The sequence below is a fragment of the Chiroxiphia lanceolata genome, chromosome 5 (genome assembly GCF_009829145.1).
Source record: "Chiroxiphia lanceolata isolate bChiLan1 chromosome 5, bChiLan1.pri, whole genome shotgun sequence".
Taxonomy (NCBI): domain Eukaryota; kingdom Metazoa; phylum Chordata; class Aves; order Passeriformes; family Pipridae; genus Chiroxiphia; species Chiroxiphia lanceolata.
Genome location: NC_045641.1, coordinates 74,239,046 through 74,369,128, shown reverse-complemented (window position 1 = coordinate 74,369,128; position 130,083 = coordinate 74,239,046). Strand labels below are relative to the sequence as shown.

Sequence of the window (130,083 nt, the reverse complement as noted above, 5' to 3'; positions counted from 1 at the left end):
CCAGGGCAGTGGGCACAGCCCCAAGGCTGCCAGAGCTCCAGGAGGGTTTGGATGATCCTCTCAGGCACATGGGGTGACTCTTGGGGATGGCCCTGTGCAGGACTCTATGATCCTCATGGATTCCTTCCAACTCAGCATATTCTGGGATTCTGTAATTGTCCTAAAGGACTCCAGGTTCATCTTCTGTCCCACAGTTTTATCAGTATCGTGACATTTCCTTTATACTCCCTCAAACTGACACTCACACTCAGAAATTGTCATTGCCAGTAAAAGAATGGGAAGTAAGCTGAGATAAATCAATGAAGGGGAAAAAACCCCTCAAAACACAATTAGAGGCAAGAGGCCCACGAGGCCACTGCCTCACTGAGTCACAAACTGCCGGATGCTTCCATTGCTCTGGGAAAATCCTGCCAGACCCACCTTCCCTGGCTTCTGCTGGTGACTGCTGTCAGAAAGGGGGCCTGTGAAACACGGGGTCTGCCCTGGTATCACTGCCCTGACACCTCTGGCTGCGTAGTGTGACCCTGTCTGACAGAAGGCAGCTCTTCTGCTTTTTGGATTAGCTCATGCAATATTTTTTCTTTCTTCTGTCCATCTGGAGCAGTCTCCTCCTCACCCCACTTTACTAAAATTAATAGGAATTTCTGCTAAGTGCATGACTTTGTATTTCTACTATTAAATTGCATCTCATTTCTCTTTCTCCAGTCCGCAGACTCATCCAGTTCTTTCCATAAGGTATTCCAGTCCTTTTCTCTTGTAACAGCAGGTCTTAGGTTTATGTCATCAGCAAATTTCATTAGCACACTCATGTTTTTTGTGCCAAGGTCACTAATAAAATTTTAACTAAGATTAGTTCTGAGATCAGTCCCTATGGAACCGCATTAGTAACCTCCTTCCATCTAGACTTCCCCTTTCAGCACATGCTATTGTCCTCACTTTTCATTTCTTACATTCATCCACATCTCTCCATCTTAATTAATATTTTCTCGCATGGCATCCTCTCAAATGTTTTATTGAAGTCCAGACAGATTTGATCTACTGTATTTTCATTGTCTGAGGAAATGATTTATCAGACTTTATCACACTGGCTGAGTCTGGTATGTTCCATCTTTGGTGAAGTCCTGCTGCATTTTAACTAGTTTTTCATATACCTCCACATCTTTAATTAGTTTTCCTTCTGTGCTTGTTCTAAAGCTTTGTGGATTAATGAGGTCAGATGAAAGAGCCTTGTAGCTGCTTGGATCAGTCCTTTTTCTCACCAAACACAAGTCCCACACAAAAATCTCTAGACTTTTCAGTGTCTTTCCTGGGCTCCTGTGACCACTAGGTCTGACCTGAAATTAAGGCACAGCATGCCCGTGATTGATTTTAGACTAACCCCTCAGGCCAAAAAAGCCAAATGTTGTATTTTTTTTTTTACCTCAAAGCCTGCCAGGTTTCTTCTGCAAAACCACACGTTCAGATTGCCTAATTCCCAGATTTACCCACAATCATGCCTTTGGGATTTTATGTACCCAACCTGAATGCTCTGGCCTTGCCTTGCATAGGCCTCTTTTCCCTTTCAAATGCACTTCTTTATGCTTGCATTTTTATTTTATTTAACATTTTGCAACCCCAAAAGAACAATTGAAGAACGCTGCTTCTACTTTCCCCTTCATGAACATGTCCAGTCAATGGATTTAGAGTAAATATTATCATTTTAAACCAAAACCATTTCACTCATCTCCAGTTGCAGCCAGCTGCCACATCAAAATGAGATGTAGCAGTGAAGTTCACGGCCAAATAAAGTGTGAAGTTTATCCTACAGAGGATAAACTTAGTGAGGGCTTTTTCTCTTGCAATTATTTGATCTCAGAAGAGATCTCTTTGTGGCCTTTGCCACTTCCTTAATTAGCTCCCAATTGATAGGAGGCTCCAGGCTGCTTTCTTCCAGGTGGAAAAGATTGTGGTGAGGTCCTTGCTGAGAGTGACATTTAATTCCTCAGAGCAGCAGCACAAACGGGAGGGGAAGGGAGGCAAGTCTGGATTTTTGGCTGGACCATTGTACTTCCATAACCTTCAGGCAGCAGGAATCTCCTGCCAGTTGTACCTCAGCCCCTCTGCATCCTTCTGTGTGTCTGAATAAACAGCTTGTTTGGAGGTGGCTTTACATGAACCCCATCCTGTGGCAGCGAGCTCAGTTTGGAAAAGGAGATTATCTAGAAATTTGGAAAAGGGCAGCTGCTGGGCACATTCAAATCAGAGCAGTGATGACTGGAAGGGCTGTAGGAAAACTTTGGTGCTAATTCAGCTGTTAATCATCTTTTGGCAGGATGTCTGTGCGAGATGTGCACCACTTGTGTTATTTTAAGTGTGCTGGTGGAAGACCAGAATTGTGCAGGTATGATCTAAAGCTGAGTATAGACTAGACTTGGGTCACAGCAAGCAAGTTTAACTGATAAAATAGTGGAATAGCATCAGGCTGCAGATTTTTTTATTACTCAGATTTATTTTTTTTTAACTCAGTGAATGATCATCTGTGTTTCCTCTTGAGGTGCAGTAGGTTTGTGTGGTGGGTCTCTAAGATTAGACTCAACACTGAGGCCAGCTGACCTTGTGGGAACACCAAGGTTATGTTTCCAAATAAGGCTGGGACGTCTCACCAGGTTAAGCTTGATAAGTCATGCAAGCTTTTTTTTATTATTATTCAAAATAAGAGAGCATTATGTAGGAGAATCTACCCAATTTGACTCTATATATTCTAGCCTTTCATCTCATATGAACCAGAACCAAATGTGTGCTATTTTTCATCTTTAAATCTATAATTTATAAACAGGTTCACCTAAGGAACATAATTCACTATTGTTAAAATTTGCTATAGAGAAAGTTGCAAATGAGAGCCCTTTAATGCAAAATGACTTAGTATGGGGCACTGTGCCTTTTTATTTATGATGTATAATGTATCAGCAACATAAATACATGGAATCAGTGGAACCTCCAGTATTCTTTCAATGCATCCCTAATTTCTAAAATGGCAGTGCAGTACTACTGTATGGATAATAAAGCAAAAACATTAATTTAGAAGGTGAGAAGAAATCCCTGCGCTGCTCTTTAGAGTGTAAAATAATATACATCAATAAAAAAGAGCAGCTTCATTTCTGGTTTTGTTTGTGTAATTCTTCCCCCATCCAGGCAACTTGTCAGGGCCTTTCATTGCTGCAAAACAGAATTGAACACCCAAGGAAAGCTGCAAATCAAAAGCAAGATTTAAGGGACTGAAAAGTTGTTTGAATTTTGCTTTTCCTCTCCGTTGCTTTGACACATGTTTATGAACTCACAGTTGGATTTCCTCAAACAGGAAATTCCACAGTAATTATCATTAGCGAGCTATGGTAATAGCAGCCCCCTGAATCCACAGGCTCTTTTCAAAGTCATTCCCTTTAAAAGGAAATAAACGCTAAAATGGGCCAAATCTTCATTTGCTTGCTTGGCCTCGCTGAATTTAGCGGCAAAACAATTTACTCTGGCAAATCACCCCTCGCCCCTATTTCAAACGAGCTAATTAGGAGGCACAGAGTAACTGCCAGTGGGGCTGACCCCCAGGAAGCACTGGGGGGTTGTTGCTTCAGGAGGCCTGGCTGGGGGTCCCTGGAGGGCAGAGATAAGTGAGGATCAACAGGGAAAGATTACAGACATGGATTTTTCTGAGAAACACTTTCCAGGACCACAGGCTTCAGAAAGAAGCACTTTGGTCCCGAGCAATGGTCCAACCCAGCCCAGGCCCTGCCCCTCCACACCTGTCAAAAAAGCCACACACCTTCTAGAAGGAAAACATTTTGGAACCTATCCCTCGTGAAAATTTTGATGGGATCCATAAAAGATCTGGTCTATCAACCAAAGTGTGATATTTAAATCCCTGTCTAAACATTGTAACAACTGATGAACCATCTCAAAATCAAGTTCTTTTCATCGTTTTCATCAGCCCTTGTCCAGAAACCTGTTCATGAGTTTCTACCTCCTCTTTAGCATCCACCTGAATTACACATAAGGTGCTGACTTAAGCTTTGCTTTCTGGCCCAAGTTCATTCCCAAGTTATGGACTGAGAGGAACCAGCTTGTTTCAGGTCATGAACTGCTTTAACCTGAATTTCTACCAAAGCTTTGCATTACTTCACATCAAGAGCTCCCTCTCAATAAGCACAGCTTAGAAGCACAACTGTGAATGCAGTTTCTGTATAAAAGGATATTATTATCATCAGAGCAGAACTGAGAACAAACATTCCCAAATCAGCTTCCAATGCAAAATAAAACAGTGAACTGGGGAATCAGCACATATTGCAGTAGATTTTCATTAATTGGTTAACAGCTCCAATAACATAGATGCCTACACATCAAAGTCATGTAAACAGAGCTCAATCACCATGTGGAATTAGACCAAGATGATAATGGGTAACAAAGCAAGATAATCCCATTCATGTTCCATATGGCTTCTGTTCACTTCTATCTATTATGCTGAAATTTCTCTGTACACTATTATGAAATATCATGTTTGTCTTTTCAAAATGATGTATGAAATTAGGGATCCAAGTGTACTATCAATGGCCAAAAAAATACAGGAGACACACAAAGAGAACTTAAACTGGATTTTCTTAATTTTTTTTTTCCTGTATCAGTGCCATGTTTGCTTGAACCCTACTTACATTTTTTTCTATTTGATGAAGATGGTAAAGCTAAATTTTCCTCCCCTAACAGGAAAACCCCTTCTACACTAATGGAACAGGTCCTTTTGTTACCCTACAACTATTGCAGTATTGCCCCTTTTATTGCTCACAGGCTGCTGGTAGCAAATACAAGCATATGTATTTACACATTCCTTTATCTGCACCATTCCAATTGTATAGCACAACATAGATTATTTTCCTCTCTAGCAAGACAAATAGTCATAGATTCTTATTCCACAGTGAAAGAGATAGAAAAACATAGATACTTTGAGGAATTCACTCGGGAGAAACAAATCCCTGTTGAGAAAAGCCTGACACTTTTCTTGCTTTCAGCTTAAACTTATATATCATTTGGAGCCAACAATTAACAGTTTGGATTTTTCAGAGAGATGTTCTAAGTACACCAAATGAGACAGAGAAAATGGCCCTTGCAGGGTGAATTGCTGATGCAATACAAGTGCTGTTCCAAGTGAAAGGGGGGTGCAATCAAAGCACAGTGGCTTGCAGGTCCCAAACTCGGTGAGTGGGGGGGAAAAGATGAGGAGAAAGCAGAAAGAAGAGCCTTCCACCTAGTGGAAGTTGTTTTTCTAACAGCTGGTTCAGAGCTGTCTGCGATTTTAAAGGTGAGTTCAGTCTAATAAGCCCCACTCACAGAGCCCTTCTCTGCACCCCAGGGTAGAACTACAGACTGGGATGCTCCCTGGGACACTCTCCAGCCTCAGACCACCTCCTCACCTCCCCTGGCACGCTCCAAACTCCTGTTAAGCAGTCAGTGTTCAATTATTTCAGAAATGAGGTGTGGGGAGCATGGTATTGCCTTAGTTTTTTCTTCCTAAAATAGGGAAGTGATTTGAACTGCAGTGCCTGTTTGAACTGGAATCGATGATCCTTGTGGGATTATCCCTTCCAACTCAGAATATTCTGTGAAATCTGTGAATCTCTCATAAAAAAGGAATACAAATCCATTAAAATAGGGCAGCTGGCTGTTTGGGAATCCACTGACTGTCAAGCAAATGGGTTTTCCATCCTCCTGCCACTGAAAAATGGAGCGAGGCGACAAAACTTCTGGTAGCAGGAAGGGCCTGTGGTGCAGAATGATGGAGCTGGTACTGATTCCCATAAATAATTACCTGCATAACCAATTAACATTAGTGCCCTGCACGTCATTCATTTTCTCTCTGATCTGGTGCCTCTCCTCTGGCCAAGCCAAAAGAAGGCAGTGCTGCTTCTTTCCTCGGTGCTCTCCCACGTCTGAAGTGTGGATCTGCAAAGGCAGCCCGTGAACTCCAGGTTCTGGTGAACTCCAGGTTCTGGTGAACTGCAAACTTTTAAAGAAAGGGCTTATATTCCACCATCTAAAACTCACAGAGGCGTTGTTAAGCCACTATTCAAGCGAAAAGCTGCTTTCAGCCATTAGCATATTTTCGTCAACAACAAAAAAAGCAAGATGCTGATGTGAGGGGAGATATGCACGTTCTTATTTATATGGTAATTGAATGGTCAGGGAGTTTGCCTGCTGTTTTTTTAAGACATGGCCTGCATCAATTAAAACTATGGTGTGCTGCTCTTCTGATGGAACCTGGCACCATTAAGAAATCTTTTCTTCTTCCTAAGCTGTGATGGGGAAATGTAACACGATTGCTGGCTTTTGCCTTTCTACAGACAAAGCTAAATTATTAATTCTTCTCTGTAACAAGTGACAAGAGAATTATTTCCATCAAACCCATCCTAAATAGGAGTAAGAATATTGCTTCCCCTCCCATAAATCTGCATATTTAGAGTGTTCTTAGTAAAATCTGGCGTGTTGTAATGCAATGGCTCATATTCTTTGTCAATCAGGCTTCTTTCAAGAGTGAAAATATTTTTAAAAGCCAGTGTACAAAGGCAACTCTCTTTCATCCAAGCAGCACATGTTGGTAAATCACAGTACAAAAAACTCTGGCTTCACTGAGATGGGAAGAGTTCCAGTGACACCAGTGGTGCTGTGGTTGGCCTGAGCTGGGCCCAAGAAGCCCAGAATCAACAGGGATAATTGGCAGTGCTGAAAAACACCCTGAGAAGGCATCTCTTACAGTTGTATAAGTATCATTTTTATACCTTTGGTTCATCACTCAGGCTGGAGCTGCTGCTTAGTGTTCAAGCCAAGGGAGCCACTCGTCACAGTTTTATCCCTCCCAGTCTCTGGATTTGTGCAAATTCCCCAGGGCCTCACCAAAAAGAAACCAAAGAGACAAATCATCATCCAGCAGTGTGGGATTATTAGCATTGTCTGCTGAATGTGCTTACACATATTGCATTAGTTTTCCTGCCCAAGCAGCCTTTGCCTGGAAAGGGACAAGCTGAGGCACAGAAAGGCAAATACTTCAGGAACTGCAGAGGTCAAACCCATCAGTTAGAAAGGGGTTTGAGAGGGGGTTTGTCGGGAAAATGCTCACGAGAAATTTCTGAAAGGTGAGTTGCCCAAATCTCAAGCAGAGATCATACACACAGGCTTTCCAGCACACCTCTGCTCTGGATGAGTTTGCAGCATCCCACGAGGAGCACACTGCCTGTGGAAGATGGATTGCATAAACAAATACTTGGCATGCCAAGCACAAGGCCAGCCCCTAAACACAGACTTTATAATCCTGAAGGGGAGAATAAAATATCTTCCCAAATAAATTTGTGCTACAGCTGTCTGATGCCTTTATTCTATCACAGGTTTTGGCCACGGAACATCTTTCTGCAATGATAATTTGGAGATGATTTTAGATTTGGGAGTAATAGAGGTAGGGTGGCAGTTCTGTTCTTCTGCTACACATGAAAAATAATGCAGCATTTACAAACCCCAGGGATGCTGTCACACAGGTTATCAAATTTGGATCCCACCTGCAGTGCCCTAAAACAAAAAAGACCAAGACAAAAAACAAACAAACCAACAAAAAACCAAAGCAGGGATTCAGAGGGCAAGAAGCACTCCTTAGCCAATGTGTGCTTAAAGCTAATTAACACGAGTTTGCCAAAGCAGTGTTAGTCTAATGATCTTGTAACTCTGCAGGTGTGATAATGGGGAGGCTGAAAGTGTGTCTGATAAGCAGCTCCACTCACGTGGACGGCATCTAGAATCCATCAGTGAACTAAAAAAGGACCAAGAAAAAGCTGTGCTGGACACTGTGGTTTCGTAGGATGAGGAGATGCAGCAGAGATATTTGCAGGTTGGTTTAATGTGTCTGGAGCAGTTAAAGAACTCATGATAAATGGGGTTAGGACTTCCCACAGGGATGGGGTAAGAAGCCAATTAACAGGTGAACACAGAGGATGGTGGTACCACTGCTGCTGTTTGTATTAACAGGAGCAGCTACACAGGACATGCCCCAGCTTCAAAGGCTTGTGGTGCCTGATGCATTTTATAGCTATAGTTTATCCCAGGAAAATGACACATAACATCTTACTGGCACTAAAAAATTGCACTGCTTTACCTGAATTGATATATTAACTGCAGAAAAACTACCTATAAAAAGGAGGAATAAGGTGTTCTGGCCATGTGCTGCCATTTTCATCAAAGACCAGGATTTCCACAAAAGCATTTGGGGTTAAAAAAAAAAAGAAAAAAAAAAACAAAATAGAATGAAATAAAACAAAACAAAGAGAGTAGGATTAGATGAGATATTAGGGAGAAATTCTTCCCTGTGAGGGTGGGGAGGCCCTGGCACAGGTTGCCCAGAGAAGCTGTGGCTGCCCCATCCCTGGAATTGTTCAAGGCCAGGTTGGATGGGGCTTGGAGCAACCTGGGGATAGTGGGAGGTGTCCCTGCCCATGGCAGGGAGTGGAATTGGATGAGCTCTAAGGTCCCTTCCAACCCAAACCACTCTGGGATTCTAGATTTATGCATTGTACATATTCAAGAACCCTGCTGGTAATCACCAGTGCCAATGTGCATTATTCTGGTAAACAGTATTACAGGGATATGCCACTTTTCAATATCAGCATTTTTAAGAAAAAAAATCTAATTTGAATAGCATTTTGTTTTATCCATTTAATCATGACCTGAAGATACCACTCTGGAAAAAAAAGAATAAGTAAAATCCAAATGCAAGTGAATAAATTTGAGTACTTTTTTAAAAAAATTATTATTTTTACTGGTACAGTAATGTTTTTGATCAGGAAAAACAGAAAATGCTATTTGAGGGGATACAATTCTGCCTCCCCTTCCGTTGCTGAGGGAAAGATATTTGTTTTGTACCTCCTCAAACAGGCAGGGGCCATAAACAAAGAAAATGTGTGGGCTTAGAGCAGAGCTGGGTGTTGTGGAAAAAACCTGCTGAGGGCTAATGCTCATCAGTGTCTGCAGGTGGGGTACAGGAATATAGTGAGAGAGGCTGTGGGCACCTGATGAAGTTTTCTATGACTGAAAATCATTTTTTATAACCAAAGAGCTCATGGGGAGGAAGATGGTTTTGGAGCAGGAAAAAGGGCCTGGCAGAGTAGGGGTTGTGAGGTTGATACATTTTATTCATGGGAGAAATATTGAGAAATAAATAACAGGGAGTTAAGATAAAATAATGCCACAAAAACCTGAACATTGGAAACAAGGAGTTTATGTTTTTCCATGAACTTTTTCATTTTTCATGCATATTTTCCCCCTAAGCCCTTGCAAGTATTCCCAGAAATCTGCCAATGAAACCAACCCCATTTTCTCACCTCACCGTCTTGTGAGGGGTACTTTTTTTTGTCCCTTCTGGTTTTCCTCCAGGCTTTCCTAATGACTTCTTTTCCTCATTCATCATGTACGCCAGTTCTGCTGCCTCTTGTTCCTTTACACCTTCCACCACGCAGAGGCTGCCAGAGCGAGGATGCATTTCGGGGCTGACAAAAGGAGTCATTCATTTAAATAACACACGAAAACTTGCGCTGAGTGTTCCCGAACACATCAGTGCTCGGCAGACGATCGCTCTCCTCCGCAGCCTCTTTGCAAGGATGCACCAAGTGACAATCATTCGGAATGGGCTGTAAATGCGAACCGAGCTGTGCCTGAAAAGCAGCAAAGCCGCCTGACGACGGATGGTTTGAAGCTCCTCTAGTATGAGACCCCGCGGATCAATTTTTGGAGTCTCCCGGTGCCATCATAAATTCCACAAACAATATTCTGCTCCGGGATGTTAACAGGCTGAGTGCAGCGAGGAATCAGTTTACAGGGGTCCCCGCGGAGAGGGCAGGGATATTACAAGCATCTGTTGTGCTTTGAGAAGCTTTGCGCTGCCTTTTCTCTCGGGGGTTGTTAACGTGAGCAACCACGGCACACGAAAAAGCCAAAAGCCGCTGGAAATAAAGCAGGACAAATGAAAAGGAAGGTACAGAGTGCTTGGAAATTCTCTGAAAATCTCTGCACTTACACAGAAACTCTCCTCGGAAAGCCCCAAAGCTACAAGGGAAATTCTGCGTGTTCTGCAGATGGTATTACTCAACCTTTTTATTTCTCTATATGCACTGGAGGGACTCAAGCCTTGGGCTTTTCTGTGGTAGGATCTTCATAAATGCAGAACAGAAGGGAACCAGACCCCCAAAAACCCTATAATCTAAAAAACATGCAGAAATCAAGCAGCAAGGCAGGGGCAACATTGAGTTAGTTTGTCTTACTGGAAGGTCTTCCAGAGAGCACAGGCCAAGTACCATCTTCTGGCTCTTCCTACCAAAAATCTCCAATTAATACAATTATGATCAAGTAACTTATAAAAAGCTTTTTGGCCTAAAGGAAGGCTTATCTGTTTGCCATATACTAATATTCCTTATCTTGTATGTGTGTCTGTATTTAAGCATATGATTTCAGTTTATTTCTTTTTTTTTTTTTAAGGTTGATTCTAGCAATAAAGATAGCTGGAGTTCCCAGTAAAGATTGCTGGAGTTTGCAATAAAAGATAGCTGGAGTTGCCAGGGATATAGATAACAATAAATAGCTTTCCTGGTAGTCAAATAGTGCATCTGATGAAGATCTCTGCACAGAAGAGAAAGGATTTTGCAAATCTGCTTACTAGAGGTACTTTTAGAACCCCTTACACAGTGTCTTTGGAAGCTGTAAGTTAGATAAATTCCTCTGGCACCCAGGAATAAAGGCCAAAACAGAAATCAAGACTTCAAACTTGTGCAAATAAACCTTTCACTTGGCACTAAAGTCTCTAAGCTAATCAAGCATTGTACAGTGAATTTCAATTAGCTTTTCATTCAAGATTTGCCTTGTAGGCTTTGATATTTTTCCTTGTGTTACTTCACATGTGTTCCATCCTTGCCAAAGAGGGAGGGGAACTTTTGTGTGTGGTGTGTAGTTGTACATTTCCCTGTAAACCCATCAATCAGCACCCATTGTGCCTGCTGCTAACTGGGTATTACTGCTAAATATGCACATTAAATCCTCCACTTGGGAAAGTCATTAAATGTGAGATGGCCAAAAAACTCCAGATCTGCAGCAGCTACTGCCCAGGAGCTTTATCAATAGGAGGCAATCAATACATCGGATATCTTGCCATCTGGAAGTGCTGAAGGGCCGGCGCTGCCTGTGCTTCCACAGAGAGCAGCTCAGACCTTTACAGCAGTAATTGGTAGCTCATCACTTGAAAGCTCAGGTCAAAATCAATGGCTCTGCCAGCTTTCGAGGAATTGCTGTAAATTACCATCGGTCACCTTGAGAAAAGCACTGAGAGCTGAAGAACAGACCAAAAGCCGAGTTAAGTAGCTCATCATCAATTATGTTTAGACAGAACCCCCTGTACTGAGCTCACCCATCTTTCAAGTAATTTAAATAAGTATGAACAGCAAAGGCTCTGTAATTATTTAAAGCTGAAGTGCACCCATCCCTCATTCACTACACAGGTTCTGGTGAAATACTGGGTTTGTCCCATTCATTTGTGCTAACACTTTGTCTGTCACTAATGCTTTAAAAGGACCACACTTCATGTCTCTGAATCTCTTTTTCCGTATTTGTGATGAAATGTGTTTTGCTGAGGACTGTAGCTGGAAAAGAGGGTTGGAAAAGAGCATTTGGCAAGTGAAGAGAGTGCCATCATTTCCATACTTATCAATTCCATTTAGCTTTGTTATTTTTTGGCAAGACACGGGCAGAGTTGAAATGACTCGTCCCACTGTGTAAAACATTAATGTCTGTTCACCAATTGCTGTTCTAGGGGTATTTGTTGGGCAAAGTAATCTCTGAAAACACTCAGGTGAGTGCTGTGAAAGGCAGCGTTACTCTGAAACCTATTTAAGAAAAGCAAATGTCTCTGCTGGAACTCGCAGTGCATCACAACGATCAATAGTTGGCTTTTTGGTGACGTTGCAAATGCCTCGGGCAGATGTGGAGGTTGTGCAAGTCGGTTGCTTGAAGTGTTGTTACAAACAGAGTGATTCTCAAGCACTGGAGACAGTCGATTGCCCTCGTGTCAAGTGAGGCCCAGTTACACCAACCAGCGCTAATAAAGACATCCTCAGCTGGCATAAAGTTTTCAGTGAACACTAGGATACAGCAGTGCCTAACAAGCACTGAGAGACAGACCTTGCCTTGCAAAATACTCAGCAGGACACATTTATAACCTAAAGACCCTCTGGGCTAAACAGGCAAGGGGATGGCAATCATCAACTGCACGATTATTGCTTTTTCCTCTCCTGGGTTTACTCCGGAGGTGAAGTGTCAATTGGAACTCAAAGCAAAAAAAGGAAGGGAATTTAGGAGAAATAAGGATGAAGGGATTAGGAGTCAGGGCTTGAGGAACTGCGAGGTAGCACAAAAAGAGAGAAAACTAAGCAAGAGCTGTGGGCTGCTGCTTTCTGTCTGGAGAAGAGAAAGTTGTGGTGGAGACCTCACAGCACCTGAAGGGGCTACAAGGAAGCTGGAGGGGGACTGTTCATCAGGAACTGTCATGATAGGACAAAGTTTAGATTGGATATTAGGAAGAAATTCTTCCCTGTGAGGGTGGGGAGGCCGTGGCACAGGTTGCCCAGAGAAGCTGTGGCTGCCCCATCCCTGCAAGTGCCCAAGGCCAGATTGGATGGGGCTTGGAGCAACCTGGGATAGTGGGAGGTGTCCCTGCCCGTGGCAGAGGGTGGGACTGGATGGGCTTTAAGGTCCCTTCCAACCCAAACCAGTCTGAGATTCTGGTTCTGTGATTCTTTCCCTATTTCTGCAGGCACTGCCTGGCTCTTCCACAGTGGCTGCAGAAGACAGAAATAGTGGGACTGCTGTAATGCTGCTGAAGTTTCAACCCCACATTGGTGTAACAACCTCTGGAAAGGTGTCCCATCACATCACCCAGGCTGTCCACGTTTCATTTTAGCATGGAGCAGGCGGCCTCAGCATTGCCAGGGAGAAAGCATCACTCAAAATTAAACAGCCTTCACTGGATGGCCAGAATTGAACAGCCTTCCCTGGCATGTCACAGGACTGAGCTTAATTTTGCTTTATACCAGATGAAAATAGAAGTCAGGGAGCTCTTGGCCTCCAGAGTAATCAAATAAAATAGACTACACACAACTCGTTCTACAATGGGCCAGGGAAAACAAGTGTCAATCAGCTGTAAAGGTAATGCACGAGGAAGCAATCTCCAGAACTGAATTAGGAAGCTAATGCCTGCATTTCCAGGAATGGGAATAAAAGGTGCTGAACTTCCAGGTAAGCCCTAGAATTCAACCAGATGTTCATTTTCTGACCACATTCCCCATAAAAACCTTATAGTGTCAACACAAAATAAAGAAGTAATAACAACATTTGCACTGCAACTTCCATCTCGAGATCTAAACCCCACATCTAGAATCCCCAAATTCTAACAGTTTTGCATGCCTCAAAAGGGCAGTTTGTTTCATGTCATTACTATCTATTTCAGGATCAAAATTTATACATTAACTGAAGATTCCTTTTGTCAGCTGGTATGACATTATCAAATTATGTTCGGTGAGGCTCAAACCACAACATTTTGCTACAGCATTTTGAGACAGATTTTTTTTGCCTTCAGTAAAAACTGCTGCTGTGCAAGATCCACCAGGTGAATGTAAAGTGAGCTGCTGACAACCAGCAGCACGCAGAGCATCCCTGGGAACGTTGCACAGAGCCCACGATAGGAAATAAAAACCACCACACAGTCCTGTCCGTGCCAGGGGTCAAAGCAGCAAGCTGGAAACCCGGAGTCTGACATGCACTAAGAGTCAGTACTCTGGGTTTTTTGCATGACCTGTAATCACAGCTCTGTGCTTGGAGAAGAGCAAAACACGACCTGCTGCTCTCAGCACCGCAGCTCATTGAATTCCCTCTCACGAACGTGCCTTCGCATCCCCCCAGCCTGACAGAGCAGAGTTAACACCGGGTGTTTATTAAACAAAACGACAAGGACAACTGGGCTGATCTCAGTGTTTAAACACACTGTAACATCTCAATGTCTGTAAACGTTGTAAAACAAAGCTGACGACATTTAGCGGCGCTGAATTGAACCATTTGCACCAAAAAAAGGCCCGGCTGGTATTTCCTGAATGCAAGGTCACCGGCACTGTGGCTTTGGGGGAGGAAAAACAACTTGCAGGAGTGGGAAGGAAGCATCGTTGCCAGGCAAGAATATATGGCAGACATCCTCTAGTGGGAAAAAAAATCATTTAAATTAAACTACTAATATCTACCTGGCTCATAAATATGTAACCCCAGATCCTTCTGACTTAACTTTCCTCCCCTTTTTTGCTGTTGCATTTTCAGCTTTCCCGTGTGTAGCCAGGCCCCAATGAAATCCAGAGCCCACCTTAAATTCAGGACTTTCCCTCTCAAGTCTCTCATTTAAACCAGGTCTACCCCTGACTTTAAACAGCTTCAGTCTAACCTGTGCAAAAAGCTGCCTGCCTTTAGTTCTGGGAAGGTGCTTTTGGATTCCCCAGCAATTTCTTGTGGTTGGATTCTTTCATTCTTTCTCTCAGTGGCAAAATAAATAATATCAGAGTTGTGACGAGAATCTTTGCTACTTTCCTATCTTGAGAGAGTCCCTGCTTTGTGGGTTACAAGCTCTGCCCTGCAGTTGATACATGGTGAAGGCCAATATTGCAGAGTATATATTTATCTTTGTGCTTCCCATAAACTGAGCACAGATATTTTATCACATCCCTTTCAAATTAGAGGACTTACCCATTTCCTTTCCGGAGACAGAGAGATTAGTAATGGCAAAGAATTGCCCAGCAAAGTTCTGAACACAGTTGGACTCGATGGTCTCAAAGGTCCTTTCCAACATAATCAATTCTGTGGTTCTACACAAGGACTTTTTTTTTTTCTCCTTTCTTAAAGAAGAAGGGAGAGGAGTATGACTAGAGATGGAAGGCAAAAGCAACTTTTCTGCTTTGCTGGTGACAGGGAGATAAAGCTTAAGAAGTTTTCTGGAGGGGAAAAAGCATAGTAGAAGAGATAAATATTTCTTTACCAAAAGAACCCACAACCCAAAACTTTGCTGTGCTTTGATGCAGAGATCAAAACCAATCCTGCCATGTAGAAAATGGCAGAATGGTGCCCATGCAGGCAGGGAGCACTGGGGCCTTGGCCTTTGAGTAGATTTCTTCATGTTCATGTTAGTGATGGCCTGTTATTAGTGCTACTTAGGTGAAATGAATTGATGGAGTAAGGGACAAAATATTCCAAGTTTCAGCTCTGGCCTGAGCTTCTTTGCACACTTCTTCATCAAAATGCTGGGCAAAACCATCAAAGAATGTGATTTTCTGCCTCTCTACAGTGGCCATTTAAATCTTGCTGGTTTCAAAAGAGTGAGCACGGGATAAAAACCAAACTGTTTTGAAACTTCCATCATTCTTTGCTCTGGGTCATGACTGAAGAATTGCATAAAATATTCTTTTTTTCTTATAGATTATGTACTGTTCATTTGGAATCAAGGCAGGGACTTCTTTCTGTAGTTTTTGTGAGAATTCATCCCAACATAACACATCGATTTACTTTTTATTCTTAACAGAGCAACACAGCTCAACACCAGCGAAAATTACGATTTGAACCTATTTCTGCTTCTCCTTATGCTTTCTCAAAGGCTAACCTTGGCCCAGAAATGCCACATTTGCTGTATTTATGATGATTCATCTGCCCTTCTGGGGGAGCCTAACAGCTCTGAATAGAAAGCTCTACTGGCTGGTAAATCAATTTATTGTTTCCATGCACAGCAGCCACTTGCCTCACCTCCAGAAGCCGAGTCAGCTGTGGTATCCGACAGCTTTGCCCCTGGGGCTGTGTCAGCAATCAGTACAACATCAACTGGATAATTAAAACACACCTAACACAATCTCTTTTGGCATCAATCCAGTTCTAGGTGGCTGTGATCTGTACCAGAGGAATGAAAACCAGCAGCTGCTGGAGCCACCTCGGCAGTGAGGCCAAAGGAAATGCAGGTCTCTTGCACCGTGTTAGACTGGTAAGGGTCTGGGTTCTGGAGATGAGATTGCCACTCTGCTCCTCTTCTCTGGAGAGAAATTTTACTTTGCTTCTTCCTTCCAAGGGGCAGAATTCACACTGAGAAAAAAAAACAACAATCCAAACCCAACCCAAATCCTCCAAGTGACGAGCTGTCAGGGGGTCCTTTGTGGCTCTTACTTGGCATACACTGTAATACTGACAGAAATTTCCCTTTCCCAGTCATTGTCAGAAGGCACTAAGCCATTTTTATGGTGCCTTCTCCCAGCCCAGAAAAGTGTGTCCAGAAGGGATGGCCTTACAGAGGGATAACCCCAACACAAGGTCCTTTGCAGGCAAAGATTTGAAGGGCAGGAGGAAGGGCTGTGCAGCACAGCACAGGAGACAATCCCAAAGGGAATCAAGCACTGCTATCTCCCCCTTGGTGCAGTCTGTCTCCAACAACACCAGCAAGTTAACTGTGCTTTTGTTTTTTTAAGCCAGGTGTGCAAAACAAAGCAGCTTCTGCACTCTTCAGTATGGCATTACCTCTATGGCATTACCACAGTAAAGCCACACAGAAAAAGACACAAACCCCCTCATCTCATGCTCTGAGATATATATTAAATTCAGTCATTCTTGAGACAAATATTGTGTATCACAGCCAGGAACAGCAGCACAAAGCTTTTATCAACAACAAACTGTGAAACCTTCTTGCAAGCCTAATTGAATCATCCAAAGCATCCCTGAAAATGACTGCACAGTTACATCAAATAGCCTCAAACAATCCCAAATATTTGGCAACTTGTAAAGCTGAGTTACTTCCTACCTACTCTGAGGATGTATTTTTAAGATACAGATTCCTTTTGAACTCAGCTTTTCCTAAGAGCACCTTAAATTACAACTCAACAATGACTGCAAAGCTTAACTGTCGTGTTTGCACAATATATCTGGTTTTCTGTGAAATAAATACACATTCCACCGTTATTTCTCCAAATAACAGTGCTGGAGTATATTGTAGAGATTCTTGCAGTCTCTGTACACACAAGTAATCCCAGTGACTTTGATTGCAGTGAAGTTTTTTAATTTAGCCGAGGTCAGGGGGCACAGTGATAAAGCAATGAATATGTCTTGCTAGACATGAGTTAAGCACCTCAGTCTGAGCTTGTTTTGCAGCCTGCCTTGCCTTAAGCCCAGCTGTACATGAGCTCAACAACTGGATGCAGTGCCAGGGACTCCCCTTCTCCTGTGCTCTGGGAATGGTGTCCCTGAGCTGAGCTGGACCATTGCACCACCTGAAGAGAAGCAAGGCAAAGCTCTTCTCTTGTTTTCAGTGCCAGCTCTTCCCCCACTCCCATGGCTGTGCTGATTCTGCACAAGTCTCTTTATATCTCCTTGGCTCAGAAAAGCCAACAAGGTGGCCATCAATCATAGAATTGTTAGGGTTGGAAAAGACCTTTAGGATGATCCCTCAGCACTGCCAAGCCCAGCACTAAACCCATGTCTCCAAGTGTCACATCCACAGGGCTTTGAAATCCCTCCAGGGATGGGGACTTAACCACTTCCTTGGGCTTAACCACCCTATTTTCCAATGCTTAACCACCCTTTCTGTAAAGAAATTCTTCTTACAATGCTCAGGTTTTCCTCATCATTAAGATTTTGCTCAGTATAACAGGAGCCTCATTGTCAAAAAGGTTCACAGAGTTAATATCAGAGGTTTTAGACACAAGCAATCAAGTTAATACCCATGAGAGGAGCAGTGTCACCAGAGGAAATAGAAATACCTGAACTGTGGCTTTAAGGTGATGGGCTAAATATGAAATGAACTGGAACTGCTGGGCAGTCAATCCAAAGTCACAATAGAGAATTAGGGTCCACTGAGGCATCTGACAACTGAATGGTACCAAGGTAACACAAAGAAGAATCTGACTGACTGAGCAGAGACCTGCAATATAAGCCCAAGCTGTGGCAGGTCAGGTTTGGGGAGACTCCCCCAAAAACCCCAGAGGAGACCCACTGCAGGATCTGAACACCAATTATAGGGTTTCCCTGCTTTGCACAAGGCCTGAGGCAGAGGATCTATATGTGAGAACCCTGGTCCAAACCTGTAGGAGGGTCAGCTGGCCTCTCTGTAGGAATGGATCTGTCACCGAGCTCCAGCAGCCCTGTAGCAGCCCATGCCTCAGGCTGCTGGATCCTGGAGTGGGGGATAGGGACCACAGCAGCAGCTCCAGGCACACCTGGGCTGAGAGAGGTGATGTGTGGGGTGGAAACAAGAGCCACTTGCTCCAGTTCATTAAAAGGCCTTTCCACACCCCAATTCTGCACATCTCAGAAGATGGCCCTGCTGTGATGGATACGTTGTGCAGCCTGGACTCTGCCTTTCTGTGCTGCTGTTTCTTCCTCTCACCAGGGTCTTTCAAAAGAGCAGTTGGTTCCCTAAGCTGCTCAGCCTTCTCACCTTCACCATGAGATGAGAGACCACGGACAGGATGTTCTTCTGAAGCTCCAGGCAGCAGCTCTTGCCCAGCTCTTCACCACACCGTGTGTGTGGCCGAGTACACCACAGGAACCAGGGCCTGAGGGAATCAAAGGTGGTTGTATTTCTCATCCCCACCAGCCCACAAAGCTCGACCAGAAGCTGATTTTCTTGTAGCAGGCTCATCAGCATGTTGGTGCTGTTCTCTCAGAGGGACCTTGGGAAGCAAGAACACAGAAGGTGTTTCACACACAGAGCTGGTTCTGCTCTCAGGAGCTGCGCTGCTTTCAGATGCATTATTTGGAGCAATGGTGCAATCCAGTGGCCAGTTTGGATAGTAACACAGAGATACTGCACAAACTCACCCACTGCAAACCCAGGGAGCACCTAAAGGGAGCTGCAGTACCCCTGAGCCTGCAGAGCAGCAGTGATATCTGTCAATGAGTGACCTTAAAGAGCCGCAGAGAAGCTCCACGTTTCCTGAGCAGAGACGCCCCGGACTGAGCTGCTGGAATCCATAAATGGGGCAACTCTTTTGAGTCCTCCTACCTCACAGGACTGTACAACCCCCACTGACATTTTTCTGAGTGTAGATCACAGAGGTGATCCTGTAGATCCACTTCTTTACCGTGCTCCATGTGCTCTCGAGGCCTCTCATCCCAGTAGAAAACGGTGTAGGCTTGTTATCACTGCTCAGGCAAGGAATCACAGAGGTGAGGCCATGGAAAGGGATTTCTGTGACAAAGACAGTGGAAAATCTTAGTCTGAAGCTTAACTGCTACCCAGCCAGTTGTGAGGAAGGATCTCCCCTCTGAGAATTACCTTTGGACTCCTGAACTGGGAGAACATCATCTGGTGGCAGTGACTTGAGCAAACCTTACATGGTGCTCCTGAAAAGCCTCTGCTGGAAGGGGAAGAAGCATCTATGCTGAGTAGATTCCTGTTACTCTCCACACTCCTACTACTCTATTTGCTTTTTACATATGCTTCAGTCTGGAGAAAAGAGAGAGGAGGGGCTGCTGAAGGAAGCTGATCAGTTTTTAGACCACATGAGATGAGGAATTGTCTTCTGCAATTAGGCTGCAACACGAGCACCTCCAAGGAAACAGACCCTGAACCCCAACAAGATTATTGTGGTGTCTTTCTCTGTAGCTTGTAGATTCAACAAGCTTGGTCAGAAAGGCAACAGCAGCCGGATTGATGAGGGGAAAGAGGAATCCCAGTGGAAAGAGCAAACAGCAAAGCCATTTTGAGTCTGTCCTGTGTCTCACTGAAACATGCAGCCTGGCCAGTGGCACACTGCTGAGGGAGCACCTCCTTACATGAAGCCAGTGGTCTGCTTTTGTCACAGTGTCCCAGTGAAGTAGCTGGCAGGGTAACTGTACAGCAGAAGAAATAATGACACTATAGCCATTGGTATCAGAAAAAAAAGAGGGATAACCCCAGCATGTGCCAAGAGAAGAGAAGGAGAACTACAGGTTTGGTTTAAAGAATCCTTTTGGAAAAAAACCAAATAATTAAAAAAACCCCCCACACCACACATGTAAATCTCTGAACTCTGCTTAACAAGTAAGTGGAAAATACATGACAGTTCCAAGAATAAGGAGAAAAACAACCTTATCTTCCAATGTATGGGACTGTTTAGCAGTGATTTGGGGCTATATTTTAACTCTCCTACGACCTGAACCACAACTGACACATCCGCTGGGAGCATTTGAAACAAAGCACTGAATTGCAGCAGTACCAAGAACCCTCACCCACACACAGCATTTAAGAAACAACTTTTGGAAGATGCAAAAGGTGAAATATCAAATTTGTGCTTCAATGTGAGCAAGCCTTTAGGTGACACTTGCTGACAGAAAGTTGGATTTGCCCAAGTCTGCAGAGTAACCACGTGCATGGTCCTTGAGACTGCACATGCAAAGAGGAGGAATCCACGTGTGGCTTCTTTCCCTGCTCAGTGTGGCACCAGTTTTACTCTCCTCCTTCATCATTTGACAATTCCAGACTGACAGGACCAGATCCTGAGCTGTGCAGAGGCTGCAGTCTCCGATTGCAGGAGGGTCCCTGATGCTCCATGGAAATACCTGGATGGATCCCCACATTGTGGATGCATCTATAGTACCTTCCAGGGCTCGACCCGTGCAAGACCACTTCCAAAATACTAAAGCTGTTTGTCAATAATCAGCAACTACTTGTTTATAGGAGATTGAAGAAAAGGAGGGACTAGTGCTGCCATGGATATGTTTGGCCGCTGACAGAGTAAAAATTCAAATGCCACCTTGGGCCTTGGCACCCAAATCCCATTTTGTACAGGAACAGAGTCCTTGGTGTTTAGTCCAAGTAGGGGAGAAATCAATCTGGAAAATAACTAATGCCTGGAGCTTGTTTTTCTCGGCACTGTTCCTCATATCCCGGAGAGTGCAGCTGATCCCCTTCCCCCTGGCTGTGCACGGCAGCAGCTGGGGAGCTGCAGGAATGTTTGTGCAACAAAGCCCTTTCTTCCTCCTCTCAGTCAACATGCCCTGGGAATCTGGAGTTTCCTTCAGAAAGCTTTTATCCACTTGAGCCCTGCCTGGTTTGCTCGTGGTGCCACGTACTCGGCTGCCACCGCTCCTCACTTTGGGAGTGGATGACACAAAAAGCTGTTAAAAATAAATTTAAAAGCCAATTTTGCCAAAGATTGAGAACATTTTGTATGACAAATCAGGGTTTATACTGAACCAGTGAAACTGAAAATGTTTTCCACCCTTACCCTGAGAAATTCCTCCCCTCAGAAGCCTTACAAAATTCTCCATTCGGGAGCTGTGTACAACCTTTTTCTTCAGAATAATTTCTGCTCACCTTCCTCCCCTGGGAGGCTCGAACAAGATTTAAGAACAGGGCCATTATGAAGCTGCTGGACAAGATGTGGGGTGAGATATTAGAATTACAGAATCACAGAACAGCCTGGGTTGGAAGGGATCTTGAAGATCATCTTATTCCACCCCTGCCATGGGCAGGGACACCCTTCCACCAGCCCAGGTTGCTCCAAGCCCCGTCCAACCTGGCCTTGGACACTTCCAGGGATCCAGGGGCAGCCACAGCTTCTCTGGGCAACCTGTGCCAGGGCCTCCCCACCCTCCCAGGGAAGAATTTCTTTTCTAATATCTAATCTAAACTGCATTTGAAGTCAGTTGAGTTTTGCCTCAAATGATTTGCATCTTTTGTCTGCTCTGGCACCCACATCCCATTCTGCTTCCAATTTTTAGGTGCAGCATTTCCATATCTACTTTTCCTCCTCCATCTTACCATGTAAAGGGATTGCCTGTGGATACCCCAAGGGTTGCCGACTTTCTCCAGCTTCCTGTAGTACGTTGCCATCCCAGATGATTCCGTACCCACGAGGTTTAAGAATGAACTGGCTTAATAATTCACAGCCAAGGGAGCATTTCTGACAGACAGACATTGCTGTAGAGAACTGGAGAGCACAAATACCATATCTGTATTTAAACATATGCCTGAGGCTATGATCCAAAAGCTCACAAACTAGCAACCTTTACATCTATATCTGGGAAAAAACCCAGTTTGAGCGATCATGAAGAACAGAATATTATGAGCTCAATTTTCCACAAAACTACTGCAAGTGGGAAGATAAATTTTCATCTTTGGAAATCGATCCTGATGCCTTCCAGTTTTTTTGATTGGAAGAGATGAATGAAGTATGAGCAGAGATATTTGATCCTGGGGGTTACTGACTACATTCAGACCAGAACATGAGGAATTGCAGAGGGAACTATTTAGAGTAATGGGCAAGAAGAAGCTCAAAGCTGGTAAGGCAAAAGTAACATGTATTGCAGGAAAAAAAGTCATGGAAGTGCTCAGAGCTCACAGGGTATTAAAAAGGTAACATCAGCTAAAGAAAGAGAGCTTAGTGACATTGTAAATGTGTCAGTGCAAATCACAATTAGGAGGAAAGACAAAGGCATGTAGATAGATAGGGAATGCGTGATAAATAAGAATTAATTAGCATGTACAGACCTAAATTAGGGATGCAGTTACACTAAAAGAATATGATGGTACCACAATTAAATACAGAAATGTTAGGGGTGCATTGCTAATTTACAATTCCCCAATTCACAGCCTCCTCTCCTCACTGTGGATGCTTTATCAAGAAACCTTTAAGCAACAGACAATCCACTAAACAATTTGAAACGAAGAAAGACAGGTAAGAACATTATCCTCATGTTCTGAAGAGGTATAGAGCTATTAAGTGACTTAAATCTATGCAAAAAGCTCATGGAGGACATGGGATTAAGGCATCTCAGCCTCTGAGTTCCAGCCCAGCAATCTGATCCCAACCAATCTTCATTGTAAAGACAAGATTGCCCTAAGAATTCTCTTCAAATCCTGGTTTCCAAACCCAGAGTTCAGAGGGCGAGGATTTATAAAGCTAAAACTCTGCCTAAGACTATTTGCTTTTGCAAGGGAGAAAAATATTTCATCAAAAAACAACCAGGAAATAAATACACTTAGGAAGAGTTTGCAATCTTAAGGTGAAAATGCTGGTGCAGACCCTCAGAAACACAAGCTTAGCCCGCAGTACCTCATTTTACAAAGACAACTAACTAACAATAAACTTCTGGCAGGTTTATTAGCCCAGCACTTCCATGGCTGTTCACACCTCCAGTTTTCCCTTCCCTCTCTCCCGTGGCTTTGGCAGAGCATCCTGGCAGCTCCTCTCCCAGGGAGGCAATCCAGCTGCAGGCAGGAGAGCTGCCAGCTCCTAACCCAAGGATGCAACACAAGACCCGAGGGGGCACTGTTTGTGAGAGAATAGGCTGTGCTCATTATTTAATTACCAGTCAAGTTACCTGCCCGGAGAATATTAAATGCCAGAATAATTGTGACATTGAGACTTGGTCAGAGCCAGCTCCTTTCTGCTGGTCACCCCAAGAGGTGCCTTCTGAGGGTGGCACAGAGAAGGAGCAGCTTTAAGAGAGGCAGGGGATTGCAGGGGGATGACTCATTAGCCTAACTGATGAAGCCAGTCAAGTTCAACCCCTGGTTTTGATGGAGCAACCAGGCCAACACACAGCATCTGGGGGAGTTCATATCTGCTTTTCTCTGGTATCCCGGGACCACACAAAACATTTTGAACCACTTTCAGGGACTTCTCTCAGTAGCTCGGGGAGTTCAATCATTTGGTGTCACCTCCACCCCCCAGAGATCCCTCATGTGTCAGTAACATCAGAGAACAGCCCTGAGGTCCTCCAGGCCAGATGGAGTGACCACCTTGGATGCCTCCAGCTGCTCTTCTCCAGTGGGCTGGAAACTGTGCCAGTGCAGCCCAAGAACTATCAGGTGGCCTGTGGTTTCCTGCAGTTAAGGCAAACTGCCTCGAGCAGCTCTGAGCTGGATTTTAGGGGACACAGTGGCCCAGCTGCTTTCCTGGCACCCATCACCCTGCACCCAGCTCCAGGTGCTGGCCAGCTCCTCCAGTCCCATCTCCTCCCTTCTCACAGAAGGAAGAGTCTAGTACCTCTGAAACCACCGAGCACAGCAAGCTGCTGCTGCTGCTGCCACACCACATGAAGAGAAAGGGATGCTGGAAGGCTCTCTGACACAAAATACATTTATTCTCCTTTTAGAAGTGTGGTTTTTTCCTTTGGGGAAAGGTGCAAGCAAGACTTCAGCTGCAAACCAAGCATTTTGTTCTCCTGGAGAGCACAGTAGCACTGATTTATGTATTATTAAAATGGCTACATATGTTCTTTGCAGCACTGCTGGCTCGACTGGTATCTGGGTTTCTGCTCCCTGCCTCCAAATTTTGGTGCTTTTCTCAAAGTTCTGGAATGACAGTCACATTTTTGTAGACCAGAGCTCAAAAATAACACTAAAGGCTTTCTGACATCATCATTTCCAAGGTGTTCTTTGAGCATATTATCATAATAAAGGGGCAATCCATACATGTCCAACAGAACTGTAGAGAGATCAGTTATTTTCACACCCTCACATGTCTGTGTGGTGGCCCTGGAAGGTGGCCCATAGCTCTCCTGTCACCACAGCTCAATTGTTCAGGTGTTTTGTTTTAGTCAAGAGCCCCATCAAAACCAGAGTGCCAGGAGCTAATTGAATAATGGGAAAGTCATTTTCCTCGTTTCTCTGACAGAAAAGGCCTCTGTTTGGGCAGCATTATCTGCAGCCAATTATTCTGCTCTTTCCAGTAGTGCTCCAGGGAGCTGTAGCACTTCTCCACAGGGCTCAGCAGCTGTTCATTAGGTTGGTCTCCCAGTTCCCCTTGCTTGCTTAATGCTCACCCTGCAGTGCCAGATGACAGGAGCTGTACCTGCTATCTGTTGCTCTGTGTTATCCCCAGTAGGGCTTTGGAACCTGTCCCAGCCAGGGAAAGAGCAGAGAGCTTTGATTCTTGGATTAGGATACAAAATGCCACGATTTATCACAACGAAGGAAAGGTGGTGAGGACTAACTGGCACACTGAGAATGCCCCCTTGGGGAAAAACTCCAGTACCACTTGTGCACTGGGACACTGCAGCTGGAAGCTGAAAGACATCACTTCATTAATATATTTTGGCAAGAACTATTCTCTTTGATACACATCCTTCCTTTGTAAGGACTCCCTGGTTTGTCTCTAAAACCACCACACCCCTGACCTGCCTGCACTGGCATTACCAGTAGGAGTATCACAAATTTGGGTGGTCTCTCTCATCTGTGCAACATTTACAGCCAAGGAACACTCCTCAGAGGAGGATTTTGACTGTGCAAGGTGGGAGAAGTCAGTTCATTGCCAGCATTCCCTTCCATCAGAGGGGAAGGCACTAACCATGCAAAAGCTCAGGTGGGAAGAGTCCCAGTAGTCCTCTTCTCCCTTGAAACTGTGCTTAAATATTCCCCAACAATTAAATAAGCTTATGACTCTTAATACATTTGTAGTTCCTTGAAGGAAAAACGTGTGCAGAGGCCTTGATCCACTAGATTTTTTTATGTTTTCCTGCAGAGGTCTGAATCTTACCTTTGGATTTTCCTCAGAACACGGCTGTGGATACCCTTTTCCTCCAAGCCAAATAATAATGCAGAGGGGTAGTTCGGTGCCTGCTTCCTAAACCATTTCATCTGTTGGACCCCAAAGATCCTCCCAGGCACCAGAGCTGGTCCCACTGAGGGCATGTTCCGCTGCCTGTTGGTGTTCAGCCTCCTCACTGATTCTGCCCCACATCGTGTGTTCCCTGGCTGAGGTTTGAGACTGTTGGGACAGTAGGAGCGATTATTTATCAATTATTTATCTCTGCCTAAGAGAAACTTTTCAGTATGACTTAAGGATTTGACAGGATTTCTACTTCACCTCAGTACCCTGTGCATCAGCCCTCGGACACAGCTCTTACACCACCACGTTACTGGGAGGGGGAATCCCAGAGCTGGGAGTGCTCAGGAGGAGAGGGGCTGCAAGGTTCACACTCCCCAACTATCTACACATAACTGACAGCATGTGCATTATGGCATGTCTTTAAGAATACAGATATATAATTAGGATTTCCCCCGAGAGGCCCTAATAAATTGTCATTTATTAAGGAAACAAGTACGTTGAATTGTCCTGGAATCTCTCTGCACAGGAGCTGACAGCGCAGATTTCTCGGAAGTGTCACATTCAGAGTAAATTAACACACAATTAAAAGCCAGTTTCGAGACAACTCTCTCACAGACACCAAGCACTGGCTGTGACACAGGACATGAGACACGAGGCATCGCGTGACATCAGGAAGCACATTTCTGTTTATTTGCCTTTCTTCAAGAACTCTCACTCACCATCAGGCCAAGGAGTGCATACAAGATGTACAAGAGAAAGATTAAAAGAGACTTCTTTATCACTGTATTCTGTGGTATAAAGGCCCACAGCCTCTGGGGTTTGGTTGGTTGGTTTTCTTTTTTTTTTTAAAGGATACGTTTTTACCTTGGCTGAGGTGTTACAGTTCAGAGAACAACCCCGTTGTCTGCAGGAAATCTCTTTAGAAAATTAGAAGTGAGCACAGCTATTTGCTGGGCTGTTTTACTGAACAAACACTGCCAGCTGCACTGAGAGCATTTTACCAGACACTTGTCAGCTCCTGAACGCCCCAAGTTCATAAAAACAATAGGAAATCCGACTGCAGAGTGACAGGGAGAAGTGGTCGGAGTTTCTCCCCCCTCACAGCAGATTCCCGCCTGCTGCAAACTTGGGTTTCATTAATTCAGCAGAGCTCTGGTGACCCACAGCAGAGGGTCTGCCCTGGAATAAACAGCTGGCCCACAGTCTGACTCCTCGTGTTAGTAACTTCCATATATAATACTAAAACCCAAGGTTTGTCTCCCAGTCTCCTTCACATGATGCTCTGCCTGTTCACGTCCACGTTGTACGCCGAGGAACTGGCGCAGCCCCGGCCGAAATCGATAAAAATGCCTTCGGAATCCGAGTCGATCGACTCCAAAATCTGATCCACTATGTTCTCGGGGCTGGAAGAGGGAACTGGAATCAAGGAAGGGTCTCTGTCCAGCTCAAAAGACCTGTGTGGGTCGTCCATGGGGTGGAAGAGTCCTTTCTGCTGCTCGGCCGTGCCGAGCTTGCCGGAGCACTGCCCTGACCCGGCGCTGGGCCGCTCCTGCTCACCGGACAGGGAGCTCTTCGTGGTGGTCACGGAGCTCTTGGAGCCGTTGTCCATGATGGTGGTGAGGTTGGAGTAGCCCTGGAGCTCGAGGCAGGAGGTCATTTCGGACACGGAGTGCCTGCGGATGCCGGTGCCGTTGGAGGCCATGCCCTCCGTCTCGTACTCGGCCACGGGCGTCAGCAGCGGGTTGTTGTAGCTCTTGGACCTCACCACGGGGTTCTTGGCCAGGACGTCGCCCGACTTGGAGCGCCTGAAGAACCTCTTCTCTGTGAACACAGGAACAGCCAGAGTCACACCCACAAACTCCGTTTGTATGGCTCTAATAACCACGAGTGTTCAAAATTCACGAGCCTTTTCCTGAATGACAGAAACTTTTATACAAGAACATGTTTCACTGGTTCTCTAGCCCCACAGGTTTCCTGCTTTTCTTCAGCACACTGAAGCCCCCAAACCTACCTTTACAAATAACAGCTGAAATTCGCTTATATTTACACAACTTCAGCAGCTGGAGCAGAACAGTAAATATTGTGGGAGAGGTGACATAAAGTTGTAAATATTTTCTTTATTCAAGAGCAGAAAGTGCAGTTCTGCTCTTGTTCAGGCTACAGTCACTCTTTTCTAGCAGTTGAACTTTAAGTTTTCCACCTACCCTGGGAAAATCAAGTCTCTTTAAATTTGGGGTAATGAGGATTAAGACAGGCAGTCTTTCTTTGGCTCTGGAAAAATTAGATTCAAAGCATCATTCAGAGATCACACATGAGAACATCAGGAGTGTTTGGAAATGTTAACTGGAGGGCAGTGCCCACAGGAACCTATTTTTGGGGAACAAACCTGCAGTCAAAGCCAGTGATTGCCCGAAAGCTGCTGTTAAGTAAGTGGGATTTTTCCAAAAAACAGGCAGCAGGTGGCAGCACGGGAGCACAGAGCTCCTTCTCCAGTGGTGGTTTAGGGCTGGAGTGCTCTAAAAATCACCACCAAGCAAACTTTGTGCTCAGACTCACTCGTGCTAACAAAAGAGAAAGTGGTGTGAAGAATAGGTCTCACTTTGGAAGCTTTCTTCCTGCTCCTCTCATTTTGCCATCCATGGCTGGAGCAAGGCATCAAAATACTCTCTGGAAGTCAACCACAGGCACTGCAAATACACTGTCTGCTTTAAATCAGGATGCTGGTACATGTTCCCTGCAAACCACGCAACTTCCTTTACAAATGCCAGTCTTGTAAAATTATATGTAATTATGTGCTTACCTGGACACAAATTCCAATCACATGCTGTACTACTAAAAAAGCCAGTTTCTGTACTTAAAACTGTATTTTGCAGTTATACCTGTGACAGCAGCGAAACATCTGAACCAAGTTCACTTTTGGACTTTTTCTTTGTTAGGAGTCTGACCTGGCAAACAGAAAAGGTTTCCTGGGGCTGCCCTGCCACAGGACCTCTGGCTTTGGTCACAACATGTCACGTGTTGCCAAAGCAGTTGGACAAAGGTGGATGCATCAATTTAAAAGCAGCAGAGACTCCAGCACTCAGCTTCCTTGGATCCAGGCTCAGTGATTACAGTCAGACCTATTCAGGGGTTCTGCTACAGCTCCACACCCCAGACCACAGCAAGAGGCCCACCAGAACCTTCCTATCTTCTGCAGTCATGTAATGCAACATTTACTAACAGTTCATTTCACTGGTGTTTTATTCTCTTTGGGTGAGTTTTTTTCTGTCCTGACATACAAAAGCTTGTATTGAGAAAACTGTCAATTTGGGGCTCCATTAAATGCTGTGGCATTTTAGTGGCAAGCAATGAATACAAGTAGTAATTCTGAACCATTTTCCATAAATAACTGGCCTCTATTTATTCACCTAAAACTGATTTGTTTCTTAAACTGCAACACAACCACTTTTCCATTCAGCTTCAAGGGAAAATCAACTTCCTTACTGACCGTTTCTGACAAGCAAACAGATTAAATTGACTGCACAGAAAACACACAATTGAACTTATTTTCCCCTCTGTTTGCTCTATTCAAGCAGCCCATCACAGCATTTACATTAAAATACTCAGGTGCTACCACATTTCCTATTTCATTACACTGGCTGTATCCCCCTTGCATTTTCAAGAGACTGAATTGCTATGGGGGATATTCAAAAGGCCTTCCTTCATCTTGGCCAAATCTTGCTTCACAGAAGTCACAGGATGCTTCAGAGCTCAAAGAATCACACAAAATAAGCTGGAGGGGACTCTAGAAGGTTCTGCCTCAGCCTCTGGCACCAGGCTGGCCCACGTTTACCCCCCCTGCTCCTTATGGATGTTGATGTAGGTGACATGTATAAAGTGCCTCACAGCGAAGATTTAACAGCCTCAGAGGGAGTTCATGTGACATTAGAGATTTCTCCTTCCCTGGAACCTGAATTTCCCCTGCTACGTGTGACTCACTCTATTTTCTTACCTCCACTGAGATGGAGAACACCTATTACCTTCTACTCTGCAGAAAGCTTTACCTGTTTGAAGGCTTATGCATTAGTCTGCTCTAAGATAAATTCCTGCTCTCTTCCCTAATTTTAACAGCCTTGCAGGATCTTTGTGTACTAATGAACACTAAAGAACCACCAGCACTTTAGAGGTGCTTCTTGCTTCTTCCTCTCCCTGTCCATAAAATACCCTGTGTTAAATCTGTCTTGTTAAAGGCAGAATGGAAATGCTAAACACACTCTAGATTCACTTTTACTGATTTTTATTACTGAGCACTGTCATGATGATCTGTTTTCATCTTCTGCCACTGGCAAGTTTCACTGTGACTCTGCACATTGCAAAGAGCAGGGGCGTAGAAAAAGAGCCTGACTGCCTCCTGTGAGTACTGCAAGTTGTCTCTTGTGAGGATCCTGGCCCTGGACAGAGCAAGGTTTTGGGGAAGCCTCTGTGCTGTGCCAGACAGAGCCCAAATTCTTACCCAGGATGCAGGAAGAGTGCGTGAAGGGTCCGTCGCTGGAGTACAGACCGTACGTGCCCAGGTAAGGAGACACGACCTTCTGGATCAGGGATTCCAGCTTCAAGTAATCTTCAGTCACACCTTTTGACTCGTGAACCCCCTGAAAAAGAGAAAATACCCAGGATGAGCCCCCTCCAGCCATGAGCTTCCTGGCTCACCAGGACAAGCCTTTTCACTGAGGCCATGGCAAAGGTGCACTGTGATCCGGTTTGTTCCCACAGCTGATTCCTCTCCCTGTAAAGCCAAGAGATGTGAGTCAGGCCAGAGCTACTTCCAGGGCATTTAAATCCAGGAAGGTGCATCCTCCTTAGTGCAAAGGCACTCAGGGATGATGGAGGGTCTGGTCCAGTGAAGAGGACTTAGAAACATCCCTGGACTATTTGCTCATTTACCTGGTTGTATCCTTCTTGCATTTTCAACAGACTGAATCACTATGGGGGATATTCAAAGGCCTTCCTTCATCTTGGCCAAATCTTGCCTTCACAGAAGTCACAGGATGCTTCAGAGCTCAAAAAATCATAGAAAATAAGCTGGAGGGGACTCAACTCCTGAACAACAGTGTCTGGTACCACAGGGTGTCACTGCCACCTCAGCCATACCAGCAGCATTGGGGGAAAAGTTGAAACTGAGACTCTCAGAAGTATTTCTTCCAGGGTATTTTCAACAATAAATATTTACAGTAAAGAAGCTTGTTCTCCTCCTCATCCCTTCCCTGGCACTTGCCATTATTATCCAGGCAAAAGTCACATAATTAGCACGGTAAGGAGTCACCCACAGGGAAAATCTTTGGCCTTTGGGTCTTAACTCTGCACTTCCACCCACAAGTGGGCTTGTAAGGCTGCAGAGGTGATGGAAAAGCCCTGCAGAGCTGTTATTCTTGTGTGCTCCTGCACTGTCTGAGCAGAGCCCTGCACACTCACGTGCAGGATTCCTCCTGCAACACGGAGCAAATTCACATTTTAGTGTGTTGCTATGTGGCCATATGCTTGACACATCGCGTTGCAGAATTTAAGATCCTAAATGCCACGCTCAGCAAGAGCTCTGCTTGAATTTTGCAGAATCCCAGATTTCATAACATGTTCCTGGAATTACTGTAAGAAGAAATACACTGGGATGAAAGCCTCCAGAGAGCAATATGCAGATCAAGTGAGTAAAACTGCAACACTTCCTTCAGCATGTGAAAGGATCCTGACGTTCAGGATGTATTCACAGCCCAGTCTGACTCATTAACCAGAGTCTGGGTGACTATCAGAGGTGTTTGTGAATGGCTGACTTCACCCCTCGGCTGCTCCTCGCTTCAGAAAAGTTTATGAATGGAAAATGAATAATGGCCAGCAGAGAATCTGAATTTGGACAGAACTGGAATTTGGGCAGAATTTGAATTCCGTGTGGGTCACAGATTCCCTCATGCCCACCACTGCTGCCCTGCAGCTGCTGTGCCTGAGAGCCCATCGGCTCCTTGCTCATGAGAAACCACCTCTTCTCTCAAAACCCTGACTCCAAAATCAACTCAATCAGCTGCTCTTTAGTCTTGCCCTCAATCTTCACCCTGCTCTCCCCAGAGCAGTGCTAATCCCCACCCCCTTTTCCCTTCACCCTCTTTTAGTTCACACTTCTGCAGTGCAGAGGCCACAAAACACCACCTTTTAACGTGTAAACCCACCCAGCACTGACACAGCCTGCCACAAGACTTTTTCCTCAGCTCTGCATCCACGGGATGCTTTTAAAATGTCCTGAAAAGTTACAAAACAACAGCTGGTGTCTGCTGGAGCCGTGCTGACTTCTCTTCTGCTCTGCACCTTGACACAAATGTGCTGTATCCACCTGCAACATCCTTCCTGCTCTGGCCATTGTTCCAGGCTTTCCTGCAGTTCCCTTAAACCATTTAATTGCTGTGGAGCTTCTGGGAGAGCAGGAGTGTAACAGGCTTCTGAACTTGTAAAACAGTGTTTTCCCTGCATTTCCTTCTGCTGTGCTATTTATTGACAAACACCCCCTGGGCCTCTATTTAACCACACACAAGTACATCCTAAAGTTCAGCAAGGACTATTTCAGCTTTCCCAAACCCAAACTTTCCATGTGATCTGAAGGACACCATCACCTATTTATGAACCAGCCCGGCCCCAAGTAGAAAGTTCAGGTTTGGAAAGTTTGAAACAGTCCTCGCTGGCACCACATGGGGCCAAGGAGCTTCATGGGGAAGGATGGCACCCCCTAAAGCAGATCAGCTTCTGTTTTGCTTTATCTGCCAGCCCTGAGGGTGCATTAAACTCTTATCCCTCCACCAGAGGTTCTACCCCATCCACTGTGCCACAGGCAAAATGACTTGTTTGTGTGACACCAAATTCAGTGGGAAGGCACTTCTGGTGGAAGTTTAGGAGAGAGGAAAGCATGGTTAGAATACTTTATATAGATATAAAAATAAATATTTCATATATCTGTGTGTAAAGACAGATACATCTAGACATTTATACATCTATTTACATCGATATCAATATATACTTAAAGTTATATGAAGTCCTTTTAGACCCTTCACCCAAACTTGCAAGTGATTGTGCTTAGAAAGGCAAATTAGCTTTATAGTTAAGCCAGCTTGGAATAGTTATTCGTGCCAAAATAGTTGTGAAAAACTGATGATAGGACTTAAAACTCACCAATAATAATAATAATAATAATAATAATAACAACAACAACAATAATAATAACTACTATGATAATATAACAAAGTATTTTGCTGTTATTTTGGCAGCTCATGGTTCTTCTTGTATTTGCTTGATGCCTTACTGGTTGGTATGTCACTACAGAGCAACAAAGCAAAAGTCATATCTAGGAGCTGGCTGCTCAGCTGGCAGGAAGCTCTACCACAGTTTGGAGGAAAAAAGAAAACTTGGAGCATATCAGCAAAACAGAGACTCTCCCCTTATCTTTAATGCAGTATTTGCTCTGCAGACATGCAAAAACTTGCTTAAAAGATAACTGTGACCTTTCATGAACCCAATTTCGTTTTAGCAGGAGAGTTTCATGCTTCTCTGTGACTGTGAGATGTATCTATTAAATTCCTTTCAAAGGCCTTGTCTGACCTATTTATTTCTCAATTGAGGGCCAAAATAGCTCAATATCAAATATCTGCAAGTACCTTAGTACTTTTGGAAGAGTGGAACTGCTGGATCGAATCTCATCTCAGTCACAGTGTTTTGAAATGCACAAGAGTCACATCATTATCTTTGGAAGGATGACAATGTTTTATTATGACAAGAGCCTGCCTTGCTCTCAAGGCACGGAAAATGAGGATTTGAGTCCTGAATAAGTGAATACCATTGCAAATGGAGAAGGTCTATCAAGAACAAAGATGTGTATTTCTGCATTTAACACAGTATCCATGTCCCAAACTTCATCAATCTGTAATTAAATCATTTAGGACCAAAAAAATTGTATACAGTAGTTCAAAAGCATTAAAAGGGCCCTATGCATGATTATTTTGCTATGTAAATATATAAGTACTCCCTGAAGGGCCATATACCCTGAAGACTACAGGTTGATGCATCTACTTTATGAAGATGCTGTCTCATCTGCTGAACTGCTGAACAAAACTTTTCTTGTGCTTGGGAACAAAACCAAAGTCAAACCTAAGTCATTCGAGGAGAATGGACCCTCTGAACTGCTCAGGTTTCTGTCCCTGTTAATTCTGTACATTAACCACAAACTCCTACTGTGTTTTTAAAGGGCACAAGGGCTTCTTGCAAAAGCACAGAGGAAAGAATAAACAGATCTGGTCAGAAGAATAGCTGGGATTTTTGCAACCACACATAAGGTCACAGTCTCCTTTTCCATGTGTAGAACCAGAGAATGTTTGGGTTGGAAGGGACCTTAAAGATCATCCAGTTCCCCTCCGCCATGGGCAGGGACACCTTCACTAGCCCAGGCTGCTCCAAGCCCGTCCAGCCTGGCCTTGGACACTCCCAGGGATGGGGCAGCCACAGCTTCTCTGGGCAACCTGTGCCAGGGCCTCCCACCCTCATAGGGGAGAATTTCTTCCTAAAATAGGACTTCTCAACAGAATGTCTCATATATGGCAAGAGACAGGAACCCAACCTCTGCTGGCTGTTCTCTTTGCTCGCTGGCTGCTTTCCTTGCTGCCTGGCCCATATAAACTACTCCAGTTCAGTGTCTGAGCCGGATCTCCCCCTGGCCATCACTCCCTCATGCCTGATTCCTTTTGTTTTAACCCTCAGCTTTGTCCCCTTCACATCTGCTGTTCCAAACACCCCACATCCATCCTCAGCTCCTCTTCAGGCCCTGGGCAAATCCCTGTCATCTGCTGATCTCCTCTGCCACATGAGCCTCTCTGCATTCATCTTTACTGTAGCTGCTTCAGCTCTGGCTGGACAACTGCCATTGTCCCCAGGTAACCCTTCACTCATCTGTGTCTGAAAACAATCATAAAGAACTCTTAAACACCAAACTGCTTTTAACTGACCAGCAGTAACTCTGTGTTTTGCTGAGTGTTCAAAAAAAACCACAGGCCCTCTGTGGTTTCCAGTTCTGACTAAAAGCACCCACCACCAGTACATCTAGAAAGGGTGGTACTGCTCAGTTGCTTTTCACTTCCCTCTTTAGCACAGAATACTGTAAGATCATTAACCTAATAAATCATACATTATAAAGTATCACCAGTCTCTAAAGGGTGCCTAAAAAACTGGATGCAGTGGAGGAACCACTTCACACCCTCCTGCAGCTCGTGGATGTGCTGAAGTGTGCACTGGCCATGGATTAAAAGGATGTAGCACTCAGACGAGCTTAACCCTTCAGCTGAGCAGCACCCTCTACATAGTAAGTCTCAGTGCAGAAGGCTGTCTTCTGTTTCAACTGCAAACTGCTGCACAGCTTTTAAATTAAGGAAAAAAAAAAAAGAATAGAATAAAACATAAACAAAATCTGTCTTTCTCCAGCCAGGGTGGGCAAAGCAGGGCTTCTGGACCAGTCCCACCCTCTGCCAGGAGCAGACATGGCACTGAGGGAGGTATAGCATGTCTAGGTCCTTGACACAGGGGCAGCTTTACCACAGGGACACCAAGCAGGAACAGCTGGGAGCCAATCCCTGGGTCACCAACTTGTGGACTCAGGAGAGAAAGGAGTAAAAGACAGACTTCTGGATTATTTAATGATCATTTCAGCAATGATCACTTCTGGTAACCTGATGGACCAGAAGGGCAAAGCCCTCTGCCCATGGACAAGAAGTGACTGGGTACAGCTCAGCTCATGGCCAAACAACACCCCCTGACCCTCAGTCTGTGGGGCACCTCAGTGTGGGTGCACAGGGGCACCCTTGGTGGCTGGACTCACCCTGCTCGGCCACAAGGAGCTGGAGCAGTCCTGACCTGGTGCTGTGTGACAGGAAACACACTGCCAGAAGCATTTACAGGGTCAGGCCCCAGAGCAAGTGAGGTCCTGGCCTCATGTCTTAACCACACAGGAAAACGGCTCAGAAATGTAACTGCTTTGTGCTCAAAAGCAGCAGATTCCTCTGAGGAAAGACAAACACATCCAGAATCCCATTTCTTTCTGTAAGTGACGAGTCAGATCAATATGACTGCAAGAAACACTCATGCAGTGGTGATAATCTGACACATACTGGATAATAATAGTTGCCCAGCCACTCCCAGGGAAAACTGAAATTAGAAGTCACAAGACACACCGCAAGGCAGACACAGAATAATATCTGGAGTGAAAACACACATTATCCAGCCAACACTGCTGGAGAACTGATAAGGGTGTGCAGGCTGCAGTGCACACCCTGCTCACCACAGGAACAGTGAGAGCTGCTGCTTGGTTGTGTCAAAGAGACAAGCCTTGCTCGTAAGAGATTTGGAAAGCAGTGCCCTTAAAGGCTGTGACTGCTCCTTATCCCACTCTGGTGCAAGTAAACAACTTTCACTGCATCACATCTGGAACCTGAGCAACACAGACCAGCCCCACCTCAGGGCAGGTATGGGTATAAATTGGGCCCCAGCCCTTGCCACTTGCACCACTGGTGGCACAGCACAAGCCCCCAGTTATGCTTTGGGTCACATCCTGGACAGAGATCTGCAGCCCTCCTCTGCCTTGAAACAGATGCATGCACACACTTAAAGGCTAATAATCCAATTTTTACTGATCTTGCAATGCTCTCAGGCAAACCTACGGCAGCAAAAGTTATGTTTTGGTTTACCCTGGTTGAGAGAGGTCTCAGGAGTTGACCCCATGTGTGGTACAGTTGTTGCTTTTTCTACAGCACTGTGGCCCTTCCATTGACTAAGCCCACCCAGCCCCATTTTCAGTGGACATGCACAGCACTCTACTGAAAAACAGAGACCTTGCTCTTATACCCCTGGCTTCCACACAAATCAGAAAGCCCAAGCAGAAGGAGGTGCCCGGCTCCTTCACCTCCAACTGCCCACCATGTTCCCTGGAAGTTCAGCCCTGCAGAGCAAATCTCCCAGTATTAAACACATAGAATTACTTCTGTGGAGCAGCATCTCCATTACACATGGAGCAAAGCAAACTCATGGAGGTATCAGATGTGATAATGGATTCTTCTCAGCCTTTGCAATCCTGGCACCGAGGGTAACACAGGGCACAGAATAAGCCATGTGGTGTCAGACTAAAGTTAACTAAATTCAACGCTTTCTTGTTAACAGTGGTAGCAGGACAAAATGCACAAGCAAAGAAAGGAAATAAGTCGTGCTCAGTGCAGGCTTCTTGCAGAATCTGTTGGTGCTTCTGGTAAACAGGGATGTAAAAACCTGCTGCAAGGGACTTTGTGGTAGCCCTTAAAGCATAAACAATCTGTGTTAGAAATTATTTAACCATCAAGATGAAGATGGTCAATAATTGGTAGAGCAACTAGTTCCAGAAATAAAGAACCAGCTTAACTATTGAGTCCTCTGAACATAGGAGAGGATGGACTGTTTTGGTATTCTGCAAAGTGCTTTTCTTGACCCCTTCTGCTCAGCCACCTTCACAGTCACACAGTGTCTCCTGTATGCTCAGAGGGACCCTCCCCTGTTTCAGTTTGTGCCCATTGGCCTCTGGTCCTGTCACTGAGCATCACAAAAAGAGCTTTGCTTCATTTTCTGTACATTCTCCCTCAGGTATTTGTAACAATTGATAAGATGCCCCTGAGCCATCTCTGCTCCAGGCTGAGCAGTCCCTGCTCTCTCACTCTTTCCTCACACGAGAGATGCTCCTGTCCCTGTATCACCCTCATGGTCCTTTGCTGGATTGTCTCCATTGTGTCCATGTCTCTGTTGTGCTGAGGAGCCCAGAACTGGACACAGCAGATTGCAGAGAAGAGGGGAAGGATCCCTCCTTCAACCTCCTTCTATCCCACTTGCCTGTGTTTGCCAGGCTAGAAAATGTCAGGTACTTCCTCCTGGGTTTCCCTGATGACTCAGGCCACTTTCATCCCAAGCAGACAACTCTGACATTTTCTAGCCCTTAGGAAACAGTTTTTAGAACAGGAGCAAAACTGCTTCGAGCGAGGACTAATTTTGCTTTGTCAAAGCCTGTGTTGACTAAGCTGAACCTGATCTGCTTGAACTGTGTGTGCCCTCCTCCCTGTGGGGGTTTCTCTGCTGCAGTCCAAAAGCAGAACAGGAAAATGTGCCTGTGCTGGGAGGAAACAGAGGTCACACCTTTGCAGACTGGAACAAGCTGGAAGAAAGCAGTTTGCTCTCTGAGAGGGGCTCTCTGAGCCCAGTGCAGGGGGCTGAGAATTCACAATGAACCCATTTTCAGTAAACCTCTGTTTGTGTTCACAAACAGGTATTACCTCACGGTAAAGAACAAAGTGGGAAAGATAAGACTTACACATCAATTCTCAAATGCTCTTAAATCAGAATAACCCTGTTGGGTGAATATTTAATACCAGTTTACTGCCCTGGGCATTACATCCCCATTCCTGGGCACTGGTGTCCTTTCTGCACACGCTGGACAGATGCAGCTGCACAGTTCATGGCTGAGTCATTATGAACCCATGAGAATGTCGCCTCACAATATTTTTTCCTCTCTCCATTTTATCCTAAGTCACTGTCAGAATGGTCCTCTTGCCTTTCTCATAGCAACAGCAGTCAGGGCAGGGAGAGAAGACTTGCCACTGCCACATTGACAGGAGTCAGCACTTTCAGGCCCTGTGGCTGCCTCAGAAATAAGATCTTGTCATATTCCCTCGACTCTCCAACACGTGCCAAGTTGTGTCACTGTCAGGGGGAGAAGCTCCTCTGTCTCTCCCTGCCTTTCACTGGTGGCACTGAGACACAAACAAAAGATAAGGATCACTAAACACCCAGACAGGGTTTGTGTGCAGCTGGTGAGAGGTTTTCAAATGTCTTGGCTGCAGAGAGAGAGCCAGCAACAGGATTCTGCTTTCCAGAAAGCATCAAACACTAATATGACAGGCCAGTCTTCCCCTGACTCCCCAAATCCTATTTGTTAATTTTCTTAACCTGGTCACTAAACATTTCATATGAGGACTGCAAAAGACAAAGGCAGAGGATGAAGATTAACAAAAGATATGAAATGACTGGAAGCAAGGAGTTACTTTTGAGGCTTTAAATACGGTGCTTAGAGTCCTGAAGCAGAAGCTGAACAGCCAGTTGCTAATAAAGTTCCAACAGAAATAATGGTATGAATTTCTGCCTTTTACAGGTTTAGGGTTAGAGGTTTCTGATTCCCAGCTGAGTGACTCCCCTGAGCACAGACCAGAGCACTCAAATACCTTATGTGACTTTGGAACAACCCACCAAAGGAATCTTACGAAGGTGAGTGTCTCTGAAGGCTCTTTATGGAATAAAGTCGAGCTGGAGTCAGTTTATGTGCATTTACAAGTGCTTCAGGACTGTCACATTACTCTCCCAGGCAAGTGGCACATGTGCACAGAAGTGCACGTGCAGCCCTGCAGAACCAGCCTGTGAGTACCAATTAGATGTTATGTTCATGTCCAAGAGAATAAATCTCCTTCTTTTTTTAGGCTCCCTCCTGAAGTTCTTGCTGATCTATACATGTTAAGCTCATCTAACCTTGCTGGGGGATTGCTGACTTGAGCATTCAAGGCCTTTACCTACTCTTGGCTCCGAGTGTTTTCCTCATTTATTACAAGAAAATCCATCTCACATTTATTTTCAGGTGGATACTCAAAGACAAAAAGGATGGCAGAGCCCTCCTTCATTGCATCCAGGCTGTTTTGAAGGATCCACAAAACGCTTTTGAGGAGCCACAAACATTAACTTGGCTGCTTTGACCTGCTTGTGAGGATTTCTGACACCTCCTTTCAGTCACACTTCCCTTTTAAACCATTCATGAGCATTCTCCCTCAGCATCCTCAAAGCTGCTTCACCCTTCACAGGTACTGAGTCTACTCCAGGAATCATCTTCTTTCTGAAACACACTGGAATAGACTGAGCAGATGAGCTCTGCCTTCTGGATTTTTAAAATTTTGCTATTTCTGGTGGCAACACTGCTTCACCACCAACACTCATCCCTGTGAGCCAGGAAGCAGCAGATCACCTGTTTATCCTGGCACTTTGTGGTTATTCTGCCCCCCAAGGAGGCTGAGCTTCCATCAATCCAGAAGGCAATAATTTAGGAGCCCAGGTGCCCAGGCCTGAAGGAGCCCTCCTGGCTTGTAGCTAAAGCGACCTTTCTACATAACATTTTAATTTCAATAAAAATGTCTTGACAAATTCAAAACACTTGGAAAGCAACTGATGGGCTCTAGAATGGATACCTCCCTCAGCAATCCACTGTGTAGAGAATAAGAGGAAACACAGAAATACAAGCCCACAAAATGTGAGTTTCCAGCACTGAGCAGTGCGCTCCCCAAACGCAAACAGCCCAGGCATTAGGGATGTGACTGCAGGAGTGGCTCTAAAGGGACGACCTTCTCTCCTCCATCACCTGCCAGGGACTGGCAAAATCCAGCAGCACTCAGAATTCCTGCAACCACCAGAGTAATGGAAACCTGTGTGGCTGGAACCAACAGATGCCTGGCAATATGACCCTACTACTGAAGCAGAAGTGTTTCTTTTTCCCCTCAGCGCTGGCCGGTGCTTTGATTTAGTGCACACGATATCACACAGCCACCTGCAGGGAGTAAGCCTTCTCCCTGCTTCTCTTTCAAGTGTTAACAACACAGCTCTGTGTATAACCACATTTTAGAGCTTTTCAGGCAACACGGCTGCCCAGTTCCCACTCTGCTACCCAGGGGCTTCAGCAGAGCTGCACCAGCTTCATACTGCCTGAACATCTGTCCTCGTGTCATTCAGTATTTTGACAAACAAAAGAAATATCCCACAGCTTCTTCCAAGGTTTTGTTCTTTTCAACTGAAGAAGGAAACCCCAAGAAAGGCTCTTGAGTGACACAGGAGGAAGGAGGGATGGATTTTTTTCCTTGGAGCCCAACAAGCACCCTACGACAAAGAGACAAGTCCACAGTCTCTGGGGGACATCACGAGCACCAAGGCCAACGATGTGTGATTTGTGTGGCTCACCGGAAACAGGAGGAGGCTCCCAAGAGATAATGGTTTAAATCAAATAATGTAATCTGAGTCCTGCTCTATCACATGAAGAACTGTTTACCTTTTAATTGCTTGTAGTAATTGGGTAGTTAATGAATTTCACAGTACATGTGCACATCACCCTGTCACACAGTTGTTTCTTCTGCAGCTGCAGCAAAACTAAGGGTGAGACTGTGAAATTACTGATAGAAGACAATTAACCCTGTCCACTCAGCAGGGGAGAAAGGATGCCTCCAAGAGACTCATTCCATCATTCCCCTACCCTGAGCAAATTATAACAGATTAGCCTTTTATTTTTGGGAGAAAACACTCCACAAAGCAGCTGCCCTTTGCAGAAGCCCCTGTGCCACCAGCCTGGTGCCCACTGCACCATGGGCTGCTGGTTCTGGCACCTGCAACCACAAAGCAGGAGAGGAAAAGCCTGGGCATGGGGCTTAGGTGGTGTGGCAGAGCAGGAGCTTCCACACCTTTCACAACTCTTCCCCCTCTCAGTGCACCTTCCTGGGAAGAGGCAGAAGCTGAGACATTTCATATAATCTGCTTTGATCACTCTGTCAGTTTAAATGGAAACACGTCTTCCCATAAGAGTAAAATTCTATAGCACAGACAGAGAAACAGGCAGGCAACAGGGCCACTGGGTCTTGACCCAATTTATGGGCATAACCAAAGCCAGCAGAGGGAAACTGAGATCAGAGAAGAGTTGCCTGCAAGGATGAGCCTCCAAGCTGTGCTCCCTGTGACTGACATGCTGCCAGTCACTCCCCTCTCTGCCTTCCTCCCTTCTGCCCAGGGGAGAGCAAGATGGGGTGGGGGAGGAAAAGAGTCAGAAGGCAACATATGGAAGGTAAAAGGTGATGAAGCAGCCAGGATGATGATGGGAGAAGAAGCTGTTACCATGCTCAAAATGCAGAGAGCACGTGCAGCTGCAGGAAAGGCTCAAGGAGCCAGAAGAACGGGCACCTGGGCTGGCTCTGGAATCCCCTGGCAGGAAGTTTCTCTGCCAGGCCTGTGCTCAGACAGACAGCTCTAGCGTGATTTGTGAGAGCAGGCAGGGCCAGTGGCACCTGCACAGGGGAGCAGCCAAGCTGCTCTGTGCCCAGCAGGTCTGACTGGAACCCATGGCCATTTGTCTCTGAAAAAACAGGAGAGCCCACGCTGGAGACACTGCAAAACAGCCCTGCACAGCCTCTCTGTTGGAAACTCCTGACTCGTTCTTCTCGTGAGCAGGAGGTGCTGCACCAGGACCCCAAACAGCACCAGCTGACCCTGTTACCTGCACGGACACAACCCAGCCCCCCTTCTGTCCTGGTGCCATCAGTGCCACAGCGGAGACACCACTCACGGTGCTGGTGGCACCTGGGATGGTCCCAGCTCTGTGGTTGTCCTAAAAGTGAAGAAGTGAGAGCCCCTCCTGAGGACCTCACCTATAGCGCCCTGGGCAATTCAAAAGCCACTATTCCCAATTCAATTTGTCTATCTGGAATTAAATTAAATTAAAATGGAATTACCCTAACTGAATTAAGAACAGAAAGCTGTTAAGATAAACTGTGCTTAAGCCTCTGATGTAGAACTGAAGTGCCATTAATTAAACTTCCCTCCCTTCCACTCCCTTTAATTGTCAGAATGAGTGTCCATACAGAGTTGAATGAGGTTTAATTAATCTTTTTAAAAGGTAGCTTAGATTAACTTTCTTATGCTCTCCCCTGTAGACAACCCATGAATTACAGTATAAAGCACCCTGACTCAAAGGATTCTTGCATCGTGGGAACATTCCTTGCTCAGAGCTTTTCATAGTCAAAATTTCTATGCCTTTATGCCAGTTTTAGTCTAACTGGCCCCAAATGGGGGCCACAAAAGTCATTTGTACAGATTAATGCCAATTAGTTAAAACTTCTCCTCTCTACTCAACAAAATTATAGGGTCCGCAAGGAAATTCAAGTAAGAATATTTTACTGATTTGCTCTATTTTAAGGATTAAGGATTTCTACCAATGAACTTGCATGGTTTAAATAGCGCACTGTATTAACACAGGCAAACTCCAGGAGACATTATATTATTTTGACAACTCCACCTGAAGCATGCCTTGATTAACTAACTGGTATCCTGCACAGAACTGACACTTACATGTTGCAATAGGTACTCTTAAATGCACCGTGAGCACACACCCAAAGCGAATCTGCACAATGCAAACTGCCCTGGAGACAATCATATTTAATTGGTATGGACAAGGTTATAGTCATGTTCCCAAGAACTGTCCATATCTGCTAAAGATGAGCCGGAAAAGATGCCACGTTAAATCACTGTGCCATGGCTGCTCAGAGCCAGGGTCACGCTTGTAACAAAGGACAATTGACCATTTTATGTTGTTTTCTTGTTTTCCAGTGCTTCAAGGTAGAAGTGTTAACACACAGGTGGTGTCAAGTATATTAAGAGCTAGTTTGGTGAGAGTACTCGATTTCAAATGAAAATCTGTTCTCTCACGTGGCAATGGCCTTCCACTGGCCTTAGTTACAAGGGAGCGGCCAGGAGTGCAGATCTATACGTGTAGTGGTGGTGAAAGCCAGCGTCAGGCCCTGCGGTCACTGCTCTGAGACTCTCTGGTCAGTTCCAGCTTCTTGTCTCATTAACACAGCACATCCCAACCTGCCCCAGGCAAAGATGCAAGACGAAATTAGTTCTCAGCATTTTGCTGCCTCCATGCAGACGTGATTTCCCAAGCCCGAAACCACCACACTAATAAAGCACCACACGAAGGAACTCCAAATCAAATGTGACAAGTACCTCCTCACTGGCCAAAAGGGTCAGATTCTTCTTTTTTTCTTTTTCTTCAGGTGTTTCTAAAAATATTTTGTTCCTACAACAAATAAATGCTGTGCCCTTGCTAAAAATCCCAGTAATACAAATTTCACTCCAGGATAACAAACTCCTGTCATTTAATTACTGCAAACTGCAACTGCTGATAGAGACAGTAAACAAGACACAGTAAGAGAAATATTGCACAGAAGCAAATGTACTCCACAAAATACTCCAAAATGTAAATCTTGAGGGCCAGATTCTCAGCTTTGCATATGTCAACACAAAGCACAAAGGACTCTTCCTTTTGTGTCAGGCAGTGTCCTGGCCTGCAAGATTTCCCTTTTTTTTTGTGCCTGTGGAGCTGCTGGAAACACAGACAGTCACCCTCACCAGGAAGGAAGGAAGGAAGGAAACAAATTTATGCACAACCAGGGAAGCACAAGGTTTTGATATGGTGATTTGCTTTAATAAGGTCCTGCAATACCTGGGTTTCTTCTTTTGTGTCTTCTGAACCAGCATGCAGAAAAAGGGAAGAGAAACTAAAGCATTGGAAACCTCACACCCAGACCACTTTTTCAACCTATGCCTTCAGGTCGAAGAGACTTAGTAGGACAAGCTCTCAAAAACAGATCACCAAATTTGAAAACATATGGCCATAAACAACCGATCCCAGCTGACAACACTGCCAGTGCTACAGCAATCTGTGCTGCAGCTGTTGTGATAGGCAAAGGCTATTTTGTCTTTTAACCACTAGGCTGCCTTTGGTTTTGCTGTGTGGCTGCTGAGATGAAAAACAGCCCTCTTTGCATCTTGCTTTCAGATCGTGCAATGTACTTTTTCTACGCCCTTTCAAGTGTAAGGAACTTTCAGAGATAACAAATAGGTCCCACTGGGCAGTTTATGTATTTATTTGTCTTCCTTACAGACAAAGACAAGGGCAAAGGGAGTTCAAACGAAGCTCAGAGAGCCAGAAAGGAAACCACAGGTTTTATTTCTCTTCAGAGCTTATGTTTAGTGAGGGCCTCATCCCTCAGCGAGATATTGTTTTCTGTTCCGTGAGCCTCACCTCAGCATGAAGAGATATCGTGTTGTGCTCTTCTTGGCTTTTTAAATACCCCAGGTCACCCACAGAGGTTCTGGAACTCAGATAATCTTGATGTCAACTGGAAGATGCGATAAACACTCTTTAGTTTTCTTCTCTTCCAAATTCTCAGACCTCAGGAGAGACACCTGGAGAGAGGATGTTCCAGTTTCAGTCGGCAAAGGTAATCTCTGACAACGCCTTGGGAATAAGTCGATTGTTTATCCTCTGCTGGTAGTTTTGCTCTGCTTTGGTTCACAGAGCACAAAGGAGACAGCTCTTTTCCTAAACTCTTCTCCTGCCTATCTCTCTCCATCCAGCTCCCTAATTTCACCCAAAGTGAGAAAGGGTCATCAGGGTGAGACTGACAACTCACTGCAGTCTTGTGAGCTCTTGAGCATTGCTTGGTGCTTAAAAGCAGTTTTAGTTCTTTTACTTCCCTCAGTCATGACTCTGCTCTTGAAGGCCTGCAAGTGCAAGGGGAGCATCCTGGAGGCCTCACATTGCCTGTAGGCAGCCACACAGGATGAACATTTCAGTTTGTGCTTCGTTACTGGTCACGCTGCGCAGGTAACTCACACTTTGAGTGGTACAGGCCCTTCTTCCAAACTGTGATAGAAACTGCCATACTGTAACAGCACAGGAATATCCCTCCTCCCCCCAGTTCTGGGGACTGCCTCTTTCCTGGCAGATTGCTGGTTTGGTCATTAGACATATTATAGCACTGGTGACACTGAAGAACCCAGTGTAATAATTAACCAAGGACTGATTTCTGCTCCTTTCAAAGGAGAGTATCTTCCAGGCTTCAGATATACAAGCTGCTATTATAATACTCATCACAGCTTTATCCCAGAGATGAAGGTTCTCTGCCTTCAGAAAGAGACACAGGGAAGAGACGTTTCTTCTATGCGCTTTCTTCTTTTTAATAGTCTCATGGTTTTTAAACACAAAGAAATTGAGTACTTGTGTCTCTGCACAAATTGTGAGATCTGTGTCAGCTTGATGACCCCATCTTTCTCAAGTATATCCTCTCTCTGTGTGCCAGAGGACTGGTGTGGGTGCTGTGTCCCACACCAGGGTGTTCCATCCTGGCTGGCATGGAACTCCAGCAAACTGCTCACTGTAGACAGGAGAAAAGATGTGATGCAAAGAAGGAAAACAACCCACACAAACGACAGAGTAAGGGGTGCAACTTAATTTCAGGCCCTTTTATTCAGAAGATCTTTGGCAGGGATTGTTTTATTCTCCCTGCCAGGGCCCAGACAATGTGTGCACCTTGCAGTAGGTCAGTCAGGAACTTCCCAGAGGTCCCTGAAATCCCACACATGTCTTTTCCTGACAAACTGACAGAGCTCTTCCCCTACACTGTGACAAGTTGAAACATAACACCATATGCAATTAGTTTACCAAATCTGTGCCACTTTAATCCAGTCATGTGGACACTAACAGGGATTAGACAACATCCACATCAGGAGCATCATCCCTCAGTCTGGGAAATACAAGCACACAAGGCCACCACGTGCTCACTGACAGCTGTTTTTTATGTCCCTTTCCCAGCCTATTAACACACGGAGTTAAACTGAACCAAGAAATTCCATTATTATGTCACAAATGTATAAATTTGCTGTTGTTTAATGTGACATTTGAGTTTGGAAAAAGCCTTTGTTTCTGAAATCCAATTACTGACTAACACTGCTAAGCATGTAATCGCTAATTCCAGATCATCTTCTGACCTTTTCCCCAATTTCCATTAGATTTTTAAACCACCAGTTTTGGCAGAGCATTTCCAAGAAAGGACTTTCACCATCCCCACCACACAACCAGAGGTAACATATGGAGAAAATAACACCCAGGGCAAACTCCCTCTCACTTGGTTATTGATTTCCATCAACAGCTTTGCAACTAGAATGCATTTGGCCTTTTACCCCAAACAGGCAAAATGAGAAACCAGGTTAAACACACCTTATACACTCCAACAAAATGGAACATTGAGAAAATCCCATTTCTTGACCCAGCAGAGAGAATCTTACTCCTTGCCTCCATTTTCATCACTGGCTGATTAGATTATTGTGCTCTTCAAAAACATTTCAGACACAGAACTAATTCATACTGTGAACAGCAAAGAAACATTTATAAAAAAATAAAATCATGAGCCAGGAACATCTCAATTTCCTCAACCTCTAAGAATCCACTGTTGGTTCTCTGCCTCCCTTCTGCCTCATCCCCCTTCTCCTCATCACATGCTCATGCTTTTCTTTAATTAAGCAAGTAAAAAAATCTTTGCCTGGAATTCCTCATTTTGTTTCTCTTCATTACTACTAAAAAATTAATCCAACACTGAGGGCAAATAGCACTACCTGGTCTTAATATTTTTGTATCACCAGCTTTGATAGAATTTGGTTCCAGTGACCAAATATGACCATGATTCAACCACAAATTGCATATTCACTTTGCTGCCTGCTCCAGATGTGAAGCTTCATATCCTGAACTGCCAGTGCAGCAAACCCCAGCATTTAATGGAAATCCTGCCATCACCACACACACTGGTCTGTTTGCAAAACCTGGTGTTTCAAGGCCCACAGTTTCAATACAAGTCTGTGCTCTCAGACCCTCTGGATCTCAAGGCATCTCTCCAGCCTCCTACTTTTAGAGAGCAGGACTACAGCTGATTGTTCTGGAATTCTGGGTCAGGAGTCTTCAGTGAACGAGCAAAGACGCAGCACAGAAAGACAGAGGGGAAAAAACCAACCTGAGAAAAGTAACCAATTTACCTGGAGTATTAACAGCATCTGAATGATAGAGGGTGGAACTCTGGCTCTGGAACGGGATAATGCATCTTCCAGCTTTATGTTGAGGGTGATGATGTTCCTGAAGTGCAGCAGAGCCAGCTGCCGGACCGAGGGCTCCTTCCCCTGGCAGACACAAACACAGCAAGGCCCAGCACGGGCAGGGTGAAAAACAGGTTTCAAAAATCCTCCCTCAAAATTCCTTCCTCCCCTTCTGAGGGATGGCAGGAATAGCAAACCTAAGTGAAGAGCCAAAGAAACATAACAAAGGCCAGGGAGCAGCCTCCGAGTCTGCACAGTAAATCTGCTTTGGCAGCAGTGAAGGCTAAGGACAGTGACTGAGTGTGTGTGCAGATGAAGGGCTGGGGTGAGCACTGAATTATATATATATATATTCATATATATAGGAATATTTTGTACTTAACAGTATATCACTAATGAAATGTATCATATGTTTGAAAAAAAATAGTAAAAAGCAGGGTTGCAAACTGGTGGAATTTCCATCATTTCCTAAGATTTTGAATACTGGCTGGCTACTGTCTTCAAATTATGGCTGGAATCCTGACTCAGCCCCACCTGTGGATCCTCTTTTCTCTCCAGTTTGAGAGACTTCACTACAAGGCAGGAGGAGCAGAGCTGAAGTTTCACAGTGCATTTTCAAAGACATCTTTTTGCAGTTCAACATTACCATGTCACTGAAGGAACTCCCAGCTGAAGAACACAAAAGAATACACCACCACCTCTGTCTGCAGAGATTAACAGCTCCTGCCTTAGGAGGAGTTGTAAAACTGTTCCTCCTGCTGGCATTAGGGGTTTTTCCTTGGGTATATATGGCTGTACACATATATTTTTGCCCGCTGTTATGAGAGTTGTGGGCCAAATATTAACACTTCTGGAAGGTCTGGTATTCAGGTGGTGTTGACTTACCTAAGTCTGGACTAAAGAAGCCTGACCCAAACCGACCCATTCCTCTTCACTTTGTTAATATTTATGCTGAAGAAGAGAAGACTCCAAATTCAGTTGCTAATGAACAGAATTTAGAAGAGCACATAAGCACCAGTTGGGCTTTGTGAAGTAACCTCAGGACATCAGCAACCAGATCTACTTGAATTTACCCCTCAAGGTTCCTTTGAAAATTCAGGTAATGATTTCCATCTGATAGGGGAGGAGACTCGTGTTACTAAAATATTTTCAAAGGCCTCAGAAAGACAACAGAGAAAAGGGGTGTTTGGTGCAATTTCCAAAACCTAATTTAGTTAAGTGCTTTGGAAAACCAGGCTGAGAGCCTACTTATATCTCTAGGTGCCCAAATAACTTGGATTTAAATTATGGGACACTTAGAAAAACCTCCCTTTGTGTTTCAGTATGTTTTTAATACCATCTTATTTCTGTTGTTTTGAAGTTTCTACTCGTAAGACACAAGCCTATGAGTGAAGTAGCCCTCTGTGTTTTTTGAGCTCTTCCCTTTCAGAATCAAATTCTGTGTGAAGTCACAGCTTTTCCACTGAAATCAGATTCCATATATCTGTCACTATCTGCAGATGCAAATGGTAATATTGTGAATATCTGGGCATTCATTTTAGGCATGAAGTTCACTTGGAAAAATGGGAGAAGGTTTCTGAAGTTTCCCCAGATATGTTCAAGCTCCCACTAAAATCTGAAGGCATCTATGAGCAGCCCCAGAAGGTCACTTGTACCTCTCTGGTGCAGATTTCCTTGGGACCTCAGTGATAAACAACACTTTGTGGCCACCAGTAAATTAGAAGATTGAGCCTTCACTCAAAGCAGATCATGTATCTATGGGGGATTTAAAATTACTGGAGCCAAAATCTGTGCTCATCTAAACTGGTCTAACTCCACTGGCTATTGCTGTTCCCTTCCAGCAGCACAGGATTTGATCTCAGAAATATAATTCCTTTTCAAAAGAGGAAACACTACAGGAACAAATTCACAGTGCAGAGGAAGAAATGCATATATTTAAGTCCACACAGCTCCACTTATTTCACCGTGTGCATATCTCAGTTTATCAGTCACAACCCTTTTTTTCACTTTTAGTGTGAATTGGCAGAAGGACTAACCAGCCTCCCTGCACTCCACTTTTGTTTGCAAAGTTCCCCCTCACGTTTTCCACCCAAGCACTTCAAACCCATTTGCATAAGGAACTTATTTGCATGACATGACTGTACAGAACAGCTGCACTGGGAGGTTGGCCCAAGGAGAGAGAATGAAGGATTGCATCAATCTGCTGATGAACCAGTAAAGTTGCTTTTTCCAGTTTTTCAAGATTCTATAGTAACAGAGTAATTTTTCACCTGCACAGGATAGAAAATAGCCTGAAGCATGGGCAGGACATCACTGAAGAAAAAATCCCAGGTTTCAGCTAAGGTATCCAGTAGTTTCTGCCCTGCAAAACCACAAAACAAACTCGTGAAGTGTTTAGGTTGTAACCAGCTCACTGCCAAGAGTAAAACATGCAGGAAACAATGTGAAGCTCCTATTAAACACTAAGATGAATCACATAGCAGCTACTGGCAGCAGTGTGGAATTAGTACCCTTTTGGTGGATCAGATCCTTCAGTATTTCTGGCTTTTCAGGTGACACATAAAATCAGTAAACTAACAGTAAACTAATTAGTAAACTAAACTCTTAGTAAACTCAGAGACTTTGAGGTTACTCAGGAGCCCAGATCCACAGAGAGGAAACCTGGCTCAACAGTTGGATGCTGGTTTCAAATCCCTGCTCCCCAAAATGGCCCTGAGATTTTCTGGACAAGCTCTTTGCCATCCCTGTGCCCCAAAACCAACCGTGAAAGGAGAGCAACGGCCCTGCACCTCCACCAGCACTATGGAGATGAACACATCAATGATTAGGAGGCTTTCAGATGACACCATATGACTTATCAGGAAGCAAATTCAATGGCAATCAATCGATATTACTACTGGTGTCAGAATCAGATACTATTCTTAAGTTTTGTATTGCTCTGGGCCTCAGCCAGGGAACATTTTGCCCAGAATTACACACATATCACAAAGCAACTATGCATGAAAGCATCTCCAGTGCTAACTGCAAAGTTAGCCAAGTGCCAATCTTGATTATGGGATACTTGATCCCCCTGCATTTTTAAGCACGTGACCAACAGCATCAGCTCTGGCCCATCTGCAGCTCCTGAATTATTCCTGGGCTGCTGACTTTAAGTGTTTTCAGTGACAAATGTGGATCACCACGCTGTACTGCAGCTGCTGGCTCGTGCAGCACGCCAAGGTCCTTGTTTCTGCATCACCAGGCAGCAGTTCTCCCTGTCCTACACACTCATCTGCAGCACTGAAGAGGGTGTTCTCTCTTTCAGGTTTTTAAAACTTTCAAAAAACTTCTCTTCCAACAGTTCTAATGAAACACAGCAGGGAACCAAGTCCAAAGTTTCCTGGGAGCTGTAGCAGTAACAATAATAATAATAATAATAAATACCTGTGCTGGTTTTGGCTGGGCTAAGGCAATTTTTTTCCCAGTAGCTGGTAAGGGCCGTGCTTTGGGTTTGTGCTGGATCAGTGCTGGTAACACAGGGATCTTTTAGTTCTTGCTGAGCAGGGCCTGCACAGAGCCAAGGCCTGTTCTGCTCCCCACCCACCCCACCAGCGAGGGGCTGGGGGGCACAAGGACTTGGGAGGGGACAGGACAGGACAGCTGATCCCAGCTGGCCACAGGGACATCCCAGACCACGTGGGGTCATGCTCAGCATACAGAGCTGGGGGAGAAGGAGGAAGGGGGGATGTCAGTGCTGTGTGTGATGGGGCCCTGCTCCCCTGGACATGCTGAACCGCTGACCAACCACGGGAGGTGGGGAAGGAATTCCTTGTTTTGCTTTGCTTCCATGCACAATTTTTGCTTTCCCTAAGAAACTCTCTTTACTGCAACCCATAAGTTTTCTCACTTTTACCCTTCCATCTCCTCCATCCCATCAGGGGAGTGGGAGAGCAGCCATGTGAGGCTGAGCTGTGGGCTGGGGTTAAACGACGACACCACCTTTGCATTTTAACACCCATCTACCAGTGTCTGAAACACTGAAGTGTTTGCAAGACACCACTCTGATCATGAAGGAGAAGCCCAACCACTCCACACCTCCAGGGCAGGGTTTTAAAGAGTTAAACAAGTTAGTTGCCCACAAGTTGAGGTTAAGTAGGAATGAAGCCCTTACAAATCTGGTCCTTTTCACATCTTGCTGCTAGAATTGTATGAAGTCAAACTACCTTGGTGAGGTAAACGTACCTTTACTGTCACACACTTATTCCACCTTGTGGGCAGCTTGTTCTGTGAAGTGATGGATTTCTGTACAGCAGCTCAGAAAGGCTGCAGAGTTAAATGGCTTAGGCAGGCAGGCCATTTATTGAGGGCTGTGGAAGAATTCCTATGGTTTGCTGATGATTTCACATGAAGGAACCGGACTTACATGTCCTTTCAAAAATATATCTTTTTTTTACTATCAGGCAAAGATCCCTCCATTTACCATAAGCATTTGCTGGATTCCAGGAAACTGGGTTACTCTAAATGCTCATTTTAATGAAGCACAATATAATCAATATTGCATGACATAAAAAATGCATGCATCACTTTTCACAGGGCTTCTAAAAGTTAACTGAAACTCCTGAAAGAAATGTAAGATTAAATAATTAGGTATTAAGAAGAAATTGTTCCCAGTGAGGCTGGTGAGGCCCTGGCACAGGTTGCCCAGAGAAGCTGTGGCTGCCTCTGGATCCCTGGGAGTGTCCAAGACCAGGCTGAACAGGGCTTGGAGCAACCTGGGCTAGTGGAAGGTGTCCCTGTTTAATCCTCACCTTACCAGAATTTCTGACCATATTTTAAGGGGGCACCCACAAAAGGACACACTAAATCAAAAAAACAACATAAGCTTAAAGTCAACAGTTTGCTAAAATTTTGTATTTCCTAAACATGTTCCTATATTTGAAAGCCCTTCAGTGGTCTCACATTTCAGTTTTTTACCTCAGCTTTGATCTCAAATATCAGATACAGTATTTTTGATTTTCAGGCTAGTAAAATCAGAAAAAAATAGGGTTGGACCTTGCTAGGTCTCATTTGCTGATTTGATACTTGAAATCCAACTGTCTTTGTGATTTACAAAGCAACTGTGAAGGCCTCGAGATCCTTACAGCTCCCCTTGTGCTCTCCAAGCTGTTATTTTCTACCACTGAGGAATGTGGTGTTCAGCTTAAAGAGTTTCAGTACTCTTTTTGTGGGTTTTGGGGCTTTTAATGTGCAATTGGTTCTCTTTTTGTGGTGTCCAGGGCTATTGTCTCTTCATCAGGAAAGCTGGGTCCCATAGCACCATCCTAATGTGATCAGTGGTACTGTCAGCAATGAAAGGTCACATCCAGGATTTACAGAGAGCTGAGACTAATGGAAATGGTTGTCCCCAAGCTCCTGCTTGAGTAGTTTATTTAAACTAAGTGATATCATGACTGCAGCTTTGAAAAAGGAGAGATGCACTTCTTTAAAATCAAACTTAACTTCCCAAAGGTCTTCAGACTGTTTACATGGGCAATAATTCCTGAAGATACTCCCAAACCATTTCACACCTGATGATGTATAAAATCAGAGAATCAGTGAGGTTGGAAAAGACCTTTAAGATCATCAAGTCCAACCATTCCCCCAGCACTGCCAAGGCCACCATGAAACCACGTCCCCAAGTGCCACATCTACACCTTTTAAACTCCTCCAGGGTTGGTAACTCAACCACTTCCCTGGGCAGCCCATTCCAATGCCTGAACAACCCTTTTAGTGAAGAGATTTTTCCCAATGTCAGATCTAAACTTCCCCTGGCACAACCTGGCATATTTAACAGCACATCTAAATGCCACTTAATAGCACAGGACACAAAATAATGGGTAATGGGTGGCTGTAAAACAACCCATCAGGTGGAGGTTTATCCTTCACATCTACTTCCATAAGGTGACACCTCCAGACAGTGCAGACACTCAAATAAAGTCACTGCTGAAAAAGAGACAGTGTCTTACCTCATTTATGGAAGCTCTTAAAACAACCTACAGCATTATTCTGGACTGAGATACTTTGACTAACTGGGATCTTCCTGCTCCTTTTTTTGTTTCCTAAGAGATCTGTCTATTTTTCCATTTTTCCTGAACATTATAACTGAAGGAGGTGTCCATGCTGGAGGCAACCCTTCCTTTACCCCCTGGATGCTGCTCCAGGCAATCACCTCCCCTTGATGAAAGCTCATGAGAACACCAAGGCAGGGCACAACAGGCTGCAGGAATGGACTCCTACATGCTAATCCATAGTCCCAGGAAGATAATGGAAAGCATGCCACTGCCTCCAGAATACATTTGCTAGAACTCCTGTGACAGACACAGCTCAAAAGCCAAGTTACCTTCATAAAACCGGATCTTGTCCCTTAGGATCACCATGCCTTTTGTGAGCAGCTGATTCTGTAAATAAAATATAGACTACCTTTACTCAACTCTGCACTTCCCTGCAGCCATCACATTTCACATTTTGTTCATTCCTAACTTTTGACAACGAGGGGGATCTTTTGTTTTAATGATCAATCATCAGAGGGCTCCTCCTGTGTCCATCCTGCTTAAATCACCTGGGACACTCGTCAAATGATGATGTTTTCAGGACACAGCATGTGTTTTGTGCAGTACAAAGTGCTTCTCAAACTTCAAATGGCTGACCCACAAAACATGGACTCTATCTTAGAGAAGCAAAAAGAATATTGCTTCAAAACCAGACAGTGGTACTTACTGCTAAATGTCTTTCCTAGCAACTGTACTACAAGGAGCATCACTGGTTTACTCAGAAACTTGAAATTTAAGTTAAAAAAGAGAATGTGTGAAATGTACTGAAAGACAGCAATGTCATACAGAAATACAGGGGCAGCTCAGGCTTTCACTATCTAATTATATATATTTATATATAAAATCCAAATCTTACTAGCCCATAAATGACAAAAACTCAGAGAAGCCAGTGCACATCTCTGAATGGTTTCAAGGGTCTCCAGATCAGCACTTAGAGTGGGTGACATGATTTTGCTCAGTAGCATATAACAAAATTGGATTTAAATAAAGAAAGCATGTGCCTACCTGCAGATATTCAGTGAAAAAGGATCCCAGTTCTGTTTTCAGTAATTGCCTGTATTGAAAAGAGTAAGAAAAGAATCCGTGTGATCAGCTGTGCACTGCATGAGGAGGGGAAGTCACTGACAGCAAAATATTTCTGTATGAGCACAGAGCCTGTCAATAATGACTAACTACAAAAAGGGCCAACAGGGTCAACAAATAAAATACCAAGACTCCCAACCAGCCTTTCTGTGTGTTGAAAAATATCTGCTGTGGTTTTGGATGGCTCAGTTGCACAAACACCTAGGAAAGGAAATTTAAGATTTGATGAAAAGAGGATGCTTTCCATCCTACATCCAACCCTTTTAAAAATGCTCCAATTGTTCCCCTGCAGTGTCAGGGCTTCCCTGGTGCCATGGGAGAACTCCTGGTGATCTCTGACCATCTGTGGCTCTGAGCCAAAAACTGAGCACATGTGTCTGCCATCTTCAAAGAGACAAATCATCCCTGTCCTGCATAAGGGTGAAATACAGAGCTGTGAAAAAACACCTGGAGAGAAACCTGCAGCAGGATATCTGTGTGTTTTGTTGCTCGTGTGAAACTTGGTCAGTTCTCACTGAAAGGGCCACGATTTTCCCCTCAGGAGACTCAACAATTTCAGTTTTATATGGTTTCAGGGAAAAAGCAGGCAGGAATTGAACAGTTTAGCTCTGCCTTTCATGATTCCTCTGGACTCAAACCTACAAAGCTACTTTGAAGAGCAAACAAAACTAAAAAAAATATCCCACAAACAACCCTCAAATCCAGAAATTTAATTCAATGCAGTCCATGAGCTCACTGTTTGTATCCAGGGAAAACTCACTACATTGCTAAAAAGCTGTGTGTTATTTAAGTCTCACATATTAGTTCTGTGCAGCCAGGTCACTATTTAAATGCATAAATGACAGCTCAGGCCTTACAGAAATGCAGCCCCAGCTGGGTGTTCTGAACACGTGCAAGTCTGGCCTGGAGCTCTTTTGAAAACCTGTCTGTGTGACCACCTCAGGTCCCATGAAGACATGAGGTCAAATTTGATTTAAAATCCAAACACCCACTGTAATTAGGGTAGTAATGAAATTCTACTTTCAGTAGCTTGTCATCTATCTCTTTGTGTTAGGTCTTTAACTGACAAATAACTCCTTAATCAAATTATTTTACCAGTAAACAAAGAGACATCAAACCAATTCCATGAAAGTCTACAGGAGCTGGTTCTGATGTTTTTGCAACAGATGCTTTGGCACAGCCTCTCGAGAGCTCCTGAAAGTTCAGGGCAAAGAGGAGCAGGTCAGTCTCTAGGAGGCTGAAATAGAGTATCTGATTTATTTATCCTTAAGCACATGTCCACACTGACCCCACAGCACCCTGTGGAAACACTCCAGGCAGAAATGAAAGAAAAAATAAACAAAAAGAAGAGGGGTTTTTGGATGCTCAGAGGCATCAAAATCCTTTTCAGCTTGAAACTTGATTGATTAAGACAAACTATCTACAGACAAGAATTCTAAAACCCAGCTCAGGTTTTACCCACAGGTCTCTCATTGCCATGAAAAGCCATTGGGTTGCCAGACCCCCTGGCATGTGGTTGCAATGGCACTAAAGGTTCATCTTGCTTTGAACGTGGATACAGAGACTATTTTTAGGTTAAAATAACAGGGAAGTTGCAGTTTTGAATTCTCTTGCAAGAAAGAATTTATTCCCAGGCATCTCTTCATGCCACTGTTTCAAAAAAATGCTGATACTCTCTGCTGACACTTGCTTAACTTCCTACCCTCTCCTCAAGCTGGCAGCTCCACCTGGATTCCTCACTGCCTTGAACACAGTCTTGCAAATACCTTCTTTTTTCATATTTTAGGTTCTACTGATAATTCCTGGCATTTAGGGAAGGAAATTTAAAAAAAAAAAGTTCTACTTATCCAGCAATAAGTAGACATAAACCAAATAGATAAACCAAACAGATAGACAGATAAAACAAAACCCCAGCACATTTCCATTCTTTCAGCTGTGAATGAACTAAACAACCTGTTTGAAGTTAATTACATGCACTGGACTGCACCACACCACAGCCACACAACATCTCTGCTCACAGGGCAGGAGAACTGACAGCACAATTAATGCATCTTGCTTTTTGAATCTCTGATAATACAGGTCCTTTAAGCTACTTAATTAATTTCTATGAAACAATGAGGCCCTCAGACCAGATCACAACACTGGGGTTTGATGTTTTTTGTATGTATTCATTTAAAAGGGATCCCCAACAAAACCGGATCCAGGACATTGCTTGTGATTTCTTTTTCACCCTTGCTTCGTTTCATTCAACAGGAATCAGTCAGATCCTGGATAATTTCAATTACTGACCAACCTTAGACATGTGGACACCATGGTGGAATCCAGGGGAAAATCTGATTCAACCTGAAAGAGATCCCTGACCAGACTGCAGGGCTCATTTCAAATACATCTAATTTTTAAGCCACTCTTGTCTGTCATTGGCATCAGGTCTTCATTGCCTAGCTAATGAATTAATAAATGAAGAAAACATAAATTCACATAAAACATGCTAAAGTAGCTCATGACTATTTTTCTTCCTGCTGCTGCTTCTTTGGTTCATTTTGAAATTAACTCTTGCAACGTTACTCAGAATGGAAAGGGTAACACTGTGTAATAACTATTCAATACAGTTAAATGAAGCACATGGAAACAAGTGATTTGACTGGGTTTGAAATCTTGCTGCTAAAGAGGAAATGCCACTAAAATGTGCTTTGTTTGCATCAAATCAGTATCCTGAAACTCAGAAAAGAGGCAGCTATAAATATGTATTAGCTTTAATACAGGACATCCTGCTTCCACTGCATTTCCTTTTCCTTCCTCTTCTTCCTTGCTTTACAAGTGGTCAAAATAAACACTTTGAAATGGTACATGAAATAAAAAAGGACCACTATTGGATTACAAGCATCACACACTTGTACCAAGGGAAAACTAAACAGTACATATGTGAATGTAGATTTTTACTGCCTGGCTTTTGGATCAAAAGTTACAGCAGTGTGAGAGAGACTCAAATCCCACACTGGTTTTATTGGCAATAGGGATTCTGAGTACTGTGAAACTCCATATTTAGGGCCACTTTCTAACACCAGAGGAATGCAAGAATAGTGTCAAAAGGTACAGACAAGTGGCAGCTCTTATGAGCCTAATCTGGAAGAAAAGTAAGTGGTACTGTACAGATTTGTACCCATTGATGTTTTCTTAAACCATCAGGGTTCAAAGCCTTGAGATGTGTGCTCAGAAAAGGAAGTTTTATGTATTTATTTGCATGTATGTCATAACAATGTATGTGACATTCCTGAGCCAAAACAATGGTGAGCAAATATTGTTCAAATATTTACACTAAGGCTGGGAGTCAACTTGGACATTCAGGGGTTTATTATGAAAGTATTCCAGAATCTGCTGTAATTAAACTGGTAAGATAAAATAACATCTTTTACTGTCCTGTAACTGTTACAAAAAGTAACTAACTAATATTAACCATTTACCTGAGTGCTGCCCAGTGGAAAATAATGGCTGTGTGTTCCTTTTTTCATTATGCAGTTGTGGGGAAAACACACCTAAAACAATCATAAGGCAAGTATACACTTGTTCCACTTCTGAGGTCTTGCCAATGAATCAGATATTTTTGCACTCAATAGTAACATGAACCCAAAGAAAGTTATTTTGAAATAAACAGCAGTAGCAGCAGGACAGGTATTTTTGGCATGTGTCAGATCAGTAATTTCTTAGCTTGGTTTTGAGCTGAACTTAAGTGAGGCAAAAGGGCTTTGGTTACAACTAGTTAGGAGGTTCTAAAAATGAAGTGCACAGCAGGAGTGCAGCAGCTTCTGGTTGTGGCTGGATATGTGAAAAAAAAACCTAAAAATCAGTCTATTTGCAGTCAGCTGCCTGTTCAGCTGCGTGGGGTGTTGCAATAAATTCAACACAACAGTTTTGTAAGGTGCAGGGTTTACACCCAGGTAAATTCAAGCAAAATTTGGGCACAGTTCTATCTGTCTTCTATTTGTTGGTTCGTACAAGATGCCATCAGCCTCTGCCACAGCAGCAGACAATTCTTCCTCTTTGTCCCCCACCAGGAAAATGCACTGGGCCAGGAAATCTCAGCCCAGAACTACTGCTTTTTGTCATTCAGATAAAGCTGAAGAATCCTAACTGCACTCACAATAATGATGATTAACCATTATCCCAGTAACTACCTCAGCATGATTGAAGGATCAGGCTAACTGACAGCCATCCTAGAGAAGCTATTCTTTGGATGTCATTTTCTCCCCAGAGAAGCAAGAAATAACTGAGTAAGTTTCTTTTAATTTTAAAAAGACAAAGAGAGGGAGGAAGAGTGAACACAGGTCCAATGCCATTTGTCTGGACTTCTCTGAAGGTATTCCCACAATTAAAGGCCAGCTACCCCAGACTGGGAACCAGACAGGGACAGATAAACCCAGAATATCTGGATATTGTGGGGATTTTGTCAGACTCCAGTGCCCAGACAGAGCAGGAATAAGCAGTAAGGGAAAGGGAATAACTGAGGCTCTTATCTGAAGACAGTCAGGGAATGCAATAAGCTGTCTGTCTTTTTGTAAGTGCAGATTCTTCTTCACTATTTATTTTACAAAGCACTGGGACAAATTTCTAAAAGAATATCTGCTGCCTTGCCCTTGCCAGCCGGAGAGGGTTTGGTGAGCAATACTAAGTGCTGAAAAAGCAATAAAAAGTGAAGTGCTGTAAATCCAGATATCAGCTTACCTCTTGGTAAACTTTTCAACTATACCTGAAATAACTTGAATGGTAGGATTTTTGACCCTTTTTTTTTTTTTAAAGAAAAAATTTCCCATTATACACCTCTTGGTGTGCATTTAGTCTGTTGGAAACAGTGCCATCATAGAACCTTAACTAATGTTGACAAGACACCCTTATAATTTCTACACATGTTCAGGCTGTGAGGAAGGAGCAGCTAAATCCAAGGGACCACCAGGCAGCACATCTTCCCTTGCCATGTCCCACTGAGTGCTTGGAGGCTTCCCCTCCTCCAGGGATGCAAGGGAAGCACCTCAGAGCCAGGCCTGGCCTATGGAAACGGCAGCATCACTGCAGTGGAACAGGGCTGCATCACTAGAGGGGTCCAGGTTTTCCCTTCCTCAGTTTTAAACCAGTACATCAAGACAGAAATAAACCCTCCTCCTCTTGGCTGGATCCCTTCCTGCAGGAGGAACCCAGCCCAGCACTCAGAGCACGGCGAGGTGTTGACACACGTCAGCAACAGCGATTCACTGAGGCCAAACTGACTCAAAAAACACCACTGGGGGGGGGGGAAAAACCACCTTAATAGTGCTGCAGGAGCTCTGCAGTGCAAGTGCTGCCAACAACACCCCGCCAGAGCCGAGACTCTTACCTGACTCCTTCGTTGAGGTTGTAGAGTTCATGGTCTGGGAGACCCTTGCGCTGGAACACCGCTATTACTCCATTGTGGATGCTGCAAGAGGACACGAGGAGACATCAGCACCCAAAAAACATTTCAGAAGGGTGTCACTTCCACAGTGAGCTCAACATTTCTTTCTAGACACTGCAGGACCTTTTTAGAAGTCATAAGTGACTTCTGGTACCCCATCTATGCCCTAAAGGGAATTACTGCCTGGAAAAGAGATGACACCTTTGAAAATCAGCTCTTTTTGTTCTGCTCCAATTTCATAGCTTTAACAGTTGCACATCTGAAATCAGTAACTTCAGAAAACTTAAGCCTATATATTTGAGGTATTTTAAGAATCTTAAGTGTAACTTTAAATATATTTGTATATTAAGTATGTTTGAAGTATTTTGAAATATGGTTTTGTCTCTGTGGCTCACTAGAGAGACAATTAACAGCTTTGCTATGAGATCAGTGATGATATTCCCAGCATTGTTGACATATATTTGTCTGAGCTGTGGTTATTTGATTTCATTATCAACAAATCATCATTTATACAGGCTAGGCACTATACCTGAACTTTTACCCCTAAATATAGCATCCCTTTTCTAGAATGTAATCTCAAGAATTTTTAGTTCTTAACCCCCCACAAGCACTAGATAATTATGAATTTTAAGTCCATTTAACCCGTCTCTCATTCATTTTTGAAAATGGAACAACAGAAACGGGGCAATTGGTTACAAAGACCGTTTCCTATTACCACTCAGTCATTTCTCAAAGATTTACACTTCAGCTAAAGCAAAGGCAAGGCTGTGCTGGAAGAACTACAGGTTAAGAGTTTCTAAGGGGGACAGCAGGAGAGGAAGCGACGTGCTCAGCACAGGCCAACCATCTGTCCTACAGAAATGCTCCATTTTTGCTTTCAGTGCCATTTGTAACTGCTCTGGAGGCAGATGCTGCTCAGAGGTGATGACTTTCTGCTGCAATCAGGTGCAACCAATGACAGGATTGAGACCACAGAACTCTCCAGCTCAACACAAAGCCACACACCCGACGCTGTCTCTGGCCACCCACCCTAAGAATTTTAGGATGCTGAAAGACAAAAACCTGCCAGGTACTGCAGGTACCTGGCAATTCAAAGGCTGAAGCAGAGACACTGAATGGTGCCCTGACCTCAACAAGACTGCACCTCAAAGGATGACTGAAATAAGTGTGTGCTTCAAAAGGAAGCTCTGAAATGCTCCTGAAATACACTGAAAACAATTAGTGTGGTGACACATCACCCTAATTCACTGAGCTTGGGTCTGAGGACAAAGGTGAAGCAATGCCAGAGAAAAGTGAGACTAAACCTGTTCCAGCATTAGGAGAAGTGTCCTTCCCCAACCCAGTGCCACCTTTTTTAGCCTCACAGTTTTGACTCCAGAAGGAAAGAAGACTCACACAGTCCCTCCATCTGTCAGCTCACCCCCTTTTCTCAAACACTCCTCCACTCTTGTAACTGCTTAGCAACTTCTACCACATTTAACTATGGAATGGAAGTCCCCAAAACATTAAGGTCTTTTAGGTTTCACCTGGGGTAGAAGGAGCTTCTTTTAGTGACTAATAACATCGTGCAGGGTGAGCTCAGCCTTTATTTGACATGCACACAGATGCTTTTATAGCTTCCTGACACTAACACACAAAAAAAGCAGCTTTTATCTGCTCCACTGCCCATGGTACTGCTACATGGATTCCAACATGACTGCTCTTAGTGAAGTGACCCAGTCAGTGCCAGTGGTGGGAATGAAGTTATTTCTGTCTGTCTTTACCCCGTGTGTAATATAAAGATGATGCCACAGCTTCTCTGGGCAACCTGTGCCAGGGCCTCACTGCCCTCACGGGGAAGAATTTCTTCTTAACATCTAATCTAACCCTACTCTCTGTCAGTTTGAAGCCATTTCCCCTTGTCCTGCCACCACATGTCCTTGTAAATAGTCTCTCTCCATCTTTCCTGTAGGCTCCCTTCAGGCTTGGTCAGCTCCAGGGCCACATCCAGCCCCGTGGGGCTGCTCCCCCTGCGAGGGGATGTCACTGCAGGAGCTGTGCCCGGAGGCAGCAGAGTGTGCCTGGGGCCCTCAGGCACCCACACTGAACCTTCCCAGCTGAAACAGTCCCTTCCAGTGCCTGCTGGGAGCACAGCACTGGGGTGGGAGGTGAACCCACCACTGTTCACCGAGAGATTCAAAATGCAGGTAACACAGCAGCAAAGAGAGGCACTGCTGGAAAAGCTCTGCCACGTTCGGCTGCAGAAAAAGGAAATTAAAAGTGGCAGGTGAAGGATAGGATACACTGTGGAGAAACCCAGAAGCAGATAAAAAATAAGAACCATTATCCTCTTCTCTCTTTTGAAGACGTTTCCCTTATCCACTCCCCCCACCCCAGCAGTCCCTCTTTCCCCCCTCCACCCACGGGCACAGACACACACTCATGATCTCACCCAGCTTGTTTTGGCTGGCTCCAACAGACACACTCAATTTACGATTATTTGAAAATTGGCAGCTAAACGTCTCTGGTACACAGGGAAGTGACTTGGGTGTTTTAATATTATGAGTAATATGGGAAGAACGATTAATGTAGTGAATAAAACAAGCAGTCTTTACACGCTCCTCTGATTCGGAAATGAACTTTGCAATGTTCCCTGCCAGCCTTCTGCAGAGAACAATGACTAAATATCTCTCCTAAAAGCCAGCCCGCTCTCTTCTCTTTCTCTCTGGCACTACTTTCTGAATGAGGGGGAGGTTTTCTCTCTCCAGCTTAACAGGTCCATTATTATTCCTTAAAGAAATAAGAGAGAGCAAGCTTTTTAAGCAATAACTAAGGGGGACAGGTTGTAAGGATTGAAGTTATTGCCTGCATAAAACATCCCAGCAGCCATCTTTTAACCTGCCTGGATCTCCCTTGTAGTGAGGGACAATATCCTTGTCTGGAAAACAAGTCTTGGCCTCACCGTGTTGACTTTTCCTTTCCATTGCAGAGAGCAGTGCTTGTATGGAGGGTGCAGGATTACAGTCCCTGGCTGCAGGTGACATGGGAATGCCACCATGAGCTGGCCCTCCACTTGCCCAGGAGGCAACAAAAAGCAACTGGAGTAACCAGGATGCTGTTGGTGGCCTCGGTGTCAAGATATTAAAAGGTTGGCTCAAATCTTCTCAGTTACCTTCAGCTAATGAAAAAACTCAACCCTTGCTTGAATCAAAGCAATTCTGTGGTTTCTGCGAGTGATTGTTTAAAAGGGTTTGGTCACAATGGTACAACCTTTTGGGGTAAAGAAAATCCAAGCTGCTGCTTACAAACCAAAGTCCTGCAGGATGCTTGAGGTGGGTGGATCACCCTTACTGTGCCTGTGACCAGCCTTCACTGAGGCTTAAGTCAATAATGAATGCAACTAAACTTAATTTGTAATAGTTAACCTGAACTGAAAATGCCTTGTAAACTCCCTGCTGTAACTCTTTTACAACATGAAAGTTAATAATGGGGGCACTCGTGCACTGATATTACTTTGAACACCTTCCCTGTAGCTGCTGTGTTTGTAAATGTGTGCACAAGAACACAGGAAACAAAACAGAGCCCAGAGAGCTCTACAGAGCAGGCTGGCTGTAGGAGGGGAAATCAGGATCAGAAAACTGAAGAGACCAGTGTTTTTGGTGGGGAAACAAAATGTCAGATGGCTCCAGCAATGTATGGTGCTTATCTATCCCACCACAGGTACAGATTGCCGAAAGAAAACAACGTGCAACCAAGGCAGCACTCACAGCCACAAAAATCAAGCCAGCAGCCTAAGGAATTTCACCTCTCTGGAAAGACAACTTGTTCTGGATTTGTCTGATCCTCCAGAGGAGGAGGCAGCTCCAGGACTCATTATTCAGCTGTGCAGGAGGTGGGGAATGGCCGCTCCAGCACAGACCTTCCCCACCTTTTGCTTCAGCACTAAGGGATCAGAAAGGTGTAAATTCCCAAAGCACAGAGCTGGATCCTCACTGATGTTCCTTCACTGACATTTGGAAGCCAAGAAGGAAAAACTACTGCGATTAAAACACCCTTTTCTGCCAAGTGACAAACAGTTTGGCCACAGAGATGAGGAACAACTCCAAAGCTGGACTCGCAAGTCTCTAGATCCTGACCTGTGTGCTTCAACTGAGGCCACGGTCCTCCCAGCTCAACATTTCCTGGGAAAAGCATTTAGACTGGCCCATGTTTACATTCCTGCACAGCACACAGGTAATTTTAGTTCTCTAAAGCAGCCACTGCCTTTGTATGCAAACAGCATGGGTGAAAACACCACGGGGATTTTTATGTAGTGTTTGCAAATTCTCCCCTTCCCAGAGCTCCAGGTGAGGTCCAGGAGCAAAAACAATGCTGTGTGAATAATCACACCCTGTGACTACCAGGCAGTTAAAGACAACATTTTCATTTTCAAAAGGGACTAAATGACTGAGGGCTCATTTCCCCTGGACAGTTACAGGAACAGCTAATTAACAATAAGTAACCTGATACACTTGCATCAAAACCTTCTTGAAGACACCTTTGCTACAGAATAAAACCACATTTTTCTGAACTAGCCTAATCCAATTGGGAAGAGCCCATTTTCAGCACAGCTTCAGTCCAGCTGCAACTCCACAGGCTTTCCATGAGGCTTTGGCCCCTTCCAAATAAGCTTCCAGCTGCTAGTTCACTTATGATCCTGGAATTTCTACCAAGGTAAAGCAGCCTGCAAAGAGGGATAGGCTTCAGTTTTGCACTGGATCATGCAACTGAAAATAAGCTGGTCTGCAAAACTCCTTCTTCAAAGAGTTTGGGAGGATTATTTCACTAACTTCACCAACTACAAACACTTGTCTTACACATGAAGAAGCTGAGACAGACAGGTAATGGGATTTCCCAGAAGTGTTACTGAGTCAGGACTGTAGGACAAAGGAGACTTTGGCATCCAATTACAACTGCATTGAAGGAAGGATAAATAATTAGGGAGGGCTATGGGGAGCAGCAATTCTCCATCATCACCACCACTTTGTATTACTGCAGTCAAGGCTGGAACATGCTCCGTGGTGCAGTGGTGGCTTGACCAGTGGGAAGTCCCTTCAGCAGCCCCATTTCTCCCCCTCCTAACTCCAGTTAGGTTCTGTCTACCCTCCCTGCACACACAGTGTCAAATATTCCAAATAAAGGGTCAGGGGAAAAAAAAAAGGGTGATCCTCAGACAGGCAGAAGAATTTCAAAATATTTCTAAACAACCACGAAATATTGGAAGAAGGAAAACTTCCTAGTAGTAGAAGTCACAGATAAATATGCTGGTCTGGAATATTTTCTCCATTAGGAAAAGCCTCCCTGTGATCTGAAAAAAACCCATTCATTTTTAATTAGAAGATGAAACATGGTTTGCATAACTGTAAAAATTACTTTACAGCAAGTTATTGTGCTTATTACAACCCCATAAAAAATTAGCCCTAACCATAAAACCCTCTGTGATTCCATATGTCTCCTTGGATTTACTGCTGATCCCACTAATGTCACAAGCATCTCATCTGCGTTTTCTTCGCCTCCTCTTTGCTGTCTCCCACTCCTTCATGTTGCCGTGGATTTTCCCCATTTTCTTACACCAGAAAGGATCTAAGTGCCTTTGACCAGAGGCTTTTCCTACAGCACAACTGAGACAGCATCAGCTCCTGATTAGGCAGTCTGTGTGAGCTCAGTCAGAAGGAAAACCTCGCGATGGATTTTATTTGCCCTGAGAGGGCCCCCCTGGCTTTGCAGAAGGCTCAAGATTAAAACCCCGGGTTTCTCAGCCCAATTGGTTTAGTCAGCATTCAGCCCTCAGTTTTTGCCTGAAGCAGAAATGGTGGGGGGGGGGGGGGGGGGGGGGAGGAACAGAAGACAATGCTAGTAAAAAAACCCTGAACTATTTTAATACAATGCAAATTCTGTGAGCTGTGAGGAAACCGGGCCGTTCAGCTGTGCTGCTGTTGGTTGCCAGTTAACGTGCACTGACGGTGCTCTGCTGCACACATCTTCTGGGGTTCATGGGAAAGCCATGAGATAAAGTCTCATTTGCATAACAGCAGACAGCAGCTCGGCACCACTTTCCCTTTGATCTCACAGCAGTCGAGAAAGTTTTAGTTTGGAGGTGAAGGGAAGTTATCAGGGAGGAAGAGACTTTCCTTGCTTCCACAGTGCTGCTTGACCCCCTGCACGCTGAACCCGACATTTGGCTCCTTCAGCTTGTCCTCCCCTGGTGTCAGAGAGCAGCAGGAACCCTCTGGTACGAACAGTCTGAGGCTGAGACTGGTCTGAACAGAGCGGAGGTGGCGGAGGGGACATCGCTGGGCAGCCGGACCGCGGCCACACACCGGGGCACTGCAGAAGGGCAGCTGCACGTCCTCCTCAGAAGGACCCCACAGTGACAGAGCTGCTAACACATCATGCCAGGATGACTCCAGCTTGAAGCTTTTCAGCTTTTCCCTGGCGTGGCTGGAGCAGCATCCTTGGTCTGCCTCAAAAAATCTTCCTTTCAGCTCGGGACCAGCAGCCGCGCGTGGGGTCGGGCCCAAGTGGGGTTGTGCTCTAACTCTCCCCACCTTGGTTTTGATGAGCTTGGTTCAAAGCCTCTTTCAAAAGCAGATACACACATGCCACACCCAGGTAAGGCTGCTAACATTAGGCAAGAAACCAGCAGACATTTAAATATAGAACAGCCAGGCTTGGTGAGAGGCAAGAGCTCTGCCAGCGCACCTCGGCTTCTTGATCAGCAAGCTCTTAATGCTCAATATTGCACAGAACGAAACAGCACAAGTAATCCTTTTGTTTGGAAGGAAAAATATCCCTGTAAAAGGAAGGATGGTGTGCTAGTCCTGTGTTGTGTTGGTTTAAATTTGCAGCGGAAAAATAAAAAAAAAATATCTTCCACGGCCCAAGATTTTAAAAACCTGGATGAGATTTCTGGTGAGTCCAAGTTTAGACACCCACTGACATGAGGGTCTCTCCAGGAGAGATGAACATCGACTCCCTCAAGACCAGACCCTCCTATACATGTCAAGATGGGCACACACTGGTGATAGGCAGAAGCTACAGTGGGTACCTTCTTAATACAACTAATCCAACAACATTTAAGCCCTGGCTTTCCTGAGGATAAAGCCCCAGTTTTACAGCCTGTAGATGACCTGAGTTCCTTAAAACCAGCAGAGGATACAAGCCTTTCTGCGCCTGAAAGAAGCATTACCCTCACTCTCTCTTTCACTCAGGAGAAAGCCTTGCACTGTTAAATAAGAAATAAGGGGCCTTCCCTTTGCCCATGGCTCGTAATCTGCAGTACTTGCCACAGCTTTAGGCAGCTCTCAGTGCAGGCACACGGTGCCCACTTGACCTGACACCACCCAACAGCCCTGCCAGTGCTCCCAAGGCGTTTTGGAGGCACGTGCCACCAAAGAGCAGGGACAGCCCAGCAATCCCTGCACAGGGAAAAGGCAACCCAGGGCAGGAAAACATGGGTAGGTCTGAATCCATGCAAAGCAGGGACGGGATGACTGGCGGGCACCCATTCCAGGAACGGGTGGTGGGACAGTTGTTTAGTTGTTTGGATGAAAGGTACAGATGTCTAGTTCAATGACACTTCTGGCCAGAGTTATACCTGTCCTGTTCAAATTAAAAGTAACAAACTCTTGCTCCATCTCAGTTAGGAAAATCCCCTGGTTTGAGTACCAGCAGCCCCTGTGCCTGGAAGTCTCCCCCTCCCAGCCAGCCTGGTGCCTGACCGGCTCCCCATTCACATCTGCCTCCACAGCTCCCTCCCCGGAAGCAGGACCTGGAAAAGCTGTCAGAACACAACCACAAAAAGGCTCTGGGGACTGTGTTCTGTCACCTTGATTCACACCAAGGAGTGTCTTGCTCCCTGCTGCTTCCAGTGAGGCTGCTGGCCAAATGAAGTCCAACTGGCACAAAGGTTGCCCAGTCTATCCTTTAATTACCACCACAGTCCATCCAGACCTGGGGTACAACTCTGGGTCATACAAACAAAATGATATTTGAGCAGAAACTCAGTCTCCTTTGTGACCAGCACAGTTTCAGTGCTCAGTGCACTGCTGCCATTCAACATGATGCTGACATGAAACCACAAATGAAGAGGTGAGAAGGACAGAAGATGTGGTATTTTATATGGTTCGTTTCTCTCAAAACTGAACTACCTTTAACGAATGTGTCTGTAATCCACTGGTATTTTTCTTCCTACACTTGTACTGCCATACAATTATAAAACATTACAAGTGACACTTGCCAAGCTGTGACCCAGGAGATGACATTTCATTTTCAAAAATGACTTGAGAATTTAATTCCTAACAACTTAGAGACTCATGTTCATCTTTTAAGAGCGTCACCAAGACAGTCATTAAGATGTTTTCTGAATATCTGGGCTAATTCCCGTTCACAACAAAATGTTTGTATGGGTTTTCTTGTAGAACAGTCATAAAATTCAAATGTATAAACACAATAAAGGAAACAAGCAGGGCTTGTCCAAAGTGCAGGTGCTTGCGTGTGCACATACACACACAGAGAGTAATTATTTTTGTCATAATGGGAGTAAATTGAGTAGACTTTGTCATATCTGTATCAACAACCAGCAACATGGTTACGCAGATAAAAACAACGTGTTTTAATAGCCGCGTGTAATTTTTAAAAAAAGAGCAAACTAAAATAAAACCAAAATAAACCTTGAGTGAGAGTATCTAGATAGACACAAAGTCACATTTGCAGCCGGGCAAACACGAAACAAGTGAAACAAGTCTCCGTGTGCCAGGAGGAAGGCTGAGCCATCTGCAGGGAAGGCTCTTTGCTGTCAGCCTTTAGAGAAAGGTCGGGGGGGGGGGGAAAGCGCCACTCCCGCTTCCACCTGCACGAGGCTGGGATGGGAGCCAGGCATTCCAGCCTGGGAGCCGGCAGAGCGGACACTGGCACGGGGAGGCTGCGAGGAGGCTGCGGGGAGGCGGCACGTGGAGCGAGCCCTTACCTGTTCCAGGTAGCGTTGGAGCAGGCCCGGCGCTGCTGGGTCCCCCGCTCATCCAAGGCTGCCTGCTCTCTCTTGCCCAGATCACTGAGGCTGGGCGAACTCATGAACTTCAACCTGCGAAGAGTCCTCATGGTCAAATGTGTGTTCGCGCGTGGCGGCTACAGACACACCATCCTGCTCACACACGCGCGCGCGCGGCGGGGCGCGGGGCAGCTCCCTCCGTCCGCTGTTCAAAAAAGAAACTTAAAAAAAAAAAAGAAGAGAGAACCAGTCTCTACGGAGCACACCTTCTCTGCCAGCAAGAAAACAAACCTTTAATCAGATCAACTCTGACGTCATCAACCGTGGTTAATAATTTTCTCCAGTCCTTTTGCAAAAAAAAAAATAAAAAGTCGAACTTTTCTGGCGGCGGCGGCTGCTGCTGCTGCTGCTGCAGCGCTTTGAAGGGGCCCCTTGCTGCCCCGGGTGCGAGGGCTTCCCCTCCCCCTGTGCCCGGGCACCACGTCCCGGGAATCTCGCTCAGCGCCGCGGTGCCGTGCTCCACCTGTCATGGGAACTGCTCGGCTCCTCCAGCAGCTCTGGGGGTCTCAGGGCATTTCCCAGTCTCTCCCCTTCTCTCTCTCTCTCTCTGCACTCATAAATGGAAATGAAACTGGAGGGCAACGGACAGGAAAACAAAACAAAACAAAACAAAAACCAAAACAAAAAAGCAAAGCAACCAAACCCCAAGCAACCAATACTGACGCACTGAGACTTTATTGGGAAGTTTCATAACTGGCTGTGCCCTGCCACGTTACGACACTGCACACACGCTCACACAGACACATCCACACCCTCCCTTCACCCTACACACTCAGCTCCCTCCCGGGCTGCTCCTCCTCACGGTGCCACAGAGCCACAGGACGGCAGAGGATTCACAAGCAACATGACTGCGGAGTGAAAAGTGCTGGCTTGGGGTTGAGCATTTTGAGGAATATCTGGCGCTGCACAGAGGAGCCAGATGCTTTGTCTTTCTCTGCCTTTTAATTGAGATAACAGCTGCACAACTCAGGGCACACTTCGTTTCTACAAAAGCCCCAGGTGTCTTATCTTCAAAGGAAAAATCTCCTTTCTCTCCCTGACTGCAGCAGTCAGCTGAAGGATACGCTGCTACAAGACTCCAGCCTGTGCTCAGCTCGCTGTCACTCACTGGCAGTTCTGGTTTAAATTCAGGAGTGCCTGGCTCATCTGATGGGAAGTAATGTAACAAAACGGTGATTAGCTTTCTCAGAAAAGGAATTGTTTGCAATAGACTGAGCCAGAGTGTAAGAACTGCTCTCTGTTGCTACGGCATTGGTCTGCAAATAGTCTGGTAAGAGCCACGAAGGCTCCTTGCAGAGTAACCTCCCACTCACTGCAAAGGGGCTGCAATATAGAACTTATCCTTTCTTTTTCTTTTTTCTTCCTGCTTTCTACTTACTCTTTTCATCTGTGATAACCTATTGTCTAGATTCAGGCTATAACTGCATTTGCTGGTGTCCAAATAATATGGCAAACCTTACACTGCAGGAGAGCTGAATTTCTCAGAGAGAGCTCTGCCTTACGTGCATCATTTACTGACATATTTAGTAAAAACCAATTTCTCTCACTATTCACCCAAAGTCACATAAGATGATTGCATATAAACATTCACTTCCAAAGTTTGTATTTGGTATTACCTCCATGTGAACCAGCTGCAGAACTACCTAGGGAAATCAATCCATTTTTACCTTGTGCTGGTTTTAGCAGCAGTGGTTTTATCCAGCTGCTTGGATTAGCGTTATATTGACTGCCCTTCCCACACCAAAATCCTCACGTATAACTCTTCAAGTTTACAAACAAGCACCACAGTAGATGACACATAACATTTCACTTTGTAAGGGACCTGCAGCTCCTCATCTAAGCCATGAACAAAGACATTGCTATCCCTGGTCTCTTCCAGATGTTTAAACCCTTCAGACAAACAAACAAACAAACAATCCAGTCTGTACACGGCAGCAGAAGGAAAACAAACACAACAATATATGGCTGTATTCTAAGGAATGAGATGGCTTCTACAGCATACAAATCAGGGCCCAAGCACAGCTCCAGCAGAACACTGCCCTGTTCAAATCCAAGGAAGGGCACTCCATTTCTGTGGGTAACACAGCCAGATAGAACAGCTCGGGCTGAGCTCCTGCTGAGGGCTCAGATAAAACCTGTGTCTGCCCTGCTAAGTGAAATGACTACTTAGATAAACCCGTGGCAACATAATGCCACCTAATTTCATTTTCCACCTAGCTCGGTTGCTTTTCTGCTTCTCACTTTCCACAAATTTGATGGGCCTTGCAAAACGTCATTATACTGGATTAAACCCTGGGAATTTTTAACTCTTTGATCCTTGGCAGCACCAGAGACTTTACAAACTGTACCCTGATGGTGCCAGTATGTCAGCATCTACCTGGTAATGTTTCATCTGCTTTTTTTCCCTAAAATCCCCAAGTAGCTAATTGACTAAACGCAAGGAGCTGCTGTGTCAGCCTTGGATACGCCAGACAACGCTGCAAAAAGCAGTTCTTTGCTTCCTCATAAAATGCCAAATCCCAAGAGAAGAGAGGGGAAAAAAAAAAGATCTCTTTCCTTCTGTATGGTGAAATATTACACCTATAGAAGTCAGTCTATTTTTACGCCACCCATCCATCTCAGTAACCAGGACTGGATTCAGAGCCCATGCATGCAAGTACACGGGAGAGCCAGCATTCCAGCTGCCTGAAAAATTCCTGCTTGAGGTAACAGGCTTCCCTTCCTCTACACTTCTTTCTCCTTCCTGTGATTTCACCTGATCAAACGTTGCTTTCTGACAAAACAAATCACTTTCAACACGTGTTACCTCCCCCCATAATTGCTGGGTGATACTTCACGTTTGCCTTGTGCTGTGTGCCCATGACCAACCCTGACTGCCCGGCACTACCTCGGCCTGAGCAGCCCTTGGGAACAAGGGAAAAGGTGTGACCTGCACTTCAGCTTTAAGAGTGAAGAAGACAAAGGGGCAGTGACTTGCCCAGGCCACCCTATGATGTCCCAGGGCCTCTGCCTGCTGTTCCAGCACACTACACCCAGTGGATGCTGCCAGGAGGGAGGGGAGGACTGGGGAGCCTTCCCTTAGGCTCAACACAAGCTTCTTGAACAGAACAACTGCACTCAGCTCAGTCAGAGAGCTGAGAATGGAAAGCACTGTCACATCAATTCACTGAAAGCCAGCAAGCCCTACCCAGTGCTAATTCCACCATTTCCCTCGGCTCAAAGGTCGAGTGACTTAATCAGAGCCACACAACCACCTCGGTGTGGAAGGCACATCCTAACTCCTGCTCCCTCCCTTTTCCCTCCATCATCTCTCCTCAGAAAACCAGGCCTGTCTCTACCAGACACCCTCCTTTCACCTGTGGGGCCCACATCCCGTGGGGACTGCACGGCAAGTCCCGGAGCCGCCACGGTGCCGGGAATTTCTGCTCACCTGCACTTTCTACCTCCAGGCCTAAAACAATACATAGGCTGGGAGGCCAAGAGGATTTATGCTGTTATTAGGAGACAACATCAGCACACAAATCCAGGACCTTGCAGCGAGCATGGCTTTTAAAACAAGGCTAACTCCGCAGTCACCTCCTGGTCCGTCTGTAACATCTGCAATGTTCTCCCTGGGAGCTGTGGTTTTAAGACCATGTTGCTGTCCCTAGCAAATGAAAAACCAAAAAATCCAGGCACACCTCCTCAAGTACATATGTGGTTTAAAAAGAATGAGATTTGCTAAAAATACAAACAAACAAAAAGAAAATAAAAAAGAGATAATCCCCCCCTACATTTTATTTACGTAATGCTATGCTAATTTTCACAGTATAACTGTATTGTCTCCTTACAAGTTTCTTTTTGGCCATGATGAGGGGGGGAAAAAGAACATTAAGAAATTCACAATATATGAAATTTACAATAAAGCTGCCAATGGTGTGACTGTGATAGGTCAAAGGTGTCTTAGGCCACACCACTCTGCTACTGCAATGGCAGGTGAGCACTGCAGCGATACTGGTGCCAGGGGGAGGATAAAAACAGCAAGAGAATTTGCCATCTTGGCTTGCCATGTGAAAGAACTTGCCATGCAGAAGAACAACTCAATAAATAAAAATTTTAATTGGAAAAAAAAAAAAAAGAAAAAAAAAGCCCCCTACTTCACTTTGCGTCCTCATCTCTTTTGGAGAAGAGAGCAGAGCTCCCCATGGTGATGCTGAGTGAGCAAAGAACAGAAAGGTAAAGCACATCCATGGCAGAAAGGAGTTAAAAACCTCTCTAGACAAATGCACTTTAGTTTTCCATAAAACACACCACCAAAGTGAGGGCATGCCTTGACACATGCCAAAGCTCAGGAATTAGTCCTCTGACAAAACACTTCTTAAAGGCACAGCACGTCCTGCTGTGCCAGCAGAGGAGGGGAGAGGCAGAAAGGAAGGAGATGGGACCATCAGGAAAAAATAAAGAGAGCCAGGGGGAAATGCAGTTGTAAACCTTATGACTCATCAATTCCTTTGCTGCAATATCCACATAAAGCTGCTTTATGGTCAGAAAACAAAGAATAAAGAGAGTAAAGAAAGTACAAAACCAAGCACGCTCTATTGACACCCTTCCTCCTCCATCCCACTGACTGTGCAACCTCTGGAGATAAAGGCTCTCTCAAGGACAGCTTCTGGCTGTTGTTTATTGAGGCTGGTCATAGGACAGCCTTGCTTTTGCCTGATTTTTGCCCTCTCCACAGCCAAGCACTGATTTGATTTATAAGACGGGGCTCGGACTTACTTACACATCTTCCCAACCTTTGGAACACCTCCCGTGTACTCCTGTACTTCTGCATCCTGTGACCAACCTGCCAACACAACCACAGCTGCCCCCAACCCCGTGGATAGACTTGGGCTCTCTGCCCCTTCACCTGCATGAGGGACACACGTGGGGTTTGCCTTTTATGTTGTGGCAAAGAAATGCCCAAGGCAGCATCTCCTTCCTGAGCACGCAGGAGGTGACACCCTCTAAGAAGAGCCCTTTGGCTGCAGTAGAAAGGGATGCTCTGGCAGTTTTTAAATATGAAGGAAAAAGGAAAGGGAGATCAAAATGTTGGTACTAACACAGTGTTTGCAAACCACTCCTCAGCTGGCTCTAGGTGAATCAAGGCTTCATGTTTGAATTGTGAGTTCTTCTTGACCCTTTTCCCTCGGTGTTTGTGCTCCAGGCAGCAAAACAGGGCCCTGAGCTCAGACTAAGACCCCAGTCCCCAGCCTAATCACGAATCGAACAGTGCCTGCTCAAAGCACCCAAGAAACCCCACCCCTTTGTCAGCAGCAGTTTTGGTTTACAGAGCACAGCAATACAAGCAGTTCTTAAAATACACTAGACAGCTAAATCTTTTTTTTCTTCCCCTTCAGAAGAAAGGTATTAGGAGAGAAGTAGGATAGGAATAGGCCTGTTACACCACCATGTCAAAATATCAAGCTTTCCATCATACAGCAATTCCCCTGGCTTGCAGTATCATTCCTTCTTGCCTCTTTATGAGTTCTGGGGATTAAAGATAGTGCAGTGATCAGAATAAACATAATGGTTATGCTGGAGGAGGTGAGGATCAATGCTCTGGATTACAGGACCTGTGGCATTACCACCTTCCATTCACACCCCCCCTCCAGGGGAGGAAGGAAGTGGATTTCTGAGCACCAGATGTGTCTGTTCCAGGTTTCACTGCTGCCCACTCACTGAACTCACAACCCATTGCAACCACTGTATATTCCAAAGCAAGCTCACAACTTTGCTGTTAAATGGAAGTCAAACCTTTAATTTTGATTTAGGAAGTAAAGCCTCAAGAGTTCTGATCAATAAGTAAATCAAACGTTTAAAATACTCTGTGCTCTTATTACAAGATCATGAGACAGTGGAAAATTAATCTTGCAAAGTAACTGAGCTCATAACGCACATGACTTTCTTCCCTTCCTGAGCTCTCTGTGAATTCTTTCCTAAATTGCCTATCTTGCATAATTTTAATTGGATCCTGGAACACCCTGACCTTGATGCAGCCGCTACAGTATCTCAGTGCTGTCTTCTACAGTTATATATGGTACAGTGCCTTCCAAACCCGTGAACCCTGAGAGATCACAAGTGTGTGCTGCACAGGGCTGTTTTTCTCCTACCCAAACATTTTTTGATTCAAGGTCTTCCAAGAAGGCTCTGATTGCTTTGGAAGGTCACCAAGACAAAGAACCCACTTCAGTAACTAGCTGAGTTTCTAATCAGCTGCACTGGTGGCCAGCTGGTAGTTCTGAGTGATAATCCTGGCTTTGCTCTGGAAGATGGGGTATCACTTGTGTGATGTTCTCTCTCAGAATCTGAGCACGGCTGGGAACACAAACCACACCTTGAGACTGCTGCCACCTCCTGTGCCTAAGTCAGGGAGGTCACTTCAGACCTGAGCAAGGCAAGAGACAGCTCTGCACACTTGGGGGATCTTTGGTGGCACCACACTGCTGTTACTCAAAGGGTACTACGGCTCTCTGGAGCAGATCCTGAAGTCCTACAAAAGCCTTGCCTTCAATACAAATGGATTCTTATAGAAAATTTATCTTTCTCCCTTTGCATCACGAGGAACGCAAAATTCACCAGAAAGACTTAAAAGATAATCCAAAATTGCAACAACTCGCCGTGCACTTTGGCTCTGCAGCATTCAGCATGGTGGAGCCTTTCATTAGGAACATAAAAATGGGGACCTTTTGCCATCTTTCATCCAAACATGCTGAGACAGTCCCTGCAGACTGAGACATGGGGCAGTGGGAGCAGAAAGACTAAAAAGAAGGCTTCATTGCACACATTATTTTACACTTGTACCATAAATCTCCATTTCACCGGGTCAGCAGGTCCAGTACTACGACCTCTCAGCATGTATCACATCCTGAGTGTTTTCTCAGGGTGCTCTGCAAAATAACTTATCTCAAAAGGCAGAGTGATGGAATTTTTTAAACTCCACACCAAAGTTTGGAAAAACTCCTTCCACTCTCACTCCAGCTCTTAAGCCTGTCTCAGTCTTCAATCAAACATCACCATTTGAGTTATCACCATGAAGGAATGCCTCATTATCAAGGAGGTAAGACAAACTCCATAATATTTCTGTCTGGAAAACACTCTTTTCCCCACAAGGCAGCAACAACTAGATAACCAGTCAAGGTACTCCCTAAAACCAGCATTAACACCAGCCTCCTCAAGCCACTGAGGGATGCAGGGCAAGAACAGAGCATCATTCAGAAGGTCTGTGCACCTTCACCAGCTTTATGGCATCTCCCCTGTCTCTCCTTCCTGACGAGTCCGCTGCTCCAGCTCTTGTGTCCATCAGGCTTCATTTAATCATTTCAAATGATCTCCAGACTCAGGCTATAGTGATTTTCCATTGCAAAGCAGTTCAAGCTCTCTAAATCTACACAAAACTTAAAACTTTTTTTTTTTTGGTCCCCCTCAGAAAACCATAAAGGTTTGAGGCTTCCTGGCATCAGGAGCTGTGAGCCACACAAGGTCTTTCAGGTTGGTTGCTCCAGGGCCAGACTGAGCTCCCACACTCCAAACCAGAAAGGCTGAAGGACTCAAATCCTGAGCAAGGCTCCCAGATGCCCTGCTGAGATGCTGGTACCAAAAGCCACGTTTCTAGGATGCACAGCTCCTTCACACAGAAAGCTATGGGCCAGGTAGTCAATGCCAGGCTTGCATCCAGCACTCGTGTGAACTGCTTCCTTCCTTCCATATTCCGTTTTGGGAATGTCATCAGAAAAATAAATAAATTGAAAACCTCTCATGAGCGGAGAAGTGGTGAGCTCCACACTCAAACCTGTCTCTCAAGTCCTTTTGAGATACTTTAGTCTTTGTAAGTATGTTCACACCAAACTCCACGACTCAACGTTTTCCCAGTGACTGGAGGATCACAGGAGGGTGGACAAAGCTCAGCCCCAGGAGAAACTGCAGCCTTTGCTCACCCTGACTCTTAAAAAAATCTGCCAAACCCGCTTGTGTCAGCCCACTTTTTTTACATTTTATTTCAGGCCCACTTGAGCCACGTGCCAGGTTTGGGTGTGATGATACCTGAGGCGATGAGGCCACCGGGAGGGTGTGTCCCCATCCCTCAGATGCATGGGGAGAGAGCCCTGGAAAACAGCCATGTACAACACAGAAAACCCCACAATAAAACCTGAACTTTAACAGCTGTGAGCACCTGCTCCCTGGCACATTGCTTTTAACAAGATTTTAACTTTTTAACCGAGCCCCTCCCAGGGTTAAACAGCTTAACTCCCACAAACATTTATAAATCAACCTCTGCTCTGTCACATGTGGGTTTTTTTATAAAAGGTGTCTGCCTTTGGGCTTTCCAGATGGTATGAAAGGGGCAGTGGCTGCAGGGCAAACACGACAGGCAGGACACATCCCCGGCACCCTCTTCCCTCAGGGAGCTTGGGGGAGCCATCCCCGGTTCAGAGGGGACAAACCTGAGGCCAGCACCCCTCCTGGGTGGGAGATGCTTCCCACAGGGCACTCTGTGACCCTGGCAAACAATCAGAACCTCCTCACCTCACACTTTTGCTCTGTTCTCCACAGGGCTCCCCCATCCTGCTCCTGGCACGTACCTGAGCAGTGGCACTGTGAGTCTTCCAGCTTTGCTGCATCCCTAAACCTTAAATATCCCTGCTGTGATATTTCAGCACTTGCAAATTGGAGGGGCATCAGTCAAAAGATGGGAAAGGAAATAAAAAAAAAAAGGATCTCTCTTTTTTTCACCCCCCCTCAGTCTCAGAAAGGTCAGACTTGGAATTAATTTTATCCTGTGTAATGTTTTGGCTTGGTTCGTATTTATTCCAAGTGAGTTCACCCATTTCTACTGCAGAAATAAAAGGTCATGAAACCAGTGAATTCTCTTTCTCCTAAAAGGGGTGAATCCCTTCTAGGGAGTGAATCACCAGTGAAGTGTAGGGAAAGGAAAGAAAAGAAAATGCAAAAATATCTTCTGTGGGACTGTAATCACAGCTGGGTGCAATTACAAAATGCACAAGGGGACTCTGGATGCCATTTGTTTGCATCAATTTTTAAGCCATCTGTTTAATTTGATTGATGAACACAGGGAAAAAAGTAAACCGAACCTTTTATCTTCTTGCTAAAACAAAAAAAAAAAAACCAAACAAGGCAGTTCCTTCTGCAATATTTGTCTATGCAGAAATAGGAGCCAGCACAAACATTTGACCAGACTGGGAGAAGGGAGGAGGACAGGGAAGGGACTTGAATCACTTTTTCAAAAGATAAATCTAAAAAGATCCTGGCCCTCAGCTAATACTCCACATGTTAAAAAGGAGATATGTGTGTGCACATATGTGCAAGTCATTATGTTGGTTTTATGAGTCATCTGTTATGGAGATTGGTTCAAACAGAAAGTTTGGGCTCCAGAGCTGAACTCTCTGAGGAAGGACAGTATCCAGAACTGAACTTTTGACTCAGACTGGCATAAAGATAAATATAAATGGCTTTTGAATCCAGGTTTTTGGTTCATTGACTCTGTTTGAGTTTCCTTGGTTTGTTTAGTGCAAGAATTTCAGCGTGTCAGAAGAAACATAAATGCATCTAAACTTATTCTGCTGGAACAGAATGAAAAGTTTCAGTGTTGGTTTGTAGTGCATTGTTTTCCATCTGATGCTTTCAACAAAAAAAAGTCTTCTTGGTTCACGTGTTTTGAAGCATTCTTTTTAAAGGCTTCCCAACTCTACTGTTGGTACCCAGTAGTGGTAAAAAAACCCAACAAACCAAACCAACAAACCAACAAAGTATAGGAGCCTTCATTTTTAAAGGCTGAATCCTTAATAGTGTAAAACTGTCCCTCCCTATGAGAGACTAAGCCTTTGTAGTCAAAACCAAAGGCATCCAACATTATTAGATACTTTGTTAAGTCCTAGTTAAGAGGTTTAATGAAAATATGATCAGGACCCACTTGCATGTCACACTTTTCTTAGACCTTTATTAAAAAACGCTATCTGGTTATCAATGCTAGGTGTTGAAACATGGATTTTTGTACATTTTAGGGAGAAAAAGATACTGCAAAAATATCAGATTCTTGGCATGTTTGTAGACAGAACTTTAAGACTACAAGTTGCTTATTTTAAAATAAGGTCAATCAGTGCATAAACTGAATTTCCCATTTCAGTTCAAATGCAGAACAAGTTCCAAAGGCATTAAAAAAAAAAACCAAAACAACCAATTTTCAAGCCCACATTATGATTTTTTTTTTTTTTGATGCCAGGCACATGACCTTTTAAGGCCTTATTCTGGTAATCCTCATTATTTAACTTTTGGGAGATTATTCTGGCCTCACTGAGGTGACCTGTTCTCCTCTGCTCAGCTCTGTGACAGTTATTTGGGTTGCATTTGTGTGGAGCTGGGGAAGAAAGAGGAGTGAAAGCTCCTATTTTCACCCTCACTTAGCAAAGTTAAATGTCATAAACGTAAGTCTTCAGCTGTTATACTGAGTTATTTTATATAATGTTAGATAAGTAGACGTACAGATAAAATATTTACGCTTTTATCTACACTTCACTACTACCTGTGTTTTAGTGAGATGGCGAGTAAGTAACTGGAATAAAAGTGGAAATAATATTTGAAATAATTCCTTCCTTTTGATTAAATTCTCTGCAAGAGCTGTGAAGAGAGTCAATCACTGCAGTGACAGCAGTGCAGTGACCTGGGAGGTCAGAACTCAAAGGTGCAATTAAGACACTCCTGTGATAAAGTTCAGCCACTCCAGTTTGTTCTCCTATCTTTTTAAGCTCATTTAGCACTAACTACTGGGAAATGAGGTGATGGACATCAGAAGTGGGTCTCAAAAGTAGAGGTGTGCAGAAGAAACCATTTCTCACTGCTGGAAAAACCCGAGCACGTCCAGGGTGCACTTCAGCACATCCCAGGAAGGATATTTCAACCTGGTGGAGGAAAGTCACGCTGGGGATGTGCCTGTTCTCTCCAGTGACTATAAAGAGAACATAATGTGAGCAGCTCAGATATGGATATGGCATCCCAAGCTGTAAATATCTAAAATTAGCTAAGAAGAATGTCATGCCCAGCCTCTTATTGCCTGACTGATCATTACACAAGTGTAAATAATCTGGTGTCCAACTAATGAATGTTTCATTTCCTCGAGCACATGCCCTGACCCTCAATGAAGAAATCTTTGAGAGCTATCTTTGGTTTACAAGCTGAGCTGGTATTTCAAGTTGGGAAGTATTAAATCAGTATTTCTAGAAGAATCTGCTGCTGACCAAAGGCACTGAGGGATTGAGAGAAAAGGACAGAGTTTGCAGCCTTCGTGGGACAGCCTGGCCAGGGAGTCAGCTAAAATGTTAGGGGAAAGGTGAGCTGAGAGTTAACACCCCCCAGCAGTGAACAAGAGGAATTAAACAATAAATAAAAATACTGCCTCTTTGTATTTGGAGGAGAAGAAAAAAAGGGAGCAAACAAAGGGTTACTTTTGCCAGGAACTTCTCAAAACACTAATTATGAAAAGCATGAGTGCTTATCCCCTGTGACCCAGCAAACATTGCTAACCTCTTTTATTATCTCAACACTCTCCTACTGACTTCTGTCCCCTTGTGAGGACAGAAACCTATTACTTTGCTGCTTCTGATTAGGCTCCTGCCACTCCAAGGATTCTGTATGTGCTTCATTTGAAACCTGTGACATTTCCATGGAACAATACAAAAACCTCTGTACATCTGTTTACAGAGTCCATGGCCTGCAGATGTAAATTAATGGGGGCCTGACACCTTCAATACCTGTTTTCTATGGTCTCTGTTACGGTAGGGCCAGACTCCTAAGACCTTTAAATTATACCACACCACAATAAAGAGCAAATAGTACTTGTGGGTTTATGCACACTGTTGGAATATAAAATTTTAATACAATCAAGCTGTAAGCATCACTTAAAGTTTACTATATTGCCAGCAAGTTATGGCTTTAGCAATGAAAAAACCCCAAGCGATTATAAAATGCTGGGTTTGCAGCAGGCAGGTTTTTTTTTCAGGAGGAATTGGTATTTCCAGGCAGCAAACGCTCTGTCAGGGTGGTGGTAAGCTGCTCAAGGGATGATATTTGATTATGACTCCTTGCATGGTGGGAAGTCTGACTGTCCATCACGGTACAGTTACAGATTACACAATAATCTATAAACAGTTTACAGTGGGATGGTTTGCAAACGCTCTGCTAAAAACAGAAGGTTTACATGTGTGTTCTCTGTTTACTCTGCGGGGCAGTTATTTGGAAAACCGAGAATGAAAAGTTTAACAACGAACAAAACAAAGATGGATTGTTCACAGTGAGCTCTCCGCAATATTTCAGTGAAGCATTAAAGCAGCTTTTAGCTCTGCTGGCAGGGGCTGAACCCTCCCAGGAGCTGTATTTGGAGTTGCTGCTGACAGAACTCATGTTTGGGAACAGATTAGTTGGTAGACTGGTAACTTAGTTAACAGCAGATGCGGGTGTTTGTCTTAGAGAGGGCTGTTAAGTTCAGGAGCAGAAATTTTTGGGGTATGCTTGAAATAATGTGGGTCGGGAGAGCAGGGATTTCCTGCCTGGGTTATTCTTCCCTCACCTCTTCCAGAGGAATAAGGAGAAAAGCAATGCCCATACTCATAACTTTGATGACCTGGGACTACCAAGTTCCCCCTGTGCAATGCCCCCTCTCTGCCACTGATGATACCCTTAACTCACCTGCCAGGGAACACAGAGCAGCAGCAGCTGAACAACACCCTGGAAATCCTCAGGGAAAAAAAAGTGCAGCTCAAGCCAAAATGAGTTTGCTCGTTTTTCTCTCACTTCGAAACATTTGTGCCCAGGTCACAGAACAAAATTCTGCTGTAGGTCCCAGCCTTGCTCACATCCCTGGAAATGTCCAAGGCCAGGTTGGACGAGGCTCTGAGAAATCTGGGCTAGTGGAAGGTGTCCCTGCCCATGGCAGGGGGTTGGAACAAGATGAGCTTTAAGGTCCCTTCCACCCCCAAACTGTGACTCTGTGAGTGCCATGCAATGCCCTGACAAACTGCAGGTTATAGGGGACTATTCACTCTTGAAGGCTGGGATGAGGTCAAGTAATGCTGTAGGAAAATCCAACTACCACTGCAATAAAGTAGCACAGAACAGGAATTCCCATCATTTACCACTGGATACAGATTGGGCAGAAAGCATCCACTACCACCAGGTAAATCAAACCAGAAGTTTGCAAGAGCCAACCCTTTAGAACAGACCTCTTCCCTTAAAAAACACAGGAAAAAAGCTGTGGTAGAGATTATATCCTGCATCTTAGAATTAAAGTAAGTGTTTAACAGAGAATAAACCACTCAATACGTTCAGAAAGAAAATTCTTTTGGAGGAGGAAACTGGCAACTGTTTTCTGAGATTTCTAAGTCGCTTTAAAAAAAATAACTACATGCAACGATGATGCTAAAAGCAAAACAGAACAACATCAAAGACAGATTAAGCACATTTACTTTCCTTTCACATAAGTGCACTCGCACACCCCCATGCACACTCTCCTTTGATGACTATCAGCATTTACTGAAAGCCATTCCAAGAAATCTTTAAGAAGTTCCTCCTTCCCAAAAACCTTCCATCTCAAACGCGACTCCAGTTCCAGCGAGGAATATTAAGGAACTCTGGAGGGCCCTTCCAAGCCCCTCTGCAGAAACTGCTGCAGCTGGGGAAGACATTTCTCCTGCTCAGCTGCTCAGTGTCCCTTTTTGCCACACCCACGTACCCATCAATCATCCCCAGGTCACTGGAGAATCCCTCCCATGCTCCAGTGCACAGTCAGCCTTAATCTGTTCCTGCAGCACTGACTGGGATCTCGGTGAACAGCATCTGAACCCTCTCTGCAGCTCGAGGTCGCCGTGCTGGGTGACACCCGAGCTCTCCCATCACCCACCCTGGCCCTCCCCTTCAGGGCTTTTTTTCCCCCAAGGACATTAAAGTTATTTAGAGGCTCCTCTCAGACAGCAGAAATTCGAGCAATTTTCTGTATGGCTTGCTCACAATCCTGATTCAGCTGTAAATAGACTCCCAGCTGAAAGTCCATGCACACCATGTTTTTAAGCTGTACCAGAGGTAGAGGGATGCAGGCTGACATGCACTGATGCTAAAAACCCCAGAGTGCTGCATTGTGATTCACATATTTCCCTATGGCAGAAAACGCAGTGGGTTTGGGGGAATTTCTGGAGGAGAGGCATTAACCCTACTGAGTCCAACAAAACTCTGCAGGTGTCTGAAAACGTTTTCCAGTTGCAAATAATGTCGCAGAAACACGAGCTTACCTGCTAAAGGGAGAAGAAAACGGGGTTGAATAGCAAATAGGGACGACTTTGCAGCAGGTTTCCGAGAGTCACATGAAAATTCTTGACAGGCGACACAAACTGGTTGAAAAAAATTCAGCCCCTTGCAAAAAAGGCAGCTCTGCAACAAGAGATGAACAGAAAAGCAGCATTGCAAATATTGCTATTCTAGAATGTGGTTCAAGAGTGCACTAATAACCCCCTAATGGCACACAAAGAAGTAAAATAAGCACGATAATCAGTGCTGTTCCACCTCATCACTGACACAAATATTTCTTCTTGCACTTTTCCCCTTTGTTTTATTTTCTTTTGGGGGAGCAATTAACTGGCACCAACGCTGAGAGCTACACTTATCACTGAAGAGGGTAAGAGAGTTTCCAAGAGCACACACAGTGCAAGTGGTTCTGTTCTCCAGCACTAAGGAGGTGACATGAAGGGGTTGGAAATATGCTGCATGATCTGCTGTGATCAGCTTTGGAGAGCAGCTGTCCTGGAAGGCCCACAAAAGTCTTAAATGCATCATCTGGAAATACTGGAAATTCTTTCTTTAGGGCTTCAAATTATGGCTGCAATGTCACTGCCTGCCCTGCTCTGGTCTTGAAGTGCCTCTCTAAGATGACTATTAACACAACAAAAACACCAGTGGGTAACTTGGTACAGCAAAGAATTTAGAATTATGTGACTTGAATACAAACATCCTTATAATTTAAATATTTTTTTTTAAATCAATAAGTATCAAACACTATCAGGAAAAACCCTCATATATATATATACACACACACACATACATACATACATACATATACACAGTGGTCTTCACATGCATCCACATTCTGAGTACAGCTCTTCATGCCTTGCACTCTGCACAGTCATTAGTAACACACTGCTAAATTTAACTAGAAATGTAGAGCTGTCCTGCTTGGCTCAGTTCACCCTGGGCACAAACCACTCCTGCTTTTGTTTTGTGGCGTTTCAGACCCACTTCCCAAGGATGTCACTGCTTGAGTGCAAAAATATGTATTTTAAGGTTAATCTTTGCTGTGCTTGAGAGAACTGTATAATCCCCTTATACTCCCACCTTTTGTCTGAGCTTCACTCTGTTACCACTCATTTTAGGGTGTTGGTTTGAGGCAGAGCTGTGTGGAGCTGGTTTCTTTTGTCTGCAGCGTGTTCAGGAGCTCAGACGTGAGCAGAAACGGGGAAATCACCCCCAAGCCTGCAGGATGCAGAGCCACAAACTGCTGCTCTGGGCACCAGGGGGCAAGGCAGGGAAAGCAACCTCTCAGTGGCACCTGGGAGGTGACACATGAACGGATTGGAAGTGAGGGATGTAAACGAAACCACAAGATGTGAGCGTGGTACGCTGGGTGTGGACACACCAGACCAACAAAAACTCCTGTGGACACAGCTGGATGTGGCACCAGTACATGGAAAAACTGCCTTAAGCAAACAAGCTGTATCAGGGTAGAGCTTTCTTGATAGAGCTGGGTTTATACTGGCAGCACCTGGCAACTCCCAGAGGGGTCAGGACACTGAGGGCTTCCAAAAGATCGACTGATCTCAGCTGGAAGTGGATCCTATCAAAGCACACACCTAAAATAACAGGTTTCCCTCTCTGGAGGCTTTCCAAACCCACCTGGATGAGTTCCTGTGTCACTGAATGATCTCCAGAGGTCCCTTCCAACCCCAACAATTCTGTGATTCTTATAATCAGTTTTGGCCTCTTTTTCCCCTCCCTGCTTAAAAGGCAAACTGAACAAGATTCATCATTTTCTGCTCAAAAGTATATGAGAAATCCCACTGATTTTAGACAGATATCATGGACAGAAAGTGCAATAATAGTTAATCAGTTCCCAGAAGATTGGATACCTATGGATATGGAAGTACTGTTTTGCTTGGAGATCGTGCTTTGACATTTCTATGCCAGCAGACAAAAAAAAAATATCCTCCATTTTGCCTATAACTTGTGATAATTTGATTAGTCAGGATAATAAAACTACATCACAGTGCTATTCTTCAGGATTTAAAGGGGTCATTTCTGAATGAAATTCCACTGCCTTTTTTACTTAAACCAACCTAACTTTGATGATCAAAGCTCAGCTATTCCACCAATGCAAGCACGGAGGATAAATTATAATTTTTTAAAAACTTGTGAATTACATTTATCTTGCTTTCATCTAATATCCTGTATATCTTAAACTATTTATAGGTTTAGGAGGAAAAAAAAAAAGAAAATGCCTGAAAAAACCAACCCATGATGCTGCTGTACACCGTAATTAAGCATATTCCTCACTCCTGCTGAGCAATCAGTGCATTACTTTGGCAGATAAAGCAAATGAAGAATTCATTTGTTATCAAGTACTGATACCATGCCTTAAACCAGGTATCTCCCAGAGGCAGAATTCCAGAACTGCTTTCCAGTTTCCTCAGGCACACACTGCTTCCCCACCCCTCCACCTGAACACAGGGAAAGTCTCCGAGGAGAACCACTGTGAAGGACCCAAAATACTTCTGCAGGCATAAGCATCAGTTTGTAGCTTTAGAGACCTCCTGTCCAGCATGGAAAAAAACCTGACTCCAGAGGGTTTTGGACCCTCAAGCTGCCACAAAGTCCAGATTCATCTCAAGCTGCTCTGAGCCACAGGGCAGTGCCATTTCCAGGGAGGCAGAGGAGGAAAAGATGCAGCAGATGATTCTTGGCTGCTGATGCCACTTGAAAAAAACCCAGCTGTTTGGGAATTTGTTCAAAACCAAAATGCTACTCTCCTTGTAGAGAGTTGTCCAAATGTTAGAGAGTATTCAAAAATAAAGGGTAAAATGCAGGACCATTCCTCACAAGTGCATTACAAATAATACAACTGCCCTCCCTTTCTGTGACTGCATTTTAAAATTAATTTATTTGTGACTGTGGGTGAAATTTGATTTCTCACACAGCGTGAGCTTGCTCAGTGAAGGGAATGCCAGCTCCTCCTCAGGACTGACAATGAGAGCTGCTGTAAATCAGGATTTCAGTGGAGCTGACAGAGTTGCCCCACTTATCACCTACTGCTCAGGCAGCTCCAGCCCGAGAAATCGGTCACACGGACTCTAATTTCAGGTATTACTGTGCATGTCTTTCAGTCCAGCCCTGAGTGGCCAGCAAATAAGCTCTATAATTTCAGTGACTGCAGCCTACAAAGGTCCAAGCCAAGAATCAAAGCACTGGTGATTGCAATTAAACCACAATGAGCCCGGCGGGCTGCCGTGATCCAGGGCTGGCTGTTCAAACCCACGGCAGCACCATCAAGGACCTTTTCCTCCTGGAAGATTTTACTCTGGGGCTGCAGTGACAGGGCAGCACGGCCACGGCTGGGAATTGCAAAGGCTGGCTCACCTCTTTCAGGATTTTACCAGCTCAGCTCAATCAGCCAGAAGTGTGGGGAAAAAAAAGTGCCCGTGAAGAATGAAGTGCAAAGACATGAATGTAAAATGTACCATCTGTGCTCTTGGCTTCATTCCTCCACTTACATACGTGCAGATTTTCCTCTGGGCTTGCTGAGCTTTATTTCAGACTATGAAGCAAGAGGCCTTTTGTGCTCTTGGCCATCCCCTCCCCAGCCATTTAACTGGTCAGTCTACAACTGGTCCCAACAAGCAGAACCACAGGGTTCAGCCTGTGCTATCCCTGGTTTCCCAAAATCTTTCAACCTCTGAAGGACTTTTTCTTCCTTTTTTTTTTGCCAGATATAAAAAGATGGCACTATGTCTTCTGGACTTTCCTTCCTTGATCTTTCTCCTTTAAAAAAAAGTTTCCTCTAATGGAATTAAAGCTCACACTATAGTTTCAAATTATAACTAAAGGATGGATTCTGATGAGTTCTGGCCACAGAAAAGCTCCTGTTGACTTTCCCTGGGGCAACATTGTACCTCAGACAAATAATTAGATTGTTTTTAAGGCTGACTTCTCATTGCTGATTTTTTTTTTTTTTTTTTTTTTTGGCTGACAGCCCATTTCTGCTGCATGTATTGCTGAGTTTCTTTTCCGCTGCAATAGTGGCACTTAATCTGCTTTTATATCTCCGAGGACATAAACTAATGAAGATCAAAACCTAAAGGCAACAATTTCTCCTGAAAACCCTTGGTGTTACTCTTGAAAGAAGTCAGATGAAAAAGTTGCAGAAAGCTCTGCATTAAAAAGTGTTGACTTTAACTCTGTGGCGACAAAGAAAAAGCCAGAACATACCAAAACCAAAAATTAAAATGTAAAGCCAGTCTCTCTTGAACAATTCCAGGGATGGCTCTGCCTTAATGAAAATCACAGTAAAATATTCAACAATTTCAGCAGGAAAAAGACTAGAAAGTCCTACAGCATGTATCATTTTAAACTAAGTTCACACTGGTGCCCTGTTTAACAGGCTGCCCATTTACGGGGCTCACTTCAAAGTCAACATCCCACAGTGATTTCAACACAACATTAAAGCTTCAGGTTAACTCAGGGAGAAGAGTTCTTGGATGGGTGAGTGCAGCAAAACTAAACACTAAAAGTTCCCTTTGAACTTTCCACAGGCTTTTTAAGGATGAGACAGAAAAGTCTCTCCTTTGCTTCCATTAAAGCACTCAAACTCATGAATTTTTGAAGCAGCATTTGAAGGGTTTTACTGGAAAAGGATGCAGTGAGTGTAAAGGAGAGCATTTTGGAAGAATTTCACTTGAGCCCCTGCTGGGTCTCCTTTGCTGGCTCAGTCACTTCAGGCAATCTCAGGCACAGGAACTGTCAACTGCTTTACCCCTCAATTTGAAAACTGAACAAATCCAGGCAGGATTCTCTGCACAGCAGCTTTGCAGTATCTCTGCAGCAGCATTTCTCTCCCCACCACCCCCAAAAAAATAAAAGAAAGCAAGCATTCCACTTCAGCTGCCTTTGCTTTCCACTGAAATGCCAACATTTCTTAGTGGCCTCCTTCCTCATTCCCAAGAACTGTGGGAGGTGGGAAAACAAAAAAAAGGGAACATTTCAACGTGTCCCCCCTATTTATAAGCAATTCCTGCACCTCGGGGAGGTCCTGCCCACAGCCACCCTGCCCCAGCCCCTCTCCCAGCCCCTGCCTGCAGAGCTGCCAGAACACACAGAGCAACCTGACAAACACCTGCCACAGACAGCAGCTTCCTATTGGGAACAACGGAGAGATTAACAGACTGGTGGATCCTGGGCAACTGAGAGTCACAGCCAGCTTAGAGACACAAATCTCCCCCTCCTCATCCGCCCCATGGCTCCTGGCACGGCCAGCTTTGGATGGAGCATCAGGAGAGGGAGGGAGAGGCACCTGACAGCAGAGCAGAGCCAGAAGTGACTTCCAAGGCAGCAAGGATTTAAAGCCCGCGTGGCAAAAAAAAAAAGGAATGACAAAGTCCCGACTCACAAACCCCCTTGACAACTTTATCTGCCCCTTTTCCCACATCTGCAGACTCTGCTGAACGTGCTCTGAGGCTCACCAGCGTTATCCTGGGCATCTCTACTCAAACCACCAAGCTGCTGGCTCAGCACCCTTCAGGCACACACCTCTCCCAGGTCTACTTTTAGAGCAGAGCTGGGGTCACTTTGGTCACTGTAGGGATCACAGAGCCAGCACTGGCACCAGACTAGAGGCATATGCAGAACCTGCAGTGGAGTTTTACAAGAGATGCTCACAAGGCCCAGGCTGCAAAGAAAAACTGTGGTTGGGTGGCATGGACTGGGCAAAAGGAATGGGAACTGTTGTAATCCTCCATTCCCGTGGCCACTAGGACTGCAGGGAAAGAAAGAAAAAAAAAAGAATAAAAAGAGAGTCCAGTCCTTACACAGACAGCACTCCACAGTCAGGAATCCTGAAAGCAGAAGTAATTGTCACTTGCATTTAATAACGAGAGGGAAACAGGGAAAAAATTAGTAAGAATAATAAGTAGGCAGCTCATCCTAAGCTCATTACAAATGGTTTCCCAGCCTGCAAAGAGAGATTTAAGAAATGATGACACTGCTACCCCTCCTGCCCCTCCCTGCTCTGCCAAAGCAAGGGTGGCCAGGGGCTGTGTTTTACTGTCCCTGTGCAAATCCAGTGGTGCCAAGGGGGGTGAGGATCCGGTGAAGCTGCCAGATGCAATACTGAGACACTTTCTGCTCCACCAGCCCTGCAGATTTGGAAGAAAGGTAGCAAATAGCTGCAGGCAGCAACTTCTTATATTTCCTCTGACGTTTCTACTACACTCTCAGACTCGGATCGTGACTCTGCACGAGGCAGCAGCTGCTTAGTCAAAAGCTTCCTGAGGAAACCCAGAAACATGAGAATACAGCTCCACAGCCTGCACCTGCTGCCATTCTCAAAGCACACACTGCTGCCTGAGCCCCTGGGGAATAATGGGAGAAAAGGGTATAAAAGCAGTATTTGACTTCTCTCTAGTGAGGATGCTAGGCCTGGATATCAGAGGATAAATTACTGGGGGAGGAGACAGACCAGGTCCCTCACCTCTTAGCTGACAAAGTTTGGGGAGGTGTATTGGGCTTGGACTTACACAGAAGTTGGCAAGTTTATGGCTCCATCAATGCTCTATCACTGCATAAACTGTGCAGCAAAGTCAGGACCTGGTGTGCTGGAGGCAGCGTGGAGGGAAAGGTTTTATGGGAAATAAACTGTCTTCAAAAACAAGGGGTAAAGCAAAGTAGCAGCCATTACAGGACAAAAAGCACCTGGATCCAACTCATCTTTCTGTGTCCTGCCATCACTAATTTATAGCCCTACAGTGCAAACACCAGGGATGTAAAAACTGTCATCTCATCATCACCTCTGAACAGTTACGAGAGACACCTTGAGCCTCCAAACAAATATCCAGTTTTTCAGCAATAACTCAGTTGCAGAGCTATTCTCAGGGATTAACAACTGCCCAAATGGTCCTTCAGGCTTGGGAAGGGGCACTTGGCAGTGACTAATCTCTGGAAAATCTCTATCATCATTAGTAACACCAGAAGAAGAGGGGTTTGGATTTTTTTATATTGGGCACACAAGATATTCTTCTACTGCTGTCGAGAGATGCTGGATCAGGACCCAGGTTGTTGTGAGACCATCTAGAAGAGCCTGTGGCTCTGGGAGAGGAAAGGTGGACTCCACACACCCTGTGCTGGGGGAACCCCTCAGACACCTCTTGCCTGCCCAGTGAGATTTCAACAGAGGCACCTGAAGCCATGCACAAAAGCACACTACACTCTCGGTGTTTTTGGTTAGTTTTGGGTCTGTTACCCTGCAGTCAGTGCTTGCCTGTTCTCCACAGCACTTGATGCAGAGTTCATTCTCCTCACAAATAAAAGGAGGGCATTGTCCACACGCCCCCAGAGGTGGGACTGTCACAAAATGGGCAGCCCCAGGTAGCAGATGGAGGCCCTGAGCTAATGAAGCATTTAAACACATCTTTAACTAATTTTAAGCACTGAAGTAGTCCCACTTACAGCTCCAACTGGCCATTCCCCTTTGCTTCTAGATAACCTTTTAATGTTCCAAAACTGACTGTGCTGCATTCAGAGGTATGGGATTCCATCCAGGAAAACCATGTGTGTTGAAATTCTGCTCGGCTCCCGAATTCTGAGAAAATCCTCCATGAAGAGAAGAGAGAAATGAGATAAAAGGGAGAGGATACTTAAAGGTGTCAAGCCGCTGGAGGCTCTGCCTTGGGGTAGTTTTTTGTGACCAGGCTATTTACCAGCATTAATCTCCAGAGATTTGTGCTCACAACACGGGTCATGTGCCTGTCTGGGCTGGGTTCAGAGACAGCAGTGTGTCAGTGGCAGAGCAGCTGCACCAGTCCAAGTGCACAGATGGTGAGGATGCAGCTCGATTCCTTCCTCCCTCTATTACCCTCCTATAATTTCCTTTTCTCCACCTCCCCCCCTCCAATTCTTGAGGGGGGGGGGGGGGGGGAGGAGAGCTACTTAGACCTCAACGTGCCTGAAGAGCAAATTAAATTCTCCTTCTAATTACTTCCTGAGTCTCTGTCCTGGCAATCTGTCCTCACCCCAGACGGAAGGCAACTGCTGCTGCACAGCTGGCCTGGCACTGGCAGAGCTGGGGGGTGAATGGCAGGCAGGTGTGAGGTTGGTTTGGCTCACCAGCTGCAAAGAAATCGAGGGAGGAAACCCTGCCCATGGGCTGAGCAGAGTGGGATTTGAAAGCTCTTCCTGCAGGATGGATGGTGGTTCAACCACAGCAAAGCCTGAGATGTATTTGTCCATTAATTCCTGCATCGTGCCAGTTGACACATTTACACTTTTGTAGAGCTAAAAACTCAATGCTAAGTAATAGATACCTTTGGCTACAGTAAATGCATGGGCATCCCTTGACTTCACATGTGTTCCCATAAACCCTGCACTTATAATTCCTTCCAGAACTTCCCCAACTCTGCAGCACGACAGTCCAAGACCTGGCTCACCCACCACCTGCAAAGCAAGACATGAGCACTGAGATTTGTCTGCAACACCAGTGTCACCATTCCCAGACATCTCCTGTCACCACCCAAAGCACCACAACCCATTTAACCTCCTCTCAGTAAGCAAAAAACCACAATAAATTAGGAGCTAAACTGAGTCTTGGTCTGAGAGGGATCTGCAGCACCAGCATGCTAAAGGTTTTGTTCCCACGGCAGGAAGATGGGGGCTTTGCTGTAGTCAGCAAAACAAGGTGGTTTTAAAACATAAGCAGGTCTCTCTTCACTTCAAACACCCCCTGCGACTTTGCTCACCCTGACCAAGGGCATCATCTCCCAGCACTTTAATCCAGCACACCATGCTGAGCTGCTCAGTGGCCTGAACTGTCTTCAAATTCCACTAAATCCACCTTTTCTTCCTGTTCTTTATCAGCTTAACAAATCTGCTCCATTGCTGTCTCATTTCTAGGGGTAGGCAGGACACTGTCAAGGCAGCAGATGCAGGAGTTCGAAAAAAATAAATAAAAATCAGTGGGGAGGGGGACCAAAGCAAATGGCTTTTATTTGCTTCTGTCTGGGGTCTCTGAATGTGTGCACAGAGCTCTGGGGCAGCCCAAGCAGTAGCAATGGCTGCCTGAGCTCCCTCATGCCCCTCCAGGAGTTCTCCTAATCACTGTGGCCACCTCAAACCACAACCCACCTCTGGACTTTATATGGGATCATCCAGTGGTGGAGAGTTGGGTCATACCCAAAGATCAAAGTTATGTGAATATTGCTCAGCAGGGCTTCTAGATAAAAAGCCATTCTGAGTTCTTCAGGACTCAGAATGTATCTGAGATATCAGACATATCTTGCCAGGCTTTGGAAGCTCAGGCTGAGAGAGCAGGAACCCCAAAAGATGTGCCTGTCAGCTGTTCCACTGGGCTTTGTGACCGGGCAGCATTCTCCACATTCCCTGTACGAGCATGAAGGAAGGAGCTTTCATGGATGTGTCCCAGCTGTTCAAAGCCACATCCAACCCTCCCAGCAGCTGATGCTGATGGGATCACCCCACAGGGGCCATCCAGGGTCTGTCTGGACGTGCCTTTTCCTGGCCCAAAGGAAGGGCAAGCCCCACACACTTCTTCCACCAGCTATGTCAGCATGAGAAAGACATCATCTAGACACCCAGCGTGTCTTTCCAGGAGTCATATTCCATTTAATTCCCTAAACAAGGCTGCAGCAGGCTCTAGGGAGGACATGTGAAACCTGCAGAGAGGTGGTCACTCTTTCAAGAGCAGAGGCTCAGCCATCTGCCACCCACCATGTGTCTGCATGTTTACCCACATCCATCCGTGTGCAGATGAGCACCTGCATGGAAAACCAAAGGAAAACAAGGAGTGCTTAGGAAGGAGCCTAGTGCAGTTAATTCTGAACCTTTGCTGCCTACCAAACCCACTCCAGGCTGGAGCCTCCAAAGGGCTCAGAGCTCCAGACACAGGAGCTCGTGCTCAGCCATGCAGTGATCTGCAATTTCAATCTGCTTTTCTCATTCTTCCTGCCACCACAGATTTTAGGGCCAGCAAGGAACTTTTCTACTTTGCCCATCTGTGGGGGAAGCAGAACATCCTTCTTTCACATGATGAGGCTGATAACAGAATATCTTTATTTTTTAAGCGTTTTTCTTCTCCCGTTGTTTAACACCGAATGGAGAAGCTGTTGAAAGAAGGCGAGCAAAGAAGACAAATAGGAGGGACACATTCCTCCCAAGCATTCATCACCCCCCTTGCTTGAATGAGAGGAAAAGCAAAGCAGGGAGGAGAGGAAAGAGCACCACATTTTTGCCTAAACACACAGATCATGGGTAGTCTCTACAAACCTAAATTCTTACAGCTTCCAACAGTGCGAAGATTGTTTTGGCAAGAGTGGTGCTCAGTTTTAATTCTTTCCCCCCCTAAACTGGAGATTTACTTTCTAAATGCTGCTAAAGAGGCAACTGAGTGCCTGGAGAGGTCTGAGTACAAGGCAGTGAGGAGGAATTTCCCTCATTTAGTCATAAAAAGCAAGTGTTAATGTGCAGGGCAGGGTCTGCACTTAGTTTTGTGTCTGTACTGTGCCTAACACAGGGTGGTCTTGGTGCCTCAACCCAGGGGCTTGAAGGCAGAAAAAAAAATCATCAATAAACAACTAAGGCAGATAAATGAGGGACTGGAACTATTTGTTAAATAAGCATGACAAAGGCTACCAGAATTAGCATCTATTAGCATCTAGAACTTCCCATATGCTACAAAATAATTATGAGAGCCGGGATTAAAATGAGAACGATCAAGAAACCTTCATGGGAGCTTAGGAAAGACCTCAACATATTCAAAGGGAGATAACAGATCTGCAATTCAGTTGCATCTCTCATTAAACATTGTTAAAAGCTCCATGAAAGGGAAATGAAGTTAACCGAATTTAAATCAGCTAATAAATATTCTTTTCCCAGTAAAAAAAAGAAAGCCAAAAGGGATGATGCCAGGAGTGTATTACCAATGTTAAAAACTTGACCCTAAAAACAGCAGAAGAATTTATTGTACGTGAAGATGCTAAGCATAAACCTTGCATCTTGTTCCTGGCTGGGATCATTCTTCAAATCAAATATTCAGGTAAACTGAGAAGTCCCTGATGACTCTAACAAAGTATAGACAGTGCTGCAGATGAGAAAAATTCATCTTTTAACCTGGATTAGTATTTTCTCTCCTGTCTGTGCAATTGTAGACAATTCTAGTAGTCATACAAAACACACACTTAAGCCTGAGTATCTCCAGGAAATTGTTTAATAATGATAAATGAACAAAAGTCATGCAGAATAAAATGGAAAATCGACTCGTGCTGGAATTATGCATTACAGAATTAATTTGGGAAGCATGCTGTAATGCCAAATGTGATCCATGCAAGCAAATCTCACTAGCTGGGGCCAACATCTGGCTTCTTATCTGAACCTTCCAAGCTGCTTCTCAGTTGTACAAAACTGGCTCGGATATTTTATGAGACTCTCAAATTTTCCAATACTTTCTGTCTTCAGGGATGCCAGAATTACTACAAGAACGTCTTTTTCCTGGCACTTTGGAGTGAGTCAGACCTCCCTGACAGGACACACTACGGGATAATTCATACCAGGAACTTTATTTAGGAGGAGTGGTTTTGTCATGCCAAGCCAAACCAATCATCTGTTAAGCCTGATAACCCACTGACAGCAGCCTTTGCGCAGTCCTCCAGGGCAAAAATGGAAATAAACTTTGAAAAAAACCCCAAACCAACCACAAACCCCATCAAAACAAACAAACAAACCCACGACCACAAAGTCACGGTCACCAGCACAGAGCAGTCAGGGCTGCACCAAGGCTCTGTGCAGGATCCTTAGGGCCCATATTTTAAAAACTAATTGATGCTACAAACCCAAGTCACACCTATGCAGACAGCAGTGGGTGCTTCCTCTCAGGGGGAAAACTGGATATGAAATTAATTTACTCACTGTAATCAATGAAAAAATCACCAAATGCAGTTTGCTGGTATTTCTCCAGATCAGGATATAAGTAGATAATCAAAGGAATAAGAAGTGGCCCTCTGTTCTTCCTGTAGAGAACCTCACCAGAATATTTTACAGAAAGAAAAATTAATATAGTGGTGAAAGGAAAACCAGCAGTACTGGATTACAGAGGGGCTGGATGAGCACATCCAAGCTGGGTTAACACACTTTCTGGAAGATCACTTAACTTCTCTCAGCTTTCTGATCTCCTCTGCAACCAAGACAACAAAATTTCACAATTCCTTTTCTTCCAAATCTCCACATCAAATGGACAACACAGGAAGTGAAAACCTTGTACCAGGTCACCAGAGGAGGAAATTTTGGGACTCAAGTTACACTTAATTAAAAGAGGCTCATCCTTAAGCCAGCTTTGTAAACGCTTTTCAATGTTTTCCCTGCCTGCCCTCCAATAAACCATTCATGCTGAAGACAAACAGTCTCCAACTTTTAAAGCAGCCACTGTGAGTCAGAATAAAAATACTCCTCCCTATCAGGCAACAACACACCATCTTGGAGCCCTTATAACTCCACCTGTTCTGCAGGAAGAGCATGTCTAACTTATATAACTCCGGTTTATTCTGGGATACGACGAGAAATCTAGTGGAGGAGAGATGACATGTTATGGCACCAAACCACTCAGGGGCCCCATCAAGCTCTTCATTAGCTGACCCACCTTGAATATGAAGAGAGAAAACCAGCACACAGCAACACCATAACAAAACAATTAAGTTCAAAATTGCAACATCTTTATATTCTTGGGACCACGTCCTAAAAAATAACCTCAAAGCAAGTGATTAGATCCAAACACAAGCAAAGGTGAGACCTTGGACTGAAGACCTGCTGGGCCTGACCCAAAGCTGCAGCATCTCCCACATTTTGGATCATGGCCCTCAGCCCTTCCAATCCCTTTATGCATCACCTACAACTTCAGCAGAGCTGCACAACCCTTATAACTTAGGCAAGAATTCAGTGTTGTGTCTAGTCTCAGCAAAGGAAGAGGCAAGAATATCCAAGAATATCCTTTTTTTTTTTTTTTCCCACCAATAATGGCTGGAACTTAAAGCAGCCCTGAGCCTGCTGCTTTCCAGCTTTTCCTCAAGAGGAGAATCCCACATGGGTCCAAGGACACAAATTAACAGAGTCAATGCAATATTTCCAGCCTGGCCTGCTGAGCTCACCACAGGAGTGTCTTCCATCACTTCCCCATTCCCATATTCCCTCTCCACATGATCAGAACGGCATTTGTTTTAAAGTATAATGGCCCAAGTGTCAGCTGCCAGCAAGATAAGTGATCAAATATCTCCTGGATCGGCGGCTAAGGATGGAATAATATTTATTCCTCCATCCAGTCCATCTCCTTCCATACAGGAGGCAGCAGGGAATGAGGGTCCCTTCCAGCAGACCACAGTGGGCAGCTGAGCAGAGGAGCTGCCCTGCTGACTCCAGAGCCTTGTTTCCAAAACCTCCACCCTGACCCCCAGGCACTAGGCCAGGGGAGATGTGACCCTGAGCCCTGCAGAACATCGTCCAGGGCTCTCTGTGAGCTTTACACAACCCTGACCAACAACTCAACCAGCATTTTTCAGGGAAGATTATTTACCTTCATTCCAAGTAGCTTTTCTTGATGTTCAAGTTACCCTCTCTAAGTGAAATCTAGTTGCACCCTCCTGCAAAGGTTAAGAGATTATCTATTGAGTACCCACACCTGAAAGTGCTGGTGTCTTTGCTTCTTAGATTATCTACGTTAAGCATTTTTAATCACTCCCCAGAAATGCCCCTTTGCTCTCCTAACCAGCTCTTTCCCTTCCCTCAGAAACTTTTGAAGGGCAGGTGTCCCCATATTTAAGCCAGGGAGCCAGATGCACCCACAGTGCACATGTAAAGCTTGTTATTCTTCCATTCATAACTGGAATATCACGGCCAACTGAGCTGTATCGTGTCACTGCTTCCCTGCAGCCCTGCCCGACCACGGGCCCTCCATTTGTTCCAGCCCCGTGACTGCGGGTGCTCCTTCCCACCCAGTTCACCCGTTAACCCATCACTCATTTGCTTTTCCCATTCCCACTCCTCAGTCTCCTCAGATTGTTCTGCACCAGTGCTCTGCCTGCCCAGGGACAGCTTATTGCCAATAACTGCAGACACACGAGTTTCACACACGAAAAGGTAAAACCCACTGAGCTTTGTTCCCTCCTCAGTTGGCATCGCCCCAGCTTCTCTATCACACCACCCCGAGCAGAAATGTTTTCCTCTGGTCCAGGAGAAGCTTCACCACATTCCCCAAAAGAGCTGCTGCTTTGTCTGCTCACGCCATCAACATAAGGGTACCCCTGTGGTGATATCCAATATCTCTGGGATCACCACTGTGCCCCAAACCACTCCTCAGCCTCCCAAGCAGATTGAATTTCAGCCTGAGCGACACAAAGGAGGATATTGTGGCTATCTGATGGGCAGAAAGGGGTTTGGGGTTTACAGTTCCTGAGAGTTTTCAAACAGTCACAGGGAAACGTGACAGAAAGTAAACATCTTGCCACTGAAAACAGCTCAGAATAAAACTGACATCTCATTTTTGTCAGACTCTGTCTTTGTTTCAGATCCATAATCATTAAAAGAAACAGATTTCCAACTCAATTGTCCAAGCAAAGGAATGCCCAGCCCGGCTGTGTGGTGTTTTCAGAGTTAGCTGTCAGGTTTTGTTTAGCATTCTGCACCGGTCCTACGCTTCGGCTCGCCTGGAAATTTTAAATGCAAATGTATTTGCAGGGTGGCATGTGAGAACAATATCAGAATTTTACCTCACACAACAGCTCCTCGCTCGGTTCCATTCAACTCCCTTTTCCTCCTTCCTTAACTCAGAGGTTTTGCAACTACTAAAAAAAAAAAGGCTGAAACAAGAAAATCTTTACCTATTATTTTTTCCTACTGAAAGACTTTCCCAGGCCCCTCTGCTAAAACAAATCTAAACAAATCTAAACCACAGTTTAAATAATGCTTTAAAATCGCCTACGACTCCAACCTGAGATGCAGAGCAGGCAAGCAATTTCTTTAATAGCAGGGAATAACAGCACTTGATTCAAATCATCCCCACATAGTATTTTCCATCTTCCGAGGGCTAAATGAGCACTAGATAATTAATCACTGTTTTATATCCACACCCCAAACTTGCCAGTGGTATCCCGAGGAACCAGGGGAGAAGCAAACACCTCAGAGAGGATGTGCTGCTGGCCAAGGATTTGTCATCTGCCCCTCCTCTTTGTGCTCAGTGTCAATGAGTCCCGGGCCACAGATGAAGGCAGATAATTACCAGCTCTCATAACTCAACAGTTCCTTGAGAGGCTGTGACAGGGCTGTTGGAGAGGCGAGTTCTTCACTGACCTTATTACGAAGGCACCTCTCGAGCAGTGACGTTGGACCACTTCAAACAGGGCTCAGAGATCAGAACCAGAGCTCATGGGTTTCCTGCTGGTGGGAGGATGTTGTTGCCCACACGTGGGACCAGCCACTCGTGCAGACCCGGGCACGACCCGAGCACGGCTCAGCAGTTTGTGCTGAGCTCCACGAGATCAGAACACATTCCAGAAATTACAGTGCCTCCGTGCTGCAGCAGCAGAACCTCCAATCCTCCCTTTAAACACCAGCTTTTTGGGTTGCATTTGTGGTTTATTATCAAACCCACGTGCAAGAGTGATACTTTAAAGGAAAATAAAGAAGCAGGTCGAAACGGTCAGCAGGCACAAGTGATCAAGCCTCCAGCTCTGGACCCATCCACCTTGTTGCAGTTTACATCCATTGCAATATTTAACTCTATTGTTGAAAGAGGAAATACTATTTTTAGCCACTACCTATCACTTTTGTTCTGAGATTAGGTGCCACATTGAGTTCTGTTACTGATCTCGCTTTTTTTTTTCATATGCATTTACAGAGCTGTTCATTAATCCTGATGGATTCTATATTGAAAAAAAAAATTAAAGCAATTTTACTGGCGTGCTTTATTGCAGCTAGAATTTACAACTATAATTCTATCTGTTGTAAAAATTAAAAGGAAATGCCTCCAGAATGGAAGTGGTAGGAGGTCTGACTGCAACCCAAGGCTCAGATTTTTTGAAGTGCTCAGGGCTTGATTTTCTTAAGCACTGAAGATTCAGACCTTGGGTTACACAGATACGTCTCCCTCCCTGTCCCCCAAAGCACTCTGGACATAAGACTGAAAACTGAAAAGAAAGGCCTGAAAATCCAGCAATTTTCTCTGGAGCATAAGCACAGGTCTAGGAGTGTTTGAAACCTGGCTCTGTCTTGGGTTATGAGCAAGTACTTCTGGAAACTCCTCTTACACTGTCTGCTCTGTAATGTCTTTTTTACTGTGCATCCAATGGGAATGTGTCTTAATTCCATATTCCTTCCAGAGTCTTCCTCTATATAGATTATTAATGAGAAAGGATGAAGCATTAAGTCATTCAATGAATGGTGTATGCTATAAACAAGAAACCTCTGTCAATAAACATTCCATAGCTAAGTCCCATATTACTCGCCTACCCCAGAGGAATCACAGTATTCACCTGACTCCCAGAACAAAGTTTTAGCTCCACTTTGGATACAGAAGTTACAAAGAACGGTTTTGCCAGGCAGCACCACAGCTCCACATCCAACTCTGCACTAGATGCCAGGTGGGTCCGTTATCCTACTGCTCTCCTATACTGAACTACTTATTTTATTCAAGTTGTAAGAGAGCTGCCTAATCACCACCTAAAAGTCGTCTTTTCCCTAAAAGCTAATAGGTGCGTGAGACAGAATAAATTACAAGTATTTATTTTAAATGAAGCATCAACATTTAGCTTTAGACCTCTCTTTCCATTATTCATCAACGTGTTAGTAAACACATTGTTTCCTGCAATTTACCGTGAGATGCCTACAAGTACACTGCCTGGAAACGATGAACATCAGAAGAGCTAAATCATTTCCTCGAACCTTTTTCTAAGGCTCTTGTGGCTTTTACAGTATCAAAACACTGGCACACATCCACTTCAATGTATTCCTGAAGAACACGAAGACGCCGGACCTTTACCAACGATCGCATACGAGCTGCCAAAATTAACAGGGACCGCACACACGCAAACATAGAGAAAGGGACAAGCCCATCTCCTGCACTCCAGGGTGGAAACATGCAAAATCATCCTGCAAAAACCATCTCGCTCAGGCACAGAGGTCTTACTTGCGCGAACAAGGCTTACAGCTCCCAGCCCCCAGGAATCACATCGGGAGCCAACTCCAGCTACCTGAGCTCGCTATTTCAGACTGGCAGAGAAGGAGAGCGGCGTCTGCACGAACACCGATTGAATATGCACGCAGGGAGCAGAACCTGCGAGCCCGAGCTCCAGCATCCACAGGGACCATCGGAGCGCTGCCAGGGCTGCGCTCCACCGCCGCGAACAAAGCCGGGAGCCCCCCGAGCCCACCCCGATCACCGGGAGGTCCCCGGGGCCGCTCCCCGAGCCCCGTGCCCGGCGGGGAAGGGCACGGGGTCAGACCCTCTTTGCCTCCCCCCGATTCCGCGGGGCTCGCAGAGCCGGCGGTGGCATCGCCCGGTTCCCCCCGAGCCCCACTCACCGCGCACGACCCCGGGCAGCGCCGCCGGGGGCAGGAGCCGGAGCGCCCTCCCTACAGCCCGGGAGGGTGCGGGGGGCGCCGGGGGGCCCTGCCCTGCCGAGCCGCGTCCCCGGGGCTCGGAGCGCCGCTCGGGGCTCCCAGCGATGCTGAACGCGGCAGCCGCGCCGGCGGGGCGGGGACGGGCGGGCCGGGGACGCCCCCGCCGCCGGGAGGGGCACGGGGAGGGACCCGCCGATACAGCAGGACCGCAGAAATCCCCCATCTGCCCGGCCCCGCCCCGGCACGGCACGCCCGGACACCCCCGGCCGGAGAGGGTCGCGGCGGGGGCTGTGCCCGCTCCGGCCGGGCATTGTCGCGGCAGCCCCCGGCTTGTCACAGAATCACGGGATGTGCTGAGCTGGAAGGGACCCACAAGGTTCGTCGAGTCCAGCTCCTGGCCCTGCACAGGACCATCCCCAAGAGTCACCCCCTGTGCCCTAGAGGATCATCCAACCCCTCCTGGAGCTCTGGCAGCCTTGGGGCTGTGCCCACTGCCCTGGGGAGCCTGGGCAGTGCCCAACCAGCCTCTGGGGGAAGAACCTTTTCCTCAGATCCAACCTAACCCTGCCCTGACACAGCTCCAGGCCATTCCCTGGGTCCTGTCCCTGGTCCCATAGAGCAGAGCTCAGACCCTGCCCCTCCTCTGCCCCTTCCCAGGAAGCTGGAACTACAATGAGGTCTGCCCTCTGCCTCCTCTGCTCCAGCTGAACACACCATACAGCTCCTCATACTCCTCACACGGCTTCCCTTCACCACCTTCATTGCCCTCCTTTGGACGCTCTCTAATAGTTTGATAATATCTTTCTTACAGCCCAGCTGAGGGGCCCCTTCCCTGCTGCAGCCAGGGAAACAAGGGAGGAGCGGGCAGGCAGCCACACACACACTTCATGCCTACCAGGAAGGTGCAGGTGGAGCAGGAGCACATCCACACGTGTCCAGCAAAGGTGCTGTTACTCAAAGAGACACAGTGCTGCTCCAGCTGCTCCAGTGCCAGAGGAGCTGGGAGGCCACTGGGAAGCATCACCCCTTCTTCTGTCAGCACACGGACCTGTGTGTGGGGAGATCCACAGCAAAAACTCGTGGTTTTGCCAGAGCTGTAGTTTGTAGATTTGCTCCGATTCACGGGATTTTAAGTACACCCTGCAGGGATTCAAACCAAAGGAAGTTTTACACAAATCAATTCCACCTCGAGTTCCAGCCACATCAAATCATAGCTCGGTTGGGGTATCTGGCAGGCACGTTGCTTTGGTTTCCTACCTGCCTGAGGGAGTGACAGTGCCAAGAAGGCTCAAATGGTGGCTGTGTTTGGGTGTTAATGACACAATTTCATGTCACAGTACCATAGGCTTCAACACATGGAGTCTCCTGATCTCAGAAGGGGCTGCTTGTGCTTCACAGCCTTCCCCTTCCAGAGGAAGCTGGACATCAGTGACATACTATAACGATTTAATCTAGTTTATGTTCAAACTATAATGACTTTAAATGGTGGCATTGGTGAAGGAATGAAGAGGAGATGAAGAGAAGTAAGGATTCTACAAAGGAGTCCTCCTTGGCAGCCTTCAGGTGAAATAATTGCTTTCGAAGTGCAACAAAGTGCCCTGGTGTCTTATTTTCTGACTGCAAAGAGAACAGCAGCAGTGTGTGAGTTGTCACTGGGTCATTGTCACACCTGCTGAATTCATGGTGCCTTTTGTGATTAAATGGTGAAACCACCAAGTTCGTGACTAAGTAGGCCAAGAGTCATGTAGCCTATAAAGCTATCTATAATCCTGCATTAAAAAAGCCACGATTTTTCATCAGCTTAACTGACCCAGAAATCTGGGGGACACAAGTTTGCCCTTCTAGTCTTTGTGGAGGAATGAAAGGAATGTCCCTGACTGCCCTTGTCCCTGAATGCAAAGAAGAGTTAATCTTAGAATCAGGGAGCAGTTTCTTCTCCAGATCTGGCATTTTTTTCCAACAGTAGGTCCAGAGGACAAACTAAAGCCCTTGGAAGAGACATTTTCATCACTGTCTGTTTTCTTTTAAGTTGTGTCTGTTTTAAAAATCTAAACCAAATGATTAAAACACAATTATGTAACACGCAAAGGAACCTGAGTTGAGTCTTTGATCCACAAGTGTTACAGAATCACTATTGAGAGATGCTTTTTTCTAGTAGAAACTGGTATCTGAATTTGTCATCAGAAGCCTCAAATACATTCATTTGTTTATTCAACAAAGCAGAGATGTGCAGGTTACATTCTCTCTGGAAGTTTTCCAAAAGCTTTGCCTTAAAAACTACAAACAAGCATAAAAATGAGAGAAATTGGTACTTCCAATTAATTGTAATGCTGACTACCAGGATCACAGCCACAGCTGAATGAGCAACCTCTCTGCACCTCTCCACAGCCCAGCTGGCTTCCATCAGAACTAGCATGGAAAACAAAACTTCTCTTAGGAACCTCTTGCAGGATCAGAGCCTCATTTTGCAGGATTAATTTGTACATTATGCTGGGTAAGTGAAATATCACCCCACTACGGTACCTTGCTGTGAGAAATATTTAGTTAAGCTAAGTTTTCACAACAGCAAAAAACTCCACAGGATTCAAATTAATCCTGGTGCCAGATGGAGTCACATCAGTCAGAATAATTTGCTAACAGCCAGAGGAATCCAGTTGCATCAGAAAAAAACATCTTCTGCTCGGATCTGATCCTGAGTGGCACAGTAAAGGCTGAGGTGAGCAGTGAGAACACCTCTGGAAGTTGTGCTGAGCCAGGCTGCCAAGCTCCAAGGCAGCTCTGCAAGAAACCTGGTCCTCCACGTGTTGTTGGAGACCCTGGTGCTCATACTCTCAGGCTGCCAAAGCAATAGGAGACTGGTAAAATTAGTTTTCAGCAAATGTTTCCTGGTGCCTGATAAGCTGAACTGGCACATTTTTCAGATGTCTCAGCTGTGGCAGCAGAAAGAATAGGTAGGGCTTTGGGAAACGTAGGGTGACAGATATTAGTGCTTTTTTTTGTGTCCTCAGCAGTTCACAGCTACCAAATCAAGGCAAACCTCCTGCCTTCTGAAGTAAAAGCTGCACAACAAAGTTGTGGATGGAAGGAAATTCGCCCCAGAACAAGCACAGGAAACCACAGAGCAGCAGAAAGGATGAGTGAATGGAAAAAGGTTGATGTCCTGATAGCGGGTAAAGGCTGTGGAAAACTCCCAGCACTCCCTGCCAGTGTCCTCTGCTGAGCCACAGCACGGCCACTCTAGGCAGCCTCATTCCACAGGCATTACTGGAGGCACAAATTTCCCCTCCATCTGCAAGAACAGTAACTCACAACCAGCCCTGTTTCTAAACAATGAAGAGACAAGAGCAGAGACAGCTCAGTTTCCACCAGCTGGTTAAAATTAATGGGAGGCCGGGTTTACTCTGTTGCACACAGTTACTGGGCCTGTGTGCACACTTGTTTTACACGTCCCTGCTGCTCCATCTCCCCAGATGGCACCAGGGGTTGTTGGCAGAGGAGCTGAGGATGGGAAGCTCAGGGGAAGCAAAGAGGAACCACAATCACACCATTTAAAATACGGTTTGTGCTACGAAGGCACAGTTGCAGACAGTGGAAAAGGAAACCCACCTGGGAAACCAAATGATTAAATAACTTTCTCAACTGTAGCACAGCTGAGATAAAGACCTCTAACTTCTGGTTCTTAATGGAGCTGTAGGTCTTTGGCTTCCTTCATAACCTGAGTGGCTTACAAGTGGGATGCTTGTCTCAGGCTTCTTCCCTCCTCTATCCACAAAGTAATTACCTCCTGTTTAACTTATCATGGGAAGCCTTTTCTTTATTGTTTCTTGGCTAGTGAAATTGTTCACCGTAGACGTCTTTTCATCTGAAAGGGAAAGATCTTCTCTAATTAAAGATGCCCTCAGGCAACTGTATCTTACTTCTTCTTTTTTTTATGAGCTGTTGGTTTTAGCTATCGGCCTTACATAATACAAGTGTTTAGGAACAGAGTGGAAATCTTGATTTGCAACAGAAGGGGTAATAATTTGTTTTTCTGTAATGTCTTTTATCCAAGAGTACCAAATGCTTCACTAATGTTAATTAATTGGCTCTCTCAAAGCATCCAGTAGAGATGCTGATAACTATTTGGCAAAATGGGTAAAACACCAAAATACACCTAAGGGCACTTACAACAGGAGAGCTGTAAAAGCAGGTATGAGCTGATGAAGGGCACGTAGCAAATCAGTGAAGTACCATCTCATGCTGCTTCTCAGAGGTCCCAGAACTTTCCAGCCTCAGGATATCTCCAAGTGTTCTGATGAGTTAAATATAAGTACAGCAGGAGATTATCCTTCCTCCTGTGTTCATCTTCTCTTGTAAACTAACCAGGGTTGGGTAATTTTCAAATATCAGAAATCCAGGCTGAAACTTTTCATGCAGACCAGGGAATTAGGTTATAGGACTTCTCTGGCCATCCTTTCCTAGATTTTGGGTGATGAATAAATTGGGACTGCTGTTTGCCTTGCTACTTAGTGGTTGCCACACTCCATGCCAGGGCTGGCTGCATTTCCCCAATTGCAAAAGGGATTCTTGCACCTCATATCATTAAAAGTTGAAGTGCTAATGGTCTTTGTCAAGATGAGATGTCTCTGGCTAAAGAGCCCACACATATAATTTGCAGGGATTTCCGGTTTTTACAAAAATATTTTCATTTTGATATTTTTCAGTTTATATTTTCTGATTTGTTTCTATAAACAATTTGTTGATTACACTGCTGAGTTTATTACACACTCTCTTCCTTGAGAGAGTCTCTTTCTTTTTAAAGTACAGTTTTTAATACCCTGGAGATCAAACTCACAGCAGCCCTATATAATAGATTTTAAGTGTTAATAGCAGCACATTAGTAATGCTGTAGGGAATAATATCTTCCTTAATATCCATACATGGAAATGACTTTAATAAATAACGTTATGACTCTGATGCTGGACTAAAAGTAATAAAGTTATAAATTCACATATTTGCTCCCTTATACCCACTGTTGCAACAGCTCTTCAAAAAAAATTGCCATAAAGAGATTTGAAGTTTCTCTAAGATTCCAACAGTGTATCCTATTTGTCTTTGCACAGCCACTGCTGTTTTCAAATAAAAAAATAAAACAGTGTTTGATCTCTCTTCATGTATCCAGATGCTTTACTTGCCTGATGACTGGCTGCCCAGGACTGTTTAGACCACTCCACCTCATTTATCCTTTGGCTAACACTTGTTTGCAGCAGCAACTGCAGCTGACCTTTCCCCAACAGTGCATACAGATCAACTCAAATCTTATATATTTGAGGGTTAGAAGCTCTCTGAGTTTAAGCTGCTGGCCTCTGCTGCCTACAAAAAGCAGTGAGGCACCAGTACAGACACCTTTGAACAGTTCACTGTGAGGGAGAAGAGCAGTAAAGGCAGACTGAGAAAATTGTAGCTGTTCACGAGCATTACTTCTCAGGGAATGGCTGAAGAGTTTGGGATTTGTACAAAACAACGTCAGTAGGTAGCTCAACATTCAGGCAAGATCCAAAGCCTGCAAGTTTTCTGCTTTCAAGAGGTCGAGTGGTGTATCCACATGGATAAGTACATATATAGATATATGGCATTTCTACCTAAAGGACAACTTTGCTGTAATGAGCAACTCAGCTCCCTGATCAAAACACCAGGACACTGGCAAAGAACAGTGCTGTGTGAGAGAAATAACCTCAGTCAGGGAGCAATGTACAGTTGTCGAGGAGTTTTTCTTGCTTATACCTTGAAGAGAGTCAGTTCAAGGACATTTAAAAGAGAAAAAACCCACATTTATCAGCACAGAAAAATGAACGACCTCTGCAAACAACTGGAGGAAAGGCCTGTGTGCCTCAGGAACACTGCCTGTGCCACTCAGCCCCTTTGGAAAAGTCCTGTGCTCCAGGATGCCCATTATCAGGCACCCAAAGCACACAAGCCTGCAGGTATAATAACCCTTCCTGCTTTCAGCCAAACCAAGTTTTTCAACCTCCTTTTGCTGCTGAACAAAACCCCAAACTGGAACACGCCGAAAAATGAGGTGGAAAGGTACACTGAGAGCAACAGCCAAGGATGGGTGGGGTGGGAGGAAGCAGTTGTAGGGCATTTGCTGGCTCCTAACTCCTCCAACAGCGGAAAACCTGCGTGTTCTCCTCAGGAATACGTTGTCCCTGCCACTGAAGGAGCACAGCCTGCCCTTCACACCAAATCAAGGTGTGCTCCAAGGAATAATTAGAGCTCCCCCACCCCCCATGCTAGAGATGTTATCTGTGCCATGTGCTGCTCTAATAAATACCTTTGTTTAATGAATAATATGTAGGGGAAGATTCCATGATGTAGAAGACTGGTTAGACCAGCTGCAAACCCACTGAAGAGTTTCAAAGTGATATTGTATAACATTTTTCAAGTTCAGCTGTGTACCCTTAATGCCTTTTTTTTTTTTTTTTCCCTGTGGGAAGTACCCACTTTCCTTTTACTGTGCTTCTTTCTCACATGGACAGCGGGGATTTAATGGACACCAGCATGTTTGTGAATACTGGGTAGAAAACACTCTCCCTCTTTTTCCCCAAGAAATAGAGATGGGAAAGCACCTTATCTTCATGGGGATCTAATGATTCAGTCCCAGGATTTTCTGTGGAGTCTGGTAACATGAGAACAAGGTGTCATTTACCACTACAACTGATTCAGTGGGCTCAGATTGCTAATTCATTTTATGAAAACCACAGGACCGTGTGATGGGATCCCAGACCAGCCCAGGCCTTGATACAGATCTACTGACTTTTTCTTTCATAGGGAGCTCCTCAAAGACAACCTAAAAGGCATTCAAATTTGGGAAAAGCCAGTCTTTATTACACCAAAAACCTCATTTGTTGCCTTTTTAGCTCAGAAGATGCTGAAGTGACCAGGAGTCACTTGGACAGAGGACTCCTTTCAAAGGTTTATAAACAAATCTCCCCCTGCACATTGCATCCAAGGAAGGCAGACTCTCAAGCTTTATTTGGGAGGTTTTTTGGTGGGTTGCAACAGTGCCCACTCAGCTCTAAGACGTTTTCTCTCTCATCAGCAGAGCCCTGTGCTCACTCTGCTCAGCAGCCTTTGGTGTCCTCACTGTGCTCACGCTGCTGCTTCCTCTGATCCGCCCCAGAAGCCAAATCTCTCCTTCCCTTGGCACATCCAATTACTCCCTAAGGAAAGGAACATCTCTTCTCCTTCCAGAGAGCTCTTCACCCAGCTACTCTCTCCTCACAGGGGGAGAATCTACAGAGCCAGAAGAAGCAAAACAGATGCTGTGTCACAGAGAGCTGTCGCTGTTAGTCAGCAGATGGCAATTAATATTTGTCACTCTCTGATCACCAGGTGACACAACCTGACTTCCCAGCCCCAGCACAAGGTCCTGCTCCCAGGATCAGCCCCAAGAAACTCCCTTTCCAGCCTCATTAACACACACGGGCAGGCAGGAGGGGTGCAGGGCAGCAACAACTGCTGTGCTGCAGATGAAGATAAGAAGAGAGGACATCACCAGATCCTCCCACAAGCTAGACTTTGTCAATCTGAAGAGGAACTTTCAGCATCCCAAACTTGGAAAGAGGACATTTCTAAAGAAAGCCATTTGCTCTGACAGTATTTCGGGGGTGGTGGGTGTGAGATTCACAGTGTTGAGACATTGAATTTGTCAAAAGATTGGGAAGATGCTCTAGCCAAGAAGCCCCAACAAATATCTGCTGGGAACAGACTCCTCGTCAGGTCTGATGGAAGCTTTCAGAGGAGTCAGCTTTAAAAGGGTATCACCATATCTGCTGCCAGCAAATGTTCTGGGAGAGCGATAGAAAACTAAAATACATGTATTTGGAAGTAAAGGAACACAAGGATTACTCTATTAGATCTTATTTTCTGTCACACTGGGCACCAGAGAAGGCTGCAGGATCACACAGGAGGCTGCATAAATGTATGGGCAGTCATTGTGTGTGTGCTGTGCATGCCAAAACCATTGTCAGCAAAGCCTGGTGACTGAAGCAGTAAAGAACAGGCTCTTCCTTGTTCTGCTAGCAATTCAAGATATTAGTACTTTAGAGCACATTTTTCCCCCCAAATCACTTTTATTTAACCTGTGCCTGAGGAAATAATTCCCACCCAGGCATCTACATCTCAGCTACACCGTGGAGATCTCTGGAGCACCACCAGGACAACTGCAAAGTGGGTAGAAGCTGTTCCCCAGCCCCAAATTGCCATTGCAAGGTAAAGGCTGTAGATTCTTGCAGGCAAAACTCTTCACACCATGGGACCACCCCCACACAATTTATTTCTCCTGCACTAGCACGTTTATAATGCAGGCAGTAAAACTCCTGATCCTGCCAAAGTGCTGTCACCTTCTGCCTCTGGGTCCATTTAATCCATTGTTCCCTCTGGGGCTGTGCAGCTTTCCCAGTGTGGTCATATTTTTAAGGATGCATTTAGCTGTGTGCAGGCCCAGAGCAAAAAAACCCCCTATGACTGAATGAAGACCACCCATGGCAGGAACTGGGCACACCCAGAACTCAGAGGGGGGCTGAAATCGGGGGCTTTTGTGAGTTCCACCCACCTTGCTCCTCCAGCATTTTCACCCAACAACACTAAATGAATTAAGAAAGCATCTGGGAAAAAACCCAACTCAGCAGTGCACAACCTCACTGCAGAAAATTATTCCTCACTCAGCAGAAAAGAAGAGGAAAGTGAGTAAAACAATGCGAATGATTTATATCATTCCACTTAAGCAGCTTCTGGAAGGGCGGTGTGTGGGCACGCCACAATTATTCATTTTTTAACTGTATCTCACTACTGGTATGAAGTGGATTCTGTGAACTGGCTGGCTCAGGCACTGCAGGGCTGAACCTGCTGGCCCTGACACCCTCCCCGAAGTTGAACTCAAAACATCTCCTCGTTAAACCCTGCGTCACTTGCACAATAAAAGTTATCACTGCCTTGCCCACAACTGGAACAATGAGCTGTGGGAATCCTGTGTGCAGAACCACTCCAAACAGCCAAATTCAGCTTTTTACACCAGGTGGCCATAAGGCAGGAAAAAGCAGGTGAAGTTTGTGCTTTCAGAACTCCCTCCACTTGCCACACACCTACAAAGGGGACAACGCTGTGGAAGAACAAAAGACCACAGCGTTGAGAAGATCTTTTTCTGAAACTTGCCATATATTCGTTAAATCACACTGGTATGTTTAAGCACACACACGTACAAGCACATGGACCCAGAGGGCTCAGTTCTCAGTGCAACCAGGGGTGAAGAACATACATCACTTTTAGCCCATTTCCACTCTAAAATCATATAAAGCCGCTTCTGACACAATGTTTTATGGCCCCAGTGTAGACAAAAGTTCTCTTTTCCTGAACTACTTGGGCAGTAGATCACAACACGTGTTATGTGAAGGGTGGTGGATATTTAATTGCCCTCCATTCAATCTTGCACATCACTCATGAGTGTCTCTGCTCCATCATCTGGACCCTGTGCAAGCACCCTCTAATGAGCCCCTCTGCTAACACTGAGCAGTTTTCAAGCCTACATGAAAGAACTGATGAGAATCTTAGATTTTTGCTTGAGCTTTAACTGATGTTTTGCTTAATTAGAGCATTCTTTCAGGTTTGAATTTATTTTTTTTCCAAACGTCAAAGCTGCGTTGCTTCAAAGGATCATTTCAGTCGCCCCTGCAGGAAGAGAGAAAATTGCTCAGAGAGATTAAAGAGAGTGTGAGAGAGGGAGGTGCAGACAGACAGACAGAGCACAGAGCAAAATATCTGACTGATCCTACTCCCACCACAGTGACTCTGCACAGAAAACAGAGATCAAATACAATTTCTGCATCTAGGACACACTCATGACAACACACCAGAATAGGAAATGCGACTTCTGTGACATTTTCAAGAGGTTTTGGGTGAAGCTCCTTTACTTCAATAAGATCATGGTAATTCTGTACTCCAGGTATCATACTGCTGATACTTATTCCAGCTCAGGAGAGCTCCAAAAAAACCTAATTTTAATTCTTCATTCTCAGCTCCTTTCTTCCTTCTCCCAGCAGTTTAACTTAAACAAGCCTTAAACCCCAACACCTCATTTTTCAAATACACACCACGTGATGTGTCAAAGCTTTAGGATAGAAATGTACTATTTGACATATTTCCAATATTCTCGTGCTCTGCAGTTGCTTCAGTGGGTTTCTGTTGTAGGTCACACTGGCAGACAGAGAAACATGCACGTGTAGAAGAATCCAGAAGGATGAAGCCCAGCTGCACCGTTGTGAACACGTCTAAAAATCAGTCTTGCTCCAGCCTAGGCTGCAGTGAGGTCTCTCTATGTTTTAACAGCCAAAGAGGTGGACTTGATGCCTCAAACAGTCTATAAACACAGAATCAGTGACTTCAGTGGGCCCCTGCATGGAAATAAGAATGCCTTGGCTCAGCACTGCCCCATGCCATGCACACCTATCCAGAAGGGAAAACTCACACCAGCTTCTTCAGGCCTTCAGCTTAAGCTGCTTTCCTATTTGGAGTAATGCTTGTGCTGCCTGTGCAGCTACTGAATAACAGAGGCTGCATTTCCTGCTGGGGGAAGGGATGGATTCAAAGCACTGAGGTTTAGTGCCAAAAGCAGCTGATTTGATTAGCCTTTCCCAAAAATATTCCGCTGAAGTGCTGCGAAGGACCATTTTAAGGCACTAAATAGACACAGACAGCTCCTAGTTCTTGGAGGAAAAGCCTACCCACTTCTAAAAATGTCCTTAGAAAAACATACCTGCATAGTAGGACGCAAGTAAATCTAAGAACCATGGATATTTCTAACCTAAGTCTCTGTTTTCCAAATACCCAGCCTCCAGGAAAAGACAAATTCAACGGCAAAACTGAAAAGGTTCAAAGATCACTGTCTCTCAACTTTCCTTATTCCCAATTACAAGGCAGCAGTTCATCCCAGACCAGATTTCAAAGGAGCCAAAATAAGGTATGAGGATGAAATGGGTGACTTGAGGACTGGAAAGCCTGCCCTCATTCCATCACACTGGAGGAGACCTGATAACCATCTCTTACCAAGCTCCATACAGAACAGACTTGTGAGACCAGATGGATAATTAAACTAATCACAGAATATTCCAAGCTGGAAGGTACCAACAAGGATCCAGTCCCAGGAGCAAATAGTTCTACAGGATGCAGTGACTGGAAGTAGAAAAAGTTCAGAGCTAGACAGCAGACTTCTCTTTTTGAGGTATCACACCACTAAAATGGTGATCTGCTGCAATGGTATCACCTGCCAGGTCCCAGCTCTGCAGTGATCTAAACACACTCCAACCTCAGGCACATGAGTGAGCTGGGTGTTGTTTGGCTTACAGTTCCTTTTGGGATGGATTAGAGGTGTAAACCCATGCGTGCAGTCACACGGGCACATACCCAGGAATGCCACATGATCCTTGCAGGACTCCTGCTTTTCCTGGCCCTAGCCAAGAAATACACGGTCTAGACAAAGTAATAATCCCCATAACCATCCTTGCCTCACTTCCTTGCTCTCCTGTATTTTTTAGTTTGGACCCAAGGCTCCTACTGAAAGCTTTTCTTTTGACTTTTTATTCTTCCTTTTCACCTGAGCATTCCTGGTCCAGCAGCAAGATCACAGGCAAAAGCCTTGACCCAGGGAATTTTTATTTCACTCAGTTTATTGCCTATTAACACACACTTCTGATCATTAATTGAGGTCATTAATTTAAAGGGAAAAAGGAATGTAAACACTTGAGACCTTGTCTTCTTTCTAAGGGTATTTTAACAGCTGAACGTGCAAGGCCCACCCTATGGTGTGTGCAATTTGGTATTTTATCAGAGAAACCCGTGCATATCTAGTGAACATTTGAGTTAAACCGAACAGGTTGTTGCAGACAAAGCTTTACAAGGCTACCCAGGCAGTACAATGAGGTTTAATTAGGCTCAGAACGGAAAAAAAGCTATGTGGGCACCTCACACACAATGCAGAAATAGAACAATAACTGGGAGAGGGAGGGAGGAAAAAAAGAAAGGAAAAAAAAAGAAAGAGAAAACACAGGATGGGAAGGAAGGCTGGGCAGGCAGCCTTGCCCAGTTGAACAGAACAGGCAGGCACAGCCCCCTTCAGAAATATTCTTAGGGCAAACAAGAGCCCAACCTTCCCAAGAAGCAACATCTTCAGCTCTTCAGGCAATTCTGGGCCCAAGATGAAGACAGATTCCTGGCTGGGATCCCTGACACTAATCTTTACATCTTTTTGGCCTCAGAAAGAATTGTGTTGAATGTACAGGATAGGTTTGCTAGTTTTTTTACCCTCTGCCAGTCTGAGGATGTTGTGCTTGTCACAGACTGAAAAAAAATGACATGGGAGAAGCTGCTTAGATTATCTAATAGCTGTGAGCTTGAAAAGAGAGGCCTTTTGATCCATTTTGTTGCTGCAAAAACTTAGGCTATTTTGCTTGGCCACGAGACCCGAAGCCATCTGCAGCCAGGGTGGAAATTCTAATGATATTCCAGTGAAATGACCATTGTTTGCTCCACAGTTACCTGCATTTGTGTCTGCTAAGGAAGGAGACAAGTAAACAGTGAGGGCAACGGGCTTCATAACTGATTTTCTAAAACAGGAATAATAAAAACTCCACGTGGCTGAAAACACAAATGCACCAGAAGAAAGACAATGAAGATACTTGTCCTAAAAAAACCCCCATGGCTAACAAGGCAGAAACACTTTGCTGCATTTCTTTGCTTGGCAGGCACATATGGCAAGTGACATTCCCAAATCTTTGCCACACTTCCTAGTTCTTTACGTGTGCCAGGTTTTGCTTTTCCCTCCACTCCCAGGCATTCTGAGGCACCCCCCTTCCTACCCTGCCTCTTTTAGGAAGATTTGCAGATGAAGGAAATGGGATGTATTTTTAGGAGGCCTACATCACTTCATGCAGGGCTCCTCCAAACCCTCCTCAGTCAGTGCTTTCTTCATCCGAGCTGTTTGTCATTAGATTAGGCAAAAAAAAAAACCCAAAAAGCAAAGAAATGTCATCATGAATGGGAACACTGCCATTGACCTGCTTGCAGAGCTGCACTGCTCATCCCTTGGGATACAGAGCTGACCTGAGGGAGTGGTGACTTGAGATAAATGAAATCCAGATAGCAACAAAAATACTTGCCGAGACAAAACTCCCAAGAATTCCAAAAGAAAAGACTGCTTTTTACAACCCAGGGAAAGTTCTGTTCTCTCTTTGGAATGAAATCCTAAACAAAATACATATTTCATACAATGAGCTCTCCAAAAAGAAATGACATACACTTTACACAGCCTTTCCTTTTTTAGTCTACTTGTAGCTTGGACCTAAGATAGTGGTTTTCAGAACACAATTACAAGGAATTAAATAGTTAATTACATTAGTCTCTTGTTAATTTTTTTTCCAATTCCTGGTTTCCTATTCAAGGATTTAGGAGCAACTCATCAGAACAACTGCTTTTAAACCTGCCAATAATGTTAATTTTATTAGTGGCACTTAGTGGTGTAGTTTAATTTCATTCCTCAACTTTGTCTCTCCTCTCTTGGCTGTGTCCTCCCACTATTTTCATTGCATCCAGTACAGATTTTTGCAGCCATGGGCAGAATCAGATCAGTTTGCAGAAACAAGAAAAGAAACTTGTTGTCTTTGAGATGAGTGAGGTGATCTCCTGCCAGTGAGGCTGCTGACGAGGACAAGGCTGCCCTTCTCACCAGCACATCACAAATCAGAGAGGGTCCCTTGTGAAGTCACACCCTTGGATAACCAAGGAGGGAATGGAAATTCTGTGGCCTGGGCTCCACATCTTTTTCATCCCTGTGAAAGTAGGAATGCAAATCCCAGGTACAAACCTTGACATCAGCACCCAGTGAAAAGAAGGCTGGCAATGTGAACTGCAGAAATTATTTGGGGAGTCCTTGTGAACCACAGAACCAGTGCCCTACACTGAAATCAGCTGGTGAAACATTTGGAAGCCATCAGGAAAAAAAACAAACAACAAAGCCAGGAAGGATTACTTGGGTATGCAATGCATTGGTTGTGGCTGTCAATCTATTTTCAATTATAAACTCCTTAAGACATCTCATATGTCTTGTCCTATTTACAACAGAGCAGTGATGGTGCTATTAGCTTTCAACAGCACCTAAATTATGAGCATGAAATTAAAGCAATGAGCATGCTAGGCTGGAATAACAACTGCAATCACCAAGAAGTAAAAGATGAGATAATTGCAGGTGAATTGTCAGGGACAACTCAGAGACAGGCATGTCCCCCATGTGAAATGACAACTTGTTTTAAAAGGGAGGAGCCATAACACACTGCTAAAGTTGAAAAGGTGAAAAAATATTAAATAAATTGCCCGATTTATTCACAGTAATATTTAACTGCTGAGCAATAGCAACCCTGATAGGCCTTGCTTTGGCAGGGTGAAGGGGATACCTTTATGCATATACTGACCAATACACGTATTCTGAAGGTTTTTGAACTGCAGTCTGTGATCAAAACCTGTGTTCAGCAGACTGCCACTCTGAGCTACAACACACCCAGAAAATACATTAATAAAGACCATAACTTGTAATAAAAAATATTAAATACCCTGTTTTGGGTCACAGAAATAATGGTTATAACAAATCCATGTTATTGATGATATAGTTCTGTATCATTCATCTGTAAATTGAAATACAGAATTATAGGCCCAGTGCATTTCAGAAGAGTTGCATTAAAAGTGAATTGCTACACCTGTTTTATGAGTGAGCTGCATGCAATATGTGCAGTGAAATATTTTTTCTTTTATTAAAACTCCCTCAACTTTCTAGAAATGCCTTTTTCTTGTCAGACTGATTTTTCTGTTCATTATTGCTGTACTAGGACAGTCTGGAAACTCAGTGAAAATCACAAAGGCACCTTAACAATAGACACCCATATGTACCTGATAAATTCCACATGATTGTCTACTCTGGGACTTGTATTAATTCACTTTGCATTGATTATTGTTGATTTGCTCTGGAAGATTCCCAGCAGACCCAAAGCTAGAGTGCTGAAGAAAGAAAAGAGACTTTATCCACTTTTTTTTCCAAGAAAAGAAAAAAAAAAAAAAAGGAAAGTGAGCAAAAAGCAAGGCTGGTGACAAGCAGTCATGAATAATTCAATTTTACTGCCTTGGCTGAAATTCAGATGATTTTTGAATGGGTGGTCTGCCTGCATCCCACAGAATGAGTATTCCCAAGACATAGCAAGGTATGAATAGCAAAGCCAGCATGGCTGTGATTGCATCAACTGCATCAGATTATCACTGACATCCTTCCTGTATCTGCACCCACGAAAAGGAGTGAATACCAGCATTGCTCACCAGGAAAACCCTGTGAACTATCTACAAAACACACACTCTGAGGGCAGACCTGCTGCACTGCATTTGGACTAGTGACAGGTGCCCGTGAGACCTCAAATTCTCATTTTTCCCCTCAGACATTGTCCAGTTTCTGGGTGCTCTCTGAAGGTTGATGCCAATTTTATGCATAAATTTTAGGCATAAAATTGGCATCAAGGTGGTCAGGCTGTGGATGAAGGTTCTGGAGCTCTCTGTTGAGGCTGTGAGTGTTACACTGTACTGTGTGACTAGAAAATCATTTAGCCCACCTCTTCAAAGGCAGAGAGCAACGTTGTTGGAGGGCAGAGTTTGGCCATGGGGTCAGTAAAACAAAAAGCCAAAACGTTTGGCTCCCTAAACCAAAAGCCAAGTGAGATGCAACACGTGGCTCATGGATGGGCTGTAAGGGGTGAGCAGCCTGCTTGGCTCCACTCAGGGGGGAAAACCAGGAACAGAGAGGCTCAGGAGGTAAAAGTGTTGGCAGTAAGAGCCCTCCTGAGTGAAAGCAGGACTCAGACGAGGGGAGAAGAAAACCTGGACTCCACTGGCACCAGATTTAGAGTCCTGCAGCCCAGCACAAGTGTGGTTCTGCCTCACCCTTTTGCTCATTTCAGCACAGCTTTACACTTCTCCAACACTCCCTTTGCTCAGACATTTACAGTGAGTGGTGAAATGCTCCCAGCATTCCCAGTTGGATGGAGCATCCTGCCTTTCTGACAGTGTCTCCAACAGTCTTTGGCACTTCCTCCCAGAAAAATGTCTGGAACAGGCATTTGGCTAAACATCAAATGTGATGTCTGCCATCAGTGAGACAGTGCAGAGGCTGCTGTTTTCACTGCTCCTCTCCACTGCCGTGGTCTCACAGAATGCCTGCAGCTGACCTCCACCACACACGTGGTCCCGTGCCTTGCAAAACACAGATGGGTTCCCTTCATCTTCCAAAGTGTAAACAGCTATTTGGAAGGTAAAAGTGAACAGCAGTGGCACGAGAAAGCAGCCAGGTTTGTAGGACTTGGTACCAAAGTGTCATTTGTAGCAATAACATTTGTTCTGGCAGAACAGATGGAGAATGGGGGGAACGTTTCTGCGTTGCACCAACATTATTAACAACGTTGCTACCTTATAATTACACAGGGAAATACTGAACCAGGGTTGAGTTCTTCTGAGTCACCCATGCAAGAGTTAGTCAGCAATACTCAGCAGAGCTGGCTGGAGTAGAAGTAGGTGTGGGAAGGGAGCTATCACAGTGAAAACACCTGACAAATTCATCACTCAGGCATTCAGCCCATTTTTTTTTTTAAGATGAGACTTGAGAGCATCCTACATTTCCTATCATCTGGCCACGAGTTAACATTTACAGGAGCTGTTGGATCTCACAGTCAAGCCTCACCATGACATAACAACTGCACATAAAGATCAGGAGCATCACATGGACTGGCTCTCCAGAGCCTTTCTCTGTAGAAGCAGGAATTGGCTGCAGAAAGGAATGCAGGCTGGTTAGACCACAGGATTATCATCTGGAGGGTTTATACTGGAAAAGTAGGAGCTGCATACCCAGTTTGCATTTGCTTTGTTGTCCATAAAGTGCCTGGTACTTAACCACCCTTAACACCTTTGACCATTCTTTTCTAGGTAAACTGCTCAAAAAACTTGCCACAGTCGCTGTTGAAAGGCTTCCCCCGAAGGAAAGTCAGTTGTAGAAGAAGCTTTGTGAGCTGTATTCTGGGCACACTTAACACAAGGGGTTTTTTCCAGTGCTTCCTTAGAGGCAACAGAGTTTTAAAACATCACTAATGCAACAGTGGTTCGTTCAGGTCTCACCCAGAGGTCTGGGGAAGCTTAAACTGAACATTCCAGTTCTAACAATTGCATGTTTTACTCAAGAGCCAGTCCTAGCCCCCGTGCCCCCAGGGAGACCAAACAGCTTAACATACAACACCTAATTCCTCAAGTGCAGCTGTAAACATCCCCAGCTCTCTCCTCTGGGCTGCTGTCATCAAGTTTTCCCAGCCTTACCTGTGGGTACTAATTGCTCTGCAGTCTGGGTGAAGCATTTGGTGTCCAAGACAGCACTGGTGTGGTGTGAGCTGTTCCTCCTGTGCCACTCACTCCTTATTCTGCAAGCCCATCTCTCCCAGGAGCAACTGCAGGTCCACAGAGACAAAGCAGGTCCCAGGTCAAGCCAGGAAGTCAGTCCATGCCCTGAGATCCAGATCAAGGGTGGTCGTAGCAGTAGCTGTGGGTCAGCACTTCTCCAACATGGCTCAAAGGGGAACAAAGGCCTCGGGGCTGAGCTTAAATTGCACCCATGGGTGTGGGTAGAGGCCCCAGGTGAGGCTGCTCAGGGTCATTGAGGTCTACTGCTGACCCCCAGGGCCCTTCCAGAAATCCTCTCCAGGACTGTAAAACTATAAAGGCTTCTCAGACCTTCCTGTCTTCCTCCAGCTGGAGCTGTGCTCGATTTTGGGCACATGGAGAGGACATAACTTCTCTTTTAGGCTTCAGCTGAGGAATACTCCTGTTTCTGTCCATCCCACCATCCATGGATATACACACAGCTGTGCTCATGTTTTGGAAGTGATCGGTACTGCTTGGCAATGGAGTAATACCTATAACAGAGAGAAGGTGAAATTAAAAACATTCCCTATTGTGCTGACACGTAATTCCAAACCAACTGGCTCTTGGATAAGTTTCTTTTCCCCCTGAAATGCTGCAATCTGGTTGCTGCTGCACTTGGAGTACAGGAGCAGCTGGACTGTGCTCGTGGTGGACACATCCTCCAGTTCCAGCACAATTCCCTGGGTGAGGAGTATCCATCCCCTTTCCCTGGGGACTGGGGCTCTGTTTCAGATTTAGACCTGCCTCTGTTACCAGAGAGAACAGCACCACTCAAAACACAATGAAGCATTTGGAGCATGAATCCCCGTGTCCCCTGTCACAGCTGCCTTCCTAAAGCAGCAGGACAGCCCCTGTCCTTGGTGCATCCCTGTGGGAATGCCTTGATGGTGCCTTCACCAGCTCCAACTCCAGGCTGGCCCTGGGCATGGGAGTTCCCCTCTGCTGTCACTCTCTTTGTACCTAACAAAGCTTTTTGTACCTAAGTAATTTGGCCAGAAATCCCTCTGACCACAGAACTGCTGGTGCTGTCACCAGTGGGAAAACAGGACTGCAGGTGTGGATTCACACATCCCTCATGGAATGTGCCACCAACCCCTAATCTGCCTTCCCAACCATTGTGGAAGAGTTGGAAAAGAGCTTAACTCTAGTGCTGAGATCCACCAGGGAGGCTTTTTTCTCCCCACATTCTCATACTCTCCCCCCATCTTGCCTCTAGAGAGGACAGAATGAAAGTATGCCCACGAGGCAGTGGTGATGGTGGGAGGAACTGATGCCACTAATTAATTACTATTAATGTGCAAATTATTGGCTAAAAACCTTTTTAAGAGAAAAGCGTTTTATCTCTTCTTCATCTCAATTTTCTGCCTTTTCTTATCAGGAGAGAAGAAAATGTGCAGGAAACTGTTTTCTACACCTTTTATGTTTTTCTCCCCTTATATCTTTCCTTTGTTTAGCAGCCTGCAAAGACTGGGAAAGGATACAGGGAGAGACAAAAAGGATATGAAAGAGGGAATATTAGAAAACAAAAGAGCATTTTGCATGAAAATGTTTGCAAACTGTGGCAGACACACAAAATTACTTCCTTTCAAAACCTGTAGGCTGAAAAGGACTTAAAAATCAGCCCATTTTTTAAATCTTGATTATTTTTTTTCCCCTACCGATTTTGTTATCGGTGTTTCCAGGGACACATTTGTGTAATAATGACTTTTCAGATGATAAAATCCTTCAAGGAGCAGCCTGGCCTGAAGCAGAACTTCCCAGAGCATAAGCCAGGCAAGGTAGATAAGGTCTTCATTGTGCTCAGGTTCTTATGCTCCCAGCTGTCACTTTTAATAAACACGTCTCAGATCAAGCCTTACAGGGTGTGAAACACAGGAATAGTAAAGGAGGAGAAATAATCACTTGGATACTTTTTGAATATAATCAATACACATGAAATATTGCCTTGTGACAAGTATAGAAGGGATAAAATGTAGGCAGCTGTATTTTTTTAATAAACTGCTATTAGGGGACATAAAAGCAATGTGAGTTATATTATCATGCAGAGCTGCACCACGAATCCCAAATCTCTATTTCTTCTCGTTGCATCAAGGTATTCTCCAAGAATCTTTGACACATGAAGCTTGTTTAAAAGGCCCAGAGCCTCAAGCAGCATAAATAGAGCTACCTCCTTGCAATTAATAGGGTTGTGTCAGATTCTACCACGGACTACATGACCTTGATTTTCTTATGAGCTAGTAAAAGAGGAAATGGGATTTAAAATAAGTCCAAACAAACAAAAACGTGGCTGTGTCTCTTGTTCTGATATATGAAGATGAGCTCATAAAGCTGGATTTATTTTTATAAACCACGGTGTTCCCCCCTGGGTTTGATGGTGGAAGTGTTAAGATGTTTGTGGCCTGATTCCTCTTTCTCTCCAGGGATCTTGGCAGTAGTGGAGCTGCTGGACATGAAGACTAAAGTGCGGCTTGTTTTCCAGCTGCCAACAGAGAGAAGAATCCATCAGGAATCTGGTGTCTCTGTGTCTTTTCTCCTCCCTGCCTGGATACCAGGAGCCATGGGAGTTCCCCCTCTGATGCCCTGGAAATTTGTGTTACACACTCCAAAAATGCTGCTGTGTTTGTCAAGGAAGGAAATCCACTACAAATTGTTGCATGTCCAACGTAAAAATAATCATGAAAGGCTGTATAGAAGTGGAAGAAAACCAAACAGTGTTTGAGGAGGTCCTGCAGCAGACAGGGTGGAAAAGTGTTTTCCCCTGTGCTGTTAAACTGGGATGGATTTATATCAAGGCCCTCTGGAGTGAATAAACTGAAATATTCTGTCTGCAGAACGTGTTGTCATATTCCTGCCTGAAGAAGAGCTGCCTTGTGGTTCAGGAGATCCAAACCTTCTGAAGAGACACAAAGTTCCTGTGGTTTGTGCTCCCTAAAGGATCCTCAGGACATTTATGAAGGAGGCAGATGTGAACCAAACCACTGTGGGCCCAGTCACTTTGCACTGGATCTCCTCCTGTACCTAAACTCCATTAAAGATGTATCTGACAACATTAATTAAAGTTATTAACAACATTTCTGCTGCACACGTGTCACAGTCCTGCTGCTTTTCAGGAGGGGGTGAGGGACTGTACAGAGGGCTCTGCACAGATGCACTTTTAACTGTATTTGTAGCCCCCCTGACTTGTCCCAGTTGACACAGGACTAATCCATGTGCCTGAGCTCCATGGGCAGTTGTGACATTCCTGCTTCAGGACCTTTCAGGATGAAAGATGTTAAATGGTCTAAATGAGAGCATAAATCAGTCCCCAAATTATTATGGGTTGCTGAGCAGGGAGTCTTCCAGGGATAAAGGAAAACTGGGCTCTCCTGAGCTTTGCAAACGAACAAGAAGCCATCTCAAGTGTAGGCAATTCCAAGCTGGTCTGCTGAGGAACTGCACAGTGAGCTTGCCTGACACTGGCATTGCTGCTGGAAGTGAACTGAACATCTGAAATTTTATGGGAGTGGAAGGAGGAGCCCGAGACCTTTTAATACAGATGGTTGTCATTCACATAGAATTGTATAAAATGCTTTGGAATGAAAGCTAATTGAAGCTAAAGGGAGCAGCAGAACTAGGAAACAAAAGTATTCAACTCCTTACCAAAAGGAGTGCCCTGTTTGGGGGGTTTTTTTGCCTCATCTGAGTTCTAATTCAAAGTTTTGTTTAATTACAATTGCTATTCTTAACCCAAATTTCAGGCAGCAGTTTAACAGTCATTGAAATGTTGGGTGTATTGTTTGTGCAGGCACAAGCCACGAGAGGCACCACATGAATTCCTCCTGGCATTGGAAAGCAGCTCAGATGCAAAGCAGCCAAAGGCTCTTGGCTGTGACAAAAACTGATGCCTGTCATTAGACAGCTCTGCATTGGACATGTTTCTCCCAGCCGAAGGTGTGCAACCCCCTCTCCCTTTTCCCACAGCAGCTCACTCAGTGCTGATTGCACAGATTTGATTGCTGTGGTGTGGCTTTTGCCAAGTTTGGCTGCAACTTCTTAACTACTGCCCTGGATCCCAAAGATCTGGAGGGAAGGTCCCTCATTCAAGATCTGGGTCTGCTCTTCTTCAGCCTTCAGGTGTGATCCTGGTGCATTCAGTGGGTCTTTATCCTCATCATTCTGTGGCCCTGGCTTCATGGTTCTGTCCTAAACAACATATTTCTCCTACGTAGCCCTTTCATTCCTGCAGCTTTGTTTTAACATGGTGTTGGTTCAGAGCAGGTGACACATTAGGAAGGCACTTCAACTCAGTTAAATTGGCCCACTGTCATTCATTTCAGGGTATTTTTATTTACTAAACGTTGGAAGTAAATGTATTTTTGTGTTATTCAGACTGGAAACATATTAAAGAGCTGGGAAAAAAAAAAGATCATAGCCCTGACAGGAGAAGATTGAGGTTTTTTCACTACTGACACAAAGACAAAAATATTCTTTTTGATGGTAAAGAACATTCACTTTTAGTAAAAGAGCAGTCTACAGTAAAACCCATTCTTGTGCTTGCAAACATCTGAACTTCTTTGCATCTTCTTCAAATGCAAAAAGTGCTCCCAGTGCTTGCAGTGCCACTCTTTTCTCTGCACTCCCACGTGTGCCTTGTGATCCGGACAAACAATTTCACACCACTGCCCAGTCATCCTGATTTCAAAGAGAACCAACCTGTATTTGCAGACTTATTTGTTCCCTACATTTTCTGTCTGTTTTCCTTTAATTCTAATGCTCTTCCCTCCTCCTCAGGGGAAGGTCTGTCCTTGCACAGCACTGGAGTCAGGTGCATGTTGTGCATAACAGCTTCCAGGACACAGGTCTGGCTTGCTGGTACCCAAATAAACTTACTCTCAGAACACAACAACTAACTATAAGCTAAGAAATCCAAAACCAGTTTTGTTTTCTTGTGTAACTCAGGTACCTGAACAAACCAGATCCTTTCAGTATTTGCTTCCCCTAAATCTAAAAGTATTTTTCTGGCCAATAAAAGTGACATTTATTTCATACAAAATATTGACTTCACTACTCCTACTCCAATTGGCGGTAATGTCTTTTCAGAGACATTTACCTAATCGTAGCTTTTTTAAGTGAATCAACAATGCAGTTGGATAATTACAGTGCAGCAGAGCCAGTTACATCAGAGCATCTAAAAGCAGTACTGCTGAAATCAGAAAACAGCTAGTTTGGAGATACCTCCTATTTCCTAGTCAAAAAAACCAAGTGAGAAACCCACAGTTGTTCTGGGCTCAGTGAAAAAGCACCAAACACACTGAAGAAATTAAGGGATTGTATCAGGCAAAACTTCCCACCAAAATGGTGCATCCTAATTATTGAGGACACTGGGGTCAGATGGAAGAACTAGGGATAGATGAGTACTGCTGGAATAAAACCTTTCACAACAGTTTGTCTGGAGTAGCCAGCATAACTTCCTCCTTCCCCTCTCCTCTAGGTCCATCAGGACACCCCCCAGAATTACAGGGCAATCACAAAGCAATCTGATTGCTCTTTGGGAAGTTATGTTTCCTTGAGCCAGGCAGATGAATCTCTTTACAAGCTGCTCATCTCATCTCGTGCTGCTTTCCACATTTCAAGTACTTGCAGCCAAAATGTCCATTAATCAAATTAGAAGTAAAAAAAAAAAAAAAAAAAAAAAGCTGCCCTGCAAATGTTCTTTGCAGTCCTCAGGCTCCTGAGCTCTCCAAAATCTCTGTTTTGCTGGGTCTGATTGGAATAATATTTTCTTGTACTCCTTGCTTTGTGCAGGACTGCATGTTGTAAAAAAGGAATACATTTTTTAAGCTAAGAAGAAAACTCCCTGCTCAGAAAAGAAAGGAATTCCAAGTCTTCTCAAGGGATGTTTTTTTTTTTTCCCCACTGACAGCACTGAGCATTGGATCAGCTCTTTAATTCCTCTGCTATAGTAGCTCTGAAAGAAGAGAGGTAGAGCTGCATTTCCCTGCTGTGGATTCATTAACTTTTGCTGCTTGGATCCAGGGTCACAGAATTAAGAGAATGCACTGAAACAGTGTAAAACCCTCACACCTGCAAACCTGGTTATGTCTGGTGTTAAAGGAGGGCTGGCATAACATTTTATCCTTATGACATCATATATTCATAAATAAGAGCTTTAAATGGTTCCTTTTTAAAATTAGTGACAAACTGGCCGCTAATGCTTTCTAAGTATTAAACACACACTTAGAAAACCTGAAATCCAGAACTCCTGATTATTTTAATGATCGATTCAGGATGCTACACAACTCCAAAAATACCCCTTCCTTCCTATGCTGCATGGAAACAGAAAATGCAGACTCAGTTCCTGGAGATAAGTGGGTCTGAGCACGACAGGCTGGAGCAGTGGAACCTGGCAAACATGAGCTTGCACAAGGAACAGTGTTCTTGATGCCACAGGGCTGAAATATAGCACATTTTTGACTTGTGTTAAGTTTTCCCCCCACTACCTGCTGAGGAGAAAGCCCTCAGTTCCTCTTCTTGCATAAAGGTATTCATTGCAGTGGAACTGAAAGTCAAAATTTTAACAACCACAGTAAAAATTTGGAGCAAATCACAGGGCCCCTCAGCTCATGAGATCTGGAGAGGCACCCAGATTTCATAAACAAATGCCATTTATTACTCTTGCTATTAGCAGGCAACACATGGTAGTGAATATTGCAAAATACTCTGCAATTGTAACTTCCTGCTTTCAGTTCCCTAAAACTGCCTTTAGAAGTTAAAAGTTTCTCAAGTTTAAGGAATATTTTATCACTCGTATTTGAACTTGTATTTTAGCAAATTATACCTTACAACAATAGTATTTTCCAAAGTGAAATCATGGCAGCAGAGCAAGTGACAGAATGAACTCTTGGATGTGTTAAACATTAAAAATAGATTCTGCAACTGGCCTTCACTGTAAAGCAGTGGCACCAAATTAGAAAAAAGGCAGAAGGACTCTTCAGTGCATGCCTGGGATTCAGAAATGGCATCACAGAGTACAGCTGAAAGAGAAAAACTCTAACTACATGAAGGATATGAAAGAAATGTTCCAAAAATACTTGTACATGGCAGAGAAGGCAAAGATGTTTGTTCCTTCAGCCAGTTGTGATGATGCACAGGGGACACACAGCAGCTGAAACAAGGCAAGCAAGCAGGATGCTGGAAGTCCAAATGTAGTCACAACAAGCTACAGACTTCCCCAGGGCAATGCAAAAGAAGAAACCAAGTAAGAACCAAGCTAAAATGATGAGACTGCACGTCCCCAGTATTCCCACAGCAGTTTAAATTGTGAACGGGCTGCCTGGAAAAGAGTCTGGACTTCACTCAGTGCTTCCAACACAGGAGTTGGTGGTGACAGCTGAAATAAGTGAAAACAGCAAAACTGGCACGAATGGGGCATAGGATGGGTGCACAAGGGAACCCAAAACACGTGCCCACTACAGACAATGCACTGTCACAGCCTTGCTGAAAGATTATGCAAAAAGATCATTCCCAAATATGTTTCTGCTGGGATAAAGTTATTCAGATGGTTAAACAGCTGCTGCTGAAAACAACAATTACATGCAAAGAAGTAAGTAATGGGAGTAATAAAGGCAAGGGAATAATCAGAAATCTTTCCTAAAGTGCTATCCCACGTTAACAGAATATTGGATACTGAGGAGCCTGGCAGCTTCATTTTTGCAAAGATCAAGCAACTCTGTGCCCTGAAAAGAGCTCCTTCCTAAAAGTCAAGAATAGTCTGTAACTTAGCCTAACCTAGCACATTGACAGGATTTCACACCCAAGAGTTACTGTAGAAAAAAATATCCTGATATCATCGTGTTTGGACACTGCTCAATAGACAGATGGGTGAGAGCGTTGTTTAGAGATCAAACTGCCAGCAGAAGACTATCAGAATTGCCAGGAAGATATGTTAATGGGTCTCAGGAGGGATCAGCAGCATCATTTATCACATTCTTGTATAAAAACATTTGGAGAGAGAGAAGCAGAAGCTACAGAAGGGTCTCAGTCATAGTACCACCTCTACCACAAAGGGGCCTGGGGAATTCATCAAATACTGAAGAAGGAACGTGGCACTCTGTGCTCTGGCCTGGTGGAAAAGGTGGTGATCAGTCACAGGTTGGACTTAGTGATCTCAGAGGTCTTTTCCAACTTAACTGATTCTGTGAAAAAAAAAAAGAGGTAAAATCAAAATGAAATAAAATAACAAGCCCATTCTGGCTCACTTTTACAAGGTTCTTTTTTAGCCCCCCAAAATTTAAGAACTGCAGGACAGCTCTTTGTACCTAATGACACCAAATCAGTGTCAGAATACGAAGGGGTATCTGTAAAAAAGTTTTACACCCAAGGTCTGACTATTCTATCCAAAGATATGATTTGAAGAATGGAAAAACTACTGTGAATTACCCCAGGGATTTTGCAAAAGCCATCTCTCACTAAAGGCTTTTGACTCATGCTCTTGAGCTCCACTGAAGAGCACTGTGCCTTCCTTCCCAGCACCTGCACCCAGCACAGAAATGCAGAGGCAACAGAAAAGTTTTATCTGATACCCTTAAATAAGCCAGTTTAGTGCCATTTTCGTAGCAGGAGTCAGAAGGAATCATTTACAGTGCAGATTTTCCCCAGTTCACGCCCAGGATGACATTCCCAGGGCAAGATGCCCATTTGTCCTTCATGAATACTTGAACTGCTTGAAACAAATGGAGCAAACACGACAGAAGTGATATAAAAGAGCTGTGAGAGTCAGACCACTGATAACTCTTGACACACTCCAGCATTTCCAGAGTGCAAGAATTTATCTTGATAAGCAAATAGTGATTTGAGGTCCTGGAGCCAAAGCCAAGTGGGGGAAATGCAGGCCAAGTGCAGACCTTCAGGGAAAGCAGAAATGGTCTTTTCCACTGAAAACTGTCCAGGTGTTTTCATTGCTTTTGCTTTCAGATGTCTGGGAACCAGGACTTGGAGCATCAGTGACCACTGCAGTGCTCAGCTGATGTTATCACCAAGCAGGACAGTTCTGCAGGACAAACAGACAGGCAACTTTTTGGTAGTGATTTCTAGGAAGCAGGAGCTAAGTCATGTCCTCTCAGCCCTAAGGCATTGTCAGTCCCAAGGCTACAGCAAAACTAAGCTGGCAGTTTTAATGACCTTATTTTAGGATGCTGTACGCTGGTCTCTTCTAGGAGGAAGACCAATATTGCAGCTTGATGAAAGGAACAATTATACCTTGCTACCTGTAGGAGCATTGCCAAACTGGCATTTTAAAATAAACTGGTGCCTGGCTTATGAGGGAAGGGTAGCAGAGAGCCCTGTGCTGCACACAGTATGTTCATGGACACTCAAATCTCTCCAAAATCTTACTTCTCAGTTATATGCACAGGCAGAACCAGAAATAATATAATCCCTAAAAAATATAACCAGTTTAATCTGATCACATGTTGCAATCCAAGGCACAAACGCTCAGTTGAACCCAACCCCTGGAAAGCAATGAAGACAGTGAAGGATGAAGACACAAAGCTCACAGTGAAGAACTACAGAGCTGTGAATGACCATGGCACAGGGAGCTGTCACTACAGATCAAACATACAGAGATGCAGTTCCCATGTCAGCCTTCCATTACACAAAACAGTGCCCAGAGACAAAGCCAAAGCCAAATTTGTTCTGACTCATTCACTGTGACTGCCTAGAGCTCTGGACCAGGGCACTGGACACATCCATCATCTTCCCAGCCCTGCTACTGATGTGTTGGAGCCAGGAAAGTTGTCCATTTCTAACCCAAGGAATCACACTGGCTTCAAGCATAAAATCCTGTGGAATCTGCTGATGAAGGAGATTCCACATTACAGTCACATGCTGTAATTCTGAGTTACAATGGTACTAAAAAAAAAAACAACTGACAAACACTATAGGAAAATCATACTAATCATAGAATGGCCTGGACTGGGAGGGATCTTAAAGCCCATCTTGTTCCACCCCCTGCCATGGGCAGGGACACCTTCCACCAGCCCAGGCTGCTCCAAACCCTGTCCAACCTGGCCTTGGACACTTCCAGGGATCCAGGGGCAGCCACAGCTTCCCTGGGCAACCTGTGCCAGGGCCTCCCCACCCTCACAGGGAAGAATTTCTTCCTAATATCCAATCTAAACCTCCTCTCTGTGAGTGTGAAGCCGTTCCCCCTTGTCCTGTCACTCCATGCCCTTGGAAATAGTCTCTCACTCTCTCATTCTTTACTGCTGTGAACTTTATGGGTCACACAAAGCCAGGACTGCATTTCTTGCCCTCTTCCTGACACTCCAATGTACAAGAGGCTGCCTGTTTACAGGTTGGAGGAATCACAGCTCCAGGAAGATGCTGTAAGACACAGATTACATTTCACATGCTCGCTCTCTTTAGTCATATCTTATTTTTATCCTGAGTTAGAATGAAATCTGTCCTGGAAATCACTGGTGCGCAGTTGCCGTTGCAAATGTGGCAGTTTGCTGACAGCATGCTTCAAAATATCCCTGAAAAGGAGCAGGATGGAGGAAGAAAGAGGAAGTTAGAATGATGCCAAAGGCACAGGGAAGTGGCAGGTGATCCAAGAAAGTGCTGAGAGCCTTCCTATGTGCTGTAATTTCTTTCACTGCAACAAAGAAGAAACTCGCAGGACGTGATCTGTGCTGGCCTTCCGAGATCTCAGCTGCAGTTGCAGCCAGTATTAAAATTTCCATCGACTTCAGCAGGATGAAGATTCCACCCCAAGCCAATTTGCAAGACAGATGTGTTTGGGGTGAAGTGAAACTAAGGACAACACTAAATGACACGTCCCTGGCATGAAGCAGCTGGAAGGGATCCCCAACCACCTCCCCGTTACATCACTGCACGTGTGTTACGTGTGTCTTAATTTGAAATGATGGCAAAAACTCTCAGGGGAAAAATAAATTCCACAGGGGCAAACAGAGACACAAGCATGACTCTTCCCATTAAAATCTTCTGAATATTTTGTTCTTACTGGTTTCAGAACACCTTCATAGGTACAGTCTGCCAAACTTCTAGAAATCATTTTATGCCCCGATAAAAACTCGGTTGGCTTTTCTCTTGGGTATATATTCCTATTTAAATTAGCTTAGTGCAAAGTTAGGATGAGAAAACAGCAAGTATTTTCCATCATTAATAAATAGAATATGGAAAGTAACCACAACAGCCTTTCAAAAAAAATAGAAAACAGGAAAAGAAATATATGGAGAGAACAACACTGGGTAGAATTGGTAAAAATAAAAACTGAGAAGGTACTTGCTTCACTAAAAATAGGAGCTATTTTGATCAGAAAATTGAGATTTCTTCAATTTTATTCTGGCTTTTTGACTTGCTTTAATATCAGGTGTTAAATACTGCACCCTCCAAATGGCACCCAGTGTTTACCACCGCATTTCTTGTTGCATTTTCTGTATTTTTTTCATACAAAACGATTCAGAAACAACTGAGAAAAAAACCCAGAAGGCAATACAGGCAGAAGTACCACCTTACCCAGTTGAAATATGAGCCACCAGA

General features: G+C 44.8%; 1 protein-coding gene across 3 annotated transcripts; it reads right to left on the bottom strand.

Moving 5' to 3' along the window:
* Window positions 1-26,308: 26,308 nt before the first annotated feature.
* On the bottom strand, window positions 26,309-101,081 carry PRR5 (proline rich 5). Of its 3 annotated transcripts, XM_032688199.1 has the most exons (10): window positions 100,978-101,081; window positions 83,385-83,523; window positions 68,992-69,105; window positions 59,949-60,029; window positions 54,506-54,554; window positions 53,791-53,848; window positions 49,703-49,794; window positions 47,376-47,516; window positions 30,136-30,274; window positions 26,309-27,464 (listed from the first exon to the last, which is right to left on the bottom strand). In XM_032688199.1, exons 3-10 carry the CDS (start codon window positions 69,093-69,095, stop codon window positions 26,914-26,916), a joined length of 1,215 nt encoding a protein of 404 aa, XP_032544090.1. In that variant the 5' UTR covers window positions 69,096-69,105; window positions 83,385-83,523; window positions 100,978-101,081; the 3' UTR covers window positions 26,309-26,913. The 3 variants fall into 3 exon arrangements, with proteins under 3 accessions (XP_032544090.1, XP_032544091.1, XP_032544089.1); XM_032688200.1 differs by lacking the exons at window positions 83,385-83,523; window positions 100,978-101,081 and adding an exon at window positions 69,304-69,387; XM_032688198.1 differs by lacking the exons at window positions 83,385-83,523; window positions 100,978-101,081 and having other exon boundaries at window positions 68,992-69,297.
* Window positions 101,082-130,083: the final 29,002 nt, after the last annotated feature.

Bases quoted from the DNA above. Each gene is read 5' to 3' on its own strand.
- PRR5 (XM_032688198.1), bottom strand. From the start codon at position 69,122: ATGAGGACTCTTCGCAGGTTGAAGTTCATGAGTTCGCCCAGCCTCAGT. The intron at 60,030-68,991 runs GTAAGGGCTCGC...GTCCTCTTGCAG, and splicing joins TCCAACGCTACCTGGAACAG to CATCCACAATGGAGTAATAG. The intron at 54,555-59,948 runs GTAAGAGTCTCG...TTTTCAATACAG, and splicing joins AACCTCAACGAAGGAGTCAG to GCAATTACTGAAAACAGAAC.